This window comes from Microplitis demolitor, chromosome 4 (genome assembly GCF_026212275.2).
Source record: "Microplitis demolitor isolate Queensland-Clemson2020A chromosome 4, iyMicDemo2.1a, whole genome shotgun sequence".
Classification (NCBI taxonomy): Eukaryota; Metazoa; Arthropoda; class Insecta; order Hymenoptera; family Braconidae; genus Microplitis; species Microplitis demolitor.
In genome coordinates this window covers 8579512-8702487 of record NC_068548.1, presented here as the reverse complement: position 1 = coordinate 8702487, position 122976 = coordinate 8579512, and the positions used below count along the sequence as shown (strand labels likewise).

The window sequence follows — 122976 nt, the reverse complement described above, 5'->3', positions numbered from 1 at the left end:
TAATTATATAAAGAAGTCATTAAATTATAATTATTTAATCATATTAATTAATTTAAGTGTATCGTTGGAGTACAGAGTACTGTTTGATTTATGAAAGAAAAGAAATAAAACCAATCAGTAATTTCTCATTATCACAGTGATGCTGATATAATAATAATAGTAAATTAAAAATAATAATTATAAAAATTATGTTTATTATTATGATGTTGTGTTAAAATAGTAAAGTTTATAAAAGAACTTTGTTTTTTTTTTTTTCAAGTTTTTATTTTTTTTTAACTGTTTAAAATTAATGTTAAAAAAGTAATCTATATTATAAATATATAATATATACATAAGATATAATCTGTAAAAAACATAATGTTGTACAGTTAAAGAAAAGAAATAATAATAATAAAGTATTCTATATTTACAAAAAAAAAAAAAAATGATTACATTAGGAGACTCACTGTTGATTTAATGTATAATAAATCTAACTTATAAGATTGAATTGTTTAAAGTTATATGGATAAATAATTAATAATAATAATAATAAATGCAGCTTAAATACATTTAATAATAATGATAAATGCAGCTTAAATACATTTAACACAATTTTGATGTATTGAAATTAATTATTATATTAAAACAAAAATATATATATTTTTTGTTTTTTTTGTCTAACTATTATTATCAGACTATCAAAAACTTCTTTAATTACTCTCTGGGCGAGAAGTGTCAACTTTTGTTCCGCTATGCGAAACGAAGTTGCCACTTTCCGCCTCTTTCGAGGAGAAAAATAGTATTGACACCTTTGACAGTAAATAAAAAAGCCTCAGATCACATGTTTGTTGACCTCAGCTTCGCCTCGGCCAACCACTACATGAGATCTAAGACATTCCTTACTTTACTGTCCTAGGTGTAAAACATACTATAAAGAGAAATGTGGAAAATTCTACAATACACAGAAATAGTTCTCATACCACAGGGTTGGGCAAAAATAGTATTTTCATTACTATTTTTCGCTTAAATAATTAATTTTTCAATTAATTAATAATGTATTAAAAATTATTACGAATTTTTTCAAAAAATTAGTATTTTTTTAACTTATTTTATTAAATATCTCGAAATAAAAAATTTGAGTATTGATAATTTTAATTGAAACAAAAATTAAAATTATCTGAAAAAAAAATTTTAATTGCAAAAAAATTCAACAATTATTGATTTTATAATTAATAATTAACTGAGTATTTATCATTTTGTTAACAAAAATTTCATACTCTTATCTGATAATTATTCAATTAAAAAGCAATTAGATAATTTTTTTTCAATAATTTTAATTTTCTTAAAAATTAGGATTAAATTTTCTTCAATTAATAATTTTCAAAAACTTAGAAATTATTCGTTACTAATTACTAATTATCAAAAAACTTAGAAATTATTTGTTACTAATTATTAATTATTTCAAAAAATTGAAAATTATTTGTTACTAATTACTAATTACTTCAATAATTAAAAATTATTTGTAACAAATTACTAATTACTTCAATAATTAAAAATTATTTGTTACTAATTACAAATTACTTCAAAAATTAAAAATTATTTATTACTAATTCCTAATTACTTCAAAAATTAGAAATTATTTGTTACTAATTACTAATTACTTTAAAAAATTAAAAATTATTTGTTACTAATTACTAATTAATTCAATAATTAAAAATTATTTGTAACTAATTACAAATTACTTAAAAAATTATTTACTATCAATTACTAATTACTTCAAAAAGTAAATATTATTTGTTACTAATTACTAATTATTTCAAAAATTAGAAAATCGTTTATTTTTAATTATAAATTACAAAATACTTAGAAAATTTTTGTGTCTAAATATTAATTATCCAATTAATCAGGAAATAATTGTTCTCCCATTATTGATGTTTAAAATAATTAGAAGCTGTTTTACGTCTAATTACTGATTTCCAGAATAATTACACCGTAAAAATTTTTCAGAGTGAGTACAAAGTGATTTGGGAGTGGATACAAAAGAGGTATTATTCAGTTAACTGGCTCCTCTTAGTAGTGAAATTCTCTCCGAAGAGAAGTTTCTAAATAATCGTTAAGAAAAAAATTTCACGTGATAGATTTTTTTAAATACTTCCCATAGAAATTGAGGTTGTGCGAAATTATCGTCACTCAGTGCAAGGAAATCCACATTTACTTTGAAAATCCAGAACTCCGAAAAAAAATAATTATACAGAGATCTAATGTTAAGTTTTAAAATCTTCAAAAAATTCTTTATAAGCTTTTGTAGATAAGAGATTTTTTAAGAACAATTAAAAATCACCAGAATAAACAATTCTTAAATATTTATCAGCTTTTTCTCATACAAAAATTTTGATTATCAGCTGTAATGAAAATATAGTCAAGGGAAATCAATAGAAACAAAAACCATTAAACAATTTATACTTAGTTTAATAAAGACAAAACATAATAATTTTTTTATAGAATTGTATGCATTAGGCGGTCTAAAAGATTATTGAGTATTTCTTTTTTTTAACAAGTACTCTGAAAATATTGTTCGGCATATCGAAAAAATGTCTTTATTGAAACAACAACTCTTAATTTTAATATTAATGGGTGCCTGAACGCTATTATCTATTTACCCTTTGATTAACATAGAAATTTTTTTTTTTTTCAAGCTTCACATTTTATCACTCATTAGTGAATCAAAGTATTGGAAAAATCAATAGACATTTTTGTTGGAAATTAAACGTTCTAAAAAAAAAATTTCTTATCATTATTCGGTAAATTTCATTTTTCAAAAGTTATTCAAGGTCAAAGTTTAATTTATAGTAAATTTCACTACTATTTGACTTTTTCGGTGAAACTATCAGTAAGTCTGATAGACTTATACATAATGTTACTGGCCTTTTTTGTTGGTCATTTTATTTCCTACAAATTATTTCTATTGGTTTCAAAAATTTTAAAATTTCTTTATTTACTTGCATTTAAATTTTAAAAGTAAGTAATTTAAATCGACTAGAATACGGTTCTTTGAAATAAACAAAAATTTAAATGCAAATACTAAAAGAACTTTTAGAAATTTTGAAAACTTTATAAATAATGCGTGGTAGAAAATGAAATGATGTACGAAAAAAGTCCTGTAACATTTTACAATGTCTGATAGTTTTACAAATTAATTTAAATAGTAGTCAAATTTACAATAAATAAAACTCTGACCTTGAATAACTTTTGAAAAATTAAATTTATCGAATAATTATAAGAGACATTTTTTGTAGAGCGTTCAATTTCCAACAAAGGGGCTTATTGATTTTTTCAATACTGCGATTCATTAATGAGTGATAAAATTCCAAAGTTCAAAAAACAAATTTCCCTACGTTAATTAAATGGGAAGTAGGAAACCATGATGAGGAACCCCTCAATACTACAATTAATAGCTGCCGTTTCAACAAGATCATTTATTAGGTATCGTGAACTATATTTTCGGGTGCAGCTATTTTTTCGGATGTATTTTTTTTGAAATGCTTGCATTGCATTTCATCATTATTCTCATTTCAAAGTTATCGTCACTTAACCTATTGTATTTCGGCAAATTAAACATTGTAGCGTAACTGAATAACCGTTCAACAGGTGCCGACGAGGGTATAATTGTATTATATTTAATAAAAATATCTTTTACTATTGGGTATAAGTTAAGTAATTCTAAATCGGTTCGGCATTCACTGGTATACTTTATAAATAGAACTTCTGGATCTGTGGTTCCAAATGGTTCTAATACCCGCTGTTCCTGTGAACCAGAACGATTTCTAAAGTCAAAAAAATCATTATTCTTGATCGTAGTTTTGACTTGAGGTGGCGGGCTTGAGTCTACAGAATTTACAGCATCTTTGATTGCCTTAAAAACATTTGTTTGAGCTGCACCACTTAATGACTCAAGCCAATCTAATTTAAATAATGGATGAGAAGCTGCAGCTACTGCAGCCATTTTTCCTTCTTCTACAACTTCAAAAATCTTCTTGAATCGGACGTCAATAGCTTTTACTAACCCCACAGCCAATTTAAGACAGAATTGCATTTTTAATTCTTTGCAATCTATCAATTTATTTTTAATAGATATAAGTGAGGGAAGCAAATATCCGTAACAAGCTAATTGATCGCCCTGTAAAATATCAATGGCACGAGCTATCGGCTGATTACAGTGGAGCCATTCTTCCATAAATCTGTTGAAGTTAATTTATAGTAAGTAATTTGTAAATAATAATTATATAATGAAATTTAACTTCTATCAACAACTGAAAAGCACTAAAGAAAAGTCCGTTTCATTTCCCGGGTCAAAAAATTACATCTGTTTTAAAATAAATGATAAAAAAAAATAAAAAAAGTTTTCAGACAATGATGCCTCTCAATATTATTATTTAAGCATTTAAAACATTAGTTGAGCTGAAAACTTGAACATATTTTTAAAAAAATACGTAAGAATTGCGGAAAATCGTATTTGATCAATTGGAAAATTATTGAATGTAGAATGAAAAATATGTTTCAACTGATCTCGTTCCCACGGTCAATTACTGCCCTGATTAAAAAATCTAATTCAAAATTATTTAAAAAATCTAAATTATTTAATATTGTATCATATCATAAAATTATAATTTAAAATAATTCAATATAATTTAAAATTCTCAACTTTGAATTATTTTATTTAAAATTATATAAACATTATTTGAAAAAATTTTAAATAATTTAAACTCTTTGAACATTTTAAATTAAATCAAATTAGAAAATGATATCGCAATATCTGGTTTCTCGGACAGTTCCGATTGTTTCTTAAATACTTTGAACTCTGGAATCCTTTCAGATTAAATTGAATTTGAAAATAATATAGCAATTTCCGGTTCCTCGGATAATTCAAAATTATTTGAAATTATTTAAACTCTCCGATCATTTCTAATTAAATCAAGGAATCAGTAATATGCGACATTATTTTCTAATCCAATTCAATTTGAAACGATTCGAGAGTTTAAATAATTTTAAATAATTCTGAACTGTCTGAGGGGCCAGAAATAGCGATATTATTTTCTAATTTGATTAAATTTAATATGATTTGAAAATTTAAATCATTTTAAATGATCTCAAATCAGAAAATAATAAATTTTTTATCGAGTTATATAGCATGTTAAAAATCACTTAAAAAATTATAATTTTTTTTAGTCTCCTTAATTTTTGTGACCAGTGTAAGTTAAGGAATAGTTAAGTATTTATAATTCAAATTGGAATTCACATACAATTTTTTGGGGCAGTAAGAATAATCAGAAATCAAAATTTGTTTTTGTCTTTTAGAAATTTAAATTATTTTTAATATTTCCTGCTTAGGTAAATCATGAGATGAATATTTTAAAAATAAAGTAATTTTTTTAAGTAGTATGAATATTTTAAAAGTAAAGTAATTTTTTTAAGTAGTATGAATATTATTGATCAGACGAATATATATACTTTATATATGTATATATATATATATATATATATATATATATATATATATATATATATATATATATATATATATTAGGGTGTTTCGGAAAAAGTAAATTTTATAAAAATTTTTTATGGTATCCAAAAATTGAAACTATACCTGAAAATAAAAAATTTGGTACCAATTTCAATAATAATATTAAGGTCTGTCTCAATCCATTTTTCTATTTTCTATTTGAATAACACGGAAAAAAATTTTTTTTTCTAGAATTTTTTAGCTCACAAACTGAGAGCTGGAAACTGTGAGCTGGAAAATTCTAGAAAAAAAAAAATTTTTCCGCTGTTAGTTAAATAGATAATAGAAAAATGGATTGAGACGGACCTTAATATTATTATTAGAAAGTTCTATTAGATTTCTATTAGAAAGTTATTCAGATTATTTAAGTCGTTTTTACTCAACTTCAACCTTTAATAACTTTTGAAGGAGTGAATATACACACGGAGAAAAAAATATAGTAATTTTTACTAAAAAATATGGGTAAAAATTACTATATTTAGATTGTAATGTTGAACCGCTATTGAAAATATAGGAAATATTATTAATCACATTAGTATATTTTACTTATCGTGGTTAGTAATTTTTACAATACGGATAAAGGAATATTTACTATACTGCTTAGTAAAATATACATCTCAAATATGAAATAGTATAAAACCTCATTAGTAATAATTGTAAGGTCGTTTAGTAATTTTGAAAGTACGAATATTGGAATATTTACTATACTGTTTAGTAAAATATACATCCCAAATATGGAATAGTACAAAACCTGCTTAGGAATAATTGTAAATCGTTTAGTAATTTTGAAAGTACGAATATTGGAATATTTACTATACTGTTTAGTAAAATATACATCGCAAATATGGAATAGTACAAAACCTGCTTAGGAATAATTGCAATTAATAATTACAATAAGCTTCCGTAATTTGAAAAGTAAGAATTAAAATTAACAGATTGTAGAAAATAATATATTTATACGAATTATTAATAAATGCATAATGCATTTTTTTATCTTAATACATGAATCTTTTCATACTTATAAACAAATATATATATGTGACTGTTATAAAGATTTATAAACAATTACATTTTTAAAGTATAATTAATTAATTTGAAATCATTGATTCGAGCATAGTTGACTGTACACTAGTTGACAATTTAGTGTTAACTAGATTTATAACTATTTATCTAATTTAAAAATTATTCATCATAAAAAATTCAGTGAGTCTATAAAGGATAAATAAATGATTCAATTTGCTATTATTGTTATAACAAAACATTTAATTTAAAAAGTTATTGCCATAGTACAATATGTTGTGTATTTGTAGGAAAAGACATTAATTATGATTATATATAATAATATAATAAATATTAAAAAGTAAATAATAATAACTTATAATAATCACAAGCACATGTATATATATTTCACCTTCACTCAAATAATCACTATACAATTTTATAGGTTATGCTTTCTGAAGACAGGTTAACAGTACACACTATTCCAAAGCCGTTTGGGCAGAACTGAGTGGAGCGCACGCCGGGTTACAACGAAATGGTTTCAACATAGTACAAAATTACTAAACGTTTAGTAATTTTTGTATACTATGTAGTAGTATTTCTTATGCGCATAATAAAATTCATAATACACGTAGTAAATTTTATTTCATGAATAGCAAAATTTACATTCCGTTCAATAATTTATCAAATCTCAGAAATGTAATATTTACTATATTGCTTTGTAAAACATACTTTCCGTTGTATTGTATTTATTAAAAATTAATGTAATAAAATTTACAACTCTGTTTAAAAAAAATTCAATCATGATAGTAAAAAATCTATTACGTATAGGAATTTTTAAAATCTGCATATTGTAATAATTACTGAACTGTAAATTTTACTAAACGTTTTGGAATAATTACAAAACGAAATGTATTTATTCATTCCTGTTAGTAAATTTTACTGAAATACTGTAATTATTACTATATTTTCGAGACTCGTTTTCTCCGTGCATATTCGCTATGAGTGTGACTGCAGCGCCAGACAAAATATGAACTACGGGAGGCTGTCAGAGTATGTTTTTATACGTATGTCAATAGCAAGAAACATAAAAATAAATAAATATTATAAATAATAGTAAAAAAAAAAAGTTGTAAAAAATATGTGACAGTTTTATAGTAATTGCAGTTTTGTTTTTTAGCTAAACGGACCATCAATAAGTAAGTATAATGATAAAAAATAAAAAAGATTGCAGTAAGCATTTAGGTTAAATTGTTTGAAATTCATATCAAAGTCAAAATATGATACTAAGGAAAAAATCAAAATGAAAAATAAATAATTAAATAATAACAAAATAAATACTTTCACGTGTGCTTGCTTACAATTTCAGTAATCATAGCCTCCCGTAACTCCGAAAGTAACCACTGCAAATGCTTCAGTCAATTTGATTTCCCCTACCATGGCTTCACTCAGAGCGAATAGGTTGGTGGACGCTGTACTGGCAGACATTTTGTGCATTAAAGCTTGTATCATAAAAATAAAAATTATATTATTTTTTACCTTAAAAGGATAATAAGTCTTCGTAAGAGATTAGTCACTTATCAATTGATTACTATATTATTATCACTCACATATAATAAAAACAGTAAATATAAGTTATGAACAAATCAATAAGTGTTCAACGTAAAGGAATAGTAAATCAATATGCAAAAACTCTTGAGCTTTCTGAGGTACAATAAGATGCATCGACGTCTAATTGATAAGCTTGATTATATATATAAGGAAAGGGTCGACCCACACGGCAAACGTCGGGTCATATAGACTATATCCGAGTGTGATCGATTATTGTATAGATCACACGACTCGAGCCGATTCCGTGCAAATTCGTAGAAAAACATTTACGTCAGTAAAAATTCCAATATGAAATTATATTTTAATTTATATGAAACGAAATATACATACGACTAAAGTAGATTACCATAAGAAATTGCGGCCAAATTCCTTTTCAGTTGAATTTGTATTTTAAATCAGTAAATAATTTTATTTTTATTAATAAAACCCTTTAATAACAATGTGAAGGATTAAATTTTATAATCGATAGAAAAATTTTTCAATCTCTAATGAATAAAAATATTTAATATAAAAAATATTTAAAAATAGAAATAAATAAAAATAAATAAAGAATGAATAAAAATATCTAAAGAGAGAAATATTTGATATCTCTATCAATTGTATTGGAAAAGTTGCAATTCAAATCTGTTATTTTTACTAAGGATTTTAATAACTAAAAAAATAATTCATTTATTATCAGATATTAAAATACTTTGAATCTGACTTGCCGTCATTAATCCTAATCTAAAATATAATATTTATTAACTATTTCAATAGTTATTTGCCAAATATTTGATATTTCTATTAATTGTATTAGAAAAGTTGCAATTCAAATCTGTTATTTTTACTAAGGATTTTAATAACTAAAAAAATAATTCATTTATTATCAGATATTAAAATACTTTGAATCTGACTTGCCGTCATTAATCCTAATCTAAAATATAATATTTTTTAACTATTTCAATAGTTATTTGCCAAATATTTGATATTTCTATTAATTGTATTGGAAAAGTTGCAATTCAAATCTGTTATTTTTACTAAGGATTTTAATAACTAAAAAAATAATTCATTTATTATCAGATATTAAAATACTTTGAATCTGACTTGCCATCATTAATCCTAATCTAAAATATAATATTTTTTAACTATTTCAATAGTTATTTGCCAAATATTTGATATTTCTATTAATTATATTAGAAAAGTTGCAATTCAAATCTGTTATTTTTACTAAGGATTTTAATAACTAAAAAAATAATTCATTTATTATCAGATATTAAAATACTTTGAATCAGACTTGCCATCATTAATTCTACTATTTTTTAACTATTATAATAATTCATTATGATAAAGACATATTAACCAAAATTGGAAATACCAACGCAATATAGAAATTTGTTCTTGTTATTACAGAAGGAAATACTTCATATCAAGTGGAAGATTAATAGTACGCGGAAGAAATTTCAAATTATTTGCGGAAGTTTATTACTTTTCAATGCAAACAAATGTCTTATTTTTCAGAAAAACTAAACAATGAGCAGAAAAAAAACTCCTTATTTGTCTGATAAGTTAATAACTAGCCGAAAATAAGTTTAAATTCTTAAAAAAAAATCAGTAATTAGCTGAAAATAAATTCTAATTTTAAAAAAAAATTAGTAATTAGCTGAAAATAAATTCTAGTTTTTTTAAAAAATTTGTAATTAACTGAAAATAAATTCTAATTTTTTTAGAAAAATTAGTAATTTGCTGAAAATTTGTTCTAATTTTTTGACAAAAATTATTAATTCGCGAACATATTTTTCTAATTAGAAAAAAAAAGTTATTAATGCATCGCATGTATTGTTAAGTGTTTGGGTATTAAATAATTAGCCGGTACACTTTTCTAATTTTTGTTAAAAATTCAAAAATTTTTTTTTCTAATTTCCAAGCTCTGAATAAGTTCGTAAAATCATAATTCAAAAGATAGATTTTTTCTGTAATTAGTAATCGATCTTCAATAAGTAATAATTTTTTTTTCAATTAATAATACATCTATGCATAAATTTTAATTAAATTCATTAATTTTTTTTTGTGTTGAATTATTATTAATTTATTGAAAAATTAGAAATAATTACACCATTAATTATTATTTTTTTTTTAATTAAATAATTAATAATGAAAATTTTTTTTTGCCGAACACTGCGCGTGGGATACATTTTAACAGTATCGTAAAGATACTGATTAATATTGACTAGATCTGGGCCGACGTTGGCCTCCTCTTTGGCAAGTCTATGCAAATCCTCATCTTGCCAACGTGGCTTCTTGCGGGTCACGTCGATTTCATCATTAGCTTCCACTGGGTGTGCACGGCGCTTATGTACTCCCAAGCCAGTGAGAGTAGTAAACGGACGTTCACACCATGGACACACATATGCCGTTCTTTCATCAGATGATTGCGCTACTTGGTTTAATGGACTCGATACTACTTCTGGCAATTGCTGCAAATTACCCATTACATTATGATCGTCCTCGCTAAGGATAAGTATTGGGACACCTTCTCCACATCTATCCACGTTGTTTAATTGGTTGTCAGCGAGGTTATCCTCCGTAGAGGAGGTTGAGCGATTTACTTGGTCATCACGATGTCTTGCGACACCATGGCCGGATAATTGTTGTTGTGTCAGGCGAGGAAGCACTACTAGCAAAGAACGTAGCTCCGGCAAGACGCGACTCCCTGCTCCCTCTCCTGTTTTACGCCGTGGTTGTTTATTCATAGACGTAGTTTATGTTGTGTGCATTTTCTACCATTTTTTTTCTCAAAATAGGACAATTGTCGCTATCCAGAGCGGAGTGAGTGTCGTCTTCAGAGCGCGCAGCCATACAATTACAACATTTCAGGGGTACCTGACCACGGCATTCTCTCGTTGCATGTTTTCCCGCACATTTTCCGCAAACTTCCGCCTTGTCACACTGGGCCGCTAGGTGACCAAAATCTAAGCATTTGTAGCACTGTTTCACTTGTACGTGGTCGCCGATTCTGCATGCTGCATAATTTATATACGCCTTCTCCTTAGCTAGCAGCTTGGACCTCGCACCCGTCTCAATGACAAAGCTAGTGTTATCACGCTCGGGCCTCACTGGGTATCTGTACTATACGGTTATTACCTCGGGACTCACCTCAGGAGCATTAGTCGCAATCAAAGACTCCACAAATTGCTCATTAGTTAGGGCCTTCGGTACTCCACGTATGATAAATCGTGGTGCAAGCTTCATTTTCTCCTGAACCATAAGACCAGAGCTCTTCAAGTCTACAGAATTTTTCAGCTTTTCCATGTCCACCGTCTCAGCTACTACTCTCATCGCCTTGGTCGGAAGTGTGACCAATCGTGTTACCCTCAGGTTGTAGTCCCTCGGCTTTACCTTCTCTTTGAACGTGTTCTTGATGTCAACCGCAGATCTAAATTTTGCCGTAAAACCCACCATTGGCGCTACTGTAAACTCAATCGTGTTGCTCGACGATGGTTTCAGACCTAGCAATCCATAGAAATTGTTCGTCGACGACGTCCATCCGATCTCTATCGTGCGCTTGGAGCTTTTCAGCGACGACTACAGCAACCTCACTTCTCACCAGGTCCGCTAAATCGTTTCTAATATCATTTTTCATGGCTTGCAATTCACTGGAGACGTCAAGGCCTCTAATAGCATCATAAACCTCATCAAACGCATCAATTCTTGCGGCTAGTGACCGATAGGCCTCTACCACTTGCTGAAAGCATTCGGCGATTGCATAACCGGAAGTCACTAGTCCAGCTGAAGTCATTTCAGGCTTCAGTGATCTTTTGTACTTATGGACATTCTCACAGAGTATTTCAAGATCATTCAGTGATAATGGCAATGGGTCTTTGAACGACAGTACTTTTGCTGGCGATGATGCTGCACGTTTCCTATTTGGGAATTCTTCATTATTCAGTGATGAGGTACTCCCTGACGTTACACGGCTTTTGCCACTCCTAAGAGCTCCAGTACTTATAGGGGTAACAAAGTCTTTTGAGCCCTTCACTTTTTCTGATGACATTATTCAAAGAAAGAAGGAACAAGTAATAGAGCTGTACCTTCATGAACAATAATAAACGCTATTGTAGCAATGAGGTGGGGTACATCGCATTATTCCGAATCGCCAAAATGCCGAATGAAACTCATACCATCAGAAAATGTGGTAAAGAAGTTCTCAAGTTAGACAATAGGTGGCTTCACATACCTTATTGCTAAAAGAAGCGCAATATTGTTTGACAAATTCAAAATGATTGCCATGTATAAAAAAAAAAGTTAGAGAATAGTTTAAATAATACGTAAATATTGAATAGAGCTAAAAATTATTCGCATGCTACAATAAACATGTAGCAAAACATTTTAAAAATGAAAAGCAAATAAAAAGACGTTTAAAAAATTATTTTGTATATAAACAAAAAAAAAACCTAAGTGAGACATTGAGTTTGAATTAGTATCTCTGTTGACGCTAATAGTCAGTCTGTTTGGAATAAACAGAAATGGCTGTTTGGATTGAACAGCCTTGTCTGTATTTAATGAAAATATATATTTGCTTAGGATAAACAGAAGTGTCTGTTTGGACTAAACAGGAGTGTCTGTTTGGACTATACAGAAGTGTCTGTTCAGACTAAACAGAAATTTCTGTTTGGGCTAACCAGAAGTGTCTGTTTGGACTAAACAGTAGTGGCTGTTTGGACTAAAGAGAAGTGTTTGTTTGGACTGAACAGGAGTGTGTGTTTGGACTATACAGAAGTGTCTGTTTGGACTACACAGAAGTGTCTGTTCAGACTAAACAGAAATTTCTGTTTGTGCTAACCAGAAGTGTCTGTTTGGACTAAACAGAAGAGTTTGCTTGGACTGAACAGGAGTGTCTGTTTGGGCTACACAGAAGTGTCTGTTCAGACTAAATAGAAATTTATGTTTGTGCTAACCAGAAGTGTCTGTTTGGACTATACAGAACCGTCTGGTTGGACTAAACAGAAGTGTTTGCTTGGACTGAACAGGAGTGTCTGTTTGGGCTAAACAGGATAGGCTGTTTGGATTGAACAGCCTTGTCTGTATTTAATAAAAAGATATATTTGCTTAGGATACACATAAGTGTCTGTTTAGACTAAACAAAAGTGTCTGTTTAGAATGAACAGCGATTTCCGTTTAAACGAAACAAAAGTGTCTGTTTGGACTAAACAGGAGTGTCTGTTTAAATTAAATAGGCGTGCCTGTTTAGATTATACAGCAATGTTTGTTTATTATAATTAGACATATCTTTCGAGGATACACAGAAGTTTCTGGAGTAAATAGCAATGTTTTTATTTTTTTTTCTTTATTACGTAACAATTTTTTTACATACAATATCCATTATTTTTTTCAGTACGTCGTGCTTAAAGTAGTGTTTAACGGTCTCTAATTCTTCAAGTTTTATGTCTGTTACTGCCGTCATAAGTTTGTCTAAGTCTACGTCAGTGTGGTCAAATTTGTAATCTCTTGTATTTATTTCCGTTATTAATTCTTCTTTTACATACAAGCTCTCCAAAATTTCAACACATCCTTTCGGAGGAGTATATATATTTGAATCAAGAGAAGTTGTTGACAACTCTCTCGTCTCTATGCTGGCTGTAATATAACCGGGTACCCCTCGTCTTCCGTGGTCTTGACGACGAGGCTTACGAGGTCACGATTTGGACATCTTTTGAACTCAAAAGTTCTAAGGGCGCCACTGAGAGTAAGTTGCACGATCTCTCAGTATCGTGTGCAAGGCAAAACAAAGCAGAGAGAAATGAAAATCTCTAGGACGAGTTCGAAAATTTCCTTATCGTGACTGGACCACACAGCTGCAGAGTTAGGTTCTTATCACTACAAAATCAACCCCTTAATGAGCGGTCGGTAAAACTCAGCGTTATTAATCGATCGAGAATAATTATTTTAATAGATATGATTTTAATAGAATATTCAAAATTTATTTACAATATTTCTTTGGCAACGGATATATCTTTCTGGTTAATATAAAATTTTTGATTTCCCGACAATATTTACGTATTTTAAAATGTAATTAAATTTAATATAAAATTATCCTTAATTCATAATAACAATTATTTTTCTCCTTAATATACAATAATTTTGCTGGCGAGGCAATAAATAAATTAACTCACATTCACATACAGTCTATCCGCAACTTTAAGTTCTCAAATAACGCCTTAAGTTCTGGGTTGTCTTTTAGCATAAATTTTATTGTAGTTAAATTTTATTTTAACGAACTTTTACTTAATAAAGTTCCCAGTGATGCGGTCGGTGAGACTCAGCACCACGGTCACTTTCAAACTAAATTTCTGGCACCTCCTAGAGAACGGTCTTTGGGACTCAGTACCTCTAGAAAAAATACCGACTAGAGTTTGCTAAACTTAAATGTTAATTATCAATTGTTTAATCCGTGGTCGCTAGACTCAACTGAGAAAATTTTGATTATGACGCTACCTAGTAAAACAAGCCCAGACACTTATACAAAGTGGCGACCGAACGCTCTCGAACCCACGCCGTGAAAACCAATAAATCTTATCTCGTAAAATTTTATATATATAATTAAAAATTTATGTTATTCTATTAAAATATTTTTAGAGAAGTTTGAACGAATTAATTGAACCAAAAGACTTCGAAATTTACCGAAGTAGTCGCTGGTGAAAATGACGACGTCATATGGTGGGAGGAGGACGCCGCTCTCAAAGAATGCTGTTGGGTGCTGTTGGCTTCCAATCTTCTTTCTCCTGCTGCTGCCAATTAATATTTTAAATAAATTACGCGGTTGCTAAACTCAGCGAAATTTGTGAATGATCCTGAACGTGGATTTTTAATGTAGTCCGGGGTCAGACTGAGACTCACCGTAATTTGATTGATTCTCCACGAATGCGGGGTCTTCACGACTCACCATCAATTTATTTTCTTTTGTAAAATTTAGTTTTAATTGTGCTTAGGATACGACTGATTGTTTGCAGCTCTAGGCAGTGAGTGACGCTCGAGTGCCTCAGAGGCACTGCCTCTCGGTGCGCCGTGAAGCCAGCAGCTCCCCACTCTCAGTTCCATGTCAGGCTCGTACCATCCAAAATCCCCCAAATTTAAATTTCTAGAAATGGCGGGACTCGGGGCCCTCGTAAAGCACCCATTCGTCGCACGGCCAAATGCATCGATAAATTAGTAGAGTCCCAGGTTATCGATCATCGACGGCGTGGGGACAACGGAAATGCGTGGGCCGAGAGCGCAGTCGAATCAAATTCAAATTTAAATATTAATTTACAAATAAAATCGATTTATTTTGGATTATCCCTGTTATAGTAATTTGAACATTTTTTCCTATTTTGTTTTCCACTCTATTCATGTTTTCTTCTTCATCGCTACTTTCTTCATCTTCAATATCTTCTTCATCAATTTTTTTAATTTTTTTAGTCAAATTTTCTAATAGAAGAATTTTTTTTTTATACCAGCCGGATTGTCTTTTACATTTTTCTTAATCATTTTTAATAATTTTTCTACTTTTTCCTCCTCTATTATTTTCTGATTCTCTCTTCTCTCTTCCTTTTATTTCATATTTGTCAACCCAACTTGATACGTTTGTGTTTTCCTGTCAATGGTCAATTAAAATTGAAAATTAAAATTGGTTTCTTCCCTGTTTTAAAAATCTTATAGAATCCAATAGATTCTTATAAATTCCTATAGACATTTTATAAGAATGAATGAGTTCTATGAGTAATGCTATAGTTAAGTATAGGGCCTTAAACATACGGCTATAAAAATCTATCGGATTTTTTAAGCAAGTTTTTCGCATATTTATTGTGAAAATTGTAAATTCAAAATCACGCACCAAGCCTGTTTGTATGTCTTTGTGTGTGTGTTTATTTTTTCACAGTGTGTTCATTCCCCGGGAAAATTTTTTTTGCCCAATCATATAGATAGATAGATAGATAATAAATTTTATTCGACCATGAGATCTTGATCTCATGTGGCCGTTCAAAAACAAAATATTTACATTAGTTTTGCATATATAATTACAGTATTTGATCATATAAAACAAAAAATAACTATTATAATAATAAAGGTAAAACTGAAAATGACTCTAGATATAATCTTAAAAATAGTACAAATAGTAAAGATAGTAAAAATAGTAAAAATAAGTTCCATCGTCAATTCATGCTTTCTAGTTCAAAAAAATAATTATATACAGCACTACGAAATTCCATGAACGTAGGGAGTGATGTAAGGCTCGGCGGAAGAGTATTCCAAACACGAATCGCAGATACAATAAATGATTTATCATAAAAAGCAAGATGGCTGGTAGGTAGACGTAAATAGTCCTGCCTTACATCTCCCCTACGCAGCATGGGCTGCAGAAAAACTAATTTATTGTCGAATAATTGACCCTGATTCATATAAATTGCTTTATATGATAAGCAAGATAAAAAGAAATTTCTCCTAGTTTTCAGAGTTATCCAGCCTAGTCTTCGATAATATGGTGTAATGTGCTCAAATCTACTAACTTTAAAAATGAAACGAACGCAAGCGTTAAGCTTTCTTTGTAATTTACATTGTTGATGTTGAGTTATATTAGTGTAAATAGCAGCACAGTAATCAAATATTGGAAATATTAATATCGTAACAAGTTTAATTTTAATTTCTTCGCTCAAAACCTCATTATTCATTTTTAACTGTGCCAGAGTTCTCATGCTACGCTTACAAACATCATTTATTTGTTCATTCCACGATAAAGTATTTTCGAGAATTATTCCTAGATATTTTACCGAATTCACAAAATCGATTATAGTATTATTAACAATAATGTTGTTACAAAGCGTACATTCATTACTATTGACATTATAAGAGCTAGCAAAAATCACAGCCTTCGTTTTCGCAGCATTTACTTTAAGATCATTTTCATTACACCAACTACAAATTACTTTAATTATATTGTTAAGCTCATTAACACAATCATTAATATCAGCAATATTACAGGATAAATAAATAACAAGATCATCCGCATAAAATAAGTATTTACAGTTAAGTAATTTTCCAAGATCAGAAACGTATAGAGAATATAATAAAGGGCCAAGTACACTACCTTGAGGAACACCTCTTTGTATTGTTCTCCATAGTGATGTTTTCCCCTTATTATTATCACGAACTGATTGTCTTCTTTGATCAAGGGAAGACCAAATCCAAAGAATAGAGACTTCAGAGAAACCCATATTCCTTAACTTATTTATTAATTTAATTTGATAACAGAGTCAAACGCCTTACTAAAATCAAAGAAGACAGCAATTGTGATTTTTGAGTGATCAACTGCGAAACGAATATCACCAGTTAGTCTAATAATCGCTGTTTGAGTATTCATACTCTCTCTGAAAGCTGTTTGATATTTATCAATGTAATCATTATCAACAACGTATTTCAGAATTTGTTCATATACACATCGCTCTAGTGCTTTTGATAACGTACATAAAATAGATATAGGTCGATAATCCGAGTATTGTAATGGATCACATATTTTTGGTGGAGGTACTACATATGATTTTTTCCATAAATCCGGAAATTTACAAGTTGATAATGAAAAATTAAATAAAAATGTGAAGTTATTTAAAAAGTACGATAACAAAATTTAGTTATTTAAAAAGTACGATAACAAAATTTTATAGCTTTTTATTGAAAATCCATCTGGACCGATAGAGTTAGAGCTAATTCTCATTATTCATTTTTTAACCGTTTCATTACTAATTTTTTTTAAAGTTAAATTGCGACCTCAAATTATTATATAAAATATTATACGAGTTATTTTGAATATTGGTAGTAATTAAATTATTATAATTATCATTATCATTATCATTTGTAATATTAATTTGAGCACATTTTATAAAATATTCATTTAATTCATTAATATCAATGTTTAATGCACGATCATTTTCCCGATTTTCAATAAGCCCTAAGTTTCTAAAGTCATTCCACAAAGATCGGGAGTTATGCTCTCTTAAAAATCTTCTTTTCAGGTCATTCTTCTTTTCCGCTGTAATTTGTTTTTTGATTAGTCTACGTATATTTGAGAATTTAGTATACGCAAATCCCGTCCTTTTGAATATTCTGTATAGTTTGCTACGACGACGTTGAAGTTCTTTAATTTCATCAGTATATATTGTTATATATGGAGTATATATAAATAATTAAATATTCAATTATACATAATTTTATTTTATTTAATATTGACTTTAAGAAAATAAGACAATAAGTTCCAATTCAATTACTTAATTAATAATTTACAGATATACATTAGATTTTAGGAATGACTATATCCGTTCATGCATAATTATCTATGATATTACACGATTATATACAACTTTATATATAAGTTATTATATACCAGAAACCTCCAGTCACTATATGATTGTCCAAGAATTACTACAAAATTAATTTAATATGATTTTCTTTTTCACTCAAATCAAATTAAATCTGTTTCATTTTCATAATCATAGAAGGCATGGCATAGAGCAAATTTTTTTTATTTTTTTTTTTTTTTCAATTATATATACTTAATAATTTCATATCTTCAGACATATTTAGTGACAAAATAATCAAAATATTTATTTATTAAAAAGAAATAAATCCGTATTTTTTCCCGCGTAATTTAAATATTTTTTGAATGATGTAGACGAATCGATTTATCTCGATACTTAACAATAAAAAAGTGTTTAAACTATGAAAAGGCACAAATTCAAGTCAAAACCTTTCTAATGATACAAAATTCAATAACATTAACTTATTTTATTATATAGATATGTCGGTAACAAAATTTTCCTTATTCTCTTAATAATATAGATAGATAATCATACATAATTTTATTCAATTATATATGATTTGGCAAAATAATTTTTCTCGGGATTATAATCTTATCAATTTTTTAATTTTACCTCGTTTGGTGTGTGATTATGATCATGGATCCATTTTCGTACTACAAATGATCTAGTTCTTTCATCCAAGCTAGCCTTTAGTGTTACTGGACAGTCAGACTATTGATGGCTATACGTAAAGCCGTTCGAATAATATTTTAAAATTTTAGGTTATTAATTAATATTTTTATTAATATTAAATTAATCGCTGTCTATACTCTTAAACCAATGCTTGCGATATTGACTAATTTTATGGGTATAAATATTAGGGTGTTTCATAATAAATATCCCTTGTTTTTTGCCAAGTCTCATGGTTTTAAAAGTTATCCCTCGCAGTTTTGCGAAAGCCGTAAAAATGCCGTAAATTTTCGGGATTTATGCACATGCCGTAAATTTACCGTAATAATTTGGTATTAAAATAGTTATTTTGGCCAGTTTTTTTCCTGCAGTTATGTCATATACTTACTGCACTTATGCTGTAGAGTTACCAGATTACTACAGTAATATTACTATAAAAATGCCGAACTTTTACCAAAAAAATGCTGTAAAAAAACTATAACAATACCGAACTTTTACCAAAAAAATGCTGTAAAAAAACTGTAAAAATGCCGAACTTTTACCAATAAAATGCTGTATAAAAACTATAATACGATAATGTAGTAATAATAAAATCGTTGTTTTTGTGATAATAATACCGTCAGTATCCTGCAATTTTGCCAGATTTACGCTGATAAAATAGAAAATTGTAAAAAAATATGGTTTTATTTTTTGTTCGCTTCTGCATTTAAAATCATCGAAAATGTGCCAAATGTAATATTTTTTATTTTATTTTATTGGTTCACACAATTCTTAATCAAACAAAAACATGTAAGTGAAAATAACTATCTGTGAAAATTGATGTTTTTAATTTTCTTAAGTTTGTTTGTATCCATCTGAATACAATTAGTAACATATTTCAAGTAAGTGATTTGGCATAATGGCTACCAGATCAGACTTTGAACAAATAGGTCTCGGGATCGAGTCCACGAGTTAACTGGTGTTTTAATTTTTTTTTTTTTTCATGACAGTTATTTAATATATAACTTTATAAGGTTCTATATAATTATATAAAATTATATATAACTGAATAAAATTTTATATAATTATATACAAATTTTTTTACGGGTAGAACGGTTTGATGCTGCAAAAATGCCAAAAATATACTATAAATATGCTGTATAATTACTGTTTTAATTCTGTGAAAATACCGTATTTTTTCTGTTTTATTACCGTAAATATTAGGAATTTATTTCGTAAATTTTTTACCATAGTCTATGGACTATGGTCTATGGTGAAAAAAAATCCTCCAAAAAGAACAACTCGGAAGCTCAATTCTGCTAAAAGCTCAGTGAATATTCATTTTCTCTTTTGAATTATATGCAAAAAAAATTTTTTTTTTTGTTCTTTAGAAATTTAATTATCATTGCAACATCTTTTTTCTAAGTACTTGATCTAATAGAAAATCAAATCCTTTAAAAAAAAAAAAGTCCCTAAGTGTTTTCTTCGTACAACTAACAGAAAAAAAGTTATGAAGCTTGAATCAATAGTGAATTGAATTACTCGACGTATACACGGTTTAAAAGATAATTTTCAGATTTAATTGCGTGTACATGTTTTACATGGTGAATCTATAGATTATGTATAGTCAGTCAGGTGTTGTTAAATGATTTCTAAGATCTTACTTATTTTCCGTATAAATTCCGAAAAAAAAAAATATTTTTTTTTACGATTTAAAATTTGTTTTCTTTCCGTGTTTTTAAATTACATAGAAAATTTTATTTTGAACGTATGAAAAATTTTTTTCATGTTTTCGAAAAAAATTAACAAATGGCATCAGTTCAATAGAAAAAACCTTAATTTTTGTCAAATACTCTTCAAAAGTATATTTTACAATTTTACTCAGATTTTAATTGTTTCTTCTGTATTGGTTCTGAAATGCATTTGGTAAATAATAATTTGGGTTTGGAGTTAATATTGACTAAGTAACGAAATTATGGTAAAAATGCGAATAACGTTTTTTAGGAACATTTAATTCTCTACAAAAAAGGTCCTAAAACTTGATTTAGACTTGGTTCACTAAGTCGAAATTTGCAGCCGTTTTTCACAAGACAAACTCGACTTTTTTTTACTTGGTTTAGACTTAACTGGCTTACTTAGTCACGATTTAAGTCCAAAAAGTTGAAATCACGTCGAAATTGACTTGATATAGACTTATTCGACTTAAATTATAAGGCGAAAAAGTCTATTTCGACTTGATTTCAACTTTTTCGACATAAATCGTGACTAAGTAAGCCAGTTAAGTCTAAACCAAGGCGGAAACTCAATGTATTTCATGTCTCCGTAAAAAAAGTCGAGTTTGTCTTTTGAAAACGGCTCCAAATTTCGACTTGGTTAACCAAGTCTAAATCAAGTTTTATTTTTGACCCTGGAAACCCTCTTTTTTAGTGCGTAGAATCCGGTGAACTAGAATGTTAATTGCAGACACTCCTGTTTAGTCTAAACAGACACTCCTGTTTAGTCCAAACAGACACTTTTGTTTATTCTAAACAGAAGTTCCTGTTTAGTCCAAACAGTCACTTTTGTTTCGTTTAAACGGAAATCGCTGTTCATTCTAAACAGACACTTCTGTTTATTCTAAACAGACACTTCTGTTTATTCTAAACAGACACTTCTGTTTAGTCTAAACAGACACTCCTATTTAGTCCAAACAGACACTTCTGTTTATTCTAAACAGACGCTTCTGTTTATTCTAAACAGACACTTCTGTTTATTCTAAACAGACACTTCTGTTTAGTCTAAACAGACACTTCTGTTTATTCTAAACAGACACTTCTGTTTAGTCTAAACAGACACTCCTGTTTAGTCCAAACAGACACTTCTGTTTATTCTAAACAGACACTCCTGTTTAGTCCAAACAGACACTTCTGGTTACTCTAAACAGAAGTTCCTGTTTAGTCTAAACATACACTCTTGTTTAGTCCAAACAGTCACTCGTGTTTAGTCCAAACAGACACTTTTGTTTAGTCTAAACAGACACTCCCGTTTAGTCCAAACAGACACTTCTGTTTACTCTAAACAGACTGACTATTAGCGTCAACAGAGATACTAATTCAAACCCAATGTCTCACTTAGGTTTTTTTTTGCTTATATACAAACGTCTGTTTATTTGCTTTTCATTTTTAAAATGTTTTGCTACATGTTTATTGTAGCATGCGAATAATTTTTAGCTCTATTCAATATTTGCGTATTATTTAAACTATTCTCTAACTTTTTTTTTATACATGGCAATCATTTTGAATTTGTCAAACAATATTGCGCTTCTTTGAGCAATAAGGTATGTGAAGCCACCTATTGTCTAACTTCAGAACTTCTTTACCACATTTTCTGATGGTATGAGTTTCATTCGGCATTTTGGCGATTCGGAATAATGCGATGCACCCCCGTTTCATTCGGCATTTCGGCGATTCGGAATAATGCGATGCACCCATGAGGTGGTATACCTTCTTAATAGAAACGGCGGATAAATCTTTGATGATGACTATGATAACTTATCGACTCGTTGATAAGTTATCGCTGAAGATGATGGTAACCCACCTACTGTAGTAAGCGAGTTATCATAAGAACACAAGTGATCGGTTACCGTCCACTGCAGAACACTTAGTTCCATATAACCGCAACAGATGGCGCGTCGATGTCAATTTAAAGTAAATTCACACAACACTAAAATCAGCTGATACACATGTCTAACCATACATTGAGCAATTATTTTATAAACTTTACAAAACGATTACACAGCACTCACTGCACAGAAAATCAATATTTACTTATTGAAATGATCAGAAAATTTTTCCGCACTGGTTGAAAACACTCAAAAGAACTACATCACACTATAACCATTAGAAATAGTATAAAAGAACAGAGCAAAAAATTAACTACTCCTCATTGTATAAGAGAGTCATAGTTACTCCCGCCGTTTAAGAGCGCTTAAATGAATTTGCCAGTTCTGAGTTGAACGTTAAATGACGGCCGAAAAGAATCATAACGATGCTTTCACATCACTATAATCTCATAGCAAGAAAGATACATGAGAGACCAAGGCACGGGACCGAGTTCAAATCCTGGTGCGTGAACACCAATCATTTCGCCCAGGCCCGGCACGTCAGTCAACTCAATTCCCTATCAAGCCCGACACGCCCCGTTCCTCAGAGCTAATCCTTATTCCGAAGTTACGGATCCATTTTGCCGACTTCCCTTACCTACGTTATCCTATCGACTAGAGGCTCTTAACCTTGGAGACCTGCTGCGGATATGGGTACGAACCGGCGCGACACCTCCACGTGCCCCTTTCCTGGATTTTCAAGGTCCGAGCGGAAGATCCGGACACCACTGCAAATGCGGTGCTCTTCGCGTTCCAAACCCTATCTCCTTGCTAAAAGTTTCCATGGAACTTGAACGCTTATACAAAAAAGAAAACTCTTTCCGGACTTCCTGTCGACGTCTCCAGGTCATTTTGGGTTACCCCGACGAACACTCTTGCGAGTGAACGAATTGTATACGGTTCCGCTGCCGGGTTCCGGAATAGAAACCGGATTCCCTTTCGCCCAATAGGTGTGTGTTTTTTATTATAATATTATTTGTAACACCATATTTTTATAAGATTTCTCTTAGGGCTTAGGATCGACTGACTCGTGTCCAACTGCTATTCACACGAAACCCTTCTCCACGTCAGCCCTCCAGGGCCTCGCTGGAGTATTTGCTACTACCACCAAGATCTGCACCGATGGCGGCTCCAGGCAGGCTCACGTCCAGACCCTTCTGCGCACACCACCGCGACCCTCCTACTTGTCAGAGCTTTATAACATATATAAAATATATACATTTCACTTGCCACTGACAGTGAAGTATAGGCATAACGCTTCAGCGCCATCCATTTTCAGGGCTAGTTGCTTCGGCAGGTGAGTTGTTACACACTCCTTAGCGGATTCCGACTTCCATCGCTACCGTCCTGCTGCCTTAAGCAACCAACGCTTTCATGGTATCCCATAAGCGTTAATTTAGGCGCCTTAGGTTCACGTTTGGTTCATCCCACAGCGCCAGTTCTGCTTACCAAAAATGGCCCACTTGGCACTTTGTTCCGAAATCTTATGGCGTCATAATTTCAGCAAGCCAGAGATCTCACCTATTTAAAGTTTGAGAATAGGTTGAGATCGTTTCGATCCCAAGACCTCTAATCATTCGCTTTACCAGATGAGACTCAAAATTATAAATGCCAGCTATCCTGAGGGAAACTTCGGAGGGTAGCAGCTACTAGATGGTTCGATTAGTCTTTCGCCCCTATACCCAGTTCAGACGATCGATTTGCACTCCAGAATCGCTACAGATCTCCATCAGGGTTTCCCCTGACTTCATCCTGACCAGGCATAGTTCACCATCTTTCGGGTCCCAACGTGTACGCTCTAGGTACGCCCTTTCTCTATGAGAATAGAACGTCCTGAGAATGCGGGATTACATCGTAACGTAACCCATCTTCTCTCAATTGTCTTAAGACAATCTATACTTTCATTATGCCTTTAGGTTTGGTTAATATAAATATATCCCAATGACTCGCGTTCATGTTAGTCTCCTTGATCCGTGTTTCAAGACCGGTCCTGTAAGTACCCAAAGCAATAGCATCGCTAACCGGTAAATAAGTCAGTTAAAGACATTAAACAGCTAACAGCAGACTTTTCCCAGTGACGGCATTAAATCCGTTCTACCAGGAAAAAATCACGCTTGCGGTAAGCCTAACGCGAATAATCGCGGCTTAATACCATATGTATACTGTCAAACAGTTTATTAGGACACCAAAGGTCTTCAGTATAATAAAATACTATAGGCTACCAGTTGAGCCATAGATAAACATCCAACAGGTTGCGACGTTCTACTAGAGGAGAAGTGCATGGCGACGAATTTAGCAAAAATAATACAAGCAAGTATAATCTAGTGACCACAAGAATTCTATTATCACATCATAGCTTGCATTAATACTAGAAACGTTGACGATGAATCTCCTCATTCGATCTTTTGGGTTTCACAAGTTTACCCCTGAACGGTTTCACGTACTCTTGAACTCTCTCTTCAAAGTTCTTTTCAACTTTCCCTCACGGTACTTGTTCGCTATCGGTCTCGTAACAATATTTAGCCTTAGATGGAGTTTACGACCCACTTAGAGCTGCACTCTCAAGCAACCCGACTCTAAGGAGAAAATCACCCGAAACTATTTCCAGTCACTACGGGCCTGGCACCCTCTATGGGTAAATGGCCCCATTCAAGATGGACTTGGACATGATAATAAATCTCGGGTTAAATGATTCCTCCTAAACACTACATCTCCCAATGGCATAACCATAGGATTTAGTGCTAGGCTAATTCCTGTTCACTCGCCGTTACTAAGGAAATCCTTGTTAGTTTCTTTTCCTCCGCTTATTAATATGCTTAAATTCAGCGGGTAGTCTCACTTAATCTGAGGTCGTCAATTTGAATTATAAAAATCAGTGAGCAAAAAGCAACAACTGTTTTCGGTCAATTTAATATTATAATTCGTAAACTCGAAAATCAGTTGTACAGTATGATATTATAACAATTCACTGATTCAAGTAAAAATAATAATTTCAAGCGACATCATCTTAACTTATAATCAAACATTGATGATGAACGTTTAATTTATATTTTCTCGCTAGTACATTCAATGAAAGCAGTTTTTATATAATAAACGACCCTCAGCTAAGTGTGGTCCGGGAATTGGATTCGTGGACCGCAATGTGCGTTCGAAGTGTCGATGTTCATGTGTCCTGCAGTTCACAAGTTGACGCGCAATTAGCTGCGTTCTTCATCGATTTACGAGCCAAGTGATCCACCGTTCAGGATAATCATCTTTTTTTAGAAAATATTTACATTTCCTTTTTTATGCTTGTTGACTTAATTTTTATTCATTGACAAAATGTCTTTTACATTAGAAACATATTATCCTATTCTAATGTAAAATTGACATCTATACATCAGATGTATATGGCAACAAAACTTTGTAAATATAATTCAGTCATGGCGTATATTCATTTAAAAACCTCATCTATAAAATATGCACAAGACATTTAGAGTATAGACTAGTATAGGTTACCATGACTATTTGATACAAACATAATCAAACATAAAGTTTCTGAAGATACTTATTATTCTCTTAAGTATTCATTCAATTTACTTTTTATATAGCGTGCGTTAACACTTTTGAAAGTAATATTTATATGTATATATATATTACAGATACAAAATTTTGTATTGTATATTATACGTTAATGATCCTTCCGCAAGTTCACTTACGGAAACCTTGTTACGACTTTTACTTCCTCTAAATAATCAAGTTTGGTCATCTTTCCAACAACATAGGCAATGCCGAAACATTGCCGCGCATCAGTCCGAAGACCTCACTAAATCATTCAATCGGTAGTAGCGACAGGCGGTGTGTACAAAGGGCAGGGACGTAATCAACACGAGCTTATGATTCGTGCTTACTGGGAATTCCTTGTTCATGGGGAATAATTGCAAGCCCCAATCCCTAGCACGAAAGAGGTTCAGCGGATTACCCGGGCCTTTCGGCCAGGGAAGACACGTTGATTCTTTCAGTGTAGCGCGCGTGCGGCCCAGAATATCTAAGGGCATCACAGACCTGTTATTGCTCAATCTCGTGCGGCTAGAAGCCGCCTGTCCCTCTAAGAAGATATTTATTTACGTTGGTAGTAAAAATCACTTGATCCGAAAATCAAGTAAATCTTTCAAGATACCAAAAATGCCTATTTAGCAGGCTAGAGTCTCGTTCGTTATCGGAATTAACCAGACAAATTGCTCCACCCACTAAGAATGGCCATGCACCACCATCCACCGAATCAAGAAAGAGCTATCAATCTGTCAATCCTTCCGGTGTTCGGGCCTGGTGAGGTTTCCCGTGTTGAGTCAAATTAAGCCGCAGGCTCCACTCCTGGTGGTGCCCTTCCGTCAATTCCTTTAAGTTTCAGCTTTGCAACCATACTTCCCCCGGAACCCAAAAGCTTTGGTTTTCCGGAAGTTGCCCGCCGAATAATCGGAGGAACATCGGCGGATCGCTAGCTGGCATCGTTTATGGTTAGAACTAGGGCGGTATCTGATCACCTTCGAACCTCTAACTTTCGTTCTTGATTAATGAAAACATTTTTGGCAAATGCTTTCGCTTCTGTTTGTCTTGCGACGATCCAAGAATTTCACCTCTAACGTCGCAATATGAATGCCCCCATCTGTCCCTATTAATCATTACCTCGGTATTCCGAAAACCAACAAAATAGAACCGAGGTCCTATTCTATTATTCCATGCACACAGTATTCAGACCAAATAAGCCTGCTTTAAGCACTCTAATTTGTTCAAAGTAAACGTACCGGCCTACCTCGACACTCAATTAAGAGCACCGCGATAGGATTAAATTGGATCGCCAAGTTTGACCTCAGCTAAATCCACCGGTAGGACGTTCCATGACATGTCAGTTAACACCGCGAGCGATGAACCAACAGTATGAAATACAGATTCAACTACGAGCTTTTTAACCGCAACAACTTTAATATACGCTATTGGAGCTGGAATTACCGCGGCTGCTGGCACCAGACTTGCCCTCCAATGGATCCTCATAAACCGTCATAAAACATCGTTTATAAAATATTCAAACAAATAATATTATATTTATATAAATACTTTTTTGCACGACTCATGATGCGAAGCATCAGAGAGTACTTTACGATCGAAAATTTTTTTTCGCCTCACTTCGGCAACTATTTTAATTATTATACCTTTGTTGATTCACGGAATTAAGATATGTTGCACACCATTTTGAAGATAATTTAATGGAGATTAATTCCATACTTTTCAAAAATTTATTTAGTTCAATAAACCGAAAAAACATCAAAATAGTTTAAAAAAGTTTCCTGTCCGTCAAGTATGAAACCCGTAGACACGATAACTTACGAAAAAATCCAGTAATTGGAACAAATTTTTTTTAAAAAAATTCTTTGAAAGATTTGTAGATCCCCTATTGAAAATGGCTAGGTAACTCAGTGTCATTTAATTAAAATTAATAAAAGAATAAAAAGGCTGTATAACTATACATATATATCTATGTAAAATTAACATGGATGGTGATATATCTATACATTATACGTACATTTATTCCACCAGGGGCGCTTGTACATTACCGTTCTAGTACAGCTGTTTTTTTTTTTATTATTGCTAATTGATAAGCCTGAATTTCTTCAATTCAATTCTTTTTTTTTATTCGTTTTTATTTGCATATATTTTTTTTTTTGTTATTAATCAAGATATTTTGAGAAAATTCTTTTATAATTATAAAAAATTACTAATATAAAAAAAAAAAAAAAAAAAAAAAATTTTAATATTTTAAATTTATTCGTGCTTCCCGCCATTTTTTTATTATTATTTTATTATTTCATAATAAATGAGTATTATGAGTCGTGCACTTTTGGATTTTCCAAATTTCTTTTTTTACTATTTTTATATTTTAATTGACTTTGTATTCAATTCCACAATCTGACAAAAAAAAAATTTTATTGATAAGTGAAGAGAAAATAATAATATTATTCCAATACTCAACTTTAGTTAACTACATGCTCTAAGTAATAAAACCGTGACTATCTAGATTTATTCTCATATTATTATAGCAGTATTATACTAAAGGTGCATATATATATTTCTTAAATAAGATATTCTCATTTTTATTAAATCATACTTACATAAAAATCAATTGATTGATTAAATAATTATTATTTTATTTTTTTTTTTTTTCTGAAATAAAGTACCTTAATCTGATCATATGTATACGTAAATATTTAAATTCAATAGTTATCGTATAAAGATACTTTAGAATTCCATATTATTTTTTTCTTGCATTCAACATTCGACTTATCGTATAAAGTTTTCATTATTCTGCTATGACAACTACAACACACATTGGTTCGCAGCGTTTTCAACATCAATATTTTATCTTACAAATAAATATTTTAACATTATCATATCATTAGTATTTTTCTATTAAACTCCTATTAAATTTATTTTTCAATTATATAGGATCCAAACATTTTTTTTCTTAATATATTAACTATATTCAATTAGTGTATACGTTTGAATTTTATTATTATGAACATAAACATTGTAAAAAAAAAAAATAATTATGATATATTTATAGTTATTTCATTCTTATTATTTATTGTATTTCACTGCTATGATAAAATTCATCTTAAGAGCTTTGACTACCCTGCTTAAAAAAAACGATAGATTCTTATAGCCAAGGTATAAAGCCCTATACTTAACTATAGCACTTCTCATAGAACTTATTCATTCTTATAAAATGTCTATGGGAATTTATGAGAAACTATTGGATTCTATAAGATTTTCTAAACAGGGTAAAGACTAATGTTTATGATTATTAAATATATATTGTTGTCCATAATTAATCGTATAAAACAGTCGAAATTTAAATTAAATTGCAAATTCAACTCTTACAGCTTACATTTTATTAATTAATAATCAAATAAAAATATATAATTTAAAATTATTATTATATTTACAAAACTTCAAATGACTTAGTAAGCTGCGATAGTACTTGAACTACACCCTTTGATGGCTTAATTCCCAATAAACGGAACTAAATTATATTATCAATAAACTAATAATAATATTCATACTAAACAAAATTATTCAATTGTAATAAATTTTTAACTACATTAATCACTACATTTTTTCTTTTTTTCAAATAATTAAAAATTATTTTACGTACTAAAAATCTTTATTCATCCAAACTCTGTCATATTCTAATTATTATTATTATTGAAATTAATATTATTTTGTTCTCTCTTTTCTGCCTAAATTCCTCATATTCACTAAAATTTTTCCCATACTCATCTTAAATATTCAAAAATCAGCGGCAAATTTAACTGCCTTGTTGAATATCAATCTATTATTAAAAAATAAATTACTATAGTATAGAGTAATTATTTCTCTATCAAGTTTACATTATAATTAGTAAATATATTTTTTTATTTATCTCAATATTTTTATTATCTTCATTATATAGATAAAAACTATTTTTTTCCAACTCTTGGGAATAAGAATAAAAAAAAATTATTATAACACATATACACAGTTAGTTTATATTTATTTTCAAAATATAATTTCCCGTATATAAATTCCAGTATAATTAACTATAATCGAGACGTATAATATTATAAAGTATACGCTATATAAATGAGTAATAATGTTCATTAAACTTTTCCAATAAATTTGATAATATATTTAAGAATATATATAGTATAAATATTTCTCTCAATCGAAAAAATGAATATTAAACATTTCAGTTTAATAGTAAACATATAAATATATTGTAGAATTCCAAATTTTTTTTTGTCTTACGTTGATCAGTCAGTTTTTTATGTGAAGTTTTTATTACTTCATTATGATAGCAATAACCAACATTGGCCTACGGCGTCTTTAGCAGAAACGTCTTCAATCTTATAAATAAACATATTAACAATTCTAATACTTTTTATTTTTATATCTTATCAATTTATAAGAATTTATACTAAACATGTAAATTATAATAACAATTGAATTATTTTAATATACTTACTGTTATTATTTTTCTATCGAGTTTCCATTAAATTTATTTTTATAATTATAATACCTACCCGATGAAAAAAGTTTTTGTCTAATCATATATAATTATGCATAATTATCTATATATGATTGGATCCAAAAATTGGCCAGGTCTAATTATATATAATCAGATCTATTTATACATGATCATGCATGAATGAATATAGTCATTTTTTAAATCTCATTTAGAATACCTTTAAATTATTAATTAAGTACCCTGTTTAGAAAATCTCATAGAATCCAATAAATTCTCATCCATTCCTATAGAGATTTTATAAGAATTAATGAGTTCTATGAGAAATGCTATAGTTAAGTATAGGGTCTTATACATACAGCTATAAGAATCTATGGGATTTTTTAAGCAGGGTAATTTAATTAGGATTTATTGTTTTCATCAATATAAATATCGATTAAATTTAATTAAAAAAAAAAAAAAATACTATTCGTTGACCACCACTTTACTACGAAGTCACCCATCCAATCAATGACCTACGCCGATGCTGCTTAACCTTAGTGATCGCTGGATTGTACTCTGATCCTCTAGTCTTTTATGAACTTACAATAAAGGAAAGTTTATGGCATTACTTAACTCAAATAAACAAGTCGATACATCAGTCATGTCTGATCAGATCCAATCATATATAAACTTATGCACGACCATACATGAATTTATATTAGCCATGTCTGATCAGATCTAATTATATATAGACTCATATGAAATCAGATCTGATCAGATCTAATCATATGTTGACTTATATATGGGCTAATAACAGCCAGGTATGATCAGATCTAGATATGTATAGGGTCATATATAATTATATATAATTATATATAATTATATTTGACCCCATATATAATCATGCATGATTATATATAACTTCATATATGATTATGTATAATCATATATGATTATATATATGAACATATATAATCATATATAATTAGACAAAAACTTTTTTCATCGGGTAAGTATATTTATTCCACCAAAACTTTTATTTTTTTCTACATACATTAACTAAATTCAATTAATAAAAGAGTATAAATTATATTACATTCAGCATAAAAAGTTAAGAAAAAAAAAAGAACGATAGTTTTCCTCATAGTCTTAATAACAAAAACCAAAAAGCTAATATAAAAAACAAAAAAGAAATAATTTATAATATATGTAGTTATGTTATTTTAATTTAACTTTTTTATACATACTACAATTTATCTTGGGTTGAATCAAGACAATTTCATGCTTATATTTATTACAAACATTATGTTGGTATTTTTTTTCTATTTATATTATAAAGACCTTCGATTCTTGAACGTTTATTATAATACCGTTATTCATTATTAGATAAAAAACAATTTTTTTAACTTCCCGCTAAGAAAATCGACGATTTTCAAAAATTTCGGGAAGTTATTGTTTTCACCCCGATTTTTGAAAATCGAGTTTTCATCAGATGTCGACGTTTTGAGGTCCTAGGAAGCTATTCTGACTATTTTCAGAATGATGTCCGAGTGTGTGTATGTATGTAAACTCTTCGTAACTTTTGAACTAATGAATCGATTTGGATGGTTGAGGTGGCAATCGAAAGAGCTTGTTGGCCTTCAACTTTCCTAAAAATTTCAGATTATTTGATCGAATAGACTCGAAAATATTGGCGAATTACGAAAAAAAAAAAATTTGTTTTTTAGTTTTTTATTGATTTCTCAAAAACGACTTATACGATCGAGTTCAAAATCTAATCAGCTCTAGTACTCAATAAAACGCGTCGATTGCCACCTCAAACATCAAAATCGGATAATTCGTTCGAGAGTTATCGCGGGAGAAAGAAATGGTAAAAAACGGTTTTTTCTAAATATTTTAGAAACGACTGACGCGATCGATTTCAAATTCTAATCAGCTCTAGAATTCAATAAAACACGCCGATTGCAACTATCAAAATCGATTGATAAGTTCAAAGGATATCGGCGTTGAAAAGTTAAAAAAATAACATTTTATGTTATTTTTTCCGGATAAATCAAAATATAACGTACTAAAATGTGCTTGATATCATACCAACTCATCTTTTTTATGGTTTCTTTTGATCATATAATGTCATCGAACTTGGTTTTTAGTTTAAATCATATTATTAACAAAAAAAATCGATAAAACTTAGTTTTTAATATTTTTATCGGATATTTCATATTTTATTGTTTCTTACATGAGTCAGAACTTATTTAAATCTTGATTTTGATCCCTGACATTGATTTCTGCCTCAATACACTTATTTTACTGAACATAATCAGGAACTAAATTTTAAAAACCGCTTCATTGATGATTTTCGATTCTTAAATTTTCAAACTTCAGCATAACAGGTAACTTGTTAGAGCTTGAAAAGATCGTAAAAAAACAATTGCATGTGATAGCATTTTCGAGCTCGAAGAGCTCGAAAATATATCTACACTAATATTTTCGAGCTCTTTGAGGTCGAAAACAGCGGGAAGTTTTGGGGCTGGCCCGCAGGGTCAACCGACGCCCAGATTTTTTTTTCCCAAATCCAACAATACAAATCGCAATTAAAATTCATTTATAAAAAAAACTTTATATCTATATTATTCGTATTTTTATATTTAACGTTGTATTAAATAAGAAATAAAATTTAATATTTTTATATTTTCAAATCTTTAAATGACTTCCCGAGAAAAAATGTTTATATATAATCATATATAATTATATATAACTAATTAGTAAACTGCAGTACCTAGGACTTGAGATGGACTTAATCAAATTTGATTACAGTTAGTTTCGCCAACCGCTTGACTTTCAATAATCTGCATGAGTTGAAATATATTTTTCACTATTACAGTCGAGTCGCGTTATAAAAGTCCGGCTTGTATCTTTTTCTTTTAACCAGACTTGCGTTAATATGGGAGAGACACTAAGAGGACTTATAACGCGACTTGACTGTATATAACTAAATTTTGTACTTATTTTATAACGATAAATTTATTAAACTTTTTTCAAATGAATTCAAAATTTTTATTTATACAAGCCCTGTCATATATGAATTCTTTATTGTTATTATTTTACTTTCAAATAATTTGAATCTTGTTTTTTTTTTTTTTTTTTTTTTTTTTTTCTCGTTGTTTTCGATTAACCTGTAAAAATAATTAATACAGGAAACCTGCAGACACTACGTGACTGCTCAAATATTACTACTAAATTTATGAAAAAGGTTTTTTTGCTGTTAAAAATTTTTACTTGCACCAAGAAATTTTATCCATTTTGAATTAAGTAAAAAAATTTTCTTGAGGCGAGAAAAGATTTTTTTTGGCGAAAAATAATTTCTTGCGCCAAGTAATTTTTCCTAGTTTTAAATAAATTTTTGTTTTCAATTCACAATGCAAAAAATTTATTGGGGTAAGTGTTACGTTCTAAGGTGATCAGAAAAATGTTTATATAAAGTCATATTATAACAAATGAATTTGTGCTCTTCTTATGAGCATTCCATTATCAGTTACCTTGGTGTTTCTTATCTCGCGAGCACTCACAATAAAAGATTATTCAATTCGGCTATACGGGTATAACTGCATGAGGCGATCGTCTGTTGTTTCGGGAATGTGAATAAATGAAGTTATTACAGTAACCGAATTCCTCAGCTGCGTTCTTTTACCCGTGGTGAGTCATCACCTAATTACCCTATATTTACCGAGGCTTACTAGCATTCAGTTTTTTGTAAAGTTTAAACTCAGTAGGTGCTATTCTTTCTTTTCTTTATAATGCTTTGTTCTAGTTGTAGATAACAGCTACTCCGCGTTTCGAGGCCGAGATAGATAAATTGTAATATTACCGCGGTATCGATTCCCCGAATTAAGAAAGACGTTACTCAGCAAGAGGCAGCTGTGTAAGCTTGAATATAAAACCGAGATTACAATAAGGAATATCTTATAAATTACGATGTCCAGAGCAGTCATTGTTATACTCAAAATCTTACCAGCTCTGCCAGCCGCGAGTCTTGTCTTATCGATAACTCCTTATCCCCCTGGCCTAGCTACCTATCTTATTCTACATACACTTCCCTTATCCTGCCTAGAACAAAGAAATTCTCACCTATTATTTCTCCACCTTCTCGTCACTCCATCTTGTAATGTTTTATCCCGCCTCCTCCAAATTTCTAGCAAGTACAATTTCGGGGCCCACCTACTTCTCTCCTTCTTGTAATTTGTATCTTCTTTAAGTTCAAATGAACTATGTATCTATCTCCCTTATCAAGGGGTCAGATTTTCCACCTACTCACAACCGAATTGAGGCATATTGGTTCCCTTAAAAATGGGACCACCCATGCCCTCGATTTCGACTCAAAAACGCTAATGCCCCAGGTCGTCCAAAAATATTCTCCCAGTAATTACTCAGTTCGAGGGTATATAAGGACCCACCGGTTATCTCGCGAAGAGCTCTCGTACCCTAGTTTTTTTTTCGATCAGATTCTTTTTAACTTCTAAATTTTATCAACGATCCGGTAAAACCCATTTTTCTGAAATAATTTATCATTCTTTTCAAAACTAAAATAATTATTTGCGTCATTATAATCAAGTTGTTATAAATTCTGTCATGAACTTTTCTCGGTCATTCCGTGTGTTTATTAAGTAATTTTTTGGAATCAATTCGATTATTGCCAGATTCGATTGCTCGGAGAAACTAAGCCGTGCTCAGTCAATTATACTTTATTTAAAGTCATTAAAACTTCCCGGTGGAGGCGAACCCCCACCGGGTACAGCAAGTGTTTTTCTTATTATATAGGTTCAATTAACATAAAAAAACACTTATAAAACAATACATATATAGATATTCAGGTGGCGGGAGTCATCACATTGAATATATACAGCAAAAATTAGTCAAATAGTTTACATAGTCAAATATCGTATTATACCCGCAGTGAATCAATCTCTGTGGTGTAAAAAAAGAAAAAGGAAAACAAATTGTGTACATAAGGTACGGTCAATGAAAATAATATTTACATCACCCCCTTCCCCACATGACAATGGTCCAGCATTGTATGCAGCGAAAGGGGTGAGTTTAGTCAGCAGAAGTAATATATAAGAGAAAAGAAAACATATTGATAAATACTCATACACCATAATAAATAAATAAATACAATAGTAAATTAGCGTGTGTGTATGCGTACATATATGTATAAAAATATATATAAATAGTTAATAGCGCGTAGCAATAACGACAGTGACAGCAAACGTCAGATGCAGTAGTTAGCGCGCGAGTCAGTAAGGAATTTAAAAACATTAATTAAATTTGCAGTGGCGGCGATCGCAATGGTGGAGGCACTAGGAAAGACGACAGTGGTCCATTGGTCAGGTCCGTGTCAGGGCGGACGCACGAAGCATCCTCGTTTGGCGCCACGGTACCAGCATACTGTCTTTGACCAGACACATGCTCCACATATATATCCCGCGCCCAGCGAATGGTCTCCGACACAATGAGACGTCTCATCAGACGAGCATAGTATGGTGAGATACTAAGCGCCCTCAGAACCGCCTCATTGTTAGGGTCCCATCCACCTAGAGAGCCGACAACGATCGCGTCAATACGCACCTGATACCCCTGCGCCCTTAATGCAGTAGCGAGCTCATGATACGTATCAATCTTAGATTGACGCGCATCATCGAAGGCTACGCACTGGTTCTCAAAGGCTACAGTGACATCTACAATGAGCACCGACTTGGCCCGTTCGTTCCTAACAACAATGTCAGGTCTGAGACGTGCCAGATCCCCGTCAACTCCCTGAACGCGCTTATTGACTCGCGTATCTCCCGCCGCCCTCGAGGCCTGTGATACCCTGTTGAGTATGGAGTTATGCCTTAATTGATATGCCGCTGAGTGCGTCATACAATGATTCAGGACATGAGGAAGGGATTCCAGGCTATATCCGCACACTCTGCAGCGTTTATCTCGCTGCCCCCAACGAATTGCCCCGTTAAGAGGCAAGACGTCTAGGCGCGCACGATGGATAAAGCGCCACTCTGCGAAACGAATATATTTACCATCCCGCAAACAGAGATTGCTCTCACGATTGCGGGCCGTGACCTGCCATACCTTACCCTGGTCCTTCTTCATTGTAAGCGTCTCATAATAAAATGCTTGGGCCGCCTTTCTTAGGCGCCATATTACTTGTGATCTTGAACTAGGGCCAATCAAAGCATAACGCCCCTCAACGTCCTTGCACTTTAGTGCGAGCTCCTCGTTAGCAGCACACCATTCCCACGATAGGCCAAACCGACTAGCTTGACGCCTTGTAGCGATCCGCACCCTCGACCATAGACTTGGGTCACCTTGGTTCCGCGCAAACGGTCCTTCCAGTGAACCCGAAAGATACTGTGCAATTTCTTGCATCGAAGGTTGGTGACTTGTACGTCTCTGGACCGCCTGCTCAAGTGAGGACTTCGCGATTTCCGCCACTTCCAGGTCTTTACAGGATAACATCCTAAAAGCCTGAGCGATGACAGAAATGTCCGCTAGGTCCGCAAGCGGGAGGATACCACCTCCACCCTTCCACGGTTGCAAGTAAACTACTTCGGCACTTGCTCTCTGTGGAAGGTGCATCCAGCCTTTCACCAACTTTCTCAGCACTTTATCAGCCATGATCAACGGTGTCTTATCGATCTTTCCCCCCCGTAAAATATAATCAATCCGTGGCATAATAAATGTCCGAAGAGCGTCTATTTTTTGCCACGGAGCAAGAAGAGACCGGTCGATCGATCTAGCATCAGCTAGCATTTCACCTATTGTAGCAATGGGAGTCTGGTTAATGTTGAAGCCCACAGGGACGCCCAGGTAATCATAAGACTCTCCCTCCGCCAATGACTTTAGTTGCCCACCGTCAATGTTGAACTTGGTGTCAAGTACACCACGCTTACTACCCTTGCCGGAGACGTGCAAGGTGACACATTTTGAGGTGTTGAACTTAATGCCAACCCTTTTAGCGGCAACACTGACAGTCAGCAACATCTGCTCCATGTCCTCCACACTATCAGCAACAAAGCAATAGTCGTCGGCATACGCTCTAGAGGCGACCCGCTTGGTCTTTAACATGTAGCCCCGATTAAGTTCTTCTATCGCTCGGAGAACAGAATCAGTGCCAATGTTAAAGACGATCGGACTAGCCGGACATCCTTGCTTTGTTCCTCTCATGAGAAGAACAGGATCAGTAAAGCCCTCACTGGTACGAACCCTCGTCGTGCACCCAGTATACAAACTCCTTATCAGGTCCTGAAACACTTTGGGTGCTCCAATCCCGTCAATAGCATCATATATCACCTCGTGTGGGATGGATCCAAAAGCATTGGAAGCATCCAGACACGCGATGATCACATCTTTACCCTCACGCGCTCCATCCGTTAAGACTTCTTGAACTACATAGTTGTGCTCTAGACAACCTTCGTACTTCAAAAAGCCTTTCTGGGCGGAGGTTAGCCTGTTCCCGTTGACAACAAAGTTCGTCAGGCGATCAGCAATCAAGGCGGCGAAAAGCTTATAGATGGTATTGCCCATCGCGAGGGGTCGCCAGTTTGACAGGTCGTTTCGGTCTCCTTTCTTATAAATTAATACAGTGTTAGAGACTTTCCACGACACTGGTATGGCCCCTAGACGGTAGCACGCATTGTATGCTGCGGTGAGCAGTCCGGAACCAGGATCCATCCTCTTAAGGTCACTGTACTTCAGACCGTCGGGGCCAGGTGCAGTGTCCTGCATTCTGGCCAACCTCCGGCTGACCTCAGCGGCCGAAAGAGGAACGATCAAGGCCTCGGCCAACTCATCGCTCTCGTCCAGTGGCCATACTTGTCTCGCTGGCAACTCCTCATTAAAGGGAGAATCGTCAGAGTACAACGCGCGGAAGTACCTGTCGACATCATCCTTAGGCACCTGGCAAAAGGGTGATGGGCCTTCAAGCACCTCCTGCATCGCTTTCCTCCGATTCTCCCTGTACAATTTTTGAATACGGGTGGCAGAGCGGATTCTGCCACCGTTACCCTGTTCTTGAGGGCCTTCGCGAGCAAAATTGCCTCCTTGATTATTGATTTCCGTCCGACCTCCAGGTTTCCCTCGACCTGCCGGCCTGGATTCTGTGGTGCCCTGAAAGAACACAGACAGTTCCCTGTCCATCTCCTCCAGTTCATCCCAGGATTCAGTAGCGTTAGCCATCGCAATGAGTTCTTGACGCTTATTATCGCGCAAGACCACTCGCGTAGGCCCAGCCATATTCCTTTGGGTCGGTTGTCGCTGGTTTTTCCGGCTTTGTGGGGGGTGGGAATTATGACGCGTAGAGTTTGTCGTGGTTTCGCGCCGCGGGTTTGGCAAAGGGGGGTTTTGGGAGTTACGCGGTCGGCGCAAAGAAGTATATGTGTCGCGCTGTAGTATGTGGCCCGAAGCGTCACGCGGGACACCCGAACGACCGCCCGGGCACGGATCTAACCCATGGTTTACATCTCCACTGTCGTCATGGTTTAGCAAATTAAAAACATTGGAGGTGTGTAATACCGGGCTATTATTGGTGATTCTACTACTATTGTTGAATGTGTTGCGTCCACCATTGCGACCGCCGCGACCGCGTTTAACTCGCGTCCATTTATTTATGTTAACTACATTGTTATTATAATTATTGTTATTATTAGAATTACTGCTGCTACCGTTCAAGACAGTGACGCCATTAGTATCACCGCAACTGCTCAGGCTATTAAAAATATCAGGTGTGATGCGCCTACCGCATTCACACCTGATGCAAGAGTTGTTGTTGTTGTTATTGTTATTGTTGCAGTCACGGTAATTGACGCCCCTGCCGCTCCCGGCAGCAGCAGTGTGTCGACTAGAACTAAAAATACTAAAAAGATTGTTGCTGCCATTATCGCCATTGCTCGCGCTATTTGGAGTGTCCGCCCTGCCGCCACCAGATCATCATTGACTTGTATATCTTCAGACTAGTTGTCAAATAAACCAGCAAAAATAGTAAGTCCTGACATTTTTTTATTGCTAAATTCAAGAACATACACATTCCTCCTATCCATATCCATGCTCGGCACCATATAACGTGGTCCCCGTTACCCGAGTAAAGGACTTCAGTGGCCTGACTCAAAATAAGGGACTGAATTATATGTTATGTCTGTCCGGACGTAACATAAGTAAAAATTTTCTTTAGGCGAGTAAATATTTTTTGCGTTAATACAATTTTAAATCAAAAATTTTGTTTTTTTTTTTTCTAACAAATCGGCATACAAAAGTATTTTCAAGCTCGAAAATGTAATCAAAACCATGTTTACGAGCACACAGAGCAGAAAGTGTGGGGGCTGGCCCCCCACGATCAACCGATAGACAGATTTTTTTCGTTTATAACATGATATAGACTTGAAATAAATCTTTTAGACTTAAAATTTTCTAAGCCGATATTATATATATTAACTTATATTTTAATACTATAAAATTACTATGCGTTTATAATATAATTTTCAATATATAGAGTTCATAAAGCTTGGATATATTATAACCGGGCAGCATTGGTACGACGTGAGAGTGTGGCTCTCTCGCTGTCCTTGTTGGTTTTTGGTCTTTCTCTCTCTCTCTCGTTACAGCCTGATTGCCGAGTTTGGCTGAGCTAGGCGTTAGACCACAGGGGATGATTCCACGCAGCAGGTGACCGTAAATTGGTCATGTGCGCATAATTAGGTAGGGGTCATCGGAGGTTGGGGCCTAAGACGACTAGATAAAAGAGGCGATTCAAGGGCAGGCAATCAATTTAAGTTCAAGATTTCAATCGAGATTCAAGTCCAAGCGATCGACTCGAGATTCAAGTGCAGGCAATCAATTTAAGAGACACTCAAGTCGAAGCGCTGACACCCACAGCCTCGTCACTAGTTACTCGATTTTCTCGTTGTAGTAAAATTTCAACTAAAATTCTAAAATACATTTGTTCTTTTGTTATAAACTGGTTTATAAAACCAAATTTGCGTTAAGTTCAGTATCTAAGTGATTAGTGAGAGTGACCAGCATCAAGTTCCGGTCAGCCAGCAGCCCAAGAACTACCAGGATCAACGGCGGCAAAATCAAGGATGAACCGACGCCCGATTCCACTTGTACGTCGTGTACAATAAAATCCAGATAAGATTTAAAATAAATTTACATTATATTTATATCTCTCTCTTCAACGAAAATTTAAAGTAGATGATTATTATTAAAATTTTCTCGATTTCACATTTACTTATTTAATTATTTATTGGAAAGAATTTAATTTTATATAAAGGGGAATTTTGTACATATTTGGGATTTGGTTAAATAAATCTATTATATATATATAAACGGTAATTGAGTCTCTACAATAAATTTCTTTTATCACCAGCGTTCTCTAGAATAAGTTATTTCAGCCGCGTGTCCGGTAAGAACGAGTCGACCTGCAACCTGAGAACTATTTCCCGCTAAGAACCAGTAACAAAATAATTATAATTTATATTTATATTTAATAATTTATAATTAATAGTTAATTATTTAATCGGGAAATTTCGTAACTGTGGTTCGTGGCTACTGGATACGAAGTAGCCAAGGTCACCGTTATATTTGGCGCCCAACTCGTGTTCCTCGTTCAAAAATTCTAGACCTGGTGATAAAGATAAATTGGATTGAAAAATTTCTGTGAAAATTGAATTAATTATTTTACCGTTGAAGAGAGAAATACTTGTACTGTAAATCGTTATATTGAATTGATATTGTGCTACATGGTTTTTATTATATTGGTTGCCCAAAACCTATCTAGTGAAAATTATATAAAATAATTAAATATTAAATAAAAATTGAAAAAAGGCGCGTAAAATAAAGCTAAAATAAACTAAGTAATTGAAGAAAAGCAGAAAATAAAGTTTCGATAAACCAACAGTCATAGTCAATTTAGTAAAATCATAGATAATTTTATTTATTCTAAAGCTGGTTTAAAATAAATCATTATTAGAATTATAAAGAGAGCCAGTAAATAAAATTTAGTAAGCGGATGAGTCATACTAAATAAAATAACTCAATAAAAGTATTAATTTGCTCATTAGACTGAAATCCAAGCAAATCGTTTGGAAAAATTTAAGTATATAATTGTAAATAAAAGTACCATAAAGCAAGTAAATTAAAATAAAATTTGCGGCTTATAACCTTAGCATACAAATAATTTCTTGTGAAATTTTAAACCAGATGAAAAATAATTGTGGTTTTATTTAATTTATTTATTTATTTTATTTATTTATTTAATTTATTTATATTATTTATTTATTTATTTTGTTTGATTATTTACAAGAAAGTAGATATTTTGAAAATTGTCACTGTTAGGGATTAAGGAAGTTAGTTGTCGTCACTTAGTGACACTAATAAATATTAATTCTGGTTAAATAAATATATTTTAATTAAGAAATATCTTAAGCCTTCGGAATTTTGTTCGGCAATATTTATTTGAAATTTAATCATTATTGTGGCTCGTAAGCTGATTATAGCATACTAGCTATCAGCAAGATTAGAATAAAATTTATTTGAAAACTTTTGAAATAAAATAATGAGTAATATTCGACCAGTGACGCGTCAAAATTCGAAACAACTGAATAGACAAGATAGCGGGGAGGTGATTTTCGACGGGGTTGGTTCATCGAACCAGAGAAACCAATCCAGGGTAGTACATTCGCCACCTTCGACAACGTACACGATAACGTCCAGTACTACCGTTTCGTCTGCTAGCTCGACGATGTCAGGTCCTCCTTCGTTACCCTATATACCAAGCCTGGTTGTTACTGCAGGTACTCCGATGCAGAGTAGACCTCCAGTTAAGCGTAGCTTAAGGAATACTCTAACTATGGTACCAAGTATCACATCGATGGTCACTACAATGACCACAACGACGGTTACAACTGCACTGAGTAGTGTAACAACTACGCCGGTTACTATAACCACTACTCCAACAGTTACAACTACCACGTCAGGGTCTACTCAAATGAGAGACCTACCGGTTATCAACTCGAACGAACAAATAGGGCTAATATTAAACAATAATAATTCGCAAGCGCCTGTGGACGATTTATTTTACGAAAACCCCCCACCGGTACAACAACAACAACAAATTCAGCCTAATGCGGGATTCGCTTCTCATCCTGGCACCGTTCCAGTTTCCGCACAAGCTGAACAAGGTATGAATCAAATTGCTATGGCTCAACTTATGAGTTGTATTCAAAATTTAACTCTTGCGTTGAGCACACAAAGGGAAAATAATCCACAAGTGCCTGTACAATCAAATACTCAAACAGTTCGCAACGTAGCTCACAGTTTTGGCGACGGGGAGTACGGTACAGGACACTTGACGCAAAAAACCAGGGCTATGACTCCTTCAGCCCTCCAGTTTTATGAACAACCTGGTACCAGTGGAACCAATAATGTCCACAGTAACATAGCAGGCACAAATAATAACAATTTAAATAATAACTTAAATAATAATTTAAATATGAACACAAATAATAATGTAAATAATTACCCAATCGGAATAAATAATAATTCAAACCTGAATAATAATAATAATTCATACAGTAACTATTGCCCTAATAGAATGCGGAATAATAATTTAAATAATAATGTCAACAATAATAATCATCTCGGTAACAATTACCCGATAAATAATTTTGGTAATAATAGTAATGATATACTAGAGGATAATTTGGGAGCCAGTAACTACCCAGATAGATATCCGACCAACAATGGCGGCGAAAGATACCAAGGATTCATCGAGCAACCTAGAGAGAATAATTCGTTAACACCCGATATCGCTGCGATTTCGCTACGTAAATGGCGGGATATCAGAGAAATCGTGAGAGCGTGGCCTGTACGTTATCCGCAGGGCGACTTGTCAGCCAATAGTTTTCTGGCTTCGTTCGAAGCCATGGCGTTTCGTGAGGGTTGGCTTATGACCAATTATGTAAAAATTCTTGGGTATCTTTTAACCGGTAAAGTTACTAAATGGTATGATACGTTTAGTAGGCATTGGACAGATTATGACCATTTTAAGCGGGAGTTTCTACGAGCATTTGGTTCTCAAAAGACGGATACGCAGTTACTAATGGAAATTGGTCAGTTAAGACCACAGACCGGCGAATCATCAATTGATTTTGCATTCAGAGTACAACAGAAATACCGCGAAATGCGTATTCCCCCTCCAGAGTCGGAACAAGTTACAAGCATTCGAAATCATCTACCTAGAAGCCTATCAACTTTGGTGTTTTCTAGGTCAGTACATACTTATGATGACCTCCTATCGGTATTACATGAAGCTGCCGAACTTTTGGAGGAAAATAAACGTGTGTTTGACACGTCGGATAAAACACACTCTAAAACAAAAGAAAAATCGCGTTTTTCAGCAGTACACACACTCCCGCGTACTCCGATTTTGGTTGAGATGATGAATGATAAGCAACCACTCATTATTGAAGAAATCCGAGAGGGTGAAGACGGTAAATTAATCGTTTGCGCATCAACGGCAACTGCGCAACCCCCTCAACAAAACTTTTCATCGTATCGCTCCCAAAATGATCGGGCACGAAATTCTAATAACGTGAGGAACAACGGTGATTCTATACCGCGTTCTTACAGTGAGGTTACTGCTGGTCGAAATTTTCACCAAAATTTCTGCTTTAATTGCGGACAAAATGGTCACGCGTTTGAGCAGTGTACTAATATAAGAGTTGACGTCTGTAATTTTTGTTTTAGAGCAGGACATATTCGACAGAATTGCTTTCAGGTAAATGACGGTTTACCTAGGAATGGGTCGAACCAAAATTTCAATTCCCGTCGGTCAAATGGTTCTGTCCCAATTAATTATCAGAATAGGTATAATAATAATAATAATACAAATTTAAATAGAAATAATCATAATTATAACTCTAATGTAAACCGTAATAATTTTAACTCGAGTCGTGGGCAATCGAATTTTAATAGAGGAAATTCGAATTTTAGTTCGGGAAATTTCAGAGCAAACGACAACCGTAATAACGGCGGTAATCAGTCTTATAATAATAATCGTTTAATACCTAATAATAGTAATAATAATAATAACCACTCTAATTGCGTCGAAGCTCAGTTGACCAGTGTCGACGATGCCAGCCACACTGAGTCGTCAAAAAACTAGTTTCGCCCTCCTATTCCCCGAGGAAACAGGGCGCGAAATCTAGAAGATCTATTAAACAAATAATAAGGGGAAATCGGAGCCCTAGTAATCGTTGCTTACATCAAGCCTGGTTGGACAAACCAAAACAATTTAAAAATCAAGTAGTAATTAATTCGTTAGATAAAACTTTGGAACCTGACGGCGTCTTAGAATTGAGTACCGTCGGTCCGGTTGAAGTCAGTAGTTATGGAGGTGTAGTAAATAAAACTTCGGAACCTGACGGCGTCTTTGAGTTGAGTACCGTCGGTCCGTTGGAAGAAATTTATGATAAAAATTCAGTAAATGGAAATTTAATGAGACCTGACGGCGTCTTAGATTTGAGTACCGTCGGTCCAGTGATTGAAACTAATGATAAAAATATAGTAAACGAAAATTTAATGAGACCTGACGGCGTCTTAGTGAGTACTGTCGGTCCAGTAGTTCTAACCAGTGGTAAACAAGTAGGCGATGTTATACTAGAAAATCCAGTTTTGAATTTTACTGGTTCCGTGTTTAAAAATAATGATGATAAATCGGGTACTGAGATCGATTTAATTGACCTATGGCGCCCAGAAGCAGTCGAAAAAATTTCAGAAGATTTAATTAGCTTTGATGAGATAAATGAAATTAGTAGTGGCGGTCGTTTGTTGAATTCGAGTACTGAAAAAGAAACCTTCATGGAATTTTGCGATTTATACGATAACCTGAATGGTTTATCGATTTTTAATAATTTGTCTGTTGTAAATAATAAATTGTCCGTTTCAAATAATATTTATTCTATTTTAAATACTGACGAAATTAATCATTGGGAAGGCTTGAGGGAAGAAGCACAGCCCATGGTTAATTTACCAATATCTAATAATTTATTTGAAGAAATTTGTGCCGGTCTTGATCGTTCTGTTCTTTCGGTCGAAAATAATCCGAATAAAAAACATCAAAAAATCTTAGAGACTTTAGAGGCTAGCGATTTTATTGTGTCAATTGGTTCAGACGAATCGGAAGAACCAAGTTCCGTAGACGTCCCCGGTATGCCATATTTATGTGGTCTGGAGCCACTTGAGAGTGACGAGGAGATTGAAGAAGAGTGGGAGGAAGAATTTGACTCAGGATTAGAACCTGAAGGTCCAGCAGTTAGTCATAGCTCTCCATCACCGTGTTCTTCGCCTTCGCGCGCGTCGTATCTTCCTGAGATTCTCAGAGATAAAACATTACCTTCACGTATCGCCAATCGTATTGCATCTCGGACCAAATTTTATACGGGTACTGGTCCTGTTCCACCAACAATTACAGCTCGTATACCGGTGTCCATCTGGATATTCGGGGTGCAAGTGAACGGTATTATTGATACGGGAAGTGAGAGGTCCTACATCAATCGGCGAGTGTATGACCAAATACGTGAGCTTAGCTCTGGTCAATTACAACAGGATGATACGAACCGTCGGGGAGTTCTTCTCGCGAATCATACAGAATGTAAAACTATCGGCGGGGCTCCATTTATTATTTAAATCGGTACAATAGCGGGAGAGCAATATTTGAGTGTCCTCGAGGACCTGAGTTATTCAGTAGTCCTGGGTATGGATTTCACTCTTCAGTTTGGGTTATTGATTGATTGCGCAACTAAAACTTGGAAATTTAAAGGCACTGGTGAAAGTCATCCTTTTCAACTAATTAATTGTAATGATAAACAAACTCGTTGTCAAACACTAACTGCCAATCAGCAGAAAGATTTCGATGCGTTCTTAAAAATTGGAAATGTCTAAATTCGCGGAGTTACCGAACCAAGGTCTAACTGACCTCGTCCAGCATACGATCGTTTTACAGCCGGGAATTAAACCGATACAAATTCGTCCGTATCGTCGTAGTCCTGTTATATCGGCTGAATTAAATAAACAAATAGGCAATCTGCTCGAGAAGGGTTATATAAGGCCCAGTAACAGTTTCTGGTCGTGTTCTCCGGTTATGGTGACCAAAGCCTCGGGTGGTTGGCGTTTTTGCGTCGATTACCGACCAATCAATAAATATACTATCTTACCTGCTCATCCTCTTCCAAATATGCTACGTATTTTAAGTGCTTTACATGATGCGAAATATATAACTACTATGGACCTCAAGGAAGCGTTTCATCAAGTTTTAATGACACCGGAGTCCATCCCGTATACTGCTTTCTCTGTCGAAGGTAGGGGGCAATTTGAATGGGTTCGCATGCCTTATGGTCTCGCGGGAGCACCATCAACGTTTCAAAAAGCCATGGATAAACTTCGCGACAGGTTTATCGAGCGAGTACACAAGAAAAACTTACCGAGTTCTTGGACTGAAAAAGTCTTCGCGTACCTGGACGATTGGGTAATTATAAGTGAGACTTACGATGAACATAAAGCCATTTTATCTCTTGTGTTCGAAATATTTCGCGAGACTGGATTGTTAATAAATCCAAGTAAATGTAAATTCGCGAGATCTGAGGTAAAATTTCTTGGTTTTATTGTAGATAGCGAGGGTCTACGACCTGACCCTGAAAAAATAGCACCTATTGCGAATTTTCCACGTCCAACGTCTAGAAAACAGGTACGCAGTTTCTGCGGGCTTGTAAATTGGTACCATAGACATTTACAAAACGTCGCGAAGGTTCAAGGACCTCTAAATAAATTATGTAGCGTAAATACTGAGTGGAAGTGGGGTGAAGAAGAGGAAAAAGCTTTCCAAGATCTTAAACAAGCTCTTGTCAATGCCAAACCTTTGGCTGTACCGCAGCCAAATTTGCCTTATTAATTATATACTGACGCGAGTGATACGGGGCTAGGCGCATTCTTGGTTCAAAAAGAACCACATACCGGAAAAGAGTTCCTTATAATATGCTTAAGCAGACCGTTACGAGGTGCCGAAACACGATATACTACAACCGAGAAGGAGTGTTTGGCGGTTGTATGGGCCGTGAGGAAACTCAGATGTTATCTTGAGGGGTTTCCGTTTGTTGTAGTCACGGATCACGCCTCGTTGAAGTGGCTTCATACGTTAAAAAACCCGAACGGCAGGCTCGCCCGTTGGGCGATGGAACTTCTGTCCCACCAAATTACGATCGAACATCGTCGTGGAACCGAGAATGAAGGCCCGGATGCCTTATCGCGCTTATACGAGGACCAGGAGCCCGTAGAGTGGTCCGAAGTCCTCGATGAAATTAAAAATAAGGGTGTAGATTTTGTGCATATTCAAGTTCGCTCATGGTACGACGTAAAGAAAGCTAATGTTAGAAAATACCCGGAAAATTTTGTTGATTGGCGCATAAATAGCGAGGATAAATTAGAATATTATAAGCCAGATTATTTGAAGGAATGTATAGATGATCAAGACGCATGGAAACTAGTTTTAACAGAGAATGAGATCCCTGATATTTTAAAAGAAAACCACAATGTACCGGATGCGGGTCATTTGGGTCGCGATAAGATGTATCATCGGATACGCACACGCTACTACTGGCCTGGTATGTATCGCGATGTCGGCGAATATGTTGAGAACTGTGAAACTTGTAAAAAGGTCAAATATAAACAGACCTCGTCTCAAGCGCCGATGCGCACGCGACAGCCTATCGAACCCTGGGCCATAGTCGCGGCCGATGTGACTGGCCCATTTCCGCGATCTAAAGCCGGTTATCAGTACGTGTTAATTGTACAAGACCTATACACGCGTTTTATTGAGATCTTTAGACTTCGTAAGCAGACGGGACTAAACGTTAAGAAGAGTTTACGTCGTGTTTTCTCACGCTGGGGATACCCTCTGTTTTTGATTACGGATAACGGCAAAGAATTTATCAATCATGAGATCAAAGAGTACTTAAAAGAAACGGGAGTAAAATCAGTACCAACCGCGATTGCGCATCCTCAGAGTAATCCGGTTGAAAGAATTAACCGTACTCTTAAACCAATGATTCGAGCATTTATTTCGAAAGATCAGACGTCGTGGGATGAGCACTTAGACGAATTCCAACTTGCTTATAATAGTAGCTATCATGCCTCACTGCACATGTCGCCATACTATTTGGTTCATGGCAAAGAACCACGGCTGTCGGGTAAAATTTCTGGACTCGAAATAGATGACTTGGATCTCGATGATACTGCGTGGCGTACTCGGATTAATCGCCTTGACCAATTACGGCATAAAAATGAAGAAGTAATGAGAAAAGAAAGTGAAAAACAAGCCGTATATCACGATAAGGGACTTAAAGAGCCACCCAAACTGCAAGTGGGTGATTCGGTATATTACCCAAATCGGAAATTGAGTAAAAAAGCCGACAAATATTCGTCTAGTTTGGCTAGTAAATTCTTAGGACCAGCCATTGTTAATAAAATCATTAGTCCTTTGGTCTTCGAGTTAAAATCAGAGACTGGGAAAAATTTGGGCAATCACTATGTTCCAGATTTAAAATTGCCCAGGCGCAGCCAAAGGCTGATGAAAACCGTTTAACTTTCTTTCAGCTTCCGAGCCCCAATCTCAAGTCTGGCGACGGGGAGTATAACCGGGCAGCATTGGTACGACGTGAGAGTGTGGCTCTTTCGCTGTCCTTGTTGGTTTTTGGTCTTTCTCTCTCTCTCTTGTTACAGCCTGATTGCCGAGTTTGGCTGAGCTAGGCGTTAGACCACAGGGGATGATTCCACGCAGCAGGTGACCGTAAATTGGTCATGTGCGCATAATTAGGTAGGGGTCATCGGAGGTTGGGGCCTAAGACGACTAGATAAAAGAGACGATTCAAGGGCAGGCAATCAATTTAAGTTCAAGATTTCAATCGAGATTCAAGTCCAAGCGATCGACTCGAGATTCAAGTGCAGGCAATCAATTTAAGAGACACTCAAGTCGAAGCGCTGACACTCACAGCCTCGTCACTAGTTACTCGATTTTCTCGTTGTAGTAAAATTTTAACTAAAATTCTAAAATACATTTGTTCTTTTGTTATAAACTGGTTTATAAAACCAAATTTGCGTTAAGTTCAGTATCTAAGTGATTAGTGAGAGTGACCAGCATCAAGTTCCAGTCAGCCAGCAGCCCAAGAACTACCAGGATCAACGGCGGCAAAATCAAGGATGAACCGACGCCCGATTCCACTTGTACGTCGTGTACAATAAAATCCAGATAAGATTTAAAATAAATTTACATTATATTTATATCTCTCTCTTCAACGAAAATTTAAAGTAGATGATTATTATTAAAAATTTCTCGTTTTCACATTTACTTATTTAATTATTTATTGGAAAGAATTTAATTTTATATAAAGGGGAATTTTGTACATATTTGGGATTTGGTTAAATAAATCTATTATATATATATAAACGGTAATTGAGTCTCTACAATAAATTTCTTTCATCACCAGCGTTCTCTAGAATAAGTTATTTCAGCCGCGTGTCCGGTAAGAACGAGTCGACCTGCAACCTGAGAACTATTTCCCGCTAAGAACCAGTAACAAAATAATTATAATTTATATTTATATTTAATAATTTATAATTAATAGTTAATTATTTAATCGGGAAATTTCGTAACTGTGGTTCGTGGCTACTGGACACGAAGTAGCCAGGGACAACCGTTATAATATGACAACATATTAAATTATATATCATTCCAGAGCGGAAAGTACCACGGGCCCAGGCTTGGCCCAAACTTGGCCCAACTTTGTAGAACTTTGGGCCAGGCCTGTAAGCTAGTCCTGGCTCAGTTTTGGTAAAAGTCTGGAATGATAATCTCAGGCCAAGCCTGGTTGCCAGACCTGACCCATGCTTGGTTATCAAACCTTAGCCATGTTTGGTTTTCAGGCCTGGCCCATACATCGAGAAATGGAATAAATTTAATTTAAAAAAATTTTTACTTTTATTAACCTCGTAGAGTTCATGATCATTAACGTTTAAACTATCTAAGAGAGGTAAATGATGTGAAAAAAACTCGTTGAAAATTCTGTTAGGCTCTGCTCCATGCAGAGTCGCCGTTAACGGAAAAAATGCCGTAGATCGGCTGATGTCTGACTGCCGTCACTCGGCCAAGCATTGGCAATTAGTAATGGCCCAAGCATGGTTAATTACCAGCAGCCGTTTAATATTTTAAACGACGCTGCCGATGGCTGGCCAATGAATGGCTACTTATGACTGGCCGATTGTCGTTTCGCAACGTCGGGATACTGTTAGTGAATTAGTGGTTCATGACTTTGTCAGATAGAAAAATCTACTAATCAATTATTAATTATACAAATAACTTATTATTATAGTTTTCTTTAATTAATAATTATTTTTTTTTTGATTTAAATTAATTTTTAATCAATAATATATTTTAATTTTCCGATTAAAGTTATTTACAAATAACAATTGAAATATTTTTTAGTTCGTTATTATTTGCAACCAACAACCGCAATCTTATAACTTTACTTATAAAAATTAATTTAATAAAAAAATAATACATACATTCTTATAATAAATGTTATTTTTAATAATGGTGGTAGCGCAAGATAATTCAACTGGGTTCTTGATAAATAATCAATTTAATTTAATAAGTTTTATTTCAAAAAATGATGTAATTATAATAAAATAGTACGAAATTCTTATTTTTTTTTCTAAACAATCGAAAATATTAATTAAATTGCTCTTTATGTTTTATAAAATCGAGTGGTTGTAGTAGAATGAATATCTAGATCATTCAAAAGTGTCAGTTCAACATTAGCAGTTTCGTCCAGTAGCCATCGTTCGAAGCCAGTAATCAGAAGGACGGCAGTTCGCGCCCAGAGCCCAGCAGAATTTTCATCGAGTTTTTTTCACATCATTTACCCCACTTAAATAGTTTATACGTTAATGATCATGAATTCTATTAGGTTAATAAAAAAAAAAAACTTTTTTTAAACTAAATTCATTTGCATGCCTTGCTGATTGCCAGCTGTCATTAATCGGCCGATAATCGAGCGCCATTAATGGGCCGGGGTTATCATTTGTATATTCAGCCGTTCATGGGCCATTAGAAATTGTCAACGACCGGCCGTTAATCATCATACTTCGCCTGGCGATAGGCCATCCAAGGGCCGGTTTCCAAACTTTGTATGAGTGGGCGTGAATTGCCGTCCTTGTGATTGCTGGATCCGAACAGTAGCTACTGGACAAGCCTACTAATGTTGAACTGATACATTGATATAATCTACTTATTAAACGCCCAAGGCTAAGTTACCCAGTCTTGGCCTAAGCCCGAGTAATGGTTGTAACGGCCAGGACTGAGTGCCCAAGCATGGGCCAATATAGGTATGCCAAAGCTAGGTTCCCCAGTGCTGGGCCAAGTAAGGGCCCTTCGTTCAACTCTGGCAGCTCTTGCATGGACAATTTTACGTAATTTTTAAATTGAAAAGAATAAAAAATAAAACAAAACGAATCCGTTTTGTTATTCTTTCCGTATTTATTTTCATTCCGGCCTTTTTTTTTTAAATGCGCTTTTCGGTGTGTAAAAATTCGAAATCATTGTGGAATGATTTTCAAAATTTAGGACTAGTAAAGCGATTAGAGTTGAATGTTGATGAAAATCTCGATCTTAATAAACTAAATGAATATTTTACTAGTTTTACAAACTCTGTATGTGATAATATAGATTATATGGATTTAGATAAATTTATTATTAGATGTCAGGGGACATTCACCTTTAATAAGTTAGATTCATCAGATGTTAAGCGAGCAATCATGAGGCTGACTTCAGGTGCGATTGGTCCTGATGGGTTTTCCATTAGAAGTTATAAATTACTTCTACCTTATTTTTTACCTTACATTACCGATTTATTTAACCGGTCATTGCTATTTGGAGAATTCCCATCAGTTTGGAAGCAATCTTATATCATACCGTTACCAAAGAATCGTCATCATGCAGATTACTCAGATTATAGACCGATCTCTTTATTAAGTACATTATCAAAGTCATCGGAAAGATGTGTTTATAATCAAATTACAAAATATATATTAGATTATAGAATTATAGATGAGTATCAAACTGCTTATCTGGAAGGTTTGAGTACTCAAGATACGATTTTGAGACTCTGTGATGACGTAAGATTAGGTATTGAATACTTAATGGTCACCATAGCTGTTTTCTTTGATTTCAGTAAAGCTTTTGATTCAGCAATATTCGATATATTAATTTATAAATTACGAGCAATGAGTTTCTGTGATACTGTTGTAAATTGGATCACTTCTTACTTAAAAGGCAGACTACAAGCTGTAGGAAACAGTAAGGGCGGATCACCAGTATGGAAGGAAGTTTTGAGTGGAGTGCCTCAAGGGAGCGTTCTTGGTCCTTTATTATACTCGTTATATATGTCGGATCTTGGGGTATTATTAAAAAATTGTAAACATCTTTTCTATGCTGATGACCTAGTTATTCATTTAAGATATAAATTAGGAGAGATTTCACATTATATAAATATTCTCAATACTGAAATTAAAGAAATTCAGCTATGGTGTTTAAAAAATGGATTGAAATTAAATGCGAATAAGACAAAAGTTGTTATCTTTGGTACCGCACAAAAGTTGAATAATGATTGCGGTGAATTTGCGCCAAAAATATTGGTAGAGGGTAACGAGATTGAGTTTTCTGAATCAGTTAAATACTTAGGCATCATTTTAGACAATACACTATCTTGGTCAAAGCAAGTTGTAGATATTTGTAAACGGAGTATGAGGATACTTGCATAACTCAAAATGAACGGCGATGTATTTAATTTAAAGACAAAGAAAAAACTTGTCACTACGCTTATATTCCCCTATTTGATTATTGCGTTGCTATATATACAGATATAACGGGTGAACAACAACTAAAGCTCCAAAGGAAACTCAAAGCTTGTGTCCGCTATATTTTTAAAATTTCGAAATATGAGCGTGTTACATCATATTATAATAATCTACGATAGCTAACTTTGAAACTAAGGCGGGAGTTTTTTCTTTGTTGTCTAGTTTATAAAATATTGTATTTCAATCAAAAACAACTGCTTTCAAACAATTTTTGTGTGCTAGAGCCTCGTTTTCGAAGAGGCGGTATCCGTCGTGATTAGTTAATATTACTAAACTGTCACAGCATGAAGTATGATAAATTATTTTAATGAGCGCAATTAGAACATGGAATGAGTTACCTAGTACTTGTAGACAAAAGCCTACATTGAATGAATTTAGGAAAGCGTGTTATGATTATTTCTTGAATAAGATGACTAATTAATTAATGATGAATGAAATGATTATATGATTATTTAAAAAAAAAAAAAAAACAAAGAAAAATATTCTACATTTATAACATACATATACTATTAAACAATTGTATTAATATCGTTCGTTTAACCACTATATATACTATTATGTAAAATTATGTATTTTGGATGGCCGCAGGGAGTCACGACTCCATGGCCAATTAAATAAATAAATAATAATAATAATAATAATAATAATTAAATTTAAAAATACGTTGATATTGTCGGAAAATTTAAAGATTTATTTTTGTTAAAGATATTTAATATTAAATTAGAGAGCATATCTGTTGCCACAAAATTATTATAAATAAATTTGGATGTATTTTATTAAATTAAATTTACTGAAATAATTATTCTCGATCGATTAATGACGCTGAGTCTACTGACCGTTCATTACGGAATTGAAATTGTTTGAACCTTACTCTGCAGCTGTGTGGTCCATTCACGATAAGGAAATTTTCGAACTCGTCCTTGAGATTTCTTTTTCTCTCTGCTTTATTGCCTTGCACACGATACTGAGAGATTGTGTCTTATTCTCAGTGGCGCCCTAAGAACTTTTGAGTTTAAAAGGTGTTCAAATTGTGACCTCATAAGCTTCGTCGTCAAGACTACGGAAGTCGAGGGGCACCCGGTTCTACAGCATATCATGTACTGATAGTTTAGAGGATTTAATTTTAAATAAAATTATTGACAAATGCTTAATAATATAGAAGGCAGATGTAAATAGGTCATTTTATTTTTGAATCACTTTGTCAAAAAAAAAAAATTTATTTTCAATTATGATAAAATTATTTTAAAAATAAACAGTCAGATTTAATTTATCAGGCCCTTGATAATTATTTTCATTTTGCTGCTCTATTTTATCGTCTGTAACATTATCTGCAATCTATAAAAAAATAATTTTTAGAATATTATATACGGGCAGATCCATTACTTTTCGACACAAATGTGCGGGTGTGGATCACTGATTCGGGCGCCGATTTGTTTCTCGAAAGTAGGTTGGAAAAGAAGGTTATCCTGAAAATTTGAGCTCAATGCCACAATCTTCACAAATTTTTAAGGTAAGATGGCTTTTGTGCCCATTAAATAACACAAGAGCTGGTCTTTTAATTTTTTTTTCAGTTAACCATAGATTCAATGATTTGACAAAATAATCATAAAATATATCTATTTTCATCCAGCCAGACTCTGATTTACCGAGAATCCATTCTTTATATAAACTTACAGTGAAAAAAAGTAGAACAGTATTTACTTCTTCTTCTGGACCAGTTGAGACTTGATAAACATTTTTGTATCCCATTGGAGTGGGAAATTTTCTGGATCACTTTCTTTTCCAACCTACTTTCGAGAAAAAAATTGGTGTCCAAATCGGTGATCCACGCACTCACACTTTTGTCGAAAAGTAATGGATTTGCCCATACATATATTAATATCTAATTGAAAATAAATAGTTACTCTGTCATCATTCCAAGACAGTTTTTTTACATGTCTCGAAGAATCCTCTGCTGGCCAGACAGGAATTAATGAATCGGGCGGATCAACTGAATAGTTTGAAGAATCTTGCGATACAGTATCAATATTAGCTCTTGTACTTAAATCATTCATATTTTGTACCAAATCGCCGATGTTTGGTATATTTGAAGTTGCTGATAGTGAAGGTAGAACTGATAATGGAGCAACTTTGTGCCGATTGTATCCCGGCATATGTCGCGTCGATAATGCTCCTATAATACAAATAAATTATATAATAGTACATTGCGAAACAAGTGGACTAAGTCAGTCATTATTCGTGAAGCGCAATGGCTTTAGTACGAGTCGTAGGTTAGTTCTTAGTCCACACTGGAGACGAGTACTAAAGACCACGTATTTCGCAATGGACATTATTTGACGTTCGTTTAGTTATCCTGATTTATCAAACCTGTAAAGTGAAGTCACAGTAGCCGTTTAGCAATACAGTTCTGACTTGCGCTTATTAGATATTAAAAATTTTGTTGTAAAAATATTTCGTGAAAACTATAAAATATGAGCAACTAATAAAAATTTCATAAATATGCTAGCATATGTTATTATAAAACTCTTTGGCGTCAACACTTTATAATACAGGAGTGCATTTGAGAAAAGTATTCAATAATGGCTCCAAGAGTTTCATTATGAGCTCAATATGTCATGCTGATGGAAAATGTAGAAATCTGCATTGCTTTCTCGTTTGCTATAGTACATCTGTCGATAAACCGTCACTTATGGTTCGCTTTACAGTTATGATAAAACAGGATAATCGTACAAGCATTGAATAGATAAATATACAGAGCAAATAAAGCTATACGTATAAGTTTAAAAAGTGAATTTTACCCGCAGCATTGTATAAACTTTGATTATCTTTTCCAAATACTGGATTGCTTATATTTTTATTTCTAGATCGTGACTTTTTTTTTGAATCTTCTGATATATCATTAATAACATTTGCACCCAAAATTTGAGGGCTTGGATTTAATGCGGAAGGTACTGGTGATTTACCTCTGTATCCTGTTCCAATTGAGTTTACCAACCCTTCATTTTTTGGCCGTTTTCTAAAATTATATATATTTAAAGTCATTTTTTACCTTACCTGCACCAAAATTTTAAAAGTTCTGTCCTGCTTAGAGGGAAGAAAGTCGTTCTTTTCTTTTATAAGAAAACAAATGATCAAATTTAGCGCATACGCCGTTCTTCCCGCAAACAGATGCAAAAATCCAAACTTTCAGGTGAAAATCTGGTGAAAAATCGTATACACACCACGGAGAAAGGCAGGACGTCCCAATCCACGTCTTTGCGACGGGCGATTGCACTCGCGGGTTAGACCCTGATTAAGAAAAGTGATTAAAAAAGATTCTAACAAAATTTAAATGTTTTCTAATCTTTCTGAATTCTTAATAAGTATTTGAAGTGATTAAAAAAATTTTTTAGTGATCAAAAACTATTCAGGTTTTCCAAAAAAATAAGAACTCCCAAATCATTTCAAATCTCTTCATGAACTCTTGAATAACGGGTAATTCGGAACTTTTCAAAAGGATTCATTGCTTAAGAATTAGAATTTAGCGCTAATAGAAGAATCAAAGAGGATTAAAAAAAATTTTTTTTTAAATTTTTCCAAATCGCTCTTCTCAATCAGGGGAACACCATACTTATCTCCCTTGGTATGTAATATACTATCATATGTAAATATAGATATAACGAAAAATATTTACTCACTGCTTGTAAATATATAAAATTAGAATTAATATAACGATCCCAAGTAGACCAAGTACAACTCCAAACCCAGCTACAAGAAAAATGCTCCCACTTAGCCAAGCTGGGGCTGCACGTGCTGCGATTGGATTGGACCGTGTACTTGGTACATGTACAATTAATGGAATCATACTAGTTCTATAAGTTAATATGAATTGTTTATAAAATTTTGTTGAAATTATATAATTAACATAGTAATCAAAATAATGATACCGTGGTGGTTTTCCGGAATCAGTAGCCACAGCTACTAAGCGGGCTAATGTACTATTGAATGGTCCTGAAGATGTTAAAATGAGTTCACCGTTGTCTCTTATTTGAAAATTACTAAAAAAACAATTTGATTTAAATTATCACATAGACAATAGTAAAAATCATTTATTAAAATTACAGTAAAATCTCGATTTTCTTCCAATCGCCTCTTTTTATATTTCATTTATAGTTCCAACTGCCTATTAGATTCATTTCAAAAATTTTTCCTGTACCAGTGTATCCGACAATACGCAAGTGTTCGAGCACAGGAAAATTTTTATTTAAAAATAACTTTTGTTGAAGCATTCATATTCGGCAAACTATTTACAAAACGAATACATTTTAAACATGAGAATGTTTCTTACTTGAAGTACTACTGTCGGTTTCGAAATTAACGCTCAGAAATTAATTAAATTTGACAGACACTTGTTTAGTTCTCCGTGAAAAATGGATCAAACATGACCATGTATGAAAATTGGCCAGACACGGCCATATCTAATCATACGTGGTCATGTATGTAAATTGGCCAGGTATGACCATGAATGACCATACATAGCTTGATACGGCCATATATGACTTGATATTACTATGTATAGAAATTTTAACCAAATTAAAAAAAAAAATAGAACTTTTTTTTTTTAATTATTTTGGCGACGCAAAGATTATTCAGATATGCGAATAATTGAATTCCTAATCGAAATGAAAATTTTTAATTCAGAGAAAAAACTCTAGACTTACTAATGACCGCACTTGCTTCAGTAAGATTCGAACCCGGAACCCTCCGTATGAGAGACAGACGCTTTGACGACTAGGCTATGCGACCGACAGTTACAACAAAGTTTAGGTGTGTTATGTAAGGTTCAAAGAATATAATCATTTTTGAAAAAAACAAAATATGATCATCAATATGCTGTTAGTGATATCAAAAAATTTTCCTTTTTTTTTTTTTACACTACAACATCCTGTTTATAAGTAATTGTAATACTCGTATCTCGAACGCTTCCGATGTACTGAATGAATCTGATAGGAATCCTATTGAGTTTCAATCAGATTTATTCAGAGTTTTTAATCAGACTAGGAAATTTCAAGTTTAATCAGAAATTTTCGATTTATTTACAATCGGTATTAATTGGAAATTGCCGATTAACTTCCAATCGGATTCATTTGGAATCATCCAAATAAATCCGATTAGACATTGTTAATCAGAGTTTTTAATCAAGAATAGCTCTTAAGAAATTTAATTAGACTTCTTCTTATTATTGTCTACTAATATATCAAATTTCATTCAACTCTGAATAGTAATTCTAAAACCGACAGTACTACCTTTACAAAACGAAAATTTGGTTTCCCGAAATTGGTTCATCATGTACTGAAACATTTGCTAAAAAAAAAAGGTTCTTATACTTCCGGTTCACACAAATCTTTTGCATAGACAACAGCCGATGTTGGAAAAAATTCAAGATTTTAGTGTGTTACTGAAGTTTAAATACCGAGCGTCTGGTCCTCTTAATGATAATGTAACTCTATCGCCTCTATCACCATCAGCTGCTTCAACTTTTCCTGTATATTATACATTAAAAAAATTATAGGTTTTTTGGGATTTAATGTTTAAATAATGATTATATCTAATGAAACTCGCCGACAATAGATCCTTCTCGTAGAGTATGAGCATGAAATTCATATCTTGGATGACGAAATCTAGGTTCCCACTCATTAATATCTTCTACTGCCACATGCACACGTGCTGTATCATTCTATAATTTTCATTATTATTTTTAATTATTCTATTCTACACAGAAAAAAAAGATTTCTTGACGCAAAAAATTTTTACTCGCCCCAAGAAAATTATAACTTGCGCTACGTATGTTTCGGGGTGACAAATAACTTCTTGCTTCAAGAAATTTTTTCTAGTTCTATGAAAATAGAAATTGTCATTTCCTAAGGAATAATTTTTCTTGCACCAAAAAACCTTTTTTGTGTGCGTGAGTCGATTATCATTTATCATTAAGTATATATATTAGGATGATTCAAAAAATAACAAATTTTTTTTTTCTCGGAAACAGTTTCAATAGTTTCATTTAGATATAAAAAGACGCCTGTAGAAATTAGACCTCTTAATATTAATATTGAGAGGCTCCGCGTTGCACTTTTTTATTTTCCATAAGAATAACATGGAAAAATTTTTTTTTGCGTCTTCTGATTTTTATGACTATCTAACGATGTATCATAAAAAAAATCAGAAGGCTTATTTTTGTAGGGAATTAAATGTTCTACAAAAAAAGTCTCTTATCACTTTTTGATAAATCCATTTGTTCAAAAGTTATTGAAGCTTGAAGTCACGTCAGAGTAAATTTCGAGATCTTCTTACTTTTCCGGCGAGATTTATCACATAATATTATAGCACCTTTTTTGTAGATATTTTTATTTCCTACAAATTATTACCCATAAAGTTTTTTCGAATTCTATATTGTTTTCTAGTTATTTTCATTTTAATGTCAATCTCTTAAAATCAATCAGAAAATTATTTTTTTTAGATTTTTCATAGATATTTACATATATACGTACGTACGTACACACAGACATCGTGAAATTAGTCAGAATAGCTTCCTAAAACCTCAAAACGTACAAATCTGATAGGAATTCGGTTTTTGAACATCGGATTGAAACCAATAACTTCTCAAATTTTTGAAAATTTTTAATTTTCTTAGCGGGAAGTTAAAAAAAATTGTTATTTTTTTAAACACCCTAATATAAATAAATAAATACATACATTAATGCCATCTGTAACATGAATTAAAAAATTATGTATAATATTTTTTTCATAATCCAATGGTTCCTTGAGAATAATTTCTCCGACAGACGAAACAGAAAATTTATCATTTTCATCTGCTATACTTTCAAGCCAATATTTTAAATTCTGCAATTAATAAATAAACGATAAATTATTTTCCAACACTGAAAATATAGGTAGACATTAAGATATACTGAGAGAAAAAAAATTTGTACTGTCAATAAAAAATGATTGATTTTAGTATTTTAGCTATTTAAATAGTCCCAAGAAATTATCCATATAACAATATTGTTCAAGGCTTGAGTAAGCCTGGTCTCAAGTTCAAAAGACGTTAGTGCCATTTTCTACTCATATGCGACTTGCTGTAGATACCTGTGGCCGATTTTAATAGCAAAATGTGCAAGCTTTACATAAAAAATTCATGCCAGATTATAACTCAATTCTGGAGGAAGATTATAGATGATAATAGTTGCGGATGGCTTGCTAAAGATCTGCCCAAGGTTCAAAATTGACCTCGAGGCTTGAGCAGATCTTGAGCAATCCATGCGTAAGTACCTGCCATAAGTTACTGGTGCGTATTTAAGATATCTTTAATATTCTTGTGTACAATGCCTTGAGCAAGTCATGCACAAGTCTTGATGACGATTTTTTGCTACATGATTTTGCGCAAGACCCATACGTAGAAAAAGACACTAGTGACCAGGGGTTTTGCTCACGACACTGGCACCAGAATCATGCTCAAGCATGTGTTACCTGAGATATTATCTTTCATCAATAAGTTATAATATTTACTTAATTTAAATATTTTATTTAGTTACTTAATACTATCAAAAAAATTTGATTTTTTTAACAAAATATTATTAGACATGCCTTTTTTTATGTATTATTTTTTTTTTATCTAATAAAATTTAAATATTCAATAGTTTATAGAAGTGGCTCTCGAAAAAATTAATATATTTAATAGTTTTATCAATACCAATGAGAAAATTCATTTTGTTATAAAAACGAATCTTTGTTAGTGCAAGAATTTTTTTCAAATTTTTAATTACCCTTGCGACTTTAAGCCCATTCTGAAAACAGGGTAGGAATAGAAATATTATGTAACCATACTGTTTCCAGAGTTTATCGAGAGTGGATATATACTGAAACCGTAGTGTACCCACAGTGAATACATACTAAAACCAGTGTGCTTAGAGTCGCGAGGGTATATTTTTGTTCAATTCCTTTTTTTTTTATTTAACCAAATAATTTTTCAAACTTTATTGCAGTTTTCAATTGTAGTAAATTCGAGAACGTACCAATAAAATTGTCAAAATATTTAGTTGCCTTAAGGAATTGATGCTTCTAGAAATTTATTACTAAAATAAAGCAATAGTTTTAAAAATTACTTATTTTGAGTAAGGTACCGGCGGGTAATAAGGCCAAGCTAAGGGAGATTTTGGAAAGAATCGAAAATATTGCATTTAATTATCGAAATGTATTATTAATCTTTATTTCAATACATTACCCATAAAATGTAATCAAGTAATGGTATTTTTTACCATAAACAAACAAAAAATTATACTTTTACAAAAACCATACGAATAGACCTTATTTTACTTCGGTAGGGTAATAAGGCCTACGGGTTAAACAAACTGGAATAGTTTAACTATACTTAATACAATTGGTATTAGAGATGAATCATCACTTAAATTTAGCAACAATACTTTTTAAGAGTCAGAAGACTAGATTGTTTTTTATAATGTCTTCTGCGCTACGACAGCATCCCTGATTTAAAAAAGGGATTTAAAACGATTTGCAATGTTAAATTCCCATAAGAAGAAGGATTCAAAAGTATTCAAGGTATTCAAAAGTATTAAAAAGTATTTAAAATTTTTTATTTCGAATCGTTTTAAATCCCTTTTTTTAATCAGGGATATGACGGATGATGAAATATAGATGACAGAGAACGTGGTATCGGGACTCTATAAACTTGTCGTAACATCTCTTTGTAAGACCCTTTTACTAGAGTAGCCTTTAGTGGAGGCGGTTATTTTAAATATCATTTCTGTCACTTAGGCCTTATTACCCGACAGGCCTCATTACCCGCGGGTACCTTATTTATGAAAACAAAAAAAAGTAACCACTTGAAGCGTACTTTTTTTTCTCTCAGTGTAGTTGTAAAATAATCGCTTACTTACTGAACCAACTTTGTTAAGACCAGTAGAAAGAATCACACTACCGCGCGGTGTATTTTCTGGAACGTTTATCGTAAAATCTTGAAGAATAAATTTTACTGGCCGTTTTACATCTGATTTTAACAGAAAAAACAATTGCTAATCACAGTCGTATCATATTTATTATTATAGTATATTGTGCAATAAATGCGCTATGTTATCCATTGCCCATCTGTTCGAGTGAGTAATAGACAACACTACGAATTCCACATACTAATTGTCATTATTAATACTATCGTGGTATAAGTACTATCTCAGTGCTTACTTTCTTTATTCATCAAATGGATTTTTGCCTGCAATGATTTTTGTGCGGCAAGTGATTGCTGCAATCAAATAATCATATAAAACATGCAAAGGTTGTAGTAACAATTACATAGGTAAATACCTATTTGCTAAATAAAAAAAAAAGCGAGCACTGAGATAGTGCTTATACTGCATTATTATAAAAAATATATACAGTAAAATCTTCATAATGTTAACACTCCTGTCCAGGACCATTCCGTAATGCTAACAAATCCTGTCATCCCCACCATACCAATACTCGTGTCTGTTGTGCGCAGGTCTGCGCCGTAAAAATGCATAATGTACGAAAAAAAAATACATTTCTAGGTTAGGATTTAATCGTATAGGTGTAGGTGAGAGGATTTGAATTTCTTGCCACTAAGATTTTTTTTGATTGGTCGCGCGAAAAAACGTAGTAGGAGACAGGATGGTTAACGTTAGGGAGAGAATCTTGTTAAATTTAGAGAGTGTAAAACTACGGAGAGTCACATTAAGGAGATTCTACTGTAAATACATGATATAGTTCAGCGATTCAAAATTAAAAAATTAAAATTAAATTTTGTTTACACGGAGAAATTATTCTTGTTTGAAATGTTATCTTGTCATGGTAAAGTCGGACTATATTGGCCACCTGATGAAAATCGAAAAAACACATGAAAAAAATATTGTGACCATACAGTAAAATTTACAATGTTCACAGTAATTTGTGATATAACCCTTGTCAATTTTACTATGACAACTTCATGTAACAATTTCCATCCCAAGTTGATGGTCAAAGCAACTCCCTTTTTTTGAAAGTTTTTTGAAGAGTTCATTTGAAAGATATAAGGCCTCTAATTCCACTTATTTTAAGCCTGGGGTGACTAGTCACCCCATGTGGCCGTTAAGGGTTAAGCGAATCTTGTACCAGAAATTACTTGCAGACACTAACACATTTCTTACGCCAGATCTGCTCAAGAAATGTCATATTACACTATCTATTTCACTTCTGTCTTTGTCACTTCACTCCAGGGTCCTGTGTCATATACCAATGGAAAGAGTAAAGTGGCAGAGATAGAAGCAAGATGGATAACATAATATGAGACTTCTTGAGCAGATTTGCCACATAATATGCGTTAGTATATGCAAGTAATTTTCGGTGCAAGATTAGCTCATCACAGTACGAATGCATCTCGAGCAAGATATTTTAGCAATATCCATAATAGTTATATAAAGACGTGGACCATTAAGGTGCTGGTGACCAAGCTTGGGCACAATTGCTGTAAATTGTTTTCCCTATTCAAAAGTTCTCATAGAATCCACTAAAATAGGTCCAAAACCGCGCAGAAACCAATACAAGTCTTTAGGTTTTTATGCGGTTGTTGACCCATTTTAGTGGATTCTATGAGAAGTTTTGGATTGGATTACCCATAAGGGCAATAACATTTCAAACAAGAATAATTTCTTCGTGTACATACCTACTGTAGGGATCGCATTAGTACTACTTTTTCTTGACATTATAACAGTTGTTAAACTAAATCGGTCTGGATTATCTACTTGTGTCGCCTAAAACGGAGTAAATACACTTATTGTAATTTATATTTACTATATTTTGATATATGTATATATGTATATACCTTGATAACTATTGTAGATGGTGTAAGTAATTCATGATCCAATAAGTTACGTATTAGAGTAATTTCAGCAGTTTGAGAATTTAAATGTAAAAATGGCAAAATACCATTCTGAGCTGTATATTTAATAGGTGCATTTATACCAATATCCTGGTCTACAGCTTTTATTGGCACAGGTTCTACAGGCAAAATTATTTTTTTCTAAAAAAATTGAATTTAATTATTGTAATTCTTTTATAATTAAAACTTATTATTTAAAAATAAAATTAATGCTGTATTAAGTTTTACATTTTGAAATCCATCAGGTATAATAACTCTATACTGATCATGACTAAATACAGGATTTTGATCATCAGCATCAATTACGTTTACTGACAGGGTTGTAAGAGATGACTGTGGCGGACTACCTTGATCCTAAAAATTTGAAAAGATTTTTTGTAAGAGGGAATTCTGTTTCTGCCAGTAATATTTTAATAACTATTTTTGGGTTGATGAAACGATCTAACAACTTCAGTCTCTTGGCAATTCCTGTAAATCAAAACAATTTTGAAATTTTACCCGTGATCTCGAACCCACGACCGTCATGTTATAAAGTACGTCTGCTGTCCACTAGACTGACTGATCTCATTCAGTTGACGACGTTTCTTAACATCGTTTTGAAATATAATGTTGTCAAAAATAAAATATTATTTGAATTTAATCTTGATTTGGTTATTAAATTTTTTAGGTAAATTTTTTTTTTAATCTGGGTATTGTATTTGTCCTCGTAGTCTATTTTTCAAGGAATTTTATCATAACCTCATAACCTATCATAATTAGTTGAGTACAGTTCAAAAACACTATTCGTTAAAAAATTTATACATGTCTAAATGTATATATGGGACGTTCCACGCCGAATCGGACACCATTCAGCTTTTGCACCTTGAATTTTTTTGAAACTTTTTTATCTTTTAGTATATGTTTAAAGGGGCCTTCATGATTTTTTTCAATTTTTTCCTCCAACCGTTTTCGTGATTTCAAATTTAAAGAAACGTAGCGATTTTCTTTTCAAACGCCTATAACTTCGCGAAAAGTGGTTGGATAAAATTTTCAAAGAGACAAAAATCCTTGTAATGTCCGATAGATGTCCCCGTGGTTAACTAAGTTTCATATTGTAAGTGTACGCCACAGGAGTCAGTCGATTGTAAGACCCCGAGTGTGGCGTTTGGAGACCATGCAAATTGCTGACTATTGTATTCTCGTTAATTCACATTAAAACGTGTATCCAACTATAATTGTGTATTATTAATTGACATATATACATACTTGATATTATTCCCTGATACTTCACATAATTGGCGACAAGAGAAAAATTAATTAAAAAGAAGAATAATTAAGAGTGAGAATTCATTAATAGTTCAAGCACGTGCACATGCGGAGTTGACAAGATGACGGTGGAGATAGAGAAGCTGAGGAAACAATTGGAAGTAGAGCGGCAGAACATTATTCACGAAAGTCAAAGACTCAATGCAGAAAGACAAGAGCTTGATAATTATAAAATTCTGCTACAGAATCAAAGTTTGCAATTACAAGCAGATGAAGCTAAACGAGATAAGGAAATTGATCTAGTGGCGGTGCAACCAATGGTTATGTTAAGTGGAATTGGTTCACTGAAAGAATTCGAAATTACAGACAATTGGATAGCATGGACAGAACGTTTCGAACATTATGTCGTTGTCAATAGCGTATCAGAAAGTAAGAAAAAGTCGCTGTTTATTACGTCACTGGGTCCACAAGCATATGAGTTATTACGGAATTTATGTACGTCGGTGTCGCCATCCGATAAGAAACTATAGGAATTAATGATAATCATGGATAATCATTTACAACCGGCTCCTAGTGTAATTACCGAACACTACAAGTTCAAGGAATGTCGTCAAGCAAGTAATCAAGACGTGAAGTCATATCTGGCAGAGTTAAAAAAATTGTCAATGCAGTGTCAATTTGGTGAAAATCTGGAGTCGAACATCAGAGATCAATTTGTGTGGGGTCTGAGGAGTGCAGCGATGAAGAAGAGGCTTTTGGGTGAACCCAATCTTACATATAATCGAGCAATTGAAATTTCCTCGGCGTTGGAATCAGCGGCGAACGACGTCATGAGAACGGAATCTACTTCTACGAAGGATGACTCATCGATGATCAACTACATTCAGCATAAGAAGAAAAATAACACGTTAGAAAGTAATAAATGCTTTTGATGTGGAAAAGATAATCACAAAAAGTTTCAGTGCAGGTATAAAGATTATAAGTGTAATATTTGCAAAGTTGAGGGTCATTTAGTTAAAATGTGTAAGAATAGAGACAAAAAGAATTATTATAAAAATACGATTAAGGATAAAGAGAATAATTTTAAGAATTTTGATAGTAATAAGTCGCTTAAGCGAGATAATCATAATTTTATTGACGAAGTAGATCTAGCTGATGGCCTGGAGGAATTATTTCATTTAAATGATTCAAATGTTGTAGTCATTGATAGTAACAAAAATAATTCAATTTTTGTTAACTTAACAGTAGAAAATAAAGTCATGAAGTTAGAATTAGATACTGGTTCTCCAATGTCAGCTATTTCTAGGGAAACTTATGATAAATGTTTTAAAAATAAGGGCATGCTAGCTAGTGATCGTAATTTTAAATCGTATCAAGGTGATGTAATGAAACCATTAGGCGTCATTATGTCAAATGTTGAGTATAAGAATAGAACGTATGAACTAAAGTTTTATGTATTTCAGGGTGATAGCAATCCGATTGTTGGACGTGACTGGATACGGGAGTTGGAACTTCTTGGGTCAATCGACTCAAACTCAACACTAGGGTATAAATTTGTGGGGGAGGAGATTAGGAATGAGAAAATCATGGAGGAATTTAAAGTAGTATTTACAGATGAATTGGGCAAGTATAATAAGCGAAAAATTAAACTAGAATTGAACGATAATGCAAAACCGACTTGTTGCAAGCCTAGACCATTGCCATATGCACTCAAAGATAAAGTTGAAAAAGAAATTAATCGATTAGTTAATAAAGGTATTTTATTTCCAGTCAGTGATAGTGATTGGGCAACTCCAATAGCTCCAATTATTAAAAGAAATGGTCAGATTTGCATATGCGGTGACTTTAAAGTTACGTTGAATCCGTGGTTAAAGAAAAACAAGCATCCGATACCTAGAATTCAAGATTTACTGTCAGCAGTAAAAAAAATAGAACAGGTGTCAGAATTAGATCTATCAGATGCTTACCAGCAATTTGAATTAGATGATAAATCGAAAGAATTAGTTGTAATAGCTACACATTTGGGATTATTCGGATATAATCGTCTGTGCTTTGGGGTATCACCAGCACCGGGAATATTTCAGAGTGAACTTGAGAGCCAATTCAAAGGGTTTGAAGGGGTTAAGATATTTTACGATGATCTTTTTATATATGGTACGACTGCTCAAGAACATGATAGTCGATTAAAAGCGGTTTTGAATAAATTAAAAGAATGCAGCTTAACGTTACGGAAAAAGAAATGTGAAATTAATAAAAATCAAGTTGAATTTTTAGGTTTTATTGTTGGTAAAAACGGAATTAGCATCTCTGATAAAAAGACTTGAGCTATTTCTAATATTACTGTTCCTAGTAATCAATTGGAATTATGCGCTTTTTTAAGAATGGTTAATTATTATGCAAAATTTATTCGAAACTATTCGAGTATTGTCGAACCACTGTACAAACTGTTGAGAAAGGATCATGCGTGGTCCTGGAGTAGAGTACAACAAGTAGCATTTGATGAAGTTAAGGCTTGTCTATGCTCGCAACAAGTGTTAATGCATTATAACCTAGAATTGCCAGTTAAAGTCACGTGCGATGCGTTTCCGTGCGGTCTTGGTGCAGTCATTGCTCATGTTTTACCGAATAAGATTGATCGACCAATTGCTTTTGCTTCAAGATCATTGACGAAAGCTGAAAGAGGATACTCTCAAATTGACAAGGAAGCTTCAGCAATTATTTTTGCAGTCAAGACATTTCACCAATACCTGTATAAGAGAGATTTCGTGTTAGAGACCGATCACAAGCCCTTAATATATATTTTTGGGCCGAAAAAGGGAATCCCAGTCATGGCTGCTAGCCGACTCCAAAGGTGGGCTGTGATTTTATTGGGGTATGACTTTGAAATCAAATATATTAAGGGAATCGATAACAAAACAGTTGATTTTCTGTCCAGAGCTAGTAATAGTTCTGTTAAGTCTGAGTTTGAGACGATTGATAACCAGGATGTTCAACCGCCCGAGTACACGTACCTAAATTATGTATTAGATGACGTAATAACTATTGATTATGAGACATTAGTTAGGGAGTCTTGTAAAGATAGAGTGCTACGATTGGTCACTCAATTTATTGAGAATGGCTGGCCGAGTAAAATTGATAATGAATTAATACCATATCAAAATAGAGCTCGTGAATTATCAATTGAAACTGACTGTATTATGTGGGGCCATCGTATCGTGGTACCCAAAGCGTTACAAAACCAGATATTAAAAGAATTACATAGTATACATTTTGGTATTGTTAAAATGAAGGCTATGGCCCGATTCACCTAACCATAGGCTTCATTTAGATTTCCTTGGACCTATCGAATCACAAATGTATTTAGTAATTATTCACGCTTTTTCGAAATGGGTCGATATACGTGCTGTCAAAGATATCACAACCAAAACAACAGTATTTATATTAAGAGATTATCTTGCTACGTGGGGCCTTCCATATAAAATTGTTTCCGACAACGGGCCTGCGTTTGCTTCAGCAAATTTCGCAGAATTTGTTAGCAAATATGGAATTGTCCACATTAAAACAGCACTATATCACCCAGCGTCTAACGGAGCCGCTGAGAACGCGGTTAGATCTTTTAAGAATAAATTTAAAATAATGTTAAAATCTGGGTATGATAAAAATGAAGCACTGACGAAATACTTGTTTTATTATTGAGCAACTCCTCATGCGACCACAGGGGTAAGTCCTGCGGAATGACAAATGGATCGTAAGTTTAGAACCATATTAGATTTAATTAGACCGGACGTTCGAGAACATGTTAAGAAGAAGTCAGATGCACAAAGGCGTTGTTACACGGGTAATCGAAGGGTCAATTTTGATGTTGGTTCACGGGTCATGGTCAAAGATTATCGAACGGGTTCATGGCTAGTTGCAACTATTAACTCTTAATTAAGCCCTGTCACGTATCTAGTTGATACTGGTATATCGATTTGGAAAAGACATGTTAATCAAATGAGAGTTTGTAGTCGAAACTATAAAGATAGTGAAACCGAGAAGGAACGGGTTATGCTAGGTGTGACACGTGAGTCTACGGATGTAACTAAGCTGTATCAAAATACGGTACCGACCGTAACGAATGATAACTGTAATGATGTGTGTGAAACGCCTGTTGTGATAAATGACCAATCAACACATGAACGCCAGAATGTAACGTCAAATAACACGGGTTCTAGTAAAGTTAAGATAGAAAATCCAATTCGTAGATCGCGGCGTACATCTAGGGCACCTGATAGATTAAATTTGTAATTGTTAATCATTGGAAACGTTAAAAATTAAAAGGGAAGGATTGTAATATCCGATAGATGTCCCCGTAGTTAACTAAGTTTCATATTGTAAGCGTACGCCACAGGAGTCAGTCGATTGTAAGACCCCGAGTGTGGCGTTTGGAGACTATGCAAATTGCTGACTATTGTATTCTCATTAATTCACATTAAAATGTGTATCCAACTATAATTGTGTATTATTAATTGACATATATACATACTTAATATTATTCCCTGATACTTTACAATCCTGGTAATCTTTTTAATTTTTTATAGAGGTACTAGCTGTATTATTTTAATACTTTTTACGAGTCTGTTCTTCAATGTGTGTTCATAAAATGTATTAGACCAAAAAATAATTATATTATCTAGATCTCTTATGCCGAGTATTTAGAGATTGTATTTCTTATAACACATTAAATAAATAAATAATAAAAAAAAATAAAATTTAATATTGACCGAATCATTTTATATCATAAACGGTGATAGAAATTCGGTCATTATTTTAGGATTAAAAAACATTTGGAATGATTAAAAAGTTTTAATGGAGTGATCGGGTACTAGATCTTTTACCTTACTTATGTCAGAATAAAAATTAATAAAAAAAAAAAGATTTTCCTGTTGGCGAAAGCGGAATGACCTTTTAAATCATCACTTTAGATTATGCATTAAATAAATATAATTTAAATAAAATACCTGAGCACGAATAACAACAGAAAAGTTATTTAGCGTTTCAAAATCCAGTGGTTTTTTCAGTACCAATGTTCCTTCAAGAGCATTTATGAAAAAAAAATAATCCTAAAAATAACTTTGTAAGTTAAAATATTTATAAATACGAATTCGGATATAAAATTAAAAAGTAAGAAATGGTGAACTTACGGAATGTGGGCCTGGAAGAATGCTGTATTGAACAATTGAATAAGGTCCAGGCTGATCTATGTCCACAGCTCTTACTCCTTGTAAAACTCGAGTACCCACCACAGTGACCTTATTAGAGTACATAAAATGTTTAAATATTGCAACTAGAATTAACATTTGAGTAAGTTTTGAGTTTATTTTCAGCTAAATCTTTGATAGCAAATGTTCTAATCCCTGATGATGAAAACCTCCGATTCCATCCGATTGAAAACTTTTAATCGAACTTTACTCTGATTAAAAATACTCATTGAAAAGGATTGAAAATTATTTAAATTCTTTTCAATCCATACGGAGGTTTTGGGAAGTATTCAAAGGAATTGAAAAGTATTCAGAAAGATTGAAAATTTCAATTCATTTGAATTCTTTTCAATCCTACACTCGATCCGAAAATCGAACTATTTAGGTGTTGAGAAGTATTCAGAAAGATTAAAAATATCAATTCTTTTGAATCTTTTTCAATTCTTCGGAATTATTATTTTTGGATTCAATAGAATTGAAAAGTATTAATTTTATATCCAAATGAAAATCTGGTGGTATAGAAAGTATTCAAAAGTAGCCAATTCTCATCTTTTTCAATCCTTTTCAATGAGTATTTTTAATTAGGGTTATTAGACTCAATCGGAAAAATAATAATTTTTTATCGATCATTTTTCCGATTGAATCCTATTAGAATTTTTCGATAGGATTTAATGAGAATTTTCAATCAGGGATAGTATTGGAATAAAAAATCATTTTTATAAAGTTATAATGCCACATATCTTTTTAATTACTTAATTACACGGTACAGCACAAATTTACTGTACTCTAATTGAATTCTATTTGCTGTGAAGGGCACTGAAGTGAATTAGCTTTAAAATGTCTTTAGGTTGTGAAGAATAAGACGAAGTTATCGTGTCTCCGATAAACTTTTTGTCAGCAAATTGACTTCAGTACACTGAGAGAACAATTTATTTGAGCCAAATAAATAGCTCATGTGAGTGAACAAAATCATTTATTTTATTCAAATGTATATTTGTTTATAGTTAACAAATCTTGGATGAAAAAAATTCCAAATAAAGATGTGTTAACTATAAGCGAATCATTATTTCATTCAAATAAACCATATCTATAAAAAACTCCAATTTGTCCGCAACAAATTCCCCAATCACATACACAAGTATGGTAACTAAATTTTTCTTGTTTATTGTGCACCAACGCAAAAATCTGTACAGCCTCTTCGTCGATTTTCAAAGGGCCTTCGTGTAAGCGTGTAAAAACCAGTATATTTGAAAAACATAAAAAAAATTAATTTTTTTCGGGTTTTCTTCCATTTTTGCGTTAGTTACTCAGTAAATGTAAAGTAAAGAGAAAAAAAATAGTACACGAAGAAAAAATTATGGTAACAGTTACAATATATTATGGGAATGGTTCCCATACTGCATGGTAACCGGTTTTTTTCAAATGTTGATTATAGGAACGGCACCCATATATATTATGGTAATCATTCTTATAATTATGGGTATAATTCTCATATGGTATCGGAATAGTTCCTATGGAATCATGGTAATCGTTACCATGTAACTATGATAATGATTGCCATAATATCTAGAAATTATAATAAATTTTCTTTTTTGTAATAAGAGTTTTTTTTTGTATACTTAAAATTTTGTAATATACAAAAAAATACGCTTCTTACAAAAAAAAATTATTATAATTTCTAAATATTATGGGAATTATTACTATGATATTATGGTAACCATTCCCATACTATTATGATAACTATTCCCATAATATTATGGTAATCGTTACCATAATATTATGATAACGGTTACCATAATATCATGGTAATAATGTTCATACATTATGGGAATGATTACCATAATATTATGGTAAGCATTACCATAATATGATGGCTATGTTTACAATAATATTATAGGAATAGTTACCATAATGTATAGGGCTTATTCCCATATACACTTAGGAACCATTACAATGTGGTTATAGGATCGGTTACTATATTTGCTTGTGGGAACTATTTCTATGAGCATGGTAATCATTACCATGATTCTTTCACATGCGATATGGAAACTGTTACCATAATGATATAAGAATTGTTCCCATACTTATGGAAACTTTTCCCAGAAAGTATGGGTCTATATCCCATAATCCCAAGTAATCATTACCATAACGGTATGGGATGATATTTCATAAACGTACTAGGAACAGTTACCATAATTTTCTCTCCGTGTATTTCTAAAAAATAAAAATAAATAAATAAATAAAATTTGACTGTTTTTTTAATTTATTAAAACTTTTCTTTTCAATTTCGTAGCTTTTTCAAGTCTATGTTAAGGATGAAAAAAAAATTTTTTTTTTAACTCAAAAATCAGATTTTGGGGGAATTTATTTGAGTTTCTAAAGATGTTCTCAAAATTACTGTGCGACCTTTAACTACTGAAAGGTCGATAATCAAAGACAAAATGATCCTTTTTTATTTGAAGGCTGATATCTTAACAGCAAATTGTTGTAGAAAAAAAAAACAACAACAAATTTTAGCTGAATCAATTTTCTAAACGAGCCATAAATTGGTTTTCTTGAAAAAAATTTATCCGGCCCCGTAGACTCAAAAAATCGTGGCTCGAATCATTTTTTTGCTAAAAAATTCTTAAACTAGAGATTTCAAGCTTCAAATTGCTTTGTTTATTTTTTCGATACGACCATTTTTAACGAAAATATAGCGTTCCAAAAATCACTAAAAACTAATTCCAGTTCGAACCTCAAAATACTACGTGAGGTGTTTGAGGGACAAGTTGGACTTTTAAGATTGTAGTTGCGGGCAATTTTACATAATTGAGAGCTAAACTGATATAAAAAAAATTTTATGGGGACCTCAAAATCCTCATAATATAAAAAAATTTACTGCTCCAGATTTAGGTCTCAATTTCTCAAATGACGTAACCTATGTAGGTTCCCTCACTTTTTTTCGTAAGAAATAAATACTTTAGACCGAGAATCTCAAAAAAATTGATCCAAAAATAAATAATTAATTAAAAATTTGCAGAAAAATTACCGGAACCTCTGTAAAGTATAACAAATGAAAATGAATACTTATATTTATTTATATCTATTCAAAAAAAAAATACAAAGGTTACTATAAAAAAATAGTTAACCGAAAGAAAATTCAGTATACATTTTTTCAATCAAAATACAAAAATTTATTGAGGACAAAATGTTTGAAATTGTATTCTATATTATTTAGGAAGTTTAAAAAAAATTTTTTTTGAGACCTATTAAAAGTTTATCCGAAAATATATAAGAACGAATAATAATAAATTAATGAATTTATTTTATTTGACATAGAAATTTTTGTAAGTACTCAGATTTTTTTTTCAACTCGAAAATTTTCTATGTCCAGAAAACGATAATTTATTTTTTGAGGATTTTGAGAGCTTCGTTAGAATTTAAAACCAGTGAAGAGTTTGCATTTAGACCTCATAATACTCATTGAGGATTTAGAGTGCCAATATCGTATCATTTTTCATCCAGTAAATAAAAGATCAAAAGAATTGAATTTTTTGAGGTCCAAATTAGAATTTGTTTTTTGACTCGGGATAAATTTATAAAATTTCTTTGTTCCCTTAATTTTCAAGATTTTTTATAATCCAAATGTATAGTTTACTACAGTAACTAATCTATCTAACATCATAAAACGTTTATTATAACGGTGAGCGCGCGTGAATGCTTATAGCTAAAACTTCTCCTCCTTTAAAATAAAGTAAGACGGCGAGACGAGTGCTGGTGCTACGCGGATTCGGTGTATAGAAGCTAGGACCATTCTCTGGTCACTGCCACACTAACACAGCGGATGCGCACTATCATCACAAACTCTGTACCTGTTGGTCGTTTGAGTTACGCTTTGCTGCATTTCATGCATTAATGGCTCAACAATGAAAGTTGCAAAGCTACGGTATAAATTATCTTTTAATGTTTTCAAAGAAATTTTCCTCGTTTTAATTTTAATATACTTCTATAACTTATTATTAATTTATTTATTATCATTAATTATGTTATTAATCAATCCTAATTATATAAAAAAAGTAATAAAATATTTCAAAACTTACTCGATTATTTTTATTCTATTTTACTTACTTCGGAAATGTTTAGAATGTACGGAGCATTGACAAATTGTGGAGCATTATCATTAGCATCAGTAACTCGTATATTTACCGGAATGGAAAAGACCTAAATAAAATAGTATATTCATTAATTATTGATTTTTTTTCTAGAAATATTTAATGAAATTAATTTATTTTATTACTATTAATCGTTTGCGAAAATGTATGATGAAGCTGAAGCTCGCGGCCGTAATAAATAGCGGCCACGCAACAAATTTTTGGCCGCTACTTATTACGGCCGCTAGCTTCAGCTTCATATATATTAGACCAGAAGATTATTTAAGTTTTAGAAAGTAGTAGAAAGTCCATGCATTGTCCAGTCCTGGGACTGGAGTTATTTATTTGATAAAAGATTTAAAAGCATAAAATAAAATAAAATTAGTAAAAAAATAAAGCAGTAATTAAAAACTTACAGGATCTAAAGTATGGCGTCTTTCACAAATAACGGTGATGTAAACACTAGCTGGGCCATCGATTCCTTCTTTGTCAAGAGTTTTAATAAGGGTTAAATTACGCGAATGGGGTAGTATGGTCACTGGACTATCACGCTCTTGTAGCCTAAGTTCAATATCTCCATCAATACCTGGGTCTCCGAGTACTCCAAGGACACCTATTGTATCCCCAACACTTTTGTCTTCGCTCACGAAAAGATGAGAAGCTGATGCTCCATTTTCCAAAAAACATCTTGTATCTCTAATTACTTTAATAAAAAAATCATTTTTAAATAATACACTGAGAGAAAAAAAAATTAATCTCCAAGTAATTAATTTTCTTGTTTACATAAAACCTTAAAATAAGTAATTTTTTTCTAAAATATAGTCATTTTTGTAACAGCGCGTCAACTGACCGTTGCATTAACTAAAAACTTTAAACGCGTTTTTCTCGAAACTACTTTTTTTGAACTGGCGGCATCTGTAATTTGCATAAATATCAACCGATTCGCAACTTTTTTTTTCGTATTCGTCTATTCAGTAGCTAAAGTTGCACCTAGGGGATTTTTAAAATTTTGATTTTTAAGATATTTTAGGGCTGTTTGGATCCAAAAAAATGAAAAAAAAAAAAAAAAACGAAAAAATTTTTAATATGTCGCCATTTTTTTTCAAATCGAAATTTTCAAAATCCCCTGCTTGGAACGATAACCACATCCATACAGATTACAACACGGTTTGTTTTTTTTTGTTTCAGATAATCCGTTTTTGAGAGATGAGACCGTGGTGGGGAAAATTTTTTTGGTGCTCCACAACAATGTTTATAACTTTGTAATAACACGATATTTTTTAATAAAAATTTAGGAGAATTATCTTCAATGTATACTTTATAAAACAAAAAAAACCTGATCCCCAAATTCTTTTATTATCCCAGTCAAAAAAATTCCCGAAAATCACCTATTTTTTCGATCCTCACAGTGGCTATCCCCCTTAAGAAAAAGATTTGTTTTTATAACAAAATGAAATTTCTCATTGGTATTAATAAAAATATAAAATATAGTAATTTTTTCGAGAGCCTCTTCTATAAACTATTAAATATTTAAATTTTATTATTTAGTTGTGTAAATTAACATTTAAACTGACAAACATCGACGAATAACTTAAGAGTTTATTAAAAACATGACTTCAAAAAAACCACCGTGGCTGAGTGTGCTGTAGGTCAAAAGTCTCGCGTGATCGGTCTAGGTTCGAATCTAACGTAGGGTAAAATTATTTATTTATAAAAAAAATGTTTGTTAAGGTACTAAACTTATCTAAATAACATTAGATTTAAAAAAGGTATGTCTAATAATAGTTTTTTAACAAAATCAAATTGTTTTCTTATATTAAGCAAGTAAATAAAATACTTGAATAAAGTAATTATTTTACTTGATTGAAGAATAATTACTTGGCACTAAAATACTCCAATGAAGCATTTTTTTTCTCAGTGTATCGAAACAAATAATTAAATAAAACTATTCACTTACTTTGCCCGTAACTAATATATAATACGAATAATAATGTAAACAATATTTTCAGCATTTTATTTTACAAACTAGTTGAATATATTTTCTAATCCAATAACTCATTTCCTGCACCATCTATAAAATATTTTTGCAGTGATGAATAATAAATCATTTGAATATTTGGTTAATTTAATATTATTCACTCACTACGGAAAATAATTTTGTCACATAACTTAAGCACCAACACCAATATAAATTATTAATACAATTATAGGCGACTATATTAATATAAGATCTAATAATGAATTATTGTTTATATAAATTATCACAATATTACAAAATATTTGTAGTTTAAATGATTTTTTAACTTGATTAAAAATTATAATGGAAGTATTCATAAAAAATTTCACGTAGTTTTTTTAAAGAATAGCGTTATAATAACGCATACCGTGAATGTCCGGTAATAAGACTGACCGTAGGGCCATGCAATGGTCTGCTTTCGAGACTTTATTACAAACAGAACCGTGCAGACACTCAGGAAGTGGACAGGTAAGGGGGAATAGTCTCCCCATTTATCTGAACAGGTGTTCATAAACAGAGTTGCCTTGCAATCATTATGAACATATATATATATATATATATATATATATATATATATATATATATATATATATATATATATACTCAGCTTAGTTTTTCATATTAAGTATTGCTAACAATTAGTCGAAAAATTATTAAGATCACATAGTCTCTCTATAATGTAGACCTCAATGGCTTGAGAAATAGAACAAAGGATTTTTATTTGAGTTTTTCACTTCAATTGTTTGCTATGTTTTCTTATACTTTCTCGACTAATCGCATTGGCAATTAAATAAATTACATTTTAATAATTTCTTTTACTGAAATATTTTCTTTTAAGCCGATCTTTAAACTTTTATAGATTTTCGTTTAATATAAAGCATCTTTAAATATTAAAAAAATATCCCGGATTAATATGGGAGTTCTGTCCCCATAGCTTTTTTTACTCATACTTAGAGGGTCAAATTGATGTCGAATGAAAATAATTCACCTCAATTTTTAGCTCTTTAAATCAAACGGTATTCGAGAATTTCAGAAAAATCTATTGTTTTCGAAATTATTTTTATTTTTATTGTAAAATTCGGAATTAATCAATGATGATTTTTGTCCTAATTCTTATGAATCCAAAACATGAAAAAATCATATGATCAAAATTCTCAGGCAGCCGATTTTTAACGGAGAAAAGAAAATTATCTTTTTTTTTGCTTTTTTGAAATATGTCACTCACCAAAATTCGTCAGATGCCTTTATTTCATAGCGAATTATTTACAATTGAACCTAGACTCCGGAGAAGCGATGATAGACAAGACTTACTAATACTCCCTAATTTTCACAATGTTAAATACGATAAGTCATTCATTGTTAGTGCAATAAGGGCGTGGAACAAATTATCAGGTGACTGTATTAATGAATGTATTTTTAAGGAATTTCGGAGGTCGTGCTTTAATTATTATCTGTCGAATGTAAATGAATGATTAATGATATTCTTAAATGAATGATGTTGTTGTGATGATGATAGTGTATTTCTATTTTTATATTTACCTTTATGTATGATTATATATTTATGCTATATACTTTTTGTATTAAAAATTGTATTCGTAATGGCCGCTAGGAGCCTAGACTTCATGGCCAAAAAACAATAAATAAATAAAAAAATAATTACTGTCTGTAAAATTTTATGAAAATATAGAAAATTTTACTAGGCCACTTTTGGTACGAAATTTTACAAAACTCAGTAAGGAAATTTTATAAAAAGATTTTTTCATAGGTACATAATGATATATGGTTGATATGATTAAAATAAATAAAATAAAGAGTACTATGACGTTCAATTGAGAAAAAAAGCAATAAATATGGAACCATGTTGATGACTCAAATGAATTGTTTTTAATTCTATAATGGTATATATGTTTTTACAGTATTCAATGATCGATTGATATATTAGTTTTATTAATATTCGCCATATAGTTTTTATGTTAAGCTCATCAAGTTGTAAATACAAATGACAGTTTTATTTTGATATTTAAAAGTTATAAAACATTACATAATTCAATATTTATATTTTCAAATAAATATTCTCAAACAAAAATTTTCATTTTATCAAATTGAAGTTCCCAATCCAAAATAAAGATTTTATTCAATTTTATTGAACTTACGATTTATTTCAATTCATTATTATTGGGAATCCCCTCTAACGATTGGTAGGTATCAATTACTTTCTTTTATTTTTTATTATATTATATATTGTTGAGGTTTTTTTTTAATCATTATTGATCATTAGTAATTAAAGGTAACGAAAAAAAAAAAAAAAAAAAAAAAAAAAAAAAAAAAAAAAAAAAAAAAAAAAAAAAAAAAAAAAAAATCGTAGTTCACTTATATTATAATATTCGTAAAAACTATGCTCATGTTGCGAATACTTATGTACAACTTTAAGAATAACAATAATAATAATAATAATAATAATAATAATAATAATAATAATAATAATAATAATAATAATAGTAATAATAATAATAATGATAATAATATTAATAATAATATTGATAATAATGATAATAATAATAATATTAGTAATGTTTACATAATTATATATACTATTTTCTATAAATCTAAGAATATATAATTAGCATTAGGACGTTTATAAATGTATTTTAAATACTTAATACGTGAATTATTATACAATGTTTACGATTTTATAACAAATTGATTTTTCGGTTTATTTGGCTTTACTAAGATCGCATTTAACATTCGGTTCATATTCAATGAATTTTTTTTTTAAGCTTTAGAGTATTTTATAATAAATAATTTAAAAACTGTCATGACAATGTTATGTTATAATGACCTTACTAGTTTAATCGATTTAGCTATTACAATAGTACTACCAATTGATTATAAATATTTTTTTTAATTATAATATAAATAATGAAAAAGTCTAATTTATCGTGATTTATATAGTTTAGGTTCTGTTTATTTATTTATTTATTCAGTCCATATTTTATTAATGTGAAGTTTAATATCTTCCAAGTTTTTATATTGCAAAATACTACGCAATACGTCAGCCGATATTAAAAGTTTGCAGCAGTTAATTAGCCCTGTAAATAATTATTTTTTAGTTAAAAACTCTTTAAAAGTTACTGATGATAATTAATAATTGTTGATAAAAAAATAACAATTTTGAGATATTGAAGTACCAAGTTAAATTGGAAGAAAATAGTAAGTTGCGTGACAATTCTCTGGCAGATCCGGATTACGGTAATTTAGGGGAGAATGTGGTCAATTGAACCAGGGGTCAATTGAACCAGTAAGCTTAGAAAAACGAAAAAACAATAGAAATGAGTCGTCCTCGTGGAATTATATTTCAATACACTAATCCTTAATCTGACCAACATTTCGAACAAATATGATGATTTAATTTTTAAAAATTCAAGTTTTTGTGTTTTTAGGCATCTGAACTTTTTTTTCAGCTCTCGACAAATTGTTTAATAATTTTTTAATTTTCAAATGTAATCTTAACATTTTTTTTGTAATACCTTCATATATATATATTAGTCATAAATTTCTAACTTTACTTCTAGTGAAATAGTTCTTGAATATTTTTTTAAAATTAATTATTTCAATAAAATCATATGGGGTCAATTGAACCAGTACTCTCGGGGACGGTTGAACGACACGAATCACACTGTGAGCATCAGACATACGCGCGCATCTTGACAGAATGTGAAAACAAGCTAAACTAACCAAGAAAAAAAATTATTATATTGACAGAAGTTTTAAAAGTGATTGTTATAACATATAATGTTACATAAAATAATCAATATTATTAGAAGTGTTGTTATCTTAGTTTTAAGCTGTAATGAATAGTAAATTATTCATTAAAGTCAATCGTTTGTGGTTCTAATACTCGGTTCAATTGCCCCCGCAAAGGGAACGATTGAACCATTTGATGCAGTTGTACAATTTCGTATTTATTAAAAATTGTCATCATTTGTTAAGTTATGTGCTTATGAGAAATGATAGTCTATATAATAAATTATAATCTCGTAAAAAAAAAAGTTATCATTTTGCTTTTATTCATATAAAAAAAAAATGTTAAAGTATTTATGGTTCAAGTCCCCACTCTCCCCTACCACATTTTGCCGTAATTTACCGCAAAATACGTTAATTTACGGTATTTTACAGTGAATTACAGTGAAATACTTCACTTTTCGGTAAAATATTGCAGACTTCGTAATTTTACGGTAAATTATAATTCTCTTACTGCAGATTTACGGCAAAAAATACCGTACTCTTGCTGTGAAATACCGTCCATTGACCGTAAAATACCTATTTTACCGTAAAATCCCATAATGTCTTCAGAATAGGGTAATTTACGGTAATTTACCGTAGTACGGATCCGCTAAGTACACGGAAAGAAAATTCTAGTAAAATTTACGATAATAATATCGTAGTTTGCCCTATTGATTATTGTAGTGGTGGGCTAGACGTTCAAAATCGTAATTTTTACGATGTAGCGTTGGAAATTTCATTTAAGAAATAATACTTCAGACAAATAATACCAAGTCTTAAGCTCTCTAGTATAAATTACAATGTGAATATCGTAAAATTTCAAGAGAAACTTTAAATAAAATAACAATCGTCCGGACGTTGGATTCGAACCCAAGTCCTTCCGAGTTTGAAATGTCGGACGCCGTGGACTACTCAGCCACTGAAGGCTTACACTTTAACTTCTTTTTAAGGTCCATATAAACGATTTGAATATACATTCATAAGTCATGAGAGCGCCTCTTGCGGAGGAAGCAGTTAATATTTACAAATTACGATTAGTTATCGTAATTTTTCGAGCTTACATCGTATTATAACAGAGGCAGCACTGTATTATTTATTTTATTCAAAAGTACATAGAAAGATAAATATAGGAATAAATATAGTTTTTGAATTGTAATTTTTATTTCTTTTTTTTTTACGATATTAAATTGTAATTTTTGAAGTAATTTTTAATCCTAAAACTCTTTGTTAAAATTACGATGTTAAATAGTAAAAAATATAACCCATATAGTAAATTTTGTAATAAGATATTTTAAAATTGACGCTAATAAAAGCCTAGTTCACGATTACGATATTAACATCGTAAATTTTGCTAGAATTTTCTTTCCGTGTAGGGGTTAAACAAAACGATTTCAGACCAGGGTAAAGTTGATATCCACAGTCTGAAATCGTGTTTTATCCTGTGCCACACAATAAAAATTATTGTGTTAAAATCAACATGTGTTAGAGACGGTCCCCACAATGTTTGTAGATTTTGTGTTATTTTTCAAAATTCCAACATAAAATTCGGTTTTACGAGAAGTGAATTCAGTCCTTTTTAAATGTCAGCGGTGACACAAAAAAATAATAACTTTTATTATTTTATTTTTGTATCATGGATATTTAGTAAATATAATTTATAGATTATTTTGAGGTTATCGATTATCCAACTATTTGTTGATATGTCACTTTACTATTTGTTGATATGTCTTGTTTACTATAGTAAACAATGTTTTTATTAGAGTCAAGATTCAAATAAATTAACGTTATATATACCAATTGTAAAAAGTCTGACGGAACCAAATTTTTTTATTATAGGCAAGAGTAGAGCATACCTTATAACGAAATTTTTGTTGTTAGAAAAAAGTATAGTAAAAATTACAATACTATAATAAAATTTACTAACAGATATGAAAAATTAATATGCGTAATGTATTTTTTGCTAAGACGATTATATTTTTTACTATTTGTATAGTAAATTTTACTATAAGTACTATCAATAAATACAAATTTAAGAAAGTTAATTTTCTAATACAATATAGGATTTGTTACTATACAAAATATTAAAAATTACTATACGCAATGTAATTTTTGCGAACACGATTATATTTTTTTACTGTCTGTATCGTAAATTCTACTAGGTATAGATAAAATTAAAAGTTGGTGGGGATAACATATACAAATATGCATTACAAGTTCTGAAACTTTTGTCCAAAGGAGACATCGGGCCGTCAGACATAGGAAAGGACTCGCGCGCGGGAGATCAGGGTTCGAATCTCGGTCGAAACAAGTGATTTTTAAAAAAACAAAAATCTACACTAACACCAATACAGATGACAAATAACAATAATAATCAAAATGATAGCAATAATAATAAAAAGTTAAAAGCTAATAAAAATTTAATTTTATTTTTTTCCACTCTAATATAGTAAAATTTACTATACAGGGATAGTAACATTTACTAAATATAACTAAAAATTAATATGCAATATAGGAGATTTTCCATAACCAGTATATAAGAAATTATTAAACGACTTGTAAAATATGCTTATCTGTTTATTAATTTTATGTAAATCATAAACGTTTCAAGATTACTATCCAAATTTAGTAATTATTCTCATATCTTTTAGTAAAATTTACTATATTTTTTCTCCACGTACAAGTAACACTTTTAAAATGTTAAACAGTAAATCGATTTAAAATTTTTAAGTAATAGTAGAATGTGGTAATTTAACACAACACAATCAACACAAAAAAATTTACCACGGACCGTTTTTAACACAGACACACAATATTTTTTATTGTGCACACCTTATTGTTCATGATTACCTGCATTAGAACTTAAAGTTTCAGTATCAATATCCAGTGAGAAACAAGTTAATATAAGACTAATGATGTGACCAATTATTACTGTAAGCGTAAATTGTGACTCGCAATTTATAACTAATCAAAACCTATAAATATTATTTGTTATTCATACTATTTTTTATAAAACTTAATCACAAAGTCGGAACTGTCATTTACGGAAATAAAATTAATGAACTGAAATTAGCTCATTTTGACTGGCTGTAGAGACACTGAAACTTTATGTTTTGATACTGATATCATGAAAAGAATATAAAAGTCTAGATTAAAATAGTAAATATTCTAAAATTGTTCAAATGTTACCCACAATTCAAATTCTATTGGCTCCTAAGCAATATTTACCGGTTGATAAGCTGCTTGCCATCCAACATTATTTGAATTCATATTCGATCTTTGCATTGTTCGATCTTCATATCTTGTGCTTCCTTGACTTGCCATTGGTCTATTTAATGTGCTGAAATCATAACTATAATGTGTATATAATTATGGTATTTTCTGAGAAGTTTTCTTTTTTAAATTATTCACTGGCAAGTACTTTAAATAAAACTATTTATCTTCTTACCTGTTGGCATTATTAGGTGAATTGAGCCCAGAATTACGCGCTGCTACTGTCTTAGTTACAAAATCAGCTTCTTTCCAACCATGTTTCTTATAGACCTCTCGTAATTCTGTGTGCTGCCACATTGTAAATAGTACTTGGCCTTAAAATTAAATATTTATTATTAAATAAAACATAAAAACAAAATGAAATTTTGAAAACGGTGTTTAGCCCCGAAACATCCCGTTGTCAACTGTTTTGTGTGTGTGTGTGTGTGTGTGTGTGTGTGTGTGTGTGTGTGTGTGTGTGTGTGTGTGTGTGTGTGTGTGTGTGTGTGTGTGTGTGTGTGTGTGAGCAGTCTACAACTTTTTAACTAATTAGTCATCTCAATCGGATAATTCGTTCTAGAGTTATTGTGGGAAATAGAAATGGTAAAAAATGGTTTTTTGTGAATATATTTGAAACAGCTGAACTAAACAATTCCAAAATCTGATCAGCTTTGAAGTTTATCAAAACGGGTCGATTGCTACTTCAAACATGAAAACTAAATCATTTGTCAATGAAATATAGTAGGAGAAAGAAATGGTAAAAAAACGTTTTTTTTCGAAAATAACGGCATACAATAGCATTTTCGAGCTCGAAACTTTATTCCTGACAATATTTTCGAGCTCAAGGAGCTCGAAATGAGCGGGAAGATTTGGGGTTGGCCCGCAGGGTCAACCGATAGACCGATTTTTTTTCGTTTTTGTGACTATAATAGTTTTCGAGATTTTTAAAATATAACTTTTGAAAAAAACTTTTTTATTTTGGTAGAACTTCGTTTTATAATAAAAGAAAACTTCCCACTAAAGTTAACCGAAATTGAAAGGAATCGATTGCAAATACTAGTCGATTAGACATGGAATGACCCGGCGGAATTAAAAAAAAAATAAAGTTATGAAATTACCAGCAAATTTTAAGACACGTGCAGTATATTTTTGACGTTGTTTTGTAATATTCATTAATCTTTCAACACCACCAGCATCCAATAGTGACCTTGAAAATTCAGCATTCCGTTTAATAACTTCATTTAACGTTGCGAGTACAGCAGCAATTGTGTCATCACTTGTTCCTTGATCATGTTGATTATTACCAGAAGGTAGTTTTTGAATCAGATCCCTCATGGCATATTTACCAATCAATTCCTTATTACGTTGGTCAATAGCAAGATTTCGAAGAGCTGTAGCTACAGCACAAACTACCCGATCGACCTAAAAAATAGCAAAGACAATTACTGTGATTGGACAATTAAAGTACCGATATTGATGTTTGTGTAATTAAAATTACCTCCATTCTTAATAACTCAACTAAAATTGGTAGGCCTTTTTCTTTCCTCACAGCAGCACGAATTTCAATACTTGGTTGCCAATAGCATGCAGCGAGATTTTGTAGCGCTCCAGCGGCTGCTTCTAAGGTTTCAGGATTTGAACAAGTTTGTAAAAGACTGAGATAGCATTGAACTACTTCAGGCTGCCATAAAAGTTCCATTCCTTTAATTGGTTCAGTTCGAGTGTTGACTGACTTAGATGTTGTTACTTCTTTCTGCGGTGGTTGTCCATCTTTTCTCCTTTTACTTCCGCCAAAGCAGCCTAAATTTTCACCTTAATCATATAAAATGTATCACATTACCTAACTATTGTTTAAGACATTTTATGATTAAAGTTATTAATAAATATAATTTTTTACCTTTCACAGGAGCTGTTATACGATTTTGGACAACTGATTGAATAGGATGTTTATCGTAATTAGGATCTTCAACTTCCTGACAACGATAACTTAAATTTCGTAAAATGCAAACACAATTTTCGACAATTTTATTTCCAATATTTGATTTCTCAATAGCAGATCGTACGACATACAAAAGAGCATCAACGAGGCCATCGCATTCTCGTAATTTTTTTCGAGCATATTCACCAGCACTTGATATATTTCTCAAGACACCAGATGCATTTCTAAATACAGTTGACCAACAAGTTTCGCCATTGGAAGCACTTGGATCCCATCCACTGTGGGGAATAATAATATTGTTAACTACAAGAGTAACACCGTCATCGATAATTGCTTTTTTCAAATCTTCACATGATGATAAATTCCAGAGTACACCAGTCACTAATTCCTTTATTTCAGCGTCAGAAGTTTTACGCAACAAACTAATTAACGCTGGTACACCACCAGCATTTTTAATCGCTCGTTTATTTTCATCATTTTGACGGCCATAAGAAAGATTTCGTAATGCTCCGCATGCATTCCTGTATACGTCGGGACTTTCATTATCTAATAACTGGACTAATGGAGGAATACCACCCAAGCTCCGTGTTTTTTGTTTATTGGGATCGTCCATGTAACAAAGATGTTGCAAATACGCAGCAGCATTCGCCTTTATGATGTTATTTGGATTGCTAAGGAAACCAATAACTTCCGAAAGATTCGGATCTCTCCAACGCATTGACTTTGGATCATCACCCAATGGGCTGACCATCCCAGGCACTGAATGCCGTGTTTGCAATCGTTGAAGGTGTACATCATCTTCAAAAATACCCGGTGCTAAATTTCCAGGCAGTGTAACAGGATGAGAATCATCATAAGAAGGCCCGTCGCTCACAAGTGGAACTGGTACTACTCCTATATTAGGCCCGTAAGATACTGGTCCGTACGGAGATGGTGATACATAACCATACGCCATTTTGTTTTCATCTAAAAATTAAAACAAATTCAAAATTCTTAATGACAAATATTACAGCTCATATTTTTATTTCGAAATATAAGGTTATTCATGTAAAAATGAAAAATGATTTTAATGCCCAGTATTTTTGAGACGATTCATTTTTTTTTTTTTTTTTTTTTTTTTTACCATTATAATGTTGTGTAGGAACTCCAGAATCGTCTATATTCCATGTATCAGTGATAGGATCTACAGAAGGAAAAAAATACAGCTACAAAATAGATACATACTTAAATAAATATATGTTATCAACTCGGAATAAAAACTAAACAAAATGATGTTGAATGATATGGAAAATGTTTGACGAAAAATTGAATTCAAAAATATATCACTAACCATACTGATCTCCTGGACCACCTGGACTCGGTGTTATTCGATAATGATCTTGCAATGCGGGATTAAGTACTGGACCCATGTCATTGTATCCACCATCAACATATGAAGGTCCTTTTCGCATATATTCTGATAGTATCAAAATATCATTAATTACAATCATTATTTTATTTATTTAAAGTTTAACAAAAAAATTTTTTATTATGAAAATGACATATTTTGTATCATTGAAATTGATAAAATTTAGGATAAAAAGGAAATATCTTTTTTTAATTAAGAAAACAACTGCATTGCTTTTATTTTTATGATAATTTAATTTACTGAAAAAAATTAATGAAAAAATTAAAAAAAAAATCCGCAAATTAAAAAAATGATTGCAATGAAATGACTTTAAAAAATGAGCCGAAATTTTTAGTGATATTCTTATGAGGATAATAGCCGCAAAATTTCTAAAGATTGTAGTGGTTCGAAAAAATAATTTTTTTGTAGAATGATCCATATGTATATTTGATAGCTACCATGTGGTGGTGTTGTACGACTATGTTCTGATGGACTATGTGGGCTATGGGGTGAACGTGAATCCGATGCATATGCGCTATGTGATGGATAATCTGACTGAGCATTATATCCTACGTAAGAATCATAATGATCGAAATTGACCATGTATGGATCAGCGGCATAACAGGGATTCCCATGAGAATAATCTTGCGACATTAGTGGTACAGGAATATAATTAACTCCTCCTGCTTCTGAGGCTACGTGTGATACTTCACGAATAACTTTAGTAACAGACGTCATCTGAAAGATTTAACGAATAATTATTTACAATCCCTGGTCGAAAAAAAATTCTGATCGGATTTAATTCAAAAATTCCGAATGAATCAAATTGAAAGTTAATCGGATACTTGAAACACTCCCGAGCAATTCTGATTGAATATTTGTTTCCTATTGAATCTGACAGAAATCCGATTGAGATTTAATCAGATTCGATTGGATTTAATCGAAATTTTTAATCAAAGATCATATCGATTAATTCAAATTTAAAAATGGATAAGCGTTAAGATATGATTTAATATTTCATACATGTTGAGATGTTTGTTGATTATGCGCCCTCACGCCTAAAGGATCATCTTGTACAGACAATTGAGAAGAGTGCACGGAATGCGTTTCCGGTTGTCCATTACTTGTATGATAGTCTGTTTCATTTGGGCCACTTAATTTCATGAACAATTAATAGATTAATATTCAATTGCTGTTAATATAAAATAATTTCTTTTTTGACATCAAAACAAAAATGTTTATTTTATAGTCATCGAAATTTTTATTTAAATTATTTTAAATAAAGAGAAATTAGAGTAATAAAACAATGCCTACATCTATTCATGCAAACAAGTATTAGTATTAGTAAACTTAGTCACCTCTGTTTTATTTCGATACGCGTTATGTTGTGCTCTTGTCTCTGCTCTATTCTTCGATTTACCAGCCTATGATAAAATTTTAAGCATCGTACTATTTTTAAAGTCATACACACACATAATTGTAAATAACCCATCCAGTCAAATTTCCCAAAGTATTAATTTTTTTTTAGTTTTGCACAAAATTAAAATTTCAAACAAATATTTCAGGAAATTACCAAAAGTTTAAATACAAGCACATTATAAACTGTTAAATTTACTACTCAAAATTATATTTAATAAGATTCTTAATTGAAACTATAATTCATACACAATGTTATCAAATTTCTTCAGTTCTTTTACTCGAAGCTCTGTAATACTATAAGAAACTAATTTTTATTCATTATTTTACAGGGTGTGATTTTCTATCATTTTTGCAACTTTCGAAATTCGTGAGCGATCTCTTAAAAATTTTGTATCGAGCTGATTTTGAAGAAGATTTCTAATAGTTGATTGTGGTAAGGGATAAAACAACGTCAGACTAGAGCGAAGTTCTGCCTGAACCGTAGGCGAAGGCTGACATCGCCCGCAGTCTGAAATTGTTTCATCTTGTCACACACTAGATTTTTCATGATTACCTGCATTGACACCTAAAGTTTCAAAGTCAGCAGCCAGTCAGGAACAAGATTTAAAACCAATTACGTCATCAACTATTACTGTAAGCTTAAATTGTGATTCGAATGTCATTTACGCAAATAAAATTAATGATCTGAAATCTTTATTAAATAAATGACAAGTATCAGTTTAAATTGCAAATGCCTTTAGTTGTCAGGCAGAAACAGTATTTGTTTCTTCTTTAGGGAACAAGTTTATTTCTGCCCACTGTCTTAAAACATTTGTAATTTACGCGTTTGCTATAATTTATTCACGGCTTTAGACTGAAATTAGCTCGTTTCTACTGACTGTAAAGACACTGGAACTTGAAGCTTCGATGCTGATATTATGAAAAATATGTTAAAAAAACAAATTTTCATGAGACTTAAAAAAACATCGTTTGATAGAATAAGTTTTTGTGAAACACTAAGGTACCCGCGGGTAATAAGGTCTAAGTGACAGAAATGATACTTAAAATAACCGCCTTCACTAAAGGCTACTCTAGTAGAAGGGTCTTGCATAGAGATGTTACGACAAATTTATAGAGCCCCGATAACACGTTCCCTGTCTTCTATATTTCATCATCCGTCATATGCTGTCGTAGCGCAGAAGAAATTATAAAAAACAATCTAGTCTTCTGACTCTTTAAAAGTATTGTTGCTAAATTTAAGTGATGATTCATCTCCAATACCAATTTTATTAATTATAGTTGAACTATTCCAGTTTGTCTAACCCGTAGGCCTTATTACCCTATCGTAGTAAAATAAGGCCTATTCGTATGGTTTTTGTAAAAGTATAATTTTTTGTTTGTTTATGGTAAAAATTACCATTACTTCATTACATTTTATGGCTAATGTATTGAAATAAAGTTTACGAAATATTTCGATAATTAAATAGAATATTATCGGTTCTATTCAAAATCTCCCTTAGCTAGGTCTTATTACCCGCCGGTACCTTATTTCTTTTTTAGTATTAAATGTACATAGCGCATAAAAAAGAGAAGAAAAATCAATAGCCAATTGTTATTGTAGTTTTTTTCAGGAGAAATTATATTTATTCATTAAGAAAATGTTATCAAGATCCCCCATTACCGAATCCATTAAAAACTCTGATTCAATCTGGTTGTAAAGTTTCAATCGATAAATAGAAAAAGAAAAAATGTATAAAATTTTCCGATAAAAATATTTCAATCGGATTAAATTGGATTCAAATGAAAAATAATATTTTATGCACTCCGATTTAAATCTGATTGAGTGTTAATAGGATACAAACAGAGTTTTTAATCGGGGATATAAATAAAAACAAATGAGGAATTTAGTGAGATATAAAATAAGTACTTACAGACATGAATCGACCAGCTGATTATTTGACATGCCTGATGGAATTTTTTTATTCAATCTGTCACTATCCGTCTAGATGGAAAAAATATCTATATTATAATTAAGTATTGAGTAATCAATAAGATTTTTTTATAAGTGTATTTGCCAATAAAAGTAACTTATATTTATCTTATTTTAGTAATTTTAACAAAACTAAATTTAATCTGAAAATGATTTCGAAAATTATTCACTAGTATTCTGCTAACATACTTAGCGTATAATTAATGGTATTTTTAGGTGATACCGTTTACTTTCTTAATATATCCAACGATTTTGAAGTATTAAAATAATAGAATTTGATTGATAAATTTAGAAATAAAATGAAGTACTAGTTGAAAATATGCCAACTTGGTTCTAATTTCCATAGAATATAAATTTAAAAATAATAATATTACTAAATTACAGTTGCTATTAATAATACGGAGAAAAAAGTATAGTAAAAATTACAATACTATAGTAAAATTTACTCATAGATATGAAAAAATACATTCTGTATTGTAATTATTACTAAAAATTTAGTCAAATTTACAAGTTAGTAATAATTACATAGATATTAAAAATTACTATGCATAATGTATTTTTTGCTAACAGGATTATATTTTTTTACTGTCTGTATAGTAAATTCTACTGTATATAGATAAAATTAAAAGTTGGTGGGGATAGCATGTACAAATATGCATTACAAGTTCTGAAACTTTTGTCCAAAGGAGACATCGGGCCGTCAGACATAGGAAAGGACTCGCGCGCGAGAGATCAGGGTTCGAATCTCGGTCGAAACAAGTGATTTTTAAAAAACAAAAATCTACACTAACACCAATACAGATGACAAATAACGATAATAATCAAAATGATAGCAATAATAATAAAAAGTTAAAAGCTAATAAAAATTTAATTTTATTTTTTTCATCTAATATAGTAAAATTTACTAAATATAACTAAAAATGAATATGCAATATAGGAGATTTTCCATAGACAGTATATGAGAAATTACTAAACAACTTGTAAAATATGCTTATCTGTTTATTAATTTTTAATATAAATCTAAAGCGTTTCAAGATTACTATCCAGATTTACTAATTATTCTCATTTTTTTTTAGTAAAATTTACTATATTTTTTTCTCCGTGTAGAAATAAAACAAAATTAGGTAAGTGAATTTTAGCCAAAAAAACATGACAGTTTGAATTATAACCATGACATGAAAATTTTAATGAAATTCATTTACTAAGTTCTATTTTATACTTAACTGATGACAATCGTAAGTAATTTATTTTAAATCTATCATAGCGAAATTTTAACTGAGTTGGTATATTTTCAACTAGTACTTCATATTTTTTTCTAAATTGATCAATTAAATTTAAAAATGCTTGATAGTTCAAGGTCATTTTGTATATTAAAAAAGCGGGGGACACTGTCTCAGACTGCCCTCAAAATCAACAATAGATTTGTTTGTTTATTTGCAGGTAGAGAAAAGCTAATCTTAAGTCCCTGAAGTTTGTTTACTATATATTTTGCACGGTGTTTCATATATTTTACCATATATTTAGAGCACCACATTTCGGCTATTGTAATCATAAAAGCGTAGAGCTGCACCAACATTGATTTTAAAGGTACAAAACAATAAATTTTTTTTAGAGCTAAATATAGATGGGACCCTTATAGATGTATGATTACTAATAATAAAAATCTAAGTATAAGTTCAATAAAATTAAAAATAAATAAGAGTACAAGGAGAAATCATTCTCGTCTGAAATGCTAGGTGTCAAAGTAAAGTCGGACCATGTTTCTCCTACAGAAATTGAAATAAACATATGCTAAAATTACTATGGCCACAGTATAATAGACAACGATTACACCACAAATTACTGTAACCATCGTAAATTTTACTGTGGTCATAGTAATTTTTGCATGTGTTTATTTAAATTTCCGTCAGGTAGCCAACATGGTCCGGCTTTACTATGACACCATAACGTTTCAAACAATAATAATTTCTCCGTGAACATGGGTTATTTCAGAAGGTGTTTTATAATTATGAAAAATCGCAGTATCAATTAGGGCTTAATCATTTGTATTGTTTGATGGTTATGAAAGGGTCTACCTAAGAACCAGGATGCAATAAATAAATAAAGAAATAAAGATAGTGGTCTAATAGAGGGGCTCAAAGTGGCGGATTGAATATACTTTCACTTAATTAGATCATTCTTAAACATCAATAATTCATAAATTTAGACATAAAGTATGATGAATATCAACATTATCTTTAAAATTTTCATGTTTCGTGCAACCATACACTATTTGTCATCATTTTTTTATTTTTCTATGGACTGACTCTTAAGTCAGCCACCAAAACTTAAGCAATAAGTATATATGCCATAATAGGTAGTGGTTTCGACCCGAATGCGTTAGCGAACTCGTCAGCAAGTCTATGCTAACGTATACTCTTGCCTAGGATTACACCTTATGCTAATACAAAGTGAGCCAGAACCCTATAGCGGGCTTTGCTGTGCACTATACTAGTAGAAGGAAGCAGAAACAACAGAAACATGCCAATTTTCAAATACTCAAGTGCTCGAAAATATTGTAACTCTTAGGTCCTTTGAACCCCCACCTTTGGAACCCCACCATCTATCTTACGGCTTTATACAAAAAGTATTATAGATGTATAAATTTACTTTGGAAAATTTGAGAAATTTCATGATACTTTTATCAGGTTTTTATCCTTTAGGTGCAAAGTTTGAATAGATATCATGTGTTATAGACAAAACTAAGGCCAGAAAATTTAATCCGCCGTGTAATGAAACACGTGGAAAAAGTTTATTTATAAAAATTAAAAATGTAAACACATGGAACTTTGAAAAATATATGAAGCCCCTCTTCTATTATTTAAATAAATATTCATAATAATAAAGGGATATGATAAATTTAAGAATGAAATTTTCTAACCTTTATCATATGCATTTTTTGATCGAAGATAATCCAGTCAATGGTTTAATGACAAGTGTAAAAAATTAGGTCCATCTGTAAGAAAAAAAAAAAACATAATTGATCCATGTAATTGAATAAAATGATTAGTAATAAAAATTCATAAGTCAATAGACACTTATTATTTTGTAATAGTTATTCCTAGAATAATTTATTATTTTCATTCGACAGTTTACTTATTTATCATTTATTGAATGAAATATGCAAGTATATGTTCGTTAAAGTAAAACATACAAATATATGAATTATCATAGAGTTATGGAACTAAAGATTTAAGTGAAAACAAGTATTGGTGATTTTAGAAATATAAAAAAAAAGATTTTTGAAGAAAGGAGAAAAGAGCAGGCTGGTGGAGGACTACTCAATATCAACCTGTCCTCACTCCTTCCTACTCTTCTTCCATTATCTCCATTTGGATCAGCCATCTTCCAACTGTTGCTATTTTTTTTTATCTTCATGAAGATTTTAATTAATGCAATTTAAATATGATACTGAAAATAGTAGACATTCAAAATTACACTGAGAAAAAGAAATGTATATTTTCAAGAAAAAATAATTGATTTGAGTATTTCTGTTACTTAAATAGTGCCAAGCATTTATTTTATTCAATCAAATCAAATAAATATTTCATTCAAGTATTTCATTAGTCTACTTCCCATAGTCTATTTCGTTTATCTAATGTTGTTCAGAATAGTTTCCCGCATGAAAAAACAATATATGATTAAAATATATAAAATCATATATGTTTGCAACAAGAAAATATATGATATATTGTATTGTATATCATAAAAAATCATACAACGATTTTGGCCGATTTAATATAATATTACATACAGTAGTAAATATATGTATTCCAAATACGTAACTTATATGTTTTTTATATTAAGCCATACATACATTTACATTTACCTTGTAATATATTGTATTGATATATTTCCTTTTATATTCAAAAAGTATAAAATTTTTATATGAAATGAAGTATATGGTAGCATATAATTTATATTATATATGGCACCATATATTTTCTTTGTTATATATAAGCATATATTTTATTCGGTGTATGTGTATGTATATGGGTATATTATATATACGCATCAAATTAACTAATTTTGAAAATTTTATCTGCAGTTTAAAGAGTATATCAAAATTTACATCTAATTAAATTGGAGTTGGTCATATGAATAAGAAACTTTTTTTTCCATACACAATATAAATATATGTTTTTATATATGACCAGAATATATTTTTCGTATATGACAAGAATATATATTTTCATATATGATAAAAATATATTTTTTGTATATGATCGACATATATATTTTATATATGGTAAACATATACGGACTCGTATATGATGAATATTATATTTTTTAATATAAAAAAAATATAGTTAAATTGGCCACATATATTTTCTGATATTTATCATATCTTTTGACCATATATGTTATTTTCATACTGGTTGGTACCCTAACAAAAATGTCATCATCAAAATGTCATAAATATTAATTTACACAACTAAATAATAAAATTTAAATATTTAAAGCTTATAAACGTAGCTCTCAAAAAATTAATGTTATACATTTCTATCAAAATCAATGAGAAATTCTATTTTGGTATAAAACCAAATTGTTTTCTAAGTGCAAGAATTTTTTTCAAATTTTTAAATATATTTTTCTTCGATTCCTTTTCATTTTTTAATGAAATAATGGCTTTGTTGCAGTTTTTAATAGTAATAAATTTGAGAATTTATCAACTAAATTGTCGAAATATTTGCTTGCTTTAAGTAATTGATGCTTCTATAAATTTATTACCAGAGTGAAGCAAAAGTTTGTTTGAAATAAGAACTATCAATTTAATTTTAAAGAGGTGACATTCGTCAAGATTATCTTGAGCTGCCTAATAGTCATAGTGCTGAATATGATGTCATTTCTGATTAATGCTATCAGAGTTTGGAATAAGCTACCAGCTAATTGTACATAACAGCCAACCTTTATAGAATTCCGTAAATCAAGTTATGAATATTTTTTGAGTCATAATAACTAAATATTTTGCGTTATTTGTGTGGATTACGATTGGATGATTGAGATGGAGACTAGATTAATAAAAATGTTAAATTTGATAAATATATGTGAATAATCGCTTATTGTTAATTACACAAATGTATACTATACGAATAAATGGATCTGTTTTGGATGGCCGCAAGGAGTTACAACTTCATGGCCAATAAACAATTAATAATAATAATTTCAGAAAAAAATTACTTATTTTGACTTTGTATGGAAACAAAAAAATAATCACTTGAATTTTATTTTTTTCTCTCAGTGTAGAGAATAAAAAATACTATAGCAATTTTTTTTGTAAGATTTATCGTTTTGAAAAAAAAAAACAAGAATTATTAGACGTCAGCTAACTTCAATGTCATTTTCAATAAACAAAGAAAAATACTTGTGGGAAAAAACTTTTTAAAACTTTTTCTCTGATCACAATTATAAAAAAAAAAAAAAAAAAAAAAAAAAAAAACAATATAATTGTCAGATATCTGGTACTTTCAGTATTAAATCAACTCATTACTGAACTTGTTAAATTATACACAAATAAAATAAAAATAAAAAACATCAATTAAAACTGAGCGAATTCTATTTAATAAAGTTGATTTCGAAAGTGATAAATAAAATATTAGCAAATTAAATAAAAAGTTTAACGCGTTAAATTAAATTTAAAAAGTCAGCAAACATTCAAAATATCTTAATAATTAGCTGTACTGGGTAAAATTTGTTAAACCATTTGCTGAATGTTTAAATATTTAAAAAACTCGTTTAATTGTACCGCAAATAATAATTTATGTCGATAAATAAATGATTTAATGAATGAAATTGTATTGATGATATTAAATAAACTTGCAAGTAATTAATTTGCTAAAATATTCAAAAGTATGACTTTTTTCATGTAGAACATAGCAAACACCATAAGAGTATAAACTGTTGCCGATTTAAATAAGACATATAATATCGATAACTAATACCATGTAAACTTATTATCACAAAAAGTATTAATTTATTGAATAATGATTAATATTTACGGTAATTTTCTACCATTAAATTGATCACAAATAATAACGATAATGTAACCACACTTGATGAAATCGCCAACGCCTTTACAGTGCATAGCTCATACATTCAATATACATCATATACATGGAAACTTCAATAAACAGTTGGTATCCAAAGAATTGAAACTCTCGAGTGAGCTGACGTCCTGTGTTGAATTTACGAAATGTCATGTAAAACAACCGTCAGAAAATGGTTATTTTTCTCCCATAATTACGAACATTATTTATTATAATATAAACTACACTATTCTTTTTTAGTAAATTTATAAGTATATATATATCAATAACTTAGGTGAGTTTCTGCAAAAATATAAAAAGTTTTAAAAACAATAAAATATTATGAAATAATTTTACGGGATACTGGGTAAAATTCACGGTGACTCACTCAGGATGTGCATATTGGGAACTGACAAACAGGGTCACGTAATCTGGTGGTAAAAAATCAAACTAATGATGGGTTACAAAAGGCGAGTAAATATACAGTAAATGTATGTAAACACAGAAATAATATTTTTACAAGAAATTATTAAGAAATAAATATTAAAATGGAAGTTGGAATATTTATAGAACGTGAAAAGACAAAAAGTAGAGTATGCTGTGCAGTTAAAGATTGTCAGAGTAAAGCAAATGAAAATTTAGACGTGGTTTTCCATAAGTTTCCGAAGGCTGGTGGTACTGCAGTACTGGTAGAATATTATTTTGGTAATTTTGAAAAAATTAATAAATTAGAAGCGAGGAAAAAGTTATTTAAAAATAAATGGAATTACTCCTCACATGAAAGCTTGCTCTTTACATTTAAAAAAAAAAAACGATTATTTGATATTGTCAGGTACGTTTGTAAAGTCTAACCTAAACATTAAAAACTGAAAATATGATTCTTATTGTCTTTTAAGTAAATAAACATTTTATTACAAGAACAAGTTATTGAAATTATATTTCTACTTTTAGATATTTTAGCATTGATTTCATGGGATTTTTCTTTTATGTGACTCGTTTGGATGGAAAGCGCGATAACTACGGTCATATTTTTATCGCTTTTTTCGCGGATTATTTCATACATTATCAAATAACCACCAGATAAATTTCGTTCTGCGTCATATATTATTTTTTATTTTGGGTTTTAACCCGCCCTAGATGAAATAACTGATAAATTTAGTAACATTTTATTTATGTCCTATTATAACATGGGTTATGTATTTGAAAGTATAACCCATCGTCTGCCATGTTTTTTAGGCCACGTCTACGTGTCAGTTCCCAATACACGGGGATTAAATTCAGACTATTCTGAAATTAGCCACAAATTCCATATACACACTGGAGATTGTCGAGACTGAGTGTGAGAAGCACTACAGCTTGGAGCATCGATGCTTGGTACTGGGAACTGGTACTTCAAGGTTACTAGATTAGAGAGGATCAGGGAAGGGTTGGGTCAACCATCTAAATGTTAAATTTGTCACTGATCCCCTTCTAGAAAAAATGATGAGTCTACCAATCAGCTTTCCCGAAGCAGTTCGCCGAGTTTTCAATAAAATGATAACGCTGAGGGCCAGTTTTTCAAACCGGGTTTATTTTTAACTTGGATTTGAATTAATATCGTTGGTATATCTATAAGTATGGTATTAATTTAAACGCGGATGGAAATAAACCCGGTTTAAAAAACTGGCGCTAAAATAATTATGTTGGTTACACTGGGAGACAAGTAAAATATGAATTTTAAATAAAAAAAAGGATTTTAAATAATAAAACTGAAAAAATACGCGTACTAATTTTTCGATTATCCAACTACGCATTTTAAAATTTATATTCTATGACTAGAAAAGATTTTTAAAAAATTTTAATGTTTTTTAATCTTTCTGAATTCTCAATAAAAAATTAAAAGTATTCGACCGATTAAAAAAAAATTTTTTAGTGATTAAAAACTATTTGGAAGTATTGAAAAAGATTAAGTATTTTTTAATCATTCTAAATCTCTCTCGGAATCAAAATTTCACAATTATTTAGTCATTAAAAGTTATTCAAAAGTATACTGAGAAAAAAATATAGTAAATTTTACTAAAAAATACGAGAATAATTACTAAATTTGGATAGTAATCTTGAAACGTTTATGATTTACATAAAATTAATAAACAGATAAGCATATTTTACAAGTCGTTTAGTAATTTCTTATATACTAGTTATGGAAAATCTCCTATATTGCATATTAATTTTTAGTTATATTTAGTAAATGTTACTATCCCTGTATAGTAAATTTTACTATATTAGAGTGGAAAAAAATAAAATTAAATTTTTATTAGCTTTTAACTTTTTATTATTATTGCTATCATTTTGATTATTATTGTTATTTGTCATCTGTATTGGTGTTAGTGTAGATTTTTGTTTTTTTAAAAATCACTTGTTTCGACCGAGATTCGAACCCTGATCTCCCGCGCGCGAGTCCTTTCCTATGTCTGACGGCCCGATGTCTCCTTTGGACAAAAGTTTCAGAACTTGTAATGCATATTTGTATATGTTATCCCCACCAACTTTTAATTTTATCTATACCTAGTAGAATTTACGATACAGACAGTAAAAAAATATAATCGTGTTCGCAAAAATTACATTGCGTATAGTAATTTTTAATATTTTGTATAGTAACAAATCCTATATTGTATTAGAAAATTAACTTTCTTAAATTTGTATTTATTACTAGTACTTATAGTAAGATTTACTATACAAATAGTAAAAAATATAATCGACTTAGTAAAAAATACATTACGGATAGTAATTATTAATATCATATTATGTAATTATTACTAACTAGTAAATTTTACTAAACATTTTGTAATAATCACAATACGGAATGTATTTTTTCATATCTGTTAGTAAATGTTACTATAGTATTGTAATTTTTACTATATTTTTTTCTCCGTGTTATCACAAACATTAATGATTATAATTACTTGATTCATATGGAACAAGCAGCTGTTGCAGCAAATTATGCTTAATACTACATCGTATTCATTGTCCGGGAATATATGATTTTGCCTAATAATCATATATGGAGTATATATAATTATACATGGACATATATAATTATATATACTCAGACATTGGCTTATACATATAATTGAATCTGATCATACCTGATTAATATAAGTCCTTATATATACATGTATTATATTTATAAAATTTTTATTGTTGTTAAGTTTAATGTTTTTAAAGGTCTTGTGTATAAATTAAATAAAAGATTCAAAAGTGGAGATCAACTGCATCCTTGACTTTTGATTAAAAGTAACTAATAAATATTAATATTTTAGGAAACTGGAGAGAAACACGTATTTGTCTATTTCAAACTTAATTATTCAGTTGTTGTTTTATTATTATTCGAATCATTAACAACAATTACAGGACAATCAAGATTTACATCATTTTCAATTTGTAAAGAACTTGGACCCGCTATTTGACAACTTGAATCAGGTGAAAGTAACGAACAAGCATCAAGCTTTTGGGAAGAAGTAATCAAAGAATTAGAATGCAATTTTTGTTGATCAGATTTCGAAATCAATCCCTCATTTCTAAAATCTCCTAAAGAAAAGCTCTTGACTTCCAATGAAGAACGCTGATTAGTTTGATTAGTTTCGTGATTTAACCAAACGTTATCACTCATCGCATCACTAAAATTTTTTACAAGCCATTTAGTTTTGAATTTCTCGTGTCGATTAGAAGCATTCCATACTGTTTCTTTGGAATTCGACATTTCATTGTTTTCCGTTAAAAGTGCATCTGTGTCTGCATACTCTGGCTCAAGATCTTTAATTTTTTCAGCAATATCATCATTTAAATCATTATGACTCTGTGTACCTGTTGATGATAAAGATACTGGCATGCATAGCGGAACTTGTCCTGAACTAGGCGCATCTGTTGTGTCACTACGGTATGAATTGCGATTATTGATGATTGCTGGAAGAGTGGTCAATTGACAAATATTACGAAGATTATATGCTCTTGAAGCTAAATTTTCGTTAAGATTCTCGCATGATACATAAAGTGGTGGAGGCTCTTCTTGTGGTGGCAAAGCTATTACTTCTGAATATGACGGAGGTCCCATGGGTCGATCCACGAATAATCTTTCGCCATTTATATTACGCATAATATTTCGCTCTAAACAAGTTATAAATTAGTATGTGATCAAAGTATTGTAGATATCGAGAGTATGCACAGTATATTACCTCGTTGAAGATCATCTGTCGTCATATTTGTAGCATTAATATCAGAATATCGTATATTTTCTGATAAAGAACATCTTGTTTGATGATACATATCACGATTTTGTTGACTGTGTCGTGTTGTGATCATTGCACGTTTGAATTGTACACGACAAACAGCTATTGCTAATATTGTAACTATGAACATGAACGCCATTGCGCAGCCTGTAATCAAGTTGATATAAATATTTTTTATTACTCAATTATTAGTTAAATTTGATCGTGCATGATTCAGTCATGGTCGTAGATGATCTAGGCATGACTTTGCATGAAGCATGCAAATCCATGTTTAATCATGCATGATCATTAGGGTAGACGTTAAAAATTAAATTTTCTCAGACGTCCCAAAAAAAGCTTCTTTTTAGTGAGAAAATACAAGGAGGGTTTGGTACTTTCTTTTTAAGTAAAAAGAACACGTGCCTCAGGACGATCGAAATTCATTTTTCGATACAATCGTGATTTTTTTTTAATATCTCATGAAATGTGCAGATTAAGGGAAAAATCACAGAAACAATTTTGTAGGAAATTGAATTCTTGACAAAAAAGGTCATATTCATTTTTTTTATAACATGTGTATTTATGAAAATATTTAAAAAAAACTTTTTTTAGATCTTGTGAATTGAGCGTTTTAGGGATTACAAATTTTGAAAATAACATTTTTTTAAGTATATAGAAACTACAACAAGCATTAATGATTGATATGTTACGAGTTACGAAGTTGTCTATATTTAAGAAAAAACGTTATTTTTAACATTCGTAATCCTTAAAATGCTCAATTGATAAGATCTCAAAAAGTTTTTCAAAATATCTTCATAAATACATATTTTATAAAAAAAAAATGAATATGACCTTTTTTGTCAAGAATGTAATTTCCTACAAAATTGTGCCTATGACTTTTTCCTTTAATCTGCATATTTTACGAGATACTTGAAAAAAAAACCGCGATTGTATCGAAAAATAAACTTTGATCGTCCTGAGGCACTTCTTTTTACTTAAAATGAAAAATTTACCACGTACTTTTTCATTAAAAAGAAGTTTTTTTGGGACGTCTGAGAAAATTTTATTTTTAACGACCACCCTAATGATTATAACGGGCAAGGAAAGAATAGTAGCATAGTAATCATTATTATTCTTTCTCTCCTTGTAACACGTACGACTTTTTTTTATGTCGCTATTGTGGTAGGTGAAAGTAGAGCGCGCAATTTAAATAATAGTGTAAATTTTTTATTATAGCTTTTTCAGTCTAAAATTAAATAAATATGATCATTTCTATAGGGTAGAGGTATCGTTTTTGGCCACTTTAGGACCAGTTTTTGACACTTGAAAAATTTAAATCAAATATTTTGTAAAATACACAATACCATAATTAATTTTTTTAATTTCTTAGAGATACTTTCATCCCACTATTAAAATGGAAATTTTATTTTACACTTTTTAATTAATTAAAATAAAGGATTAAATGTTCGAAAATGGAGCAGTGGCCACAAATGGTACCCCTACTCTATATTTTCCACGAATGGATAAAAAAAAATTAAACATTTAACCGGTTAAGCCTTTGGCTAATTAGCCAAGCTAATTAAGTTAACCAGTTAAATTAGCTAAGCTGACGAGCTAGCCAGCTAATTAACCTGGTTAATTTTTTTAACCAGTTAAGTCAGTTTAGATGAATTTTTAAATGATTTGAAATTTTTAATCGTTATGAATCGTCTTTAATCGTGAAATAATGTATAGCAATTTCTGGTCCTGCATGAAGATTAAAAACGATTTAAAATAATTAAAAATTTGATCGTTTTTAATTCTCTTTAAACATGAATTGACGGTTCGTGACGATTTAAAACGATCAAAACAGTTTTAATCGTCTCAAATCGTTCGGTTTAATCAGGGATGCATGAGAACGCATAATCATGCCTGATTAAGCATGATCACGCATGCTCAGGTCTGATGATTTTTTCTGGGTACCGTGAGGTGTTTAATCAAAATTTATAAATTAAAAATCATTTCATGCTTTAAAATGACAAACGCTTTGTAACGCCATGGAAATTAATATTCTTAAAAAAATTTTAAGATGTGTACATACTATAAAAATGATTACTTACCAATCACAACGTAAAATGCTGTTTGTATGTAACTTATTTCATGAGATTCTGTTGGCCATGCCCGTAATCCGAAATTTGTACTACAGCTACGGCGATTACAACACCATTCCGGTGGTACACAGCGACCTTCACAAAGTATTTTACCATAACAAGGATCAAGTCCACATCCAGCCGCTTGGCTCTCATCTTCTCCTTCTTCACAGTCGGCTTTACCATCACAAAGGTATCTCTCCATAATACAATTATTAGAGTAACATCTAAACCATTGTGACCCGCAGAACGTTGGTTCTGAAATATAAAGTATGAAATTGTTGTTTCCGTCATCAACTTATTTTGCGACCCCAACGGACCTGAATCTTTGTAGATTACGGTAGTGAAGTAGTGTACCGTAAATACAATAGCGTACCGTTGAAGAGCTGTAATTACCGCATTTTACGGTATAATTGCCGTATTTTACGGTAGCGTACAGTAAAGTCCAATCAAGCTTACCATTAAATATGGTGGTGTGCTTATAAGTTTAATTAATATTAGAACAGGATTAAAGCAATGTAATCATCACATATTTACATACTTACTTTTTTTAACAGACAGATGAATATTAACAGAAAGATGTGGTTGACCAAAATGTTTGAAAGTAATAGCTATGCACGTGTAACTGCCATCATGTTTTTCAGATAATTTTTCGAACCAAAGCCAAGCTATATTTTGTCTTTGTCCTCTTTCAACTTTGCTAAGCCGAAAAAAAATCGTATATTTTTAATAAGAATAATTTCTTAAAAATAACAATAAGTTTTTATTAAATTTGTTGACAAACTTACAGAGTATGATTTTCATGAAATGGCGTTTTCCAATCAACAATATAATCATATAACAAATCATTTTTTTCTCCATCAGGTTTCACCACAGTACAAGTTAAATTTAGCGACTCATTGTCTCGTTTTAAAATGAATTTGTGCCCCATTCCTATCGTAAATTGTGGTTGTATCTCTATCTTGGCTCTTGAATCCATTGGTAAAGTGACTATCGTTCCATTTACTTCTTCATCTTTTAACAAATAGAATATGTAATGAAACATGCGCAATTATAATGAAAAAGAGCATTTTGATAAACAACCCTGGCGCTTTTGAATCACGATAGAATCTTGATGTGCCCACCGAGATTACACGGTGTTCCCACCGTGTTCCTACCATGTAAACATCGTGATTAGACGGTGTACCTATCATAGTCCCACGGTGTATTCACCATGGTTCCATGATTTATCTACAAATTTTATTACGGAAAAAAAAAATTCCGCCGGCTTGTAGGCTTGATCCCGAGACCTTTAAATTTTAAGTCTGATCTGTTACTCACTGTGCCGAATTTCACACTTAAAAGATAAGGTTGATTGTATTTATTTGGATAAAATTGAACTTAAGAAAATTAGAGGCATCAAATAAATGATTGTTTTCTTATTTATGTTATATTCAATTATATTATTGTTTATATTGTAGTGCCCCTGGTAAGAAATTAATTTCAGAACTAGGAAGAATAGAAATGCAAAACATGCAGTTTAAATAGAAGAACAAATCGCGCCAAAAACTATTATTCATTATTATGATATACAATTATCTTGTTTTAAAATTTACCGCCGATTTTTTTATCTATTATCTGGTTACTGTTATGATAATAGTAATTTTATTATAGAATTCGAATTTATCGACTGAAGTTATCTGTCTTTTTTTTTTTTTTTGGCATTTTATAATTTTAACGAAATGTGACTTCTGCTTCGTATCCCTGATTAAGAAAAATGATTTGCTCCATGTTAAGTGTAAATTTATATATTAGTTGACTCAAACTATTTTAAATCATTTCAAATTGTTTTGAATTATTCGAAACCATTTTTCTTAAAAAGGAATGATTTCAGAATTTTTTTCATTTCAACGCATAGAAACATTTGCATTTTGTCACTTTGACTATTTATGACTTTGTCATTTTGTTGCTTCATGGAAACGTATTTAGGCGAATTATACATTGGTCAGAATGTGATAGAATCTTGCCTGCAAGCCATCATTGGCTGTACGAAAGCGCTCCCTTAGGCCAGCTGGGGAACCAGCAATCAGCAAAAGGAAAAAAAAAAAACAAATGAGAGATGCTAAATGTTTCATTCCCATATAAGAATATACATATTCTTTATAAGACTGTGTAGGTACTTTCCTACATACTAATCATTACTATTTAATAATATTAACTTACCTTGTAAATTCGTGACAGCTTCCGAAACCACACATAAAAGTACAAGTTGGACGTAATTACGCATCATAATACCATAATATTTTAGTTAAAAATACGAATGTATAATAAGGATTTTAATATCAATGTAAAATTTTATAATTGATCAAAAAGCTCCATGTGAACTTTATTAAAGATTATTAAAAATAAAAGTTTTAGTAGTTGAAATCAACTTTACTTATTATATTTAACATAACCAAATTCTATCACTGTTGAATAAATTATTGTGATATACCCGAGACAGTAAATAAGTTTTCTTGCGGAGTTGGCTCACTGTTGTTACCGACTGTTGTAATTTTTTAATAAAAATTATAAACATTTTTTATTATTGCTTGGTAAAAAAAAGTTGTCTAATTTAGAGAAACGCTGATAATATTTATTTCATTAATTAAAGATTAAAATTATTTTTGTAGATTCATTGGGTATTTTTAGTCACATGATTATATTTGGTAGTGCTTTTTTTGCCACTCGCCAGAACCTCGTTCATAAAAATGGCTGTGTCAGAAAAAGATAAGATTTATCTCTTTTTAACATGAAAATTATTATTTTGCGATCTTATTATGCAGAGTAATTTTCTCATTTACATATCAAAGTTTTCGATCAAGCACGTGTGCGCGTATAGTCCTGAATAGCCACTTTGACTGCAAATTGTTGTCAACTTGAAAATTCAACTTGTCCAAATCTACAACCGGTATTAGACAGAAAAATACCGGTCGCAGGTTTTAGTGAAGAGTAGAGGTACCTTTAGTCTTCATTTGCTTCAGGTGAGTTCCCTGATTAAATAACTGAATTCCATCGAATTAAACAGAATTAAATTTTTAATTCAGATAAATTCTGTTAATTCAGTACTTAACTTAAAAATAAATTCAGTCTAATTCGGCAAGAAAACTAGAATTTGTCCAAATTAAAACGAATTTAAATAATTTGATTCGGTTTAATTCTGATTGATTCGAAAATAATTTTCCAATTTCTGGTTCTGAATTCGAACTAAACTGAATTTGAAATTTTTAAATCGGTTTTATTCTGTTTAATTCAAATTCAAATTTTCAATTCAGTTGAATTCTGTTTTGCAGAATTCGACAGAATGTAACAGAATTAAAATTTTGAATTCAGTTGTTTAATCAAGGTTGTCCCTATCCAAAAATTTCAAACGGGTCAAGAACCACATAGAATCTAATAGAATTGTATTGCCTTGTTTAGAAAATCCCATAGAATCCAATAGATTGTCATGCATTCCTATAGAGATTTCATAAGAATGAATGAGTTCTATAAGAAGTGCAATATTTAAGTATAGGGCCTTAAACAGACAACTATAAGAATCCATCGAATTTTTTAAGCAGGGTGGTTTCTATGTGGTTTTTGACCAATTCGGGAATTCTATAGGAGTTTTCGGATCAGGGAATTTTAAATTCTTGAGCAAATTCTCCCCTTCAATTTGACGGCAAATATACGTCAACTTAAGATTTATTAATTTTTGACTGCAACATGCAGTAAAAATTGACAGAATGTAATATTTTGTTCTTAATTATATAATTGTTTATTTAAAGTTTCGCTGATGAAGACAAGATATAATTGACAAAACGTCCAAATAACTAATGGTTTAATTTTGTTACCTAACCTTGTCCGAATCCTGAAATCCTTATTAAGAAATCTAATTTGAATATTTAAAATGATTTGAATTCTCGAATCATTTCAAATCAAAAAATAGTATCGCAATTTCTGGTTCATAATTTTATGATTTAAAATAATTTGAAGTTGAGAATTTTAAATTATTTTGAATGATATCAAAGTATAATGTTATGATATGATAAAATATGATATAATTTCGATTTTTTTAACCCTTTCAAATTAGATTTTTTAATCAGGGTATCTATTAACAAACAGTTGGGCGTGAATCATGGGCTATGTTCCGATATACACTGTGACCGTTGTAGGGTGTGACCTCCGACATGCATTAAGAGCACTGAACAGTGCTCGCAGTACAATATCCGAACATGGCTATGGTCTTTACCTTTTACTTTCCAATGTTAGCCATAGTTCCCGGGCTACATGAATTTTCAAGTCAACGACAATTTGCAGTCAATGTGCCCTGATAACACGAGTTGATCGAGAAAAAGTTGGTCATTCATTAGTTTCCGACCAACTTGACGACAAGTTATCGACAACTTCAGCTTTTGCAACTTTTGGCTACAAGTTACCGCCAACTTTCTCAGAAAGTTGGCGGCAGTATGGAGCCGCAACTGGAATGCAAGTTTCTGAGGAAATTGAAAGTAAACTTACCGTCAACTTATGATCACCAACTTTTGCAAGCAACTTTTGCCACCAACTTTCTCAGAAAGTGATCGTCAACTTTTTGGATTTACAACTTTTGCCACCAACTTTCTCAGAAAATGTCCATCAACTATTGGAGGTACCAACTGTTGGCGATCAACTTGGTTCCAGTTGCGGCTGCAAGTTTCTCGTCAGTTTCTCGCCAACTTGGCTATCAGGGTGGCTATTCGCCTTTTTCTCGGCAGTATGACAACCTTACTCCGAATTTCTCTGCTTTATGCCAACTCTACTCGTCAAAAAAATTAAAATTCCTTCTTTACCGAAGGTTGAAAAAATAACATTCAGCCCTCCAAAGGTTTAAATAAGTCGTAGAAAAGAAAAGTATAATCCTTTTTTTCTGTGTATTTTTTTAAGAGCTTGAATTTCGAAAAACTTTATTTGCGATAATTTGTAAGAAATGAAATTATCTAGAAAAATTTTCTCAAGACATTTTTTGATAAGACTGATACATTCGTCAGAAAAGTACAAAAATCTCAAAATTTACTAAAAATTTGACTTGAAGCTTAAATAACTTTTGAACAGTGGGATGTATCAAAAAATGATAAGAGACTTTTTTTGTAGAGCGTTCAGTTTCCTACAGAGACATTTAATGGGCTTAAAAATCCGTTGATTGGTTTGTGAGCTAGAAAATTCTAAAAAAAAAAAATTTTTCCCTAGTTATTTAAATGGAAAATAGAAAAATGGATTGAGGCAAACTTTAATATCACTAAGAGCCCGGATCGGTACAAAAATTTTTATTTTTAGTTATACTTTCAATTTTTGGATACCATAAAAAAAAAGAAATTTGTTCTTTTTGAAACACCCTAATAAGTAGAGATATTGAAATACATTGAGTGATCGAGTACTACGTCTGTACCGGTCTGTCGTACTAGGTCTTTTTCTTTAGCTGTAAATTTTTTTTTACAGTGAGACTTTTTATTTTTTAAATTGTCACCCCAATTTAATTTGCTACAGTGCGCATGTCAATTTTTAAATTGGCGCCTTCATTTATTTTACTATGGTACCTTTTATTTTTTTTTCATATACTGTAACTAATCTCACTCATCATCAAAATTATAATGTGTCATTGTAAAATATAGTAGTGAGTAAATAAGATTCACTAGTAATATACGCCATAGTAAAAAGTGATGCCCATAAAAAATAAAAATTAATGGAAAATTTTCACAGTTCAGATTTCACTATTTGTATTTCATGCATTTTTCTCCGTGTGGCTAATATGGTCCGGCTTTACTATGACACCATATCATTTAAAACAAAAATAATTTCTCCATGTAAAGAGGGAAGTTCAAAAGTTATTGCGATACTCTGGCGCAACTTACGGAAGTAAAAATCCGTAGAAATAATTGTTCAATACTTGTGCAAGAAATTTATTCCGGGTCTCGTACAAACAGATTTACTAGAATTTTAAGTTATAGACTTATAGTTTAAAAAAAATGTTTGATGCTCGATAAACTTATGCCCAGTGAACGTGCGAGTAACCACTTCTATGTTCATATATGTAAACATTTTAGGTACACATAAATTAATATAATCAGTATTTTTTAACCAGCAGAAGAGTTCAGAATTAATTGATTTAGCAATATGTATTTTGTGTTTTTTTTGTTGGTTCAAAAATTATTTTTCAAAAACTATCTACGCATTTATTTTTTCATGTAAGCTGTTAAGTCAAACAGCTAATAAACCAGCTATTCGAATCAATAACATCATCACATACTTAGATGGCTTGTGTATCCAGTGAAGAATAGAGAAAGTATTTGGAGATACTTAAATATATTTCGGAGTGACCTTCAGATTCATTACATACTTTTTTCCTACATATGATAATAATTTTAATAATTGAGTTGATGGAATCTGTTTTTATTCGCTCAATGTTGAAATAGCTAATTCGACTTTCTCCTCTTGCCAAATTATGTGTACACACATACATTTATATACATATAAATTAGACTGGGCCAAAAAATCGACTATTTTTTTTCAACGATACTGTGCAAATATTATTTGGGATGAGAAAAAAAAATTAGTTGTGAAAATTGGAGCCCTTAATATTGATATTAAAAGGGATATCATCGCAATTTTTGATTTTTTTTTTATGAGTGAGTTTTTATCGTATAACTCTCAAACAATCGAGATAAATGAAATAGACTTGAATACATTTCTTGTAGGAAATTGAATGCTCTACAAAAAAGGTCTGATTAAAATTTTTTGTCAGATAAGCCGTTTTCTTATAAACATGCCTTGAAAATTGATATGATTTTACAATTGGTAAATTTGATTTTTTTTGTAGATCATTCAATTTCTTTTGAGAATATTCATTGGCTTTTTTTCAGAAACTGATTTTTACATTAATTACGAAATTTCAAAGTTGAACTATCATATTAGTTCAGTGTATATTAGTGTATATATTAGGGTGTGTCCAAAAAATCGACTGATGTTTATTTTTCGAATGGCGGAGGAATTCTGTCAGAGGATGTCAAAATAAAGTTTCTGTGAAAATATGAGCTCTTAATATTGATATTTAGGGATCGCGAATCACATTTTTCTATTTTCCATTTAAATAACATAGGAAAAACTTTTATTCCCACAGAAAAATTATTATTAATTCACATCTATTTCCTTACACGTTTAATAATTTTTCTGTGGGAATAAAAGTTGAAAATTTTGATGATAATTGTGTGTCAGATAATTATTGATAGTAAATCCTGAGCATGACATTTTTTTTACACATTTTTCTTTAAAAAAAACCGGAATGTGGAATTTAAAAAATCGAAAAAAAATAGATCCCATCGTTATCCCATTATGAGCATCGCTGAAAAAGTTGTAGAGTAGGTGACAGTTTGCTGTGAAAAATTATGAGGAAAATCGATCGGTTTTTTGTAAATCGACAATTTATACTTAAAATTTAAAATTTCAATAGTAGCGTGGTTCCAAAATTTTTTTTTTTATTTTTTACTGAAAAGATGTCTAAAAACAAGCATATTTAGTCTCTACGAAAACTTTATTTAAACCACTTTTTGTGAAGTTGTAGGCATTCGAAAAAAAAATCTCTACATTTTTCAAAATTTGATATCTCGAAAACGGTTGGAGGAAAAAATTTGAAAAAAATTGAGAGGGCCTCTTTCAACCTATACTAAAAGATAAAAAAGTTTTAAAAAAATCCGAGATGCAAAAGCTAAGTGGTGTCCGATTTGGCGTGGAACGCTCCATATATATTTAAACTTTGACATTTTTAAAAATACCTAAATTTAAAAATCTAAATTATTCGACTATTGTCTTAAACTCTTCATTTACGGTTCGATAAGAAAGTGCTTTAATGTGTTATATAACAGTCTAGCCGACATAATTATATCGAGAAAAAGTAAATTTCTTCCTAAATTATTTTTGCTTTTATTGTTATTTTCTATTAAAAAATTTTTTTTAATTGTCTCTAGCTGGATACCCGCAGTTCAAGCAAGAATGATAAGATGAGTCTTTAATTGCATGTTGTAATTCTTTCTTTGTTGCTAATGCTCTGAATCCAACTTTCTCCATGCGCAGATGGTGACAATTTAGTTTTTAATTCTGTAAGCTGCATTGAACTTTAGTTATTATTAAATTTCCTGAAATACTTTGTCAGTGTATATTTCCAAAAATGTACTATTTTCCAATCATCAATGCAAGGAAATATATTAGTTACCATTGACAGTGGCTTGAATAACTTGATTTAATTATCTTTGCCGTAGCATTAATGATGTTATTATTTTTCGCTCAACGTTTTTATCTCTACCGGTCAGGCCCAGCCGGGCGTGTATTGTGTACCCCTACCTCACCCAAAGAGAAGTGCCATCAATTAGCCCGCGAGTGTCTCGTAGCCATGGGCGCTCTCTTCCCTAGATTTAACCAACATGCATGTTCAAATGATTAGTCCCACCTTAGTATAAAAGCTACGTCAAAGACATCGAAATTTACCAGAAGAGGATTCACTGATTTCACAGCAAGACGCGATCGCCTCATTTTTTAGTGATAAATAAAAATTACATACATGTATGTGTATATCTATATTTGTTTATGTATGCCGGTGAAAAATTAACAAAAAAAGAATTAAAGTTTGATGATGGATTATTCTAAGCAGGTTGGTGTTAGTGATTTTTGTCTGTGATAAAAATTAATTTTTACCGTTATAATAAAATTATTGTTTTTTTATAGCAATAATTTAGAAATTTACAAAAATTTGCCGCTAATGTAGACAAAATTATTTTATTTATTCTAAATAGTGAAAGTGTCTGATAATAAGCAAATAACTTCAATAGATTTTTTGAATCAAGAAACTATTTTCTTTATAAAAAAGCTGTTGAAAATAATCGAAAAAAAAAATTAAGACAAGTCATTGAAACTATTTTCAATATAAAACTTTATGGATAATTTACGGTGATTTCAGGTAGTGTTGCAGTTGCTTCTTCTTTTTGCATACTCGATTAATGCTGAACCGATCGGTAAAAGAGAGTTAGTAATTAAACCATTAATATTTCGTATATCTATTAAAAATTTTACTCAACTAATATGTCTTATTTTTTTTTTACTTTTAGAGCACCTTCATTAGATTACGGACCTCCACCCCCACCACCACCACCATCATCTTCGTATAATTCTCCATCATCGTCATATGGCCCTCCAGCACCTTCATATGGACCACCTGTACCTTCATATGGACCACCTGCACCTTCCTATGGACCACCAGCACCTTCGTACGGACCACCAGCACATTCATATGCACCGCCAGCACCTTCATATGAACCACCAGCACCTTCCTATGGACCCCCAGAACATTCGTATGAATCCTCAGCACCTTCAGCTCCGGCTGGTGAATGGAAAAAAAAGCTGACATGGAAAGAAGAATGGAAACAAGTTTGGCTAACTAAAAAAAAACTAGAATGGAGGCAGGAATGGAAAAAAATTAAAGTACCTGCATGGAAAGAAATTAAAGTCCCAGCATGGAAAGAAGTTAAAGTTGAAGCTTGGAAAAAAGTTCAAAAGCCTGTTTGGGAGGACATACAAATTCCCGCTTGGAAGGAAGTTCAAGTTCCAGTCTGGAAAAAAATATGGAAGCCAGTTTGGAATTTTGTTCAAGTGCCAGTATGGAAAGAAGTTCAAGTAGCCGATTGGAAACAAATTTGGATACCTGAATGGGTTGAGACTCATGAGGATACGGTTCAAAGCTATGAACCATCGATTTCAAGCTACAGTCCTCCAACACAAAGTTACGGTCCTCCAGCACAAAGTTACGGTCCTCCAGCACAAAGTTATGGTACTCCAGCATCAAGTTACGGAGTTCCTTCTCATGATTCTGGAAATGGATATCACTATGATGCTCCAATTCAATCCGTTCCCAAAAAAAAACTTATTTGGAAACCAGTTTGGAAAAAAGTATGGAAAACGGAAAAAAAGCAAGCTTGGGAATCTCAGAAAAAAATGGAATGGAAAGCTGTGTGGAAAAAAGTTTGGAAAACTGAAAAGAAACAAATTTGGCAAACTGATAAGAAACTTACCTGGAAAAGTGAAGATGTAAAGGTATGGGTACCGTCAAAAAAACAGGTGTGGATACCACAAAATGTCAAGGTGTGGAAAGATGAGTGGAAGAGTAAGAATGTACCCGTATGGAAGAATGTGCAGGTGCCAACATGGAAGAAAGTCTGGAAACCTGTATGGGAGAAAGTTTGGGTACCAGCAGATTCGCATCAGCATCAAGAAGAACATCTTGGATATCAACGATGAGCTCGCTTTTATATTTTCCCTGGATATTTGTTGTTATAAATAGAAGATTTTTTTCTTCTTAGTTATAAGCTGTAAATAATATTATATCTATAAAAATAAAATAAAAATATATTTCTACATATTTCTTTTTTTCTTTCTCGTTCTATATATATACAGATGTATAGAGAGAGAAAAAGATTTATTTAATTTTTAGAATGTAAAGTAAAATGATTTTTTTTTCATAAATTTTATATTTTATTACGAATATCAATGAAATCTTTATTATAATATTTCCGTTCAGAGGTATGGTATAATATAGCAAAGTAGGAAGAGAAAAGAGATAAAAAAGAAAAAACAGAGGTCTCGGAGGTCGCGAAACTAACTCACGGCCTTTAATGCGAAACTTTCTCCGCGACTTTAAGTGGGAGAAGTTATGACTTTCCCACTCGGAAGTTGTCCCGTAAGCATGTGGTCATCATTTGCCTCGAGCTATAGTAGTTTTTCGCATTAAACAACAAAGATATGCTCAAGGTGATCATACAGTTTCTCTGCACATCCTTTCCTTTGGCTTAAAATAATTTATTTTTTATCATCATTTATTGAATTTTAAAAAGATGTCACCAACTCTTCTTGGAATATCACTTCCGGGTGAAGGACACGCATGTAGACCTGAGGTGTAAAAATGGCCTGGGGACTTCCTTGGCAGTAAGAGAGAGTGAAAGTTGTGTTCAAGGCTACACAGGAATAATCCGATCTTCTTTCTCGTTGGTCTTTCATTTTTTATTTTATTTCCACACACTCCTGTTGTATTCTTGCTAAATACACTAAATTAAAGTTGAAAGTGGATTGAGAGTGAGAGTATTCATATCCAAGTTACGTGGATATATTAAAGAAGGTCTAAGCATATTCGACATATATATTGAGTATACGTATCACGTAACGGAGAGACTGCAGCTTTTACTAAGATACTTTTGCTTTTCTTTTTTCAATGATAACAAATAATGGTGATGATTTGAGCGTGTTATACTTACATCATAATATAGATCGAAACTTTGCTCAATGTGCTAATTATTTCAAAAAAACTAAATTATAATTTTTAAATTTCAAAAATTTTATTTTAATTAAGAAAATATTTGTTGGATTAAATGCATTTATGTAATTTAACTAAATATATTTAAACAGGAATAAAGTTTACTTGAATCAACGATATGTCATTGTCTCAATAAAAGTATACGACAATGAAATCTCTGCATGGAGAAAACGAGTCTCGAAAATATTTAATATATTTTAGTAAGAAATACTGATGCGAATCAACGATTGCATTATTTTTATTATTTGTTACCAAATATTTAGTAAAAATCACAAAATGCTAATTAATACGTGTTTATCTAAAACATTGCTACATTATTACTTTTATTACTATTTTTTATTAATAAAACATCAATTTATATAAAGAGAATACTTAATTATTACTAAACGTTGAGTAATATTCATTTTACGATTTAACAGAATAGCGGAGTATTGAGTATTATACAGTAACTAACAAATTGTTAAACGGTTTATAATTTTCCGAAAGTAGATCGATACAATTAATAATTGGTAACGATTGTATACATGAATATCTATTACAAGTTCAAAGACTCGTTCAAAAGAGACATCGGTACGTTAGACTGCAGTCTCATGAGAGCGGGATTGGCATGCGGGAGATCAAGGTACACTGAGAAAAAAATTTCTTCTGACAACTAAATTTTAATTATGACAACAAAATGATTTGATTGCCCATTGCCAATTATATACTTGCTTGTTTTAACGAAATGTTTTATAATCCATCAACAAAACGAATCATTAGAAACTACAAAATATTTAGTAAAGATAATTGCGCATTACGTAGCAAACATAAAATCAAATTGATTGCCTGTAAATCTTATGAAGTAGTCATAATGAAATATATTAGTGAGCTTTAGAGAATGAGTTATTCATAATACATAAATATTAGTTTAAAATGGCAGGATATTTATTTAACAATTTAAGAAATGCATATTTAGAACAATAATTTATTTCTTTGACACGTACTATTTTTTTGTACTATGACAAACATTGTTCAGGGAAACATTCATATTAAACATTAATGTCATAGTGTAATACAGGAGACCCCTACATTACTATCAAAGAAGGGTTATCATCACTCTGCTAATTTACAGCGGAGAACTTGTCCCATAAATGCTTCAAGTTGGGAATATAATAATTCTGAAATAAGTTTCTTACCAGGGACACTACAAGTGATGGGCGTGATCTAGTGGTGAGCACCGAACTACTCCCGTTACTGCTGCCTAGCACCATAACTTTTTAAATCAATAATCATTAGGTTTAACGATATATTCATTAACGAACAAATATAAATATTTATTCTAAATAAATAAATATTTTTTTTGTGTCTAAATAATATTTATTAGAGTTAATATAATAATACATTTTGTTTGAATGTTTGGGTTTGTTGGCACTATAAAATAATTCAGTTGTCTATTAAATAAATATTTTCTTCACTTTACCAAATGATTTGATTATCTTAGAGAGAGAAATATTCATTCCAACTAAATAGAGTCTAATCATTTGTTGAAAACGACAAGATAGATTGTGCTGACGTAATAAAATTTAGTTGTCTCAAATAAATTTTAGTTTAACAGAATTTAACAAAACCTATTTAATTGTCCAAAGAGAAATTTTTTTTCAGTGTACGAACCCTGCTTAAAAAATCTCATAAGATCCGATAGCTTCTTATAAATTCTCATAGGAATTTTATGAGAATCAATGAGTTCTATGGGAAGCGGGAGTCCTCTTCTCATAGAACTTACTGAATTTTATGAGATTGTATAGGAGGTATTTACAAAAATTATTTTCTCATAGATTCTGATAAGGGATTCTTTGTACCCTGGTAGAAATAATCGAGTTTTCACTTGATATAAACCAGTAACTGGCCAGTGATATCGAGTAAAAACTCGAAATCGCGCCACCTACAACTAAGTCATAAACATTGGTCACACCGACACGGTACCTTTACCAGTGTGTGTGTCTGTTTATTTTTTTCTGTTAACCTGTACGCGTCGTTGTTTTAAAAAATATGATCCTGTCACTAATAATTAGATTCTATGAGAATATAATAAAATTTATAAACTTCCCGTTTGTATGAGAACGTATCCGAAAATATTTTTACCAGTCACAATTGGATTCTAAAAGAAAACAATAAAATTTACAAAATTTCTGTTTTAATAAGAACGCATGAGAAAATGATCCTGCCATTAATAATTGAATTTTATGAGAAAATAATAAAATTCATCATATTCCCGTTTGTATGTTCAATGACTTGCTGTCTCATGTAAGTTACGGTATTTACGCATATAAACATATTAGTCTAGTCAACAAGTGCCTTTTTGACGAAAATCTGTCCAAGACCACCGAAAATTATGATTAAGGTCTGATTTGATTCGAAATGGCATCTATAAAAAAACATTACAGTGGAAATTTGGGCCTGGCAAAAATTGTAAGTTATTAACAATTTAGTAAAAAAAAAAAAAAAAGTGGTTTGGTTTTTTACAAATAGTTCAATAACTATTTGAGATATCCGAAATCTGTTAAAAGATCCTTCAAGAGCAGGAAATTTCCAAAAAAAGTCCTGTCTCCCCGAACTGTACCAACAATATTTATAATTTTAATTTAGCGGTGAAAATGGGACTAAAAACGGGTAGCGGCGCATGCACGCGCGTTAATATAATCGATAGCATAATCGAAAAAAATTATTTTAGCCGATTAAATATAAATATTAAGAAATAAAAAAAATTTGGTTCTTTCTAAACACATGGATTAATAATAATCCACCGAAAAAAAAATTTTACCTCAATTTTTCAATTAACTATGCTTTTGTTATTTAGTTCATTTTTACTCGTTCAAAGTTTATATGAAAACCCTGATTATTTCTAAGGATCCAGGATTTTTTTCACTTCGTAGAGCTGTTCTTGAAAGGGTTTAGAAAAAATCGCCGTTGGAAAAATTAAAAAATTTCGATTTTTCACTTTTTTATTTACGATCTAAGGAATTGAAAAATTAAAAATGTAAATAAAGCAATCAAGGAATTTTATTTTGTTGATTATTTTGTTTTTTTTTATTGCTAAAAGCTACTTAACAATAACTTTAAAAAAATTTTTACTGACATCGTTCAAATAATTATTATAAACAAATGCATTGTTAATAAGATTAAAAAAAATTTTTTTTTTGGGAATAAGATGCTTGATGAAAATAATGATTTTTAAGAAAAAAATCGTCCCTTAAAAAAATTTTTTTATTGCTAAAAAGCGCATTTGCTAATTAACAATTTTTTTTTGTTGTTTAGTATTAATATTAATGAACTATTTTTTTTTAAATCATAATTTATCATGTTCTCTTGTTTTATAAAAAAATAATTTTTTCATAATTTTTCATTTAATCATTTTTGTTTATTAAACAAACAATTTGTTGTAAACAAATGAATTTTTACGCTATGTTTTTTTTAAATACTAAAAACAACCATGTGTTTTTTTTTTTTTTATCGGAAAACATTTTAGGAATATTCGTGTCGAATTTTATCTGTTTTTTCTTGTAATTTAATCAATTTAATAAAGTTTAAAACTAACATTTTTCAAGATTATGAAAAAAGAAAAGAAACAATTGAGTAACTTTCTTAAAAAAAATGCATCAAATGAATTTAAAACTATTAAAAAAAATAAAGAGAACATCATATTATCAAAATTTCAATAATAAATAAAAATAATTTTTTTAAGCTTAGTCTTGGCCATATATAGTACTGGATAGCTTTAAGTAAAAGAATAAATTTCGATTTCCAAATGCATGTGGTGGCCGAGCGTGCTAAGGCACTTGACTTGAACTGTTTTCAGAGCTTTAATCGAAGGGTCGTCAGTTCGAGTCCCATCACATGTTGGAAAATAATTAAAGATTTCTTCTTTACCGAAGTTGAAAAATAATGTACAGTAGACTCTGGTTATAAGTTATATATCTGCCTATACTCTTACTTACAGGAAAAAATGAAATTGACGTGAGAGTGAGTAGAGCGTCCGATGTAACTTATAACCAGAGTCTACTGTATAACTCTCAGTGGGTTAAAATGAGTTGTCAACTAGTAATTAAATTTTTTTTTTAAACAAAGAAATAAATGATTTTGTTTTCTTATTCAATTCAACTGAAAATAATTTCAAAATTTAAATTACTCCAAATAATTTTTAATTATCTTAGGAAACAGAAATATACGATATTTCTATCATTTTTTTATTATTTTCTCATAGAAACCCATAAGTATGTCGCCTACGAATTAACGTAAAAATAATCAAACTATTTTCTCATTCATTCTTATACAGCGGTAAGACTGGTATAAACTTGTACCCATAGAATCTTATAAGAAATTGACGCATTGCAAATTATTATCTCATAGATTCCCATAAGAATGTCGCTTACGAATTCACGTGAAAAAATGAAACTATTTTCCCATTCATTCTTTTACAACAAGAAGAAACAAGACGTCTATATTTCCAATTGATTCTTTTACGAAATGTATAAGTACGACGCATTCCTAATCATTCCGATAAAAATGTGAGCATGTACAACAAATTTTATATAAGAATGAATGAGACATAAGTTGAAGGATTTGGTAAGTTTCTATCGGATTATGCTCGGGTTTGAATATTCTCATAGGTTCTGAAATGGACTATCATTTTTCGATGGGACACTTTACCGATTCATTCTCATAAAAATTTTTTTATGAGAATCTATCGGATTTTTTAAGCAGGGAATCTCGGTCTAGTCAAGTTATTTTTAAATATAAAAATTGACGCCGACACTATTACACATATCCCGGGAAAAAATGATCAGACATGAAAAATGACCGGGCATGATCAGACGCGATCAGGCTTATTCATGTCTGACCAGATATGTTCATGCCCATTTAAGTAAAAAAATTATAAATGAAAAATGGCCCTATGTAATTATATATAACTATGTACAGTTATATATAATTATTTATGCATAATTATATATAATTATTAGACTGGGCCAAAAAATCGATTATTTTTTTTCTTTCGATACTGTGAAAATATTATTACAGATGACCAAAAAAAAATTATTGTGCAAATTTGATCCCTTAATTAGGTGTATCGTTACGACTATTCGTTTTTTGACAGAAATTTTATTTTTTACCCAAAACTCGTAAAACATTTATCTGAAAAATTTGAGCAATGCACATTCTGAAAGGAATTAGAATTCCCTACAAAAAATCTCTCTTAGTAAATTGACGTAAAACGAGTCGTTTCTTTATATAACCGTGCCTTAAATATTGATTTGTTTTTAAGTTCTTTGTTTCTATTTTCAATTTTTGTAATTGCTAGAAATATTAAAATTTTTTCTAGTCAAGATACATATTTTCGAAGGAAATTTAATGCTCTACAAAAAAGGTCTCTCAACATTTTTTGCTAAATTCACTCCTTCAAAAGTTATTCAAACTTGAAGTTGAGTAAAAACGACTTAAACAACCCGAATAACTTTCAAAGGAGTGAATTTAGCAGAAAATGTTAAGAGACCTTTTTGGTAGAGCATTAAATTTCCTTCGAAAATATGTATCTTGACTAGAAAAAATTTTAATATTTCTAGTAGTTACAAAAATCCAAAATAAAAACAAAGAACTTGAAAAACAAATCAATATTTAAGGCACGATTACAAGGAAACGGCTCGTTTTACGTGAATTTACTTAAAGAGATTTTTTGTAGGGAATTCTAATTCCTTTCAGAATGTGCATTGCTCAAATTTTTCAGATAAATGTTTTACGAGTTTTGGGTAAAAAATAAAATTTCTGTCAAAAAACGAATAGTCGTAACGATACACCTAATTAAGGGATCAAATTTGCACAATAATTTTTTTTTGGTCATCTGTAATAATATTTTCACAGTATCGAAAGAAAAAAAATAATCGATTTTTTGGCCCAGTCTAATAATTATATATAATTATGCATAAATAATTATATATAACTGTACATAATTAGACATAATTATTTCTATAAAAATAAAAAGAAAATAAAGCTTTGGGCGTGAGTAAGATTTGAACCATAGACCTCGCACTTGAACGTTTAACCCGCTACCCGTTTACTTAAGAGATTGACTTGAAATTTAAGTTCCATATGAACTTCTGGTAATAAAAATTTTATACATGATAGATTTTTACTCAACAAAATTTTATATCTAATTTATCAATTATCGATATATAGTTATATATAATTATAAGTAAGTTTTTTAAATTTACTTCCATATATCAGGCGGGATCAGGCATGATCAGGCCTGAAGTATTGAACGCTGCAGGCATGATTATGCATGAACAAGCATGGTCACATCTGACGTCAGACATGAACAGGCAAGATCATGTTTAATTTTAGGCCTGATCATCCATGAACAGGCATGGTCATGTCTGAATACTTGTTCTCGGAATACCATAAATAATGATAAAAAAGTGATCTTATCTATTTTCATTCTAATATAGTAATATTTACTAAACTGGATATTAAAATTTAATATATTGGATAGTAAATGTCACTAAACATACAGTCAAGCTTATGGGCTAGTGATAGATTGCCGTGGTTGGGCCCGTTAGGTTCCAGCCGTTACCCGTTGAACGGCCAATCTTGGTTGCCATTACTGTGCCAGGTTAGTATGCTTGGCACCCAATCATGGTCCGATAGTTGGCCATTCATAAAACCCTACACGAGGCTGTATACTTAAAACTTCAAAAGTTGAAAGCTACATGCTGTATGATTGAAAAACAAAAAAAAATAAAATAAAATAAAAAAAAGTTAAATTCGGAATTATATAAAATGTAAAAATCTCGGTATTTTTCCAATGTATTTATAACATTCATTTAAATATAATATTATAAACAAACACACTTATCATAATAGTTGGCAACTTTCTTTATCCGAAAGTAATATCCCGCAGGCATTGGATGACATCTTTTTAAAATTCATTATATCATAATAAGGAAATTATTTTAAAATCAGAAGAAATTATGTGCAGAGAAATTTTATGATACAAAAATAAACGCATGCACACCAACACACTCTATTTACATAAACGTTTAAACTCAAAAATGTATAACGAAGCTAATATTTTTGACTTTTAAGATTTAATTCGTATCTGTCGAAGTATCCCGTAAAAAAAGTTGATTAAGATTACTCGTAATTATTTTGGATGACTATCATCAATATCCATCCAAATCATTTTATAGTTAATGGACTAATAACGATGATTATTGCTGCAATCAATACTGATTATCAAAATAGAAAGCTCACATTTAGTTCATATTTTAAGGCTACTTTGGTCAAGGCAGTAAATTGATCAATGAAACATGTAAAAAAACTATTTTTTTCTAAGCCTTTCCCACATGATCTCTCGTGGACAAATGAACCGATTAAGACAAGATTGGAAGCCGTCAAAAGCTTTCATTACTCAAAACGTACGTGGCTAATCGATCTCAAATTTTGAGAAGTTATGGTGGCTCTTTCGATTACCGTATAAACAATCTCAATCGGGGAAGCCGTTCCCTGCTTAAAAATAGTCAGAATATGTATTTTTGTAGGGCTTAAAATCGCCGAGACTTGCAAACACTTGAAATTCTAAAACTAGACTCAAAGCAATAGCTTTTCTACACTTTGAAAATTTTGAATGTTTGCAATCTTAGAAAAACTGTACATTATATTATATTAAATAGGAAGAATTACATAAACGGTTGGATTCAAAGATTTTTAATTATTTTGCTTGAAATTGCTCATGTATACTTATTATACTAACAATAATCTATACATTAATATTAAAATTAGATATTTTTGAAAGTTATTCTGATAATTCAATTTATGAGAATATAACAATATCTAAAATAACCCGCAATAGTAATGTGTACACTTGGTATAATATCGTATGTTATTAATTTCTCGCATGGCTAGTGAGTTTCACTTTTTCTTGTGCGTAATATCAAGCCCTTGACACTCTCTCCCTCAAACTTAAATTACTCGAACCTTTCAATGCAGTATTACGCTTTAAGCTTGTCGTAAAAAAATTAT

The 122976-nt window shown here is 31.3% G+C and overlaps 6 protein-coding genes, 1 long non-coding RNA gene and 1 other non-coding gene across 14 annotated transcripts; 2 read left to right on the top strand and 6 right to left on the bottom strand.

Annotated features, from left to right (window-relative positions):
* Positions 1-10211: 10211 nt before the first annotated feature.
* Positions 10212-23059, bottom strand: LOC103572825 (uncharacterized). The gene is made up of 2 exons (XM_008551608.3): positions 22608-23059; positions 10212-12219 (listed from the first exon to the last, which is right to left on the bottom strand). Exon 2 carries the CDS (start codon positions 12180-12182, stop codon positions 11607-11609), a length of 576 nt encoding a protein of 191 aa, XP_008549830.2. The 5' UTR covers positions 12183-12219; positions 22608-23059; the 3' UTR covers positions 10212-11606.
* Positions 23060-25859: 2800 nt separating this feature from the next.
* LOC128667718 (5.8S ribosomal RNA) lies at positions 25860-26014 on the bottom strand. The gene has a single exon (XR_008403667.1). It is a non-coding gene; the product is annotated as a 5.8S ribosomal RNA (ribosomal RNA).
* A 10087-nt stretch (positions 26015-36101) lies between these two features.
* LOC128667663 (uncharacterized) lies at positions 36102-39721 on the bottom strand. Its single transcript, XM_053738742.1, has 2 exons — positions 39586-39721; positions 36102-39451 (listed from the first exon to the last, which is right to left on the bottom strand). Exons 1-2 carry the CDS (start codon positions 39719-39721, stop codon positions 36102-36104), a joined length of 3486 nt encoding a protein of 1161 aa, XP_053594717.1.
* Positions 39722-54945: 15224 nt separating this feature from the next.
* On the bottom strand, positions 54946-77808 carry LOC103572865 (protocadherin Fat 4). 3 transcript variants are annotated; one of them, XM_014440373.2, is made up of 18 exons: positions 77484-77808; positions 77298-77411; positions 75757-76043; positions 75318-75410; positions 71151-71258; positions 70968-71069; positions 64951-65076; positions 64666-64863; positions 64507-64594; positions 62732-62841; positions 60531-60677; positions 59400-59514; positions 59251-59320; positions 57725-57835; positions 57476-57649; positions 56597-56814; positions 55703-55971; positions 54946-55133 (listed from the first exon to the last, which is right to left on the bottom strand). In XM_014440373.2, the coding sequence occupies exons 2-18, from the start codon at positions 77350-77352 to the stop codon at positions 55041-55043; spliced, it is 2364 nt and encodes a 787-aa protein (XP_014295859.1). In that variant the 5' UTR covers positions 77353-77411; positions 77484-77808; the 3' UTR covers positions 54946-55040. The 3 variants fall into 3 exon arrangements, with proteins under 3 accessions (XP_014295859.1, XP_014295861.1, XP_053594585.1); XM_014440375.2 differs by having other exon boundaries at positions 75757-76007; XM_053738610.1 differs by lacking the exons at positions 77298-77411; positions 77484-77808 and adding an exon at positions 77219-77267.
* Positions 77809-79943: 2135 nt separating this feature from the next.
* On the bottom strand, positions 79944-97243 carry LOC103572868 (catenin delta-2). 4 transcript variants are annotated; one of them, XM_014440380.2, is made up of 14 exons: positions 97155-97243; positions 94024-94098; positions 91045-91115; positions 89074-89139; positions 88739-88868; positions 88174-88453; positions 87659-87784; positions 87452-87511; positions 86287-87294; positions 85888-86201; positions 85508-85811; positions 84586-84724; positions 84331-84489; positions 79944-80446 (listed from the first exon to the last, which is right to left on the bottom strand). In XM_014440380.2, the coding sequence occupies exons 2-13, from the start codon at positions 94036-94038 to the stop codon at positions 84351-84353; spliced, it is 2652 nt and encodes an 883-aa protein (XP_014295866.1). In that variant the 5' UTR covers positions 94039-94098; positions 97155-97243; the 3' UTR covers positions 79944-80446; positions 84331-84350. The 4 variants fall into 4 exon arrangements, with proteins under 4 accessions (XP_014295866.1, XP_014295867.1, XP_014295864.1 ...); XM_014440381.2 differs by having other exon boundaries at positions 79945-80446; positions 84366-84489; XM_014440378.2 differs by lacking the exon at positions 79944-80446 and adding an exon at positions 80484-81087 and having other exon boundaries at positions 84366-84489.
* A 325-nt stretch (positions 97244-97568) lies between these two features.
* LOC103572866 (uncharacterized) lies at positions 97569-100412 on the top strand. 2 transcript variants are annotated; one of them, XR_008403592.1, is made up of 3 exons: positions 97569-97659; positions 97739-98000; positions 98120-100412. It is a non-coding gene; the product is annotated as an uncharacterized LOC103572866 (long non-coding RNA). The 2 variants fall into 2 exon arrangements; XR_008403591.1 differs by lacking the exon at positions 97569-97659 and having other exon boundaries at positions 97666-98000.
* Positions 100413-100488: 76 nt separating this feature from the next.
* Positions 100489-106205, bottom strand: LOC103572869 (uncharacterized). The gene is made up of 6 exons (XM_008551666.3): positions 105744-106205; positions 104330-104555; positions 104087-104241; positions 103512-103799; positions 101380-101580; positions 100489-101311 (listed from the first exon to the last, which is right to left on the bottom strand). The coding sequence occupies exons 1-6, from the start codon at positions 105808-105810 to the stop codon at positions 100509-100511; spliced, it is 1740 nt and encodes a 579-aa protein (XP_008549888.1). The 5' UTR covers positions 105811-106205; the 3' UTR covers positions 100489-100508.
* Positions 106206-112041: 5836 nt separating this feature from the next.
* On the top strand, positions 112042-113975 carry LOC103572870 (uncharacterized). Its single transcript, XM_008551667.3, has 3 exons — positions 112042-112218; positions 112525-112589; positions 112673-113975. The coding sequence occupies exons 1-3, from the start codon at positions 112198-112200 to the stop codon at positions 113856-113858; spliced, it is 1272 nt and encodes a 423-aa protein (XP_008549889.1). The 5' UTR covers positions 112042-112197; the 3' UTR covers positions 113859-113975.
* Positions 113976-122976: the final 9001 nt, after the last annotated feature.

Coding starts and splice junctions, on each gene's coding strand:
- LOC103572825 (XM_008551608.3), bottom strand. CDS start 12,182: ATGTCATCAGAAAAAGTGAAGGGCTCAAAAGACTTTGTTACCCCTATA.
- LOC103572865 (XM_014440373.2), bottom strand. CDS start 77,352: ATGCTGAAAATATTGTTTACATTATTATTCGTATTATATATTAGTTAC. Junction 75,411..75,756: donor GACGCCATACTTTAGATCCT/GTAAGTTTTTAA, acceptor TATTTTATTTAG/GTCTTTTCCATTCCGGTAAA. Junction 65,077..70,967: donor CTGTTGTTATTCGTGCTCAG/GTATTTTATTTA, acceptor TCAAATTTTTAG/GATCAAGGTAGTCCGCCACA.
- LOC103572870 (XM_008551667.3), top strand. CDS start 112,198: ATGATGGATTATTCTAAGCAG. Junction 112,219..112,524: donor TGATGGATTATTCTAAGCAG/GTTGGTGTTAGT, acceptor CGGTGATTTCAG/GTAGTGTTGCAGTTGCTTCT. Junction 112,590..112,672: donor GAACCGATCGGTAAAAGAGA/GTTAGTAATTAA, acceptor TTTTACTTTTAG/AGCACCTTCATTAGATTACG.
- LOC103572868 (XM_014440376.2), bottom strand. Junction 87,785..88,173: donor TCGTACAACACCACCACATG/GTAGCTATCAAA, acceptor TGATACTATCAG/AATATATGCGAAAAGGACCT. Junction 85,812..85,887: donor TTGAGTTATTAAGAATGGAG/GTAATTTTAATT, acceptor GCTATTTTTTAG/GTCGATCGGGTAGTTTGTGC.
- LOC103572869 (XM_008551666.3), bottom strand. CDS start 105,810: ATGATGCGTAATTACGTCCAACTTGTACTTTTATGTGTGGTTTCGGAA. Junction 104,556..105,743: donor AGCTGTCACGAATTTACAAG/GTAAGTTAATAT, acceptor ATTTGTTAAAAG/ATGAAGAAGTAAATGGAACG. Junction 103,800..104,086: donor TCATCTGTCTGTTAAAAAAA/GTAAGTATGTAA, acceptor TTTATATTTCAG/AACCAACGTTCTGCGGGTCA.
- LOC128667663 (XM_053738742.1), bottom strand. CDS start 39,721: ATGGCGATAATGGCAGCAACAATCTTTTTAGTATTTTTAGTTCTAGTC. Junction 39,452..39,585: donor AACAACAACTCTTGCATCAG/GTGTGAATGCGG, acceptor ATAACAATGTAG/TTAACATAAATAAATGGACG.